Source organism: Nomascus leucogenys, chromosome 1a (genome assembly GCF_006542625.1).
Source record: "Nomascus leucogenys isolate Asia chromosome 1a, Asia_NLE_v1, whole genome shotgun sequence".
NCBI classification, from domain to species: domain Eukaryota; kingdom Metazoa; phylum Chordata; class Mammalia; order Primates; family Hylobatidae; genus Nomascus; species Nomascus leucogenys.
Window position 1 is genome coordinate 72,443,047 of NC_044381.1, and position 144,179 is coordinate 72,587,225.

Sequence of the window (144,179 nt, forward strand, 5' to 3'; positions counted from 1 at the left end):
TTTCCCTAATGACTTAATAACATTGAGCATCTTGTATTCTTCTTATTTGCCACTCAATATGGTTTTAATTTGCAATTTTCTGATGATTAGTGATACTGGACACATACTTATTGGCCATTTGTAAGGTGCCTGCTCAAGTCTTTTACCCATTTAAAAAATAAGAGGTCAGTCTTTTTCTTTTAGAGTTGTAGCTGTTCTTTACATGTTCTGGATACAAGTACTTTGTTGTATATCTGTATTGCAAATGTCTTCTTCCAGGATTTAGCTTGCATGTCACTCTCTTAATGGTGTCTTTTGATAAAAAGAATTTTAATGAAGTATTATTTTCAATGTATAGTGTTATGCTTATTTTTTAATCTCTTTATGATAAATTTTTGTCGATGTCAAGATTTTAAAGGTATTCTATGTTTTCTTCTAAAACTATTATTTTATTCTTCATACTTAGGTCTATGTCCATTTCAAATTCATTTTTTGTGCATGTATATATGAGATAGGCATCATAGTCCCTTGTCCAATTGATTCACCACTATTTACTAAAAAAAAATGCACAAAATTTAACTATGGATAATATTTACAGAATGGAAGGCAGTGGTATTCCAACATGAGAAAATGGAAGGCATTACCAATGAAATAATATACTTAGGAATGGGTAAGTAGGTCTGTTTGAGGTGGATGTCAATTTATCTTCTTTTTTTTTTTTGACAGTGTCTTGCTCCCTTGCCCAGACAGGAGTGCAGTGATGCAATCATAGCTCACTGTAGCCTCGAACTCCTGCGCTCAAGCGATCTTTCTGCCTCAGCCTCTTGAGTCGCTGGGACTACAAGGGTGTGCAACCATGCCCAGCTAGGATGTCAAATCTTAACATCCATATGTATTATCTGTTATAAATGTTGATTCCTGGATATGCCTCCATTCTTTTCTCTCCCTCCCTACCCCTGCAACATTCAGACCAAGAGGTCTGGTGTGGATCACAATTTGTGAGTTACACTTTGAAAAATGCTGGTAAAATCAGGGTAGGTGCTGTACTGTCTCTCTTTCTCAGATCAAGCTTATATAATTACCTTAAAAACTTTGTGGACTTCCTGAGTGTCAGTTTATAATCCACCCATGATATAAAAGCCAAGCCCACAAACCTCTTGATATAAGTATTTATCTTCCTTAGACTCTCTGAAGCTGTTGTGGGACAACGACCTTACATTCCTGGAGGCTCTGCTGTTTAAACAGAGAAAGTCTGCAAGATAAACTCTTAAAATCCCCAGAAGGCCTTCTTCTGTCTGTCTGCAAGGACCTAGGAGATGCCTCCTTAAATTTTCCTGACTTCTTAATAAAAGATCTCACAGCTCTATGCTAGATTTGGTTTTGCTCTGAAGCTATTTGATAATAGTTTCTTGCCTAACATAGACTCCTACCACTGATGGGACAAGAGTAACTAAAAGATTTGTGAAAAGGCACTGGGAAAAAAAAAAGGTTTAGAAATCATTCAACCTGAAGTTTTGTGTAATGCTCTGTTAATTTGAACTCCTCCTTCTAATAAAAACTTTCTTTGCAAAATACCTGTTATTTTCTTTTCTCAATAATAAATGACTTTTGACAAAACTATTTATAGAACTTAGTGGAGCATTGATGCTTGGGTCTGGTCTTTTTTGCACTCTTAACATTATATCCTCTATTGTCAGGCTAGAAGCTGAAAGGTGTTTGTTGCTGCTAATCTTGGTGCTTCTGTAATCTTGGTTTCTTTTCAAACCCCTGAATGAGTGGGAATTGAGATCTCCCATAACAGTCCAAACACACTCAATAGAAGAAAATTATTATAAAATGATAAATTTTAAACCCAAAGAAGGAAAAAAGTGGTAAAAAATATTTTTCTTTAGAAATCCCCTTTCTTTTCTGGCAATTTTACAGGAGGTAGACTCTGACAAACCGGAGTGAGTTTCTAAGCATAATGAATATCTCTTGGTTACAATTTAAATGGTGTCACAAATTCTGTTCTTCTTTATTGTTAACCTCAAAAAATTAGACGACTGATTCATAAGAGCAAAATGCAAGACCAGTAGTCTATTTACCCCATTATTTGACTGAGATTAGCACTAGTGGAGGATTTGTGGGATGGTATTGTTTTATCTCAGTTGTTTCTTATATGAAATGAAATAAATCTTAATCTTGGTTTTTGAGTTCTACTCTGTGGTTGGTGCTGTAAGCCAGGTCCATATGGAAGCAGATCTTTTGACAATCACGGATGTTATTACCAAGACACAATAGAAAATGGGACTTAGCAGACCAAGGTCCCTCATCAACAAGCTCTCATTGAGTAGTGATTTTTGATGAGATGCTGGAGAACACTGAGGTTTTGAAACTCAGAGTTCACGATCATTATACAAGCAAAAATAAATTACTCACTACATCAGATGTGCAAGTGTAATTTTTGGTCAATTGAGGAAATGAATGCCTGGTGAACATGACAAATCATAAACTAAAACAAAAATAATGAAGTTCTAATATAGGGCAGTTGCAGATGAACATGAAATATTTGGGTTTGGGTTAGATGATTTCTATGATCCCTTCTTGAATATAAATTTTCCATGGTGCTGGAAAAATTAGACTGATGAGAGAATTCATTTAAAAAACTAAAGATCAAGTAGTATATCATTCTGGGAAAATATGAGTAAAGAACACAAATGAGCTCAAGTATATGACATGTAGGGTTTTCCCTTCAGCTTGCCAGGGAAGCATTACTCCATCCTCAAAGGCATAGGAGCCACTGAGGATGATGTCTGTGGATAGAAGTAAGCCAGTGAAGGAGCAAGCCAATGCTATCTGCAAACATTTCTCCCTGAGATGCAAAATAAGTTTGCGTGTCATCAAGGATCTACTTTGGGAGGACTGGGATGGATTCTGCTTGGCACAAACAAGATCCACTCTAAAGCAAATGTATTGAGTGTCTTTAATGTCCTAGGGAAGTTAGTTGGGTAACCAATTGTCCCAAGTTGCCTAGGACTAAGGGATTTTCCAGCATGTGAGATTTTGAGTGATAAAACTGAAAAAGTCTCAGACAAACTGGTATGAGATAGTTAACGTAGTTATGAGAAAATCAAGCAGGGGTCAGATCTCTGTGGTAGTAAGGATCCATGATTCCAGTAAGAAGAGTATATCCCTTCTCTGTCTGTTCGGTGGCTGGAGAAACACATAAATAACCACCTGGAGGCCTCAACTTTCAGATCAAATAGGATATATTTATCTCCTGATAGAAGTCTTCCTCCCCTGGCAACCAAGACCTCTAAATATGCAGAGATCAATAGGTATAATAATAAGAGCTGGCGGGGCGTGGTGGCTCATGCCTGTAATCCCAGCACTTTGGGAGGCCGAGGTGGGCAGATCACCTGAGGTCAGGAGTTCAAAACCAGCCTGGCCAACATGGCAAAACCCTGTCTCTACTAAAAATACAAAAATTATCCCAGTGTGCCGGCACGCGCCTATAATTCCAGCTACTCGGGAGGCTGAGTCAGGAGAATCACTTGAACCCGGGAGGCTGAGGTTGCAGTGAGTTGAGATGGCGCCACTGCACACCAGCCTAGGAGACAGAGCAAGACTCCGCCTCAAAAAAAGAAAAAAAAAGAAAAAAAAATTAAGAGCCATTCTCACTTCTTCCTTTTGGTTTCTGTACCTATATATTTTGTCTACGGATTTTTTAAAAAGTCATACAGATTTGTAGCTGATCTGGGGCACATATTGCATCTGGTAGAACAGCACTCTAATGCCATGGTCTCTGTCTCTCATTTGTCACCAAAGCTGTTTTTTTTTTGATAGCCATTCCAACCATTCTGTAATGTTAGCTGCTGCTTGTGAATTCTTTGCCCATTGCCTCATTCTGCTGTGAAATCAGTTTGTCAGAAGCAATGTTGTGTGGTGTGTCAGAAGAGCCATGTGGATGAGGTGTCGACTGAAGTCAAGGAAAGAGAAGCATTTCAAGAAGTGATCAGTGGTGTCATATGTAACAGAGAGGTTCTACCAGATGAAGACTGAGATGCTTCACTAGAGTTAGCAGTAGGAATGTCATTGGTGACTTTTGTGAGAAGTGTTTCAGAATCTAGTTGTGGGTACAGAAGCAGACTACCATAATATGAGGAGTGAATGTGAGTGAAAATACTCAGACAAGTGACACCTTTTTTTTTTTTTTTTGAGACGAGGTCTCACTCTATCACCCAGGCTGGAGTGCAGTGGCCATGATCTCAGCTTACTGCAACCTCCACCTCCCGGGCTCAAGAGCTCCTCCCACCTCAGACTCTGGAGTACCTGGCACTACAGGCACACACCACCATGCCAAGCTAATTTTTGTATTTTTTGGTAGAGATGGGGTTTTACCATGTTGCCCAGGCTGGTCTCAAACTCCTGAGCTCAAGTGATCCACTCACCTCAGCTTCCCACAGTGCCGGGATCACAGGTGTGAGCCATCACACCCATCCTAAGTAAGTGACTCTTAACTAACCAATCAGCCAACCAACCAACCAACCAACCAACCAAAAACCTGGCTTTGCAAGAAATGAGATAGATGGGGTGATCTGGAGTTGGAAGTAACTTTTTTTTCCCATTTAAGTGGAGAGAGCTCTCAATGCACTAATGACTGACAGAGAGGGAGAGGTTGGAAGTACAGACAGAAAGGGTATTGCTGATGGAGTGAGGTCCCTGAGGGGGCTGAAAAGGCTGACATCCAGATCTCTGTGTCATGAGACTTGGCATCTAGAGAAATTATTCTACAGCCTTCATGGAATAATGATTTGTAACAGAGCTGGGAATCTATTTGCTTTTTCTCATAAATAGAAAATTTCCAAAACAATATGCAGAAGTACCAAAAGGTGGCTTTAAAAAAATTGTTGACTCAGATCAAAGAGATTGGTATACTGGAGCTGTGGTAAAAAATAAATAGAACAAAGCCTATGAAGGTTAATCACAGAGCTGTCATACTACAAGGGGGAAAAACACTGGGTAAGGGCTGGCTAGGGTCCAAGCATTATCACAAAGCAGCTGAATAGGAGTCAGTAAACAGGAGCGAGGTTTAAAATGTGAGCACCACTTTGGAGGACAAAAATTTTTGAATGCTTGTTTTACATTCAAATACCTAACAGGATGCTATGCACGTTATAAATATTTGCTGACTTGATTTGTTGCTACTGATCTGCCCTCGCCTGGTCATATTAAGAGTCATTTGGACAGCAGTGGTGATGGTTTATGCTGACATAGCCACACTCTCTAGCCTGATTCCTCAGGCCAGGTTTATCCCTGCAACATAGCTGCTCAGGATGAAGGTTCTGCAGGCAGTGGAAGAGAACTTTTTTTTCTCTTATATGACACGTATATGACAGCCTGCTGCCTGTATGTTGACCAAATTTTTTATTTAGGCCTTATTGAAGAGCTAATACTGATCAACTAAAACTGATCTAACCTTCCAAGCAAATAAAACTTGTCAAGTGAGGACTAAAGAACTACAAAGTAACCTTCCATTACTGGGAGCATTCTTTAGGGATCTTTCTAGCAAAAGTGTAGCATTATTAAAGAGAGCCACGGAAAATCTTCCAGAGACTTCCCCAACCGCACCCCAACCCCCCAAAGACGAAGAGAGCACTGGCAGCATAAGATGCATGGGTAATTGGATTAGAGGATAAAGGCTGCAAGGTTGATTTTTAATAAACACTTTAAAGTATTTACAAAAAAAGTGACCATCACAAAAGATACAAGGAGGGGTTGCAAACCACTGGGTTTTGCTCTTACATTTTTTTTTCTGCAAATTTTCTACAATAGCTATAGTTTTCTTTTCTTTTCTTTTTTTTTTTGAGACGGAGTCTGGCTCTGTCACCCAGGCTGGAGTGCAGTGGCGTGATCTCAGCTCACTGCAAGCTCCGCCTCCCGGGTTCACGCCATTCTCCTGCCTGAGCCTCCCGAGTAGCTGGGACTACAGGCGCCCGCCACCACGCCCGGCTAATTTTTTGTATTTTTAGTAGAGACGGGGTTTCACCATGTTGTTAGTCAGGATGGTCTCGATCTCCTGATCTCGTGAGCCGCCAGGATGGTCTCGATCTCCTGATCTCGTGAGCTGCCCTTCTCGGCCTCCCAAAGTGCTGGGATTACAGACGTGAGCCACCGCGCCCGGCCTCAATAGCCATAGTTTTGTTTTGGATTTTTCCCTCAGTATTTTATTGTGAAAATTGGGGAGCATGCAGAAATGTTGAAAAACAGTGCAATGTACACCTGCACACCTACCACTTAGACCCAACAACTGTTGACATTTTTCCATGTTATCTTTATCTATATATATATTTACTACATCATTTGAAATGAAAGTTAGACATCATTAATTTACTCCTAAGTACTTAAATGGGTGTTTCTGAAACACAAGGATATTGTACATAATTCTGTAGTATAAGCACACATATAATAATTCCCAAGAAAATTAACAAGTCCTCTAATATTCAATATTCAGTCCATATTCAAATACCTCCCATTTGTACCAAAAACATCTTTTATAACTTTGTTTTTTGTATGAGGATCCAATCAAGGGTAACTTACCATGTTTCTTCGTTCCATCTCTTTAGTCTTTTAAAATATATAATAGTCTTCCCATATTTATTTGTTAATTTTAAAGTCAGAAAGAAATAGATGTTAAAAATAAAACCAACCCAGGATATTATTTAAAGGTTTTGCATGTGTCACTTCATTCAGTATTTACTAAAACAATTACAATAAAAGTATGCTGGTATTTAAAAAGAAAGAAATAAAAATGTTAGGGTTATCTCTAGATATAAAACTATAGGTGATTTTTCAAAACTTCTTTTTAATTTTTATTTTTTTCACAATGAACATGCAATTTAAAACTTTTATAAGATTGAAGCTGGGTGCGGTGACTCACGCCTGTAATCCTAGCAGTTTGAGAAACCAAGGAGGGTGGACCACTTGAGGTCAGGAGTTGAAGAGCAGCCTGGCTATCATGGTGAAACCCCGTCTCTACTAAAAATACAGAAAATTAGCCGCGCGCAGTGGCAGGCGCCTGTAATCCCAGCTACTCGGGAGGCTGAGGCAGGAGAATCCTTTGAGCCCGGTAGGCAGAGGTTGCGGTGAGCCAAGATTGCGCCACTGCATTCTAGCCTGGGCAACGAGAGCAAAACTCCGTCTCAAAAAAAAAAAAAAATAGTTTCTAAGATTGAGTTCAGAGTGATAGAAGAATTACATAACTGTGAAGAACATTAAACCTTTAAACACTGGGTAAGTAGCTGTTGAGAAAGGGTGTTGAATTATATGTAAAGTTTTTAAAAATAAGGGTTGGGCACTGTGGCTCGCGCCTGTAATCCCAGCCCTTTGGGAGGTTGAGGCAAACAGATCGCTTGCGCCCAGGAGTTCGAGACCACCCTGGGCAAAATGGCGAAACCCTGCCTCTACAAAAAATAAAAAAATTAGCCTAGTGTGGTGGCGTGTGCCTGTAGTCCCAGCTATTGGGGGGGCTGAGGTAGGGAGATTGCTTGAGCCCCAGAGGTCAAGGCTGCAGTGAGCTGACATTGCGCCACTGCACTCCAGCCTGGGCATCTGGAGTGAGATCCTGTCCTTCCGCCCCCCTTCCCCCGCCCCCCCAAAAAAGGATTCCCACCTATGTGGTGAGGCTAAGAGTGGTTTGGGCTAAAAGTGAGAAGAGATCAAATCTCCCTTTTCTCCTGCTGTTCAAGCAGGTTGTAAACTAGCCTGTTGGCATGTAGGGAATAGTTTGGTAGAGAGGAAGGAGCTTGAACGTTGGAGTTTCAGTCCCAGTTCTGCCACTTCGTAGCCATTTGACCTTAGGCAAGTTATTTTATTCATTCTTTCTATTTTTTCCTCCTTTTGCACACTTCTTTGCTGTGAATTATTTCCTTTCCTAAGCCTGCTTTCTCATCTGTAAAGTGAGCATAATTACATCCCGTGAGGTTGTTACAATTGACAATTATATATAGTATATGAAAAGTAGCTACTAGGGTGGTTATTATTATTCAGATATATTATAGGTTAAATAACGCCTGTTTATATTTAGACCCTATAAGGTGGTTACTCTGTTATATAGTTATATGCTATTTTGTAGTTTAAAAATATTTTAAAATACATTATCTCATGTATTAATAATTCTCACACTCTTAGAGCTAACTCTTGGCCTCCACTAATTAGTGAGGAAACTAAAGCTCTGCGAAGTGAAGTGACTTGTCCAATGTCTCATTACTAGAAAGGGGCAGAACTGGGAGGAAAATCAGGTTTCGTAGTTGCAAATTCAATACCTAAAAAAAATTCTTATAAGGAAGTGTATAAAAAAAATCACAGAATCAAGCATCCAAGTGGCTTGAATTTTTTCTTTCAATTGCCAGGTGTACTTGGACAAAAATGTACACATTTTAATGCTACATTCTTTCCGATAGAAAAATTTACACCAAACTGGTTGATAGCCAGTATATTGCTGATTTAAAGTTACATATCTATTATTTATGCAAGTGACAAAAAGACATCATAAGCAAAAATTATGTATAAATGAAAATTCCCATTTTAATTGTTTGTATACCTAAAGATTTACACCTTGGGAGTCAACATAGTACTGGGGCACGTACATAGGAATTGGAGTCAAAGAGCTCTAGGTTCAAGTACCAGTTTGTGAGCCTTGTGTCTTTGCACTAGTTAGTTACCCATGTGAGCCTGATACTACAATATGGGGTTGTTTCGAAGACCACATGAGCTAAGATATGTTAAATACCTGGCACAGCGCATATGCACAACAAATACTAGTTTCTCTGTCCTCATTTAATCCATTAATTTCCAATTCACTGGCAACCTTTGAGGATGGGAGACATTAAGGTGGTTTTAATCATGTTAAGTAATGTTACATAATAGTTTTACCTCTCTACCTACTTCTGCCCAAATTTCCCTTGAAAGGCTCCAGGGATGTCTTGAGACTGTATGAACAAAGTAGAAACTTCCTTCTGCTTGAATAAGATTTCTTGCAGCTACTTAAAAGAGTGGAAGAAGGCTGTTCCATTTATCTATTACATGACAAATTATAAAAAATTACAAAAATTATTTTATTTGTATGGGGTCAGAATTCTGTGGGGTCAGAAACTCAGGCAGTGCTTGGTTAGGTGATATTTTTGCTCCACGTGGTATTAACTGGGGTCGCTTGGTGGCATTTAGCTTGTAGCACGGCTGCTCTGGAGTTCAAGAAGCCTTCATTTATATTTCTGTCATCTTGATGGGGACAGTTGGAAGATGGTCCAGCTGAGCCCCTCTCCCACCCAATGTAGTCTCAGGGCCTCTCTACATGGTTTTTCCAGCAAGGTAGATGAACTTTTTACATGGATCTAAGAGAGTGAGTGGAACTGCCTGTCTTGTATAGCCTGGACCCAGAAGTTGGCAAAGCATCACTTCTGCCATGTTCATTGGTCACAGCAGTCACAGAAACCTCCCAAATTCAAGAGGTAGGTCTACAGATCCCACCTTTCATGCAATGAGTGGCAGATAATTTTCAGTCATCTTTAATCTGTTATGAGAGCACATGCTTGAAGACACAGGTCAAAGGAGCACAGTGCAGACCTTTATGAAGCACCTTTCTGTGACAGATACTTTGCTAGAATAGCTAACGACTTCTAGATCTGCAGCTGAAGAAGTTTCGACGAAACTTCCCTCTCCATTACTTGGGTGAAAGTGGACCTGGAATCCTCCAGTTGCTTCCATTATACTTTCATCTCTGCTACCCCTGATCTTGTGGAGTCAAGAGATATATATAATCTGTTACTCACGCATTACTCAAATCCCTACACAAGTCACCACTTACGGGAAAACTACCCTAGTCAAAACAGGAATAGCCAGCTTGTTCTCCATCTGCAGGACAGGCATGTATTATTTGTCTTTAAAACTTTCCCCAAACTCAGAAGAAAGAGGTGTTACACGCAAAAAATTCAGTAGACATTCTTCAGTAAATTGCAATTTTGTTAAATTAAAAAAACAAAGGATGTGTGCTCTTTAGGTAACAGTGTTCAGACTTTATAGTTTTCAATAAAATTTAATTTCTTAGTTGTTGCAACTAGAGGTACCTCAGATGCTGGGTGTGTTGCTAATCCTTTTTAACAAGTTAGTTGTTGGTTTCAGTGACATTGGAGGGTAGTAAATAGCAGCCAAAGTTAATTATATCGTAGGTTAATTATATGTGTTAACTATAGCTAATTATATTATATGAGACTACACTTCAAAATCTAGAGTGGTGTTAATTCATAATAGGGCTTGCCTATTATGTATAACACTAGAGATGCATAGCATTTCTAGTGAATCTTTTTTTTTTTTTTTTTTTTTAAGACAGAGTCTTGCTCTGTTGCCCAGACTGGAGTGCAGTGGCACCATCTTGGCTCACTGCAACCTCCCCCTCCTGGGTTCAAGCGATTCTCCTACTCAGTGTCCCCAGTAGCTGGGATTACAGGTGTGCACCACCATGCCCAGCTAAGTTTTGTATTTTTAGTAGAGCTGGGGTTTCACCATGTTGGCCAGGGTGGTCTCGAACTCCCGACCTCAGGTGATACACCCAGCTCGGCCTCCCAAAGTGCTGGGATTACAGGTGTGAGCCACCACACCCGGCCTCTAGTAAATCTTTTTGTTTTGATGTGCATAAATAGAAAGCTTATAAAAAATAAAGCATTCAACCACTTCCCTTTCAACAGTCAAAGTTCAAACGCCAGAAAAGCTGAAATAGGTGATACAAAGTCATCCTTTAGTATAAGCAGTAGTATATTTTGAGAAAATCCTAAACTCCACTCATTGTCTTACTTACAAGTGCACCGAAATATTATTGCCTGTAAATGACATTGCGGTCTTACTAGTCAGGAAAATGATATAAATTTTTAATTCTAACCTAAAACCTGCTTTAGTACTAACCTGAGGAAATTACATGGTTGTTTGTAAGCTAATCAAGAGCCCTTAAACTCCATTACATAAATGATACACTTACCCTTTGTATTAAGGGACTAACGGCTTCGCTTTTCAACAAAGCTGGATCTTCTGGCACTCGCTCAGAAGATAGCCAGTACTTCAGAGATAGATTGCTTTGAGGGCACTGGAACTGCTGAGGGGCAGAGTAATCCTAATGAGAATGGAAAAAGAGGACGCCTCTGGAGTTAAAATAAGACAGAATGCATCTGTGGAGAACACGGTGACTGAAAACTGGCAGATTTCTCAATATCTCAGGCCACTACACACTGCGCAGTTTTCATCTGTATTTTGGAGGTGCTCTAGAAAACTTAGAAATGATCAGAATAAAAAGTATAGATACTTTTAACCAGCCCATGTACAGGAAATTCTGTTGGTGTAGAAACGGTTCTGCTGTTCATTCCTTAACTGCTTCTGTTCCCACTTTGTCAGATGTAGGGCGAGGTGGTGGTGGTGAGTCCTATTTTTGTATCTCTATCCACAGTCTGGAATCGTTCGGATTATTTTAAGCCTTCATAACATTTGCAGAGAGCTTGGAGTATTTTGTACATGTAGTGGGGCAGTGCCTAGCCTCCTGTGAGAGATTGATCATCGGTACAATCCACACGAAACTCACTTGCCAGTGGACCGGGAGGATCGCTGCCATCCTTTCAGCAAAGAGCAAACGAATAAGCAGAGATCCGGGCCCATCCCTCCTCGCGCAGCAGTTTCTAGATTTTTACCCCGGCGTCATGAATGGCTACCAGCTGGTAGTCACAACACTTTCATAATATTTGCACACAACTTATTTGGGTCGCTTTCTTTTCTTTCCCTTTTTTTTTTTTTTTTTTTTTGAGAGAAACGGAGAGTCTTACTCTCTCGCCCAGGCTGGAGTGCAGTGGCGAGATCTCGGCTCACTGCAACCTCCGCCTCCTAGATTCGTGCGATTCTCCTGTCTCAGCTTCCCAAGTAGCTGAGGCTACAGGCGTGCGCCACTATGCCCAGCTAATTTTTTGTATTTTTTTTTTTTTTTTGGTAGAGACGGGGTTTCACTATATGTTGGCCAGGCTGGTCTCGAACTCCTGACCTCAGATGATCCGCCTGCCTCGGCCTCCCAAAGTACTGGGATTACAGGCGTGAACCACCGCGCCCGACCATTATTTGGGTCGCTTTCTAATTTTTTTCTCCGTTTGTAGCTAGCGTTGCCCGAAGGAGAATTCAGAGAGATCCCCTGGAGAAAGGGACGTCGGATGTCGTTTTCCAGTAATTTCTGGGGGAAATCTGGGACAGTCAGGGGGTAAATCTAGTGCCGTTTACTGAAGTTAAAAAGGCGTGGGGAGCCAGGTGGTGCCCTGGAGGGAGGGCCGCGCGAGACGAGACCAACCTTCGGGACAGGGGGCTACTGAACGCAGGGGATTCCGCGGAGCCTCCAGCCCCTGAGCGTCCACCTTCGGCCCAGCTGGGGGACGCGGTCTCGGGAGGAAAGCCCGGAATCCCGAGCCGGCCAGCCTCTAGCAGCGGGTACCGGAGCGCGTGGGCAGGCGCGCGGAGACAGAGGCTGGTCGGCGTCTGTCCCTTTAAGGGGCCGGTCTCCCGGCGCCGCCGGCCCAGACGCCAGGACGTGCCGGGGCCGCCCCGCCCCGAAGCCGCCCGTTTCCTGCCGAGTGGCGCGACGGCACCTGAGCGACTGCGGCGGCGGTGGCGGCGGCGCCTCGGAGCGGGCGGCCCGGGCTGTAGTGCCGGCGCCGCCGCGTCTTCCTGGTCTCCTTTCCCGGCCGCACAGGGTGAGGAAGAGCAGGCCGCACCGGGCCGGGCGCCGGCGGCGGGGAGCGCGGGGGGAGGCGGCGCCGGCCGCGGGGTCCTGGGGCAGGCGGGAGGGCCGCGCCGGGCGGGGGGGCGCGGCCACGGGGCCCGGACGCCGCCCGCTGGGTAGGCCTCGGGCATCCGGTCGCCGCCGCGGGGCTCCTGCTGGGGCCGGGACGCCGCAGGGGGCGGGCTCGGAGGGACCTCCTCGGCCCCGCGGGGCCGCCCCGGGCCCGACCCCGGCTCTGTCGCGGCACCCGGGGCGCGGCTGAGGGACACCCCCCTCCTCCCCAAGGACGACTCTGCCGAAGGCGAGGTCGACGCGAGCGGGCCCTGGGGTGACCGAGGCACCTATTTTTAGCCAAGCCTGAGGGCCCCCGGGAGGGAAGGCGGATTACCGCCTCCTCGGCCGGTGGACGGAGGCAACGCGTCTCCCGGGGCGTCCCCGGGCCGGAGCTGGGCCACACTTAGGCCATGCTGGAATTCCAGTCCTCGCCGCTGCCTCCGGCGGTCTGGGCGCTCGCCCCCTTCCCCGGCGCCCCTCCCGCCGCCCTTTGCGAGTCCCCAGGTCAGGGCGGGAGGCGGTTGGGCACGGAAAGCAGCATGAGGGGGGACTTTGGTAAAATCCGCGGACCACCCTCGACACCGGCGAAGTTATCCCTTTCTGTCCCCGAGGGGTGTGTCTTAGCGATTCGGCCTGACCCCTTCAGTTTCCAAAAGTGAGATTTTTGGCCTTGGGGACCTCGCCGGAAAACTACACGGGAAGTCTAGAGAAGTCGTCTGGCTCTCAGCCATACGTCTGTGAGGGATGTGCAGCCCCGCACGCTGGCGGTGAAGGCGCTGGGTGCACTAGAGTGGGCAGCCCCGGACGCAGGCAGCGGCGTCCCAGCTTGGCCCAGCTGCACCTTGACTAGGTTAGGTTGAAAGTAAGCTGTTCAGTGTTGGCCCTTCTTTCTTTTGGGAGGAAGGAGGAATCTAAATTCAGAACTGTGTTGTCAAACGGATTCCTTAGCAGCTATTTAAGTTAGTAGTGCTTAAAGAGCTACGGTTGGAGTTAACTGTTAAGGGGTGTGTGTGTGTAGTGCTTAAAGAGCTACGGTTGAAGTTAACTGTTAAGGTGTGTGTGTGTGTTTGTGTGTGTGTGTGTGTGATGACTTTGTAGACACCCATAGCCAGCCCAGCTAAAGATAAGCATCTTCAGGTGAACTAAACGTTCTGAATTGTATAGGAGTTGACTTAAAGTTAGAATTTTTGCTAAATTAGGTTGCATTTGTTTTCCTTAGCTTACCTAACAGGCTAATGGCAACAGTGTCTCCAGTTTGGTCCGAAGCAATTGCTGGTGAGACTTGGGATAATGTTCCCAAGAATAACACTAAATTACTCGAGTATTTTGGGTAGACATGCCTTGCAGTAGACTTTTATATTTGATGTGCTGCCTGATAAAAAAGGCTCTTTTTTTTTTTTTTTTTCCTTTTTCGTTTTGTCTTTAGTTTAAGGATCTAACCTGAAATAGCTGGGTCTGTTGATGAGTTTCCCTCCCACCCCAACATTGAGTTTCAAATGTCTCATCTGATTTTGTAGCCTTCGGCAGACATAACAATACCTTATCAAGTGATCTTAGAGAATAAGGTGTTCTACTTGATTTACTTGAGGCTGATAATGAATTGGAAAATATAACAAGATCTATTGAAAAATTTTCTTAATACTGGAAAATTATAAAGAATATCAAGTATTTAACTTTTAATGATTCAGCATCAGCATTATGAAGAGACATTTACGATTTTGTTTCCATTTAGATCTTTATATATTCTTTTAATACCAGTAGTGTCTTCTGTTTGATGTTGTGTTTTTCCCTAAAAATGCCTCACTTCAGGCTCCCCTCTAGTTTATAGGCTTTAATCTGCTTTTGGTAGGGAGATCGTTTTAATAATTATATTTTTGATATCACTCAATATGGCTTTTTAAAAGAGCCTAAAACGTGAAAACCTTTTTGAGACTTCTAAAGAACCCATATTAAGGTTGTCACTGTTGTTAAGTTCTTAACTTGAATTTTAAGTTATGGTTAAAAGTTCTTAATCAGCCTGTCATGTTTAAGATGACACGTAGAATACGGAATCATAATTTTTTTTTAAAAGTTGAATGTGTCTTATACATTTCCTATGTGTAAGTTAAGTTCTTAACTTGAATGGAACATGTATTTTTAATTGTATGCTTATAATTTTTGTAGCAAATGAAGTTTTATCCTGAAAGATCTCCAATACTTTATTAAAATATAAAATTGTTAATGAACTTAAGTGGTTCTAGGAAGGTTTTGATTCTCTTGGGGATCTGACCTAATATGTAATAAGGAAATGAGAAAAATCGTGCTTTGCAAGATCATTCATATATTTGAGAATACACCTTATGACCTGATTGTTCTCTGTACTGTTTTTAGTGACTTTGAAGGTAAATCCAGAGTATACTTAGAGGATAGAAGCAAGTAACTATTTCTCTAGAAGTGACATTGATGATCACTCATGCTCAAAGAGAATTGCATTTCATTGCTTCTCTTTCAGTTCCTGTGAACATGACTTTGAGTGTCCCAATCAAAAAATGTAATTTCTTTTCAAATCACCGGGAAAACATTGGTCTAGATGAGAATATAAGCCTTTTTCCCCCCTCTATAAACAGAAAATTAAACATTAAGGGGAAGAACCTTATGTGCCGTAAACTAAGGAGTTTAATTTAACCTTCTGTATCTGAGGTCTAGAGAAAGAGAAATAATGACAGTTTACAACTGTGTGCCAAGCTGTTGTGCTTAAATGTGTTTTTGGTTTTTGACAGAGGTAGCAGTGAAAACTAGGCTATTTTTCTTTTTTAAAAAATGGTACAAGCTTTTAATTGGTTTTATGTAAAAAGAAAATAGGCAAGATATACTTTTAATTCTAACAATAGTTTTAGTAGATACTCTGATAGGAAATATAATATTCCTCGGAAATGTAGAAGACATACTTACCCTAAAAAAAGTTATGATTTAGTATTTTACGAGTCGTCCTAACTACTACAGGGAGATTAAGAACTTTTCCATAACTTAAATCTGGTTTCAGCAAAGTGATTTGTACACTAAATGTAATTTGTTTGCACTCTTCTTCCAGGACATTCTGCTTTTTGGGCTTTCTCCTTCCTAATTGCTTTGTTCATTCTACCTTACATCTTCTACTCTTAAAGTTGACATGCTCAGTCCTTGTTTCACTTTTCTTTTTATATTCCTCTGACAATCTTGTCCAGTGTCATGGTTTTAAATACTTACATGCTGATGGCTCCCATATTTCTATCTCCAACCCAGACTTTCCACATATCCTGTTAGGCCTATCCACTTGGATGTGCAGTGGTCAACTCCAACTAAATTTCCCTGTTTTTCCTCAAACGTGTTTGATGTTTGATGTTTCCATCATTCAGGTAAAAAAACGTTGGAGTCATCCCTGACTTATCTCTTTCACACTTGGCATTCTGTGCTCTGTCTTATCTTGAAAATATAACCACAATCCAATCAGTACTTACTGCTTCCACTGCTCACCAGCCTGGTCCAAGCCATTCTTTCTGCAGTTAGCCTCCTAACTGATCTCCCTGCCTTTGCCCTAACTCCCTACAGTCTTTCCAACACAACAACTGGATCATATCACTTACCTTCTCAGAATGCTACAGTGACTTTCTCTATGCACAGTGAAAGCGGAAGTTTTTATGTCCTTAAGGCCATACAGAATCTGGACACTTCCACTCTCCCCATTCCCCCTTACCTCTAAGGTTAGCTACTATCTTCCCTTTGCTTACTTCCCTCTGGCTCCAGTGGCTTTCGTAGGGGCAGCTACATGCCAGACACTGCCCTGAACACTTAGGCTCCATCAATAAACAAAACAGACGAAAAGCTCTGCTCTGATAGAAGTTATGTAATAGTGTATGTTTGAGGGCAAGGGGAAGAGATAATAAACACAATCAATGAGGACATTATATACTATTTACTTCTCCTGGCAAGAAGGTGACAAGTGCCATGGAGGAAACAGCTGTTTTTTACACTGGCTGTTACCCCTCCTTAGATCAGTTTTTTTTTTTTCTGAAGATACATGCATGGCTTGTTGTCTCTGTCCAGTCTTTGCTTTTTAAATGTCACTTTCTTAAAAAGATCTGCCTATTTTATTTAAAACTGCACTCCCCTACGTCTGATTCTTCCACCTTGCTCCGTTTTCTTTATAGCATTTGTCGCCTTCTGTCATACTATATGATTTCCTGGTTGTGTTTATTGTCTCTTCCCCATCACCCCAAAACACACAGTATTACATAGCTTCTGTGAGGGTAAGCTTTTTGTCTGTTTTATTGATGACTCTTTAAGAGTTCAGAGCAGTGTCTAGCACATAGCAGGTCCTCAATAAGGATTTGTTGAACACAGTAATTAAATCCTGGCTGGGTGTGATTACTCACATCTGTAATGCCAGCACTTTGGGAGGCCAGGGTGTGTGGATTGCTTGAGCCTAGCAGTTTGGGACCAGCCTGGGCAACGTGGCAAAACCTCATCTCTAAAAAGAATATAAAAACAGCCAGGCATGGTGGCGTGTGCCTGTGGTCCCAGCTTCTTGGGAGGCTGAGGTGGGAGGATTGCTTGAGCCAGGGAGGTGGAGGTTGCAGTGAGCTGAGATGGTGTGACTGCACTCCAGCCTGGGTGACAGAGTGAGACTCTGTCTCAAAAAAAAAAAAAAAAAAAAAAATCTCGCATTCTATCCTTTGATGAATAACTCATTATTGGATACATGTAGTTTTCAGTTTGCTCCTTTCCTCTTTCAGGGATGGTCAGAGAGTGGAAGAAAGTGGCATGGAGCCTTTGGGAGCTGCTTGGTGGAAGGAATGATGTTAGAGTGTGGTGGAGACCCTCTTACATACACCACATGATTAGGACCATTTGTTAGTTAATTCAAAAAGTTGGTTAAAGCAAGGAATCAAAATATATGTGCACCTTAAATGTTTTCACTTAAAATATTTGATTTTACTTTTATTTGCCTTTTTATTTTTACTGATTTCTTTTCTTAAAATAAAGGTTATCCTGATTTTCCTTTCACAGATTGTACTCTAAAAGCATTATCTATGATTTGTAGTATTGGTTTCTTTAAAGTGGAATGAAAAGGTAGGCACTGGGAAACTCTCCAAGTACAAAATCTTTATAGATTTTTCCAGTTATTCATCAAGACCTTCCAAAGGATTTAATGTCATTTTTATAGAAATAACACCTTTTGACTCTATTTTCATATTTGATAGATATATAGAAATAAGTGAGTAGGAGAGTAACTGCTAGCCAGAAACAGCTTTCTGAAGACACCAGCCCATGTATTTTTACAAAGGAGGAGAATGTCAGTTAATCCAGTGAGAGATCCTGTAAGACACCTTCCACTTTGAATAGGTTCCATAGGGGCCGTAGGATCATAGCAGCCTGTAATTACTAGAAGAGAATGTTATTTACCCGTATTTCTTTATTTTGACTCTGAGTAACATCTACAATTAGTTTTCAGAACTTACGTGAATTCAAGTAAGTGTACATTGTCTATCAGGAGACATGTTACATTGCATTTTCACTGGAAAATGTGGGACAATTATTATTCCTACACATGAGTCATTGAGTTGTCAAGGAAACAGTCTGGTCTGGTGTAATCAGCTGGAAGTCAGTAGTTAGGAGACCTACAGGTCTTAGACCTTATTACCTCTAAGGTTTTATGCAAGTTCTTTATTGTCCAGTTCTTTAATTACATAATGTTCTGTGGGGTAGTGGAAACAGCATGGGCACTAGGGAGCCTGAAGACCTTGGGCTTGAATTTAGTTTTGCTAGTCAGTACCACTTACTGCATGTGTGATCTTAACCTATATTAACCTGCCTAAGGCTCATTAAGGAATTATCTTACCTCAGTAGTTGCCTCATAAGTGATAGCTAACATTGGAGTACATATTTGCTGTCAGACTCTAAATGCTTTATGTGCATTATCATATTTAATCTTCTCAACAACCTTATGAGGTAGGTACTATTTGGTGAAAACTAGGCAGACAAATAATTTGTTCAAAGACACAACAAATGTCTTTAGGAGGAGCCTGAATTTTAACTGAGGCATTCTGACTTAGAGCCCATTCTTACCCATTGAGCTGTTTTATAAGAATGCTTTCTGAAAAAAACAAAATGCTGTTCATGTGCAGCTAATGTTAGGCATTACAAAGCTAAATTAAGGTTATAAGGATCCCCCCTCCCCCCCACAGGAATTAGAAGATTAATTCTTAAAACTAGTGATTTAAATTTAAAGAATTGAAGTTTTTCAAGTGGAGAAAACAGTAAAAGCTACTTAAACCACATGCTATAAAATGTTTTAGTTATATGGAAAGCAGTAGATAGAATGTCATCCTTTTAGTTTCCAAGAAATTTTTCTGTTTCATTTCCTGCATATGTTGATTGTAAGTTACTCTTGTGTGATCTTACAGACATTTCTTAATGGTTACCTCAAAAAAGCCAACTCTGACCCTACCTAAAAATGCATACCCTCCCTATTTTTTGTCACAGCCTTATTTTTCTTCATTGCACCATCAGTCACAACCTGATGTTATAATACGCTTATTTCTTTCTTGGTATCTGCCTCACCTACAAGAATATAAGCAATGAGAGGCAGGGACTGTGTCTTGTTCATCGCTGTGAACTATGTGTCTGACACCTAGTTAGTGCTCAATTTGAATGAATGGATGGTCTGATGCTTGAAAATGATTGGGACTCATTGAGTCTTTTGCTTTACTTGCCATCCTTTATTAGCATGGCTGAGTGGTATTTGGTATGCCATATAAAGTGAAACTGTAAGAATAAGGGTTTTAGGTTTACTCTTGGGAGAGTGGAATGGAAAACAATTTGAAACACGAATTTCAGCAAAATGCTTGTGCTTAGTCCCAGTTAATCTTGTTCATCAGTAATGTAAGTGTTCTGAGTAGAATCTGTACATAAATAATTTAGTGAATGCTCGTGTTTAGATCTAATTACCTTTTGAAATAAATTGGGACAAGCTAAGCTGTGCACTGAGAACTCCCTAGTGTTCTGAATGCTATGTTGCAGAACATTGAAGATGTTGCCTTAAATCTGTAATATCCACACAGGTTGAATTTACCAACCTGTACTTGCCTACTTTATTGGGAAGTCATGTCATTTGAAATGTTTCCATAATTATGTAGTTTTCATAATCTGGATCTCTTGAGGTTGGCTGAATGTCATGATTTCTGTGAAGGGAATTCCTCAAGCTTGTATTTAGTGCTCTTATTTCTGGGTACAGTTTCAGGTGCTGTGCTAGATAATCTTTGTGCTTGGTACTCTATTGCTGGGGAATCATTTCTTAAATAGCTTCCAGTTTGACTAGATGTTTGCTGTAATTTTAAGTTTAAATTGAATCCTTTTGTAAAAGTGGCTTAATTCTTCTGCTCTTTTTTTTTTCTTTTAGTCTAAATAATTGGATTTAGTTTTAACTTGAAGGATTTCTGAGCTTGAAAATTTTGGGGCACTTTTCAAGTAAAAAATACAGCTAACCTTTGGACAATGTGGGAATTAGGGGCACTAGCACTCTGTACAGTCAAAAATTTTTGTGTAACTTTTGACTCTCCAGAAACTGAACTACTAGTACCCTACTGTTGACTGGAAACCTTACCAATTACATAAATAGTCAATTAACATGTATATTATATGTTATATGTATTATATACTGTATTCTTATAGTAAAGCTAAAGAAAAGAAAATGCTACTAAGAAAATCATAAGAGACTGTATATTTACAATACTGTACTGTTTATTGATACCATAAGTTTATATCATCTGTAAGATGAATCATCTGTCTCAGTGTGCAACTGAGAGACCTCAGTCTACTGCAGACCTCAGTCTACATGTCAAGTAATTCAACTTTTCCTTGTCATGACTTTTCTCTGCTTCTCCGGAGCACTTCCAGCGTTACTAGTGGCACTTGGCATGGGTCCCATGGTGTTATTCAGGGTTTACAGTGTTGTGCTAAAAATGATGAAAAATATGGGAGAACTACGATCACTTTTTACTGTGATACTGTTACTGGGAGGACAGAATGCTCATGTGGAGATAATTAGAGTCATGGATAGGAGTCATGGATACTTCAGACACTTGAGTTCACAGTAATACCAACAGGAGATGGCTACAAAATTATTACAGTGGTACAGTATGTACTGCAGTTAGTTTTATGCAGTTGTGATTTGGTACTGTATCTTGACCTTTGTTTACATTTCTATCTATTGCAAATGGCACCATATACAGTAACCACATAGGGTCTGGTTTGTGTAAGTTTTGATAAATTTTGACTTTATAATTTGTGTATATTTTATGGTAGTAAATTATAAAGTAGCCGGGCGCGGTGGCTCACGCCTGTAATCCCAGCACTTTGGGAGGCGAGGCGGGCGGATTACGAGGTCAGGAGATCGAGAGCATGGTGAAACCCCATCTACTAAAAATACAAAAAATTAGCCGGGTGCGGTGGTGGGCGCCTGTAGTCCTAGCTACTCAGGAGGCTGAGGCAGGAGAATGGCGTGAACCTGGGAAGCGGAGCTTGCAGTGAGCTGAGATTGTGCCACTGCACTCCAGCCTGGACAACAGAGTGAGACTCCGTCTCAAAAAAAAAAAAAAAATTTTATATATATATATATATATATGTATATATATATAAACTAGACTGGGATCTACATATATTTTGTGCATTCATGACATACATTTTTCTTAATTTTTTTCAATATTTCTAGGCTGTAGTTTCCCTGTGAGTTTTTTTCATATTGTTGCAGTCTCCAAAAAATTTTCCAATATTGTTACTGAAAAAAAAAATCTGCATGAAGTGGACCCACATAGTTTAAACCCATAATGTTCAAAGGTCATTTATACATTCAAGATTAGCCTTGGAATTATATGTAAAATACAGCCGAGGCATTTACCTTGTCTGAGGTTTTAGGGAGAAAAGAAATAATTCATAAATATAAGTTAGTTGTAAAGTGATGAAAGCCAAATTTTTGTCTGCTCTTCTAGGATTAATTACTTGGCATAAATTGGTAGTTATATTTCATATCCTTTCAGTGTTATGTAACCTTCATTTAAGCAGAAAGTCCTGGCAGCATTCAAAATAACATACTACTTTTGGTATAAAGAGATTCTTTTTTTTGAAACAGCGTCTCGCTCTGTCACCCAGGCTGGAGTGCAGTGGCGCAATCTTGGCTCACTGCAACCTCTGACTCGCTGCAACCTCTGCCTCCTAGGTTCACGCGATTCTACTGCCTCCCGAGTAGCTGGGATTACAGGCACCTGCCACTAAACCTGGCTAATATTCATATTTTTAGTAGAGACCGGGTTTCATCTTGTTGGCCAAGCTGGACTCGAACTCCTGACCTTAAGTGATCCACCCGCCTTAGCCTCCCAAAGTGCTGAGGTTACAGGCATGAGCCACCATGCTGGGCCAGAAATTCTTTAATTATTATTCTTGGTTGCTACATTCATCTGATTTCTTTCTTTCTTTCTTTCTTTTGAGACGGAGTCTCTCTCTGTCGCCCAGGCTGGAGTGCAGTGGCACGATCTCGGCTCACTGCAACCTCCGCCTCCCGGGTTCAAGTGATTATCCTACCTCAGCCTCTTGAGTAGCTGGGACTACAGACATGCATCACCACGCCCAGCTAATTTTTGTATTTTTAGTAGAAACGGGGTTTCACCATGTTGGCCAGGATGGTCTCGGTCTCTTGACCTCGTGGTCTGCCCACCTCAGCCTCCTGAGTGCTGGGATTACAGGTGTGAGCCACCGCACCCAGCCTTATTTATCTGATTTCTTAAGGTAGCTTTGTAATAAGTAAAAACAAAACAAAACAAAACAAAAAAACACACATACAAACCTAGATATTTTCTGTAAACATTTTTAATAGATTTCTTATTTTAAGGGACTTTTCTTTTTGGGGAAGATTTCTTTGAAAGTAAGAATAACTTTCTACAATTATTCAGTGCTTTTATTGTAATTGTGTAAGTTAAGAAACAAGGAAGCTTATGCCTGTTTGCTTGTTTGTTTTGATTTACATTTATCTCTTCCTACTTGCCTTTTTATTGTTTTATTGAAAGTTGAAACCACTATTAAATGATTCAGACATATAAGAGAATATATAATGTATATGTACAGTTTAAAGATTAAATATAAAATGAACATCTGTGTACAGAACACCTGTGTACCTTTCTCTCAGCTTTATTTAAATTTTTTCTTATAAAATATGTATGAAATAATATTTTAAGAATACGTGTAAGATATAAAGACATAATGAACAGCCTTGTATCTAATACTCAGTTTGAGAACATAATCCTTTTTATTTCTTTATGTCCCTTCCCACACTCTAACCACTATCTTTCTTACTTTTGCTTTTCTTTTAGTTTTGCCAGATCTAGTTGTATCCCTAAACTATTTTGTTGTTTTGTTGGTTTTTGAGCTCTAAATGGAATCCTTCTGTATGAGTTTATTTGTAACTTCCTATTTCCCCTCAACCTTGTTATCTGGATATTCTTTTTTTTTTTTTTGAGACGGAGTCTCACTGTGTTGCCCAGGCTGGAGTGCAGTGGCACGATCTTGGCTCACTGCAACCGCTGCCTCCTAGGTTCAAGTGATTCTCCTGCATCAGCCTCTGAGTAGCTGGGATTACAGGCATGCACCGCCACGTCCAGCTAATTTTTATATTTTTAGTAGAGACGGGGTTTCACCATGTTGGCAAGGCTGGTCTCCATCTCCTGACCTTGTGAACCACCTGCCTTGGCCTCCCAAAGTGCTGGGATTACAGGCATGAGCCACCATGCCCGGCCCAGGATATTCTTTCACCATGTTGTATGTGGCTCTAACTGATTTGGCTACTTCATGTATCAGTATTTTACAACCTGTTTCCTGTTGTTGGACATTTGGGTTTCTAGGTATTTTTGTTGTTAGTATACACAGTGCTGCTATGAACACCTCGAATAACATAGGTCTATTTGTTGCACTTGTGTCTCTAGGATAGTGTTTTTTTCAAACTTTTTGTTACCACTCACAATAAGAAACACATTTTAAATTATGACTCAGTATATTATCAGGTATACTATTCCATGCTATTCTGTTTCATTAAAACTAAAAATGCTAGTCAAGACCTAAGTTTTATGCTAATTGCTAGTGAGTTGAGACTAGAGTGTAGATAGTTTTGGGGCTTATGACTAGCTAGAAATAGAATTGGTGGATTGTAGGAGACAGACATTTTCAACTTTACTAGTTAGTGCTAAATTGTTTTCTTTCCAATATAAATGTGCCAGTTTATTCCTGTTACCAGTGTATATGTGTGATGGTTCCACATTCTTCCCTATATATGATAATGGCAAAAACCAGTTAGCCTATTGTGTGTGAATTGATAGATTGCATGTCTTGCATTTCTTTCTTTTCTTTTTTTTTTTTTTTTTTTTTGAGATGGAATTTTGCTCTTGTCGCCCAGGCTGGAGTGCAATGGTGTGATCTTGGCTCACCGCAACCTCCGCCTCCCGGGTTCAAGTGATTCTCCTGCCTCAGCTAGGATTACAGGCATGCGCCACCACACCTAGCTAATTTTGTATTTGTAGTAGACATGGAGTGTCTCCATGTGGCTCAGGCTGGTCTTGAACTCCCGACCTCAGGTGATCCGCCTGCCTCGGCCACCCAAAATGCTGTGATTACAGGCGTGAGCCACTGCACCTGGCCTTGCATTTCTGATTGATGAGAGAAAACATATTTTCAGAGTTTGCTGGGCACTAGTTTCCTTTTCTCTGATATGACTGTTCATTTTTCTGTTGGGTTTATCTTTTTGGGTGGCAAGATTTCTTCAAATGTTCTGAATACTAATTCTTTGCCAATTATGTGTTATAAATGCCTTCCTACTTTGTGGCTTGTCTTCTGACTTTCATATGGTGTCTCTATTAAAAGTTAAAAATTTTAATGTTGAATTTATCAGTGTTTTCCTTTTATAATTTGTACTTTGTGTCTAGTTTAAGAAATTCTTCTCTACCTCACGGTTATGAAGATGTTCTCGCATCTTGTCTTATAAAGTTTTATGTTGTCTCACAGTTCTTTCCCTGGAATTGACTTTTGTTTCTTCCCCTTTATGCTGTTTTCTTTTCTCCAAGATTTCCAGTGCCTACCATTTCAGTTTTTAAGGGCTAAAATGTGTTTATTTATAGATGCTTTGAAATAATACTTTGACGGTATGGAGTTGTTTTGAGGATTGCACCTACAACTTACTTTTAGAGTCATAAGAAAATAATTGCAGGTGACCCTTGAGCAACATGGATTTGAACTGCATGGGTCCACTTATACGTGGAGCAGGATGGTGAAACCTGAGTAGATGGGCTGTGGAACTTGACTATGGGCAGATTTTGGTGTACCTATGTGTGTCCTTGAACCAATTTTTGGCGCATACTGAGGGATGACTGTATGTAGGAATGTTTTGAAAAAGAAACTTTGGATAGTTATTCAATAAACTTTGAAGTCCCTCCTCCAATCCCTGTTTGACATCCTAAGTGTTTTGTAAATATTTCACAGTGATGCCAGTGTTTGCATGTGGTTTTCTTAAATTGTTTTGCACATATATTGTGAAGTAGATCTTTGTGCTTGGTATTTTGAATATGTATGGACAAACTTCTATGTATACAGCTTGTACTTAGAGTATACTTACAGTATGAGGAATCAAATCTTTAATTTTGAAAAATTCTCACCTCTTTAAATATTGCTTCTTTTATTTTCACTTTTCTCTTTTGCTAGACCTGTCTTGGAGTCTAAGTTTATCCCATGTCTTTAATTGTTCTATCATTTTTTTCTCTTTTCTGTGCTTCATACTAGGAGAATTCATTACTGTCTAGCAATTTACCATTTTATTTTTCTATTTTGTCTAGAGTGTATTGTATCTGTTGAGTCTATATGCCAGTATCTATAATTTTCATATTTTAAATTTGGAATTGCTTTTTCATAATCACCTCTTTCAATTCTCTTTTTGTTTGGCAATCCTTTTGCTACTTAGAAAACCTCTATCTCCTTCTTTAACATGTTCAAATTTAAAAATCTTTGTCAGAGCATTTCATAAAGCATCTGGTGTGAATTCATGTTTTTATATGATTGTTTTTTCTTATTAAATTTCTTGCTAGGTTTTGGATTAAAAAAACTGGTTTTAATGTTGGACAGACTCATTATTTTGACAACTCTTGCATTCAAATCAAAACTCTGAAATTTAATCTTGTTTTTGAATTTACAAATTGATCAGAAATAGACAACACCCCCCCCCAAAAAAAAAAAAAAAAAGAAAACTTGTTAAACACTGTGAGGGTACTATCAACAAAATTCACACTGGGAAACGCGCTAGGACTAGCTGCTTGGTTTTTTTTCCCTTCCCAACTAAAAGTTCTAAGAATTGTAAGAAACTGAAAAATAAAGAGATAGGTATAGTAGGTGAAAGGAGACAAGAAATATATCAGTCAAGGAATAACAAAATACTTACAAAGCAATTGGGGAATGTGAACGAACGCTAGCTTTGCATTAAGGAATTAATAATTTTTAATTTGCTATGACATCGGATGTTTTGTTGTCTTTTTTTCTCCAGGCTTGGAGCTTCTGTAAAGTTATAGCTCTGGATTTGCAGTGTCATTGTTTTTCTCCTCTCTCCTCCCCTCTCCTTTTTCACCTTTTTATTTTTTTAAAACCTCTCTTTTTACAAGCTGTGCAAATCTTGACCCCTTGGTGTCAGGTGGTGAACCTGGTTCTGTTTTGTAGCTGTTACCTTTAGGAACTGAACTATCCAGCCATCTTCCTGGTTCCTTCTTTCCTCTACTCCACTTAAGATAGGGGTTACTGTTTTGAATTTTTATTGCATTTCTCACCCAGTATGATGTTTATCTTAGTTTTGAGTTTAGCCATATCTTTTAAATAATTTCCTTTTATATTCGTGCAAAAGGTTGGTGCAAAAGTAGTATTTCACACTATTACTAAGTATTTGGAGGAGGATCCTTATTGGAAGTCGTCGTTATCTTCATTTCTACCTATCTTAGTCTTACTTGTTTTTTGAATCCCAGCTTATGTATCCTGAGTAGTATTCATAGTGTATCCTGAGTGCTCTAGTTCAGTGATCTGTTCCCTTCCTTTGCACAAATATTTTAATCTTGTTGAATATTTTTCAGCTCTACAGAACACATCTGATATTAGCATCACACTAATTTATGATTACATAATAATTAGTTAGAATCTTTAAGCGTTGAAATGCGATTCTTGCTTTTGCTGCTTGATCTCACTCATCCTGTGTTTCTTCATTCTGTTTTGGAGTTGCTATTCCCACTCAGAGTAGAGGTTTTTTTTTTGTTTTTTGTTTTTTTTTTTCCATTTTTGAGTTTGGACTGGTATCCATTGTTGTCTGAAATATTTTTGCTTGTTGTCTACAACTTGAAAATCAAATATTCAACGTTTTGAATTCATTCTTGACAACCCTGCTGCTAATTTAAAAGCTATTAAATGAAAGCATATTTCCATTAATTTTAGTAGGGAATTATGAGGCGGTATTTCATCCCAGTTTTCACACGTAGGTAAATATTAATCTAACAATGAAGACAAATTTGTGTAGGTATAAACAAGTTGAAAGTGAATACACTTTATACATAAAATATAATATAGTATAATGAAGGCTAATTGTATTTGCCAAAGGAGAAAGAAGATTTGATAGTGGATGGTAGTGTAGTTGGTAGGGTGTCACTTTTTGGAAAGTCTGTTTCTTCTGTACTGTGTTTTTTCACCAATTCAGGCTTTCTGGAGTTCAGAGTTATCTTGCATTCAGTCCGCACTTAAGTTGTCTGCACAGAAAAGCACCACTAGGGCAATAACAGATAAACACAAGTTGTTCACAACACGGGAAATAGAACACATGCAGAAAAGACGGAGTTGTAGGAGCTGGCAGCTCACTGACTTTCTTGCTCTGCATATGTACACAAAGCATATCTAGGTTCATCCAGTGTACTGTATGTACAGTATAGATCTGTTCCATATGATATAAGCTGACGGGAAATAATTATGTTGAATAAAACATTGAGTGTGTCTTTGCCTGAAATCATAAATGTTGAAATTTCACTCTATAGAATATTTATTTTGTGTGTGCTTAGGTAAACAGTCACTAATACCAAAAAAGGTCATTGCTTGAAAAGTGGTAATTTTCAAGAGCCATTTTGATGAAAACCAGTTAAATGAACAGCTCATTATGTGTGGTAAGTCTGTAGTAGACTTAGTAACGTGGTGTTCCAGCTTATCTGAACTAGGTGTCAGAATTCCTGCTATTCTAACCAGGTAACTGAAAGAGTAACACAGGATTATACAAATCTTACTGAGACCTTTGGTTGATTTGCCCTTTGTTCTCATCCTCGTATTCAACAGGTTTGTAAACTGGCAAGATTATCTTTAAGTAATTGATTAAAATGTTAGTAAGGTCAGGCGAAGAACTGAGTTTTTTGGTACATTGTTAAGATACTTTCTAAACCATTAATTGGCAACTTTGGGATATTATTGTTTAACCTTTTAAATATTCTCCAATTTATGCCACTATTCAGCCATGTTCAGGATGTATCAATCTTGTCTCCAAGGATAGCTTGTTTACTTTATTGACTGTTCTGACAAAATCAGACACTCCATAATGTGTATTGGGTTTTCCTGATTTAGTAACCCTTTTATTTAAAAAGGTATCTGAGTGATTTTTTTTGATAGTGACTGGTTTGGCAGCTGGGCGCAGTGGCTCACGCCTGTAATCCCAATACTTTGGGAGGCCCAGGTGGGCGGATCATGAGGTCAGGAGATCAAGACCATCCTGGCTAACATGGTGAAACCCCGTCTCTACTAAAAATACAAAAAATTAGCCGGGCGTCGTGGCAGGCGCCTGTAGTCTCAGCTACTCCGGAGGCAGAGGCAGGAGAATGGCAGGAGCCCAGGAGGCGGAGCTTGCAGTGAGCCGAGATCGCGCCACTGCCCTCCAGCCTCGGCGACAGAGCGAGACTCCATCTCAAAAAAAAAAATAAAAATAAAAAAAAACGATTAAAAAAAGAATATTGGTTTTTCAGTCAGTCATACTCTGGTTGGAAAGAGGTACTGTTCATTAAAAAAAAAATACGTTCTGGATTAGTAAATTTCATATAAAGTCTGAATTTATTTTTACTAATTATTTACTAATGTTTATCAGTTTTGTTTGTTGCATAGCTGACAGACTTATTGCTTCTGAAAACTAATATTCCAGTGTTCAGCAGGTTCTAGAATTGCGTGGTAATTAATGGTCATTGTTTCTATGGAGATTTTATTACATTATCTTTTGGCTTCTATTGCTAAGTACTGTGTAAGTCTAAATTTTTCGGTACTCTTCTGTGTTGCTTTCAAGACTTGCTTGAGTTACACAGCGTTACAACAAATATGTTTAAATATCTTTTATTCTGTTCAAATTTTGTTGCCTTTCCTGAATTGGAAGATCCATAGCTTTCAACAGTTTTTGAAAATTCTCAGCCACTGTGTTTCTTTGTTCTTTCCTCTCCTTGAATTCCCATTTGATTTATTGGACATTCTCATTGTATCCTTTATGTCTGTTAATTTTTCTTTCATATTTTCCCTTATGTATAATTTTTTGTGGTACATTGTCAGTTTTTTAATCAAGTCTGTCTTGTTTGATAATTTAACTTTATATAGTTATCAGGCCATTTAGCTTTTAATTGCTGAGTGTATGTCTGTGTACATATGTATGCACACATAATTTATAAAGTTCAAGTTCTAATTTTTCTTTTATGAGTTTTCTGTGTTTCTGATTTCTTTTATAACTCTAATGGCTGAAATTTTTGTTTTAATAGTCTTTCACATTCTGTTATCAGTTTTTTGGGATCTACTCCCTGTTTGTGCTACTCTTTATTTTGACTGGAAGTTCACTTCTGGCAGGAGTATATCTGCAAATACTATACTGTACAGACTAGATTGGATAGAGGTAGTTTTTTTCCAGATTTTTCCTTCCCAAGAGTTTTTCCTGAGTCCCAGGGCTTTTGTGGCCACTGAGCCATGTTTTTGTCTTTTTTTTTTTGAGACAGAGTATCGTTCTGTCGCCCAGGGCGGAGTGCAGTGGTGCAATCTTGGCTCACTGCCAACTTCTGCTGCACAGAAGCACAGATTCAAAGCGATTCTCCTGCCTCAGCCTCCGGAGTAGCTGGGATTAACAGGCTCCCGCCATCACGCTCGGCTAATTTTTTGTATTTTTAGTAGAGACGGGTTTTCGCCATGTTGGCCAGGCGGTTCTCGGAACTCCTGACCTCAGGTGATCCGTGAGCCATTTTTATGTCAATATTTGTGGTAGGAAGGGGGCAGTAGGGGGTGTTCTGGATTGGCAGAAACTGTAGATCAGAATTTATGGTTGTAAAATCTTAATGGAGACTTCTGGCCTTTGGAAAAGCAAACAAGCCTTCTCTCGTGTCTTTTTCTCATTTGTGTCAACACTACTTATTAAATCTATTTTTTTTTAACTTAGTGATTTGAAATGGCACTATGATAATATACCAAACTTTTTGTATGTATTTGGGCTATTTTGCCTTTAATTGGGTGTTCTTGGACAAGGTTTAAAAATTCTTGTTTTCATAAGCAAAACTTTTTCAGTAGTCATTTTTGATAGTATTTGATATTCTAATTTACATTTTATGTTTAGTTTGTGAGATGTTTTAGGTATTATGTCTCTTCTGGGGATAAGCAAGAATATCCCCAGAAGAGACATAATACCTAAAACATCTGATCATTTTAGTACTTCCGTTATTGAGTGACCTAAGGTGATACACCTAAGAGTTATTTTATTAATATTTTATTAATTAACCTATTATGTTCAACTTTAATACCCTAGCTAAACTTTTCCAAAGGATGATAAATTTTTGTGAATGACAAATTTTGAAGTAAGTTTTTCTATTTGTTGCTAAATTTAATTTCATTAAGTTTAAGCATCAGTTATTAAGACTACCCTGTGGTGGTGGGATTGGACAGATTTGTTATGGTTAGGGTAGAGCTAGGACCACTGGGAGAAGTTATAGTATGATGCTATTTTGGATCAAAACTAAAAAGAACTTGTCTTTCTAAAGAAATAAAAAGGGTTTATGGGAGGTATTCATCCCTGCTTTTCAAACTTAGGCTGGCTGCCTGTTCAGCTGGTTCTAATCTCTGAGTGGCTAGTTGGATTAGATGGCCCTTTCTTACTCAGAAATCTTATGAAAGGAAAAGTAGGTCAACATGGTAGATTTTAAGGGGAGGAAAGCTTCTGTACATGGTGTAGCTGTTTTACGGTTACATTATTGGTATGAATTTCATGTTGTAGTGTTAATTTTTGAACAGTTTTGATGACTTAGGTTCTTTTGTCTTCGAAAACTGATTTTATGTGTTGATTTGAAAGACTATTTTAAAAAGTTATTAATTTTTTGGTATTAAAGCTTTCAGATTGTCTAATTATAAATAAGATTTTTTTACCGAATAAACTTTTAACCAGATTATTTCCCATGGAAGTGTTTTTAAATGAGCAGTGCCTTTTCCTGAGAAAATGGGCTGGTTTGGACATGATGAGTAACAAAAGTCTAAAAGATACTTTCAGCAGCTATCATCTCTGCGATTCCTTTTCAGTTTCTTGGGAAAGCTGTTCAAATGGATTGATCTATTCTCATATTAAAGGGAAAAAAGTTTGATTAAAAAATAGAAGTCTCATTTGTTGTGACATGACACCTAATGGAGAAATTAAATTTCATTACTCATTTCTGGCATTAGTTGTATTCATTTCAGATTGGGTTAGCAGTACTTTAGAATGGATATTGCTGAAGTAAGGGGTGTGTTAATAAGATGTGAGTCATAGAAATAACTGTCTTGCAGTTTAAAAGAAGAAATTGTACCATAGCTTTGAAATTTTAGTGTGGTCTATAAAGTTAATCTTAGAAAAGATACTGTAAATGGGATTCCCATGTTGGGGAATTCAATGTTTGGATTTCCTGGATTGTTTTGTCTTTTGCTTGCTTTGAATGTTTTTCCTCTTATTTTAAAGGATAATTGTATAATTGTGTTGTGTACTCCAGGGCCATTATATTTTTGGTGTAGTGACTGACTAGGACAATAGGAATTTAGATGAGTTTTTGCATTTTGATGGCCGTTTCAGGAAATGGTTAATACTTTGTCTATTTTTCTCATTGAATTTTTTGTTTTTTTAAATTGATTTGTAGAATCATTTATTTTTAAAAATTCTTACTGCAAATGGAATAGACTTACAAATATTTAAACATACAGAACTATGTAAAATGAGCCTATCTATTTTCTTGTGTTTTCAAGTACTTTATATTTTTTCTTTTTTTCAGATAGATTTTTGCTCTGTCACCCAGGCTGGAGTGCAGTGGCGTGACCTTGGCTTGCTGCAACCCTTTGCCTCCTGTGTTCAAGTGATTCTCATTGCCTCAGCCTCCTGGGTAGCTGGGATTACAGGTGCGTGCCACTGCACCCAGCTAAGTTTTGTATTTTTGGTAGAGACAGGGTTTTATTATGTTGGCCAGGCTGGTCTTAAACTCCTGCCTCAAGTGATCCACCCGCTGTGGGCTCTGAAGGTGCTGGGAGTACAGGTGTGAGCCACCACACCCAGCCCTCAAGTGCTTTATATTTTTTCTTATGTTTGAAACTTTATTTGGATGTTTTTAGTCGATTTGAATGATACAGCCTTCTACTGATTAGAAATAACTTAGAGTAAACTAAATTTTTGTATGTATTTGGATTTGTTTTAGATTTTGAGTTCAATTTTATTTTCTTTATCACACTGCAGTATGTTGCTGCCTTGCTATATTAGTTGAAACCATTTACTGTCTCATAGAATTATATGCATGTCTATGTAAATAGAGAATAAGTGCTCTGGAATTTTAGGAGAACTGGCTGTAGACATGGTACTTGAGCTGGAAGAGTAGAACCATATGGAGGCTCAAGTTAGGATTTTTGCTCTAGTTAGGTTTGTAGATACAATATACTTCCTTTCTCAGCGAGATTATAAATTCGTTTAAAGTCAGCAAATTTATTTGTGAACACTGTCAGATACCCTGCATTCAAAAACTTAAGTGAGAAATTAAAGTGAGTGCAACTTACAAAGAATGAAAACTACAACAATAATTATAATGTGTTTTGTAAGACCTTCAACGCTGTCTTTTTTTTTTTTTTTTTTTTGAGAGAGGGTCTCCCTCTGTCGCCCAGGTTGGTGTGCAGAGGTGAAATCATGGCTTACTATAGCCTTGAGCTCCTGTGCTCAAGCGATCTTTCTGCCTTATTCTTCCAAGCAGCTGGGACTACAGGTGCATGCCACCACGTCTAGCTAATTTTTTATTGTTTGTAGAGACAGGGTTCTGCTATGTTGCCCAGGATGGTCTTGAACTCTGGGCTCAAGCAATCCTTTCTTCTTGGCTTCCCAGAGTGCTAGGATTAAAGAGGTTAGTCACCGTGCCTGGCCACCATCTTTTTTCCCCTTATTCTCTGCTTATGACTTTGCTTCTCATTTCATAAAGAGAATAGTAGCATTAGGAACAGAATTTTCACAAATGTCTATACCATCTACCTCCTTTCCTGTCCTGGGTCTGTGCTTTTATATTCTTCCTTCTTTATGTTTCTACAGATGAACTGGCTGTGCTACCATCTAAGGCCAGTCACTCTATCTACTTGTCCAAATTCTGTCCTTTCTTGCTGTTTGAAAACATTGCCTCTCACTCCTGCATCATTATTCTTTCCCTTTTTACTGGATCATTTTTTTGTCAGCATATTATCATGTTGTAATTTCTCCCATCTTTAAAAACCAAACTGTTAACCTCATATTCTCTTCCAAGTTCCATCTTATTTCTCTGCATCCTTTCACAGGAAAGCTGCTTCAAAGAATTGTCCACACTTGCTAGAGTTCTTCTAACTTTTAAATTCATTTCAATCAGGTTTTGATCACCACTACTCTACTGCTTTGGTCAAAGTCACCAGTAATGTCTGTGTTGCTAAATTCAGAAGTCAATTACTAGTTTTCATTGTATTTTACTTACCAACCCTATTTGTCAAAATTGATCCATCTCTCCTCCTTAATAGACTGTTCATCTGGCGTCGAGGACAGCAAACTCCTAGTTTTCTTTCTAGCTCTCCTCAGTCTCCCTTGAGAGTTTTTCATTTTCCTGTTGTTGAATTTCAGTGCTTCAGTCTTGAGACCTGGTCTCTATTTATACCCATTTGTTTGGGATTTTATCCAAGTTTATGGCTTTAAATATAGTCCGTTTGCTGAATACTTCCAAATTTATATCACCAGCCTTTACTTGTCACGTGACAACTTATTTAGCTGTCTACTGGACATCTCCACTTACCTAAAACCTAGCTCCTTCAGCCTTAACCATGTCCCTGCCACATTTCCCCTATCTCAGTAAAGGGCAGCTCCTTTGTCTTTGGCCTAGTCTAAAAGCTTTGGAATTGTCTTTGGCTTTGTTTATTCTCTTATAGCCCACATCCTGTCCATCAACAAATCATCTTGGCTCTACCTTTATAAAGTATCAAAAATTTGACCACCTCACCTGCTGCCATCATCTCTAAATTATTTCAGTTGTCACCTGACAGTTCTCCCTGATTTCACTTTCTCCCTACACCCTTCCCTGGTCAGACCCCTCCAGTAGTTTTCCCATATTACTGAGAGTGTTAGCCACAATCCTTTTCCTGTAAGAAACTACATGAATTGTTAACCATATCCCCTCTCCCTTTCAAATTCTCTTTGACCTCATCAGTTTATCCTTTTGTTCATTCTACCTGAACCACGTTGTCCTTACTGCTCTTGCTCATATATAGCAGGTGTGTTACTGTCTCATGATCTTTGTGCTTGCTCTTCCCTCATTCACTGTATTTTGCTCTTCACTTAGATATGGATAGCAACATGGCTGTATCTTTCACTTACTTCAGGTCTTTATTGAGATGTCATTTTTTAAAAATGAAATAATCTCTGACCATTCTACTTTAAATTTTAGCCATTAGGAGTTTGAGACCAGCCTGGGCAACATGGCAAAACCCTGTCTCTATATTAAATAATTAAAAAAAAATTAAATAAAATTTAACCACCGTCCACATCTTCCTGTGCTCCCTATTTCTCTTCGCTCCTTATCACTATTCTTGCTACTTATTACCCTTTCATATACTGCATACTAATTGTTGGTCTGTCTTACCACCTAGTAGAATGTTAGCTCTGTGAGTGCAGGGTTTGTGGCCCTTTTACTGCTGTCTACTCAGAATGTCCTAGAGCAGTCCTGACATATGGTCAGTGCTAAATAACAAATGAATAATAAAGACTATTGTGGAAGAGAGTTGAAATTACATATTCATAGGTTTGATTTAAGCTGGGTTTTGAAGGATAGGTGGAGATTTCATACAAAGGACATGGCAAAGATTTTTAGATTTGATTGCAGGGATAAGGTGAAGTGCTTTAAATGGAACTTTAGAAAGTGGTTCCTTTGGTTGCCTGATTTAGAATCCATAGTAGCCTCCTACTGCTGATTTTTCCCACATGGTTGACTGCTGATCTTTTCTAGTTGGTCTTCCCATATTTTGTTCAAAATCTGATCTAGAACTCTCAGATAGGAACCTATTCCTATATTCTTAATCTTGTCAAGGGGTTTCCTCATTTATGGAACCTTCCAGGCATGACATGTTGGAATCGTCTTATTAGCGTCCTCACTCACTTTCAAATAGTTGCGTTTTCTTGTTGTTCCACCCAAGTATTTCTGTGTTGAAATTGATTTGTTGTCATCAGATCTACTTAAACTACTGAAAGTCATTTTAATTAGTCTCCTTGCAACTATTTTTAACCTATCCATTTGGTTTTATTTATTTATTTAGTTATTTGAGACGGAGTATTGCTCTGTCGCCCAGGCTGGAGTGCAGTTGGAGATCTAATTCTTTAGCTCGTTTCTGCTGCCTCTTGTTCATGATGGCTTATCACATGTTCTGTTATTTTTGTGTTGTGGGCTTACATCTGGATAATAATTTTTAAAAACCTTAAGGAGCCTGGCTTGGGGAAGGATTCCACCAAAGAGGTTATGCATTTGCTTCTGCCATGGGTACTCTAGGCACCACCAACTGGGAGCCACTTAAATTTTTTGGCTGGCATATCCAAGATCATGCAAGTAGTTTGGACCCTAAAGCCATGTGAGAAGAAACTCATGGATAAAAATTTTTAAGTAAGACTCTGAGTGAAGGCCGAATTGGGACTAAAAGCCAAGACTCTTGCCTTCCATTTTACTGCCTCATTATATTGCTATTCACTAATCTTAAAATAATTTACTTTTGCTCAGGATATATCTGCAATATAACACGCATACTGTATTTGAAGGTTATCAACTACATGATGGCTAATATTTAATTTTAGCAGGAGGAGTTCATTGTAGCTAAACCTTTTGCGGAATGGAAATCTAATTAAATGATACTTGGCTACCAATAGTAAACTTTTTATCACTGTAGAGTACTTACCATAAATCATTTTTCTTAAAAAAAGATTAACTTATCTGTTTAAAAAAAAATAAGATAGTAGTGTGGGTTTAAAGAAAGGTAAACATGGTATGAAGAGTGGCACATTTGGAATGCCAAGTATTTAGATTCAGTGTGATCAGATTACAGATAGTTTTTTTTGTTGTTTTTTGTTTTTTTTAACCTATGAACATTATTTTTACAAATAATGGCTTTCAGCTTAGGCCTCACAGCTACTTCTGTAATATTTTAACTGTATTCAAATAATGAAATAAAGCTCTTATAGGCTACTCTGGGAGCCTGTATATCTTAAAGGTGTATTCATTTAGTTGTCCAGACATTGATTTATACTGGAACTTTTATGAAATTATGCATTCCTGTGTTGAAAATTAACCTTTCCCTCAATACTGTTTTTGTTTTTTCAAATGTGTCTGCTTGCTTTATATGTTTTTTGGTGGAAAAAGACTTTCACTGTGTTCAGATTTCAGTCTTGAATTTTGATTTGTTAAGTTTTTGCTAATTTTTTTTGAGTCACTTCAGCTGATAAAATTGTGTCAATTGAAGGACAGAAATATTGATAAAATTAGTTTTTTGTGTCATTTGTTTTCAATGTTTTTAATGTGAAGAAAAGGGTAGCAGAAGCAAGAGCAACTGAAACGCTATAGTAAGAAAATATAATTCAAAATTGTTGTATTACTCGAAATTTAATAATATACTTATCAAACTGCCTCAGTTTTTTCACGTAATATTAACAATTCTTATGTTTGTGTAAGCTTTTAAAAGTTTAATACTGTGCATTCAGGTTGGTTACTTAAATTATTGTTTCAATGTGAAATTTTAAAAGTTGAACAATTAACCAAACAGTAAAATGTTTGTAATAATCTCCCTTCAAAAAATGTAATGATTCTCATTTTTTAGGTATCATCTATGAGTGTATATAATACTTAACACAAAACTGTTAGTCTTTCTGCTGTGTAATGTATTTTGCTGCATTACAGTCTTAATTATTTTAAATGGTTGTGTGACGTGTCTTCACATGTCCCACACTGAAACAGTTTCATTGTTTTATTATATAAACAGTGTGGTCTGTCTTGTATATACATAAATATATTACCCTTTTTGGTTAAGCAGTTCTATTGAAATTCTAATAATTGCCGCCAGATTTTTATATCACTTAAAATTTTAGGTTCACCTCTTTGTTATATTAATATAAATGGGTCATTGTGCCTTCTGAGAAGTTTGTAAAATTTAACTCAGTGATGTGTCTCAGTTTTTGTATGAACAAATGTAAGTTATAGGAGGGCGAGTAAATAGAATTTTAAAACTATTTGATTAGTATTTGTAATACGTACTCTGACGAAACACGACTTACATATTACGCGTGTTAACATTGTAATTTTTTTTTAGTTCTTTTAAGATAGAGCAGGAATGAAAACTCTCATCGTAGAGCAGGATTTTAAACCTGGGGCCCGTGCATATTCTTCAGGGAATCCAGAAACCTTCTGGAGATTATATGTAAAACTTAGTGAGTGTGGATACTTTTTTCTTTGAGAAAGAGGGTCAGTATCTTTATCAATTTCTTGAAAGATTTATGTCCAAGTGAAAGATAAAAGACAATGGTGTGGAATGTGGTTTTAAAATAGTTTGGACTTGCTTTCCTATTGTTCCATGGATATTGCTCTCCTGGTTCTCTTGACAGAGAAATCCTATTTGCCACCACTGGCTGTTTATCGCATTCAGATTGGAATCTATTATGACTTATGTGTGATGAGGTTAAAGAGGTAACTAATATTAGAAAGGGTAAGCCAGGCTAGGTGGTACATGCCTGTAGTGTAGTTCCAGCCACTTGGGAGGCTGAAGTGAGAAGACCTCTAGAGTTTGATGCTGCAATGCGCTATCATAGGGATTGTGAATAGCCAATGTGGTCCAGCCTGAGCAGTGTATATATAGAGACCCCATTTCTTAAAAGTGTAAAAATATTATACATGTTTTTGTGATAACTCAGGTTGTGAGTTAGCAAAAATCACCAGTGTGAATTATTTCTTCCGTGTGTGAAAGAACAACATGAGCGTCCACATGTCTCCATGTTTTTCAACTCAACAAACGTGTATTGAATTGCATACTGTGGACTTCGAAAATTTTAATGACCTGGTTCTTATTACCCAGAGCTAAATTAACTTTGTCTCAACCTCTTTCCTTTTATTTTTCAGTTTTGCCTCCCTGCTTTTAAAACTTTGTGTTTGTTCTTCCCTGAATTTTCCTCAATTTCATTCTCAGTTCCTTTTTGTCTCCTCTTTTTTCCTCCTTATGTAATTCTAATGCTCATGGGTAAAATGTGAATCTGAGGTATATTAATTGGTATTGTAGTATTTATTCAATAAACACTCATGTTTTGCCTTTTTAAAATAATATTTTATGAATTTTTCATAAACAAAGTTTAAAACTAGAGTATTAAGGCAAATGAGACTGTCCCCATGATTCTGGCACAACTCCTTAGTTACTGAACTTGCATACATAAAATGTTTTGATCATATAAATACATATGATTTTGACTTTTTAGCAGCATTGAATTGAATTTAACAAAATTTTAGTGTTAATGGTTTTAATACCTATACTTTGAGTTGATATTTGCTGATTGAAATCATTCTGATTTTGAATGTTTTATTTCTTAGTTTTTATGTAATGTTGCTGTGAACTTTTTTTTTTTTTTTTTGTGACAGTCTTGCCCTGTTGCCCAGGCTGGAGTGCAGTGGCACGATCTCGGCTTACTGTCACTGCAACCTCTGCCTCCTGGGTTCAAGCGATTCTTTTGCATCATCCTCCTAAGTAGCTGGGATTACAGGCACGTTCCACCATGCCCGGCTGATTTTTGAAGTTTTAGTAGAGACGGGGTTTCACCATGTTGATCAGGTTGGTCTCGAATTCCTGACCTCAAGTGATCCGCCCGCCTCGGCCTCCCAGAGTGCTGGGATTACAGGCATGAGCCACTGTGCCCAGCCTGTGAACATCTTTCTATATGTTTTTTTCTTGCAAATAAATTCCTAGGGATAAAGAATTGGGATTATTGGGTTAAAGGAATGCAAACATTTTCTTCTTTTTTATTCTTCTAAAAAAAAAAAAAACAGGATACATGTGGAGAACGTGCAGGTTTATTACATAGGTATACATGTGTCATGGTGGTTTGCTGCACCTACTGACCCATCCTGTAAGTTCCCTCCTCTCAACCCCCACCCGCAACAGGCCCTGGTGTGTATTGTTCCCCTCTATGTGTCCATATGTTCTCAGTGTTCCACTCCCACTTATGAGTGAGAACATGCGGTGTTTGGTGTTCTGTTCCTGTGTTAGTTTGCTGAGGATGATGGCTTCCAGCTTCATCCATGTCCCTGCAGAGGACATGATCTCATTCCTTTTTATGGCTGCAGCAAACATTTTCTTGATTCTTAATCTCTTGGTGTCTAGTTAGGTTCAGAGCGCGAAATGCATAGTGAGACTCAGGTGAGCTCAAGTGAAGGTGAATTGAATTGTGTGAAGAGGGACTCCCATGAAAATCCAGAGACAGAAAGCTTGATTCCTTCAGGCCTATATATGGGACCTGGAAAAGGAAACTAGAAAATCATTAAAACGCTTGAAGAATCAGTGTTTCAGAATTCTTGTGGTCTCATACCCTCTCTTTTCCTTGAACATTTGCTACTTTTTCTTTCTATACAGGTGAATTTGCTGTGCTTGATCATAATTTCTGCTTTCCTAAAACCTAGGTTTGTACAGGGCTGCAGCTTATTCATTAGGCCTTTTTGACTTTTGCCCCTTTTTTCAGCTTCTGTTATTGCTGCTAAGTGCCTTAGCGCCTCTTCTTCACCAAAGCAAAAACTTGAAGCATTCCAACTCATTGTTTTGTGCTTTTTCTCCCTCGGCTGCCCAGCTTATGTTGAATAGGCTGTGTATTCTGTGGATGGTATGTTTAAAAAAAATTCTGGGCTCTTTTAAAGCATTCCTGGTTGACGAATCACACTTACGCAGGCACAGTAAAATGTGTCTAATTTTAAAACCTGGGTAGTTCATGTTAATTTGAATTATCAGGGAAACAATTCTGTATGGAGTTTCTTTTAGTATTTTGTTAGCATGTGATTCCTTTTCCCCCTTAACTTGTTAAAACCTTGTCTTAGTAAATCTAGGGTTTAACTAATACTGTTAAAAAATTGCTTATGGAAGTATGAAATGTTACTTCAGTCATATAGATTAATAGAATGTCTACTGAACAAACAACAGTCATTCCTTGGTATATGCAGGAGATTGGCTTCAGGACCCCTGTGTATACCTAAATCTAAGCATGCTGGAAGTCCTGGAGTAGTCCCTGTGGAACCCGAGTATACAAAGTTGACCCTCTATGTACTTGAGTTTCACGTCCAGCAAATACTGTATTTTCAGTAACAATTGGTTAAAAAAAAAATCCATGTGTAAGTGGACCTGTGCAATTGAAACCCATGTTGTTATAGTTCTGGCAAAGTCTTATATTCAATAAACTCACATTTACCCAATTTAAAATCGGATACTTTCTTAGGTGTAAAATAATTCTTAGACTAAGTCCCCTGTTTGGGTAGAATTTAGTTTCTTTATCTAATCATTACATATCAAGACTCTCCAAATAGATAATTTAAAAACTTAAAAAATTCTCAGATTTATTTTTACATTAAAAGTGCAGCAATTAACTTTAATTTGCTTTATCCTAAACGTGTCCTGATGTTTAATTATAGCTGTATTATATACCTTGTCTTTTTCTACAACACGTTTGAGATGACATAAGAATACAAGTCACTTTTATGTGGCTTATGCATGTTTGTAAGGAGCATCAATATCTAGAATCTCAACATCAGAATCATTTTTACTTTGAGATTTAATTTTAGCAGAAACTACCCTTCACGTAAGTGATATCTATATTCAAGGCAGATGTTGGTAGTCAAGTTACATCTCCCCCCCGCCCCCCACCGCCGTACTTACTGAGTCAATCTAAAAGTAGGGCCGATGTTCTGTTGATGAGGCAAAGCCTTTTATTTAGCAATTTCGGTAGGATGTTGATGGCAGCCTTGCTTTTGCTGTATAACTTGTTTTGTGCAGTATGGGGTGCCTTTAAAAAACTGAGGTAAGTTCCTAACTTGTAATTTATTTCACTGTTTTATTTTTTTGAGACAGAGACTTGCTCTGTTGCCCAGGCTTGGAGTGCAGTGGCAGAGTCACAGCTCACTGAAGCCTCGACTTCAAAGGCTCGGGTTATCCTCCCACCTCAGCCTGCAAGTAGCTGGGACTACAGGCTCACTTAACTACGCCCAGCTAATTTTCTTGTCTTTTTTTTTTTTTTTTTTTTTTTTGTGAAGACAGGGTTTCGCCATGTTTCCCAGGGTAGACTGGAACTCCTGGGCTCAAGTGATCCGTCCGCCTCAGCCTCCTAAAGTGGTGGGATTCAGGCATGAGCCACTGCGCTTGGTCTGTAATTTATTTTAATGCTAAATGCCACATCCTAACATTTCAATTTTAATTTTATTAGATTTTTATATTCTTGATAGATCCCACTGCATCATGAGGCTGATAGTCACTGGTGTAGAGATGCAAGCAGTTTGTGACTGGTCTTAATCTGTAAATAAACCACCTCTTTTTGCGTGTGTGTGCATTTCAGAATATGACACTTTTAATGAATGTCCATTGAGTTGGTAATAGTACCTCCTTATTTTCACATGTAGTAGTTATCAACACTGTACAATAAACAAAAAAGTTAACTACTAATAAAGTACCAAAAGTGGATATTTGGGGAAAAGAAAGTAATGAATATTTAAATGTTTTCTCTTCAATTAGGATATTTTCACATGATTTAGAAATGGAAAGATGTGTTCTACTCCTTCTAGTTACCACGTCTTATTTTTCATAGTATATATGAATTGTAGTTGGCAAATAAATCAAGAATGTGATTTAAAGAACTAACCTGTTTAGGTTGGTAGGTCAAGTTAGATTTGAAATGACACTTGAAAGAGCAGCAGTTTTGACTTTAATTTTTATGAGACTGACAGGTTCTTTTTTTTTTGTCCCCACCTTCTTCCCTATTTAGGTTTTATAGGATCACATTGACAAAAGTACCATGGAGTTTTATGAGTCAGCATATTTTATTGTTCTTATTCCTTCAATAGTTATTACAGTAATTTTCCTCTTCTTCTGGCTTTTCATGAAAGAAACATTATATGATGAAGTTCTTGCAAAACAGAAAAGAGAACAAAAGCTTATTCCTGCCAAAACAGATAAAAAGAAAACAGAAAAGAAAAAGAATAAAAAGAAAGAAATCCAGAATGGAAACCTCCATGAATCCGACTCTGAGAGTGTACCTCGAGACTTTAAATTATCAGATGCTTTGGCAGTAGAAGATGATCAAGTTGTACCTGTTCCATTGAATGTGATTGAAACTTCAAGTAGTGTTAGGGAAAGAAAAAAGAAGGAAAAGAAACAAAAGCCTGTGACAGAAGAGCAGGTCATCAAAGAAAGTGACGCATCAAAGATTCCTGGCAAAAAAGTAGAACCTGTCCCAGTTACTAAACAGCCCACCCCTCCCTCTGAAGCAGCTGCCTCAAAGAAGAAACCAGGGCAGAAGAAGTCTAAAAATGGAAGCGGTATTGTAATCTATTTATTTAATTTTGTTGTATGATTTGGAGCTTAGAATTGAGATATTCTGTTAGGTACATACACAGAATGTTTAATACTGAATTTGAAACCAAGATTATTCTTTTCATTATGTGTTTGCTTCATTAACATTAATTGCTGGTAGAAATTAGTATTGATCATAAAATAGCACTTTAAACTTCAGGGCCCGATGCAGTGGCTCATGCCTGTAATCCTAGCACATTGGGAGGCTGAAGTGGGAGGACCCCTTGAGCCCAGGTGTTTGAGACCAGCCTGGGCAACAAAGTGAGACCTCATCTCTACAAGAAATTAAAAGAAAAAAAAAAAAAAACTCATACATCTTACAAATATCCAACTTTGGCTATTTTACTAAAACCACTTAGGACTTGTAAATATCAGCAGTTAACGAACTTCACTTTCTAAATGATGCGATAAGAATTAAAGGTGAAAAGCTAAAATCAGATATCATTTCTCACCCTTGATTGCTTCATTTTGCTAACATTTATCATATATCTGTTTTATGCTAGGCATTATGCTAGGTAATAGGGCTACAGAGATGAATAGCGCATTTTCGAGGTAGTTGTGTGCTAGCTGTAGACACAAGTAGGTCATTATGAAAGATTTAGTGTAATGGTCTAGATATGTCTAAACCAGTGTAGGAATTCTAAGGTAGACCACTTAAAGCATGTAATGCCAGAAATTTTTAAAGTTTGGGTAAGTACTAGTTAGGTTTTTTGGGTGGATGGGGAGGGGAGGGAGATTCCAGGGAAAGGGGGTTGATAGGTACAATGGAAAAGCCTTGAGAATTGGCGTGGTGGTGTGTGAAACTGTAAACAGTTTGTTTTATTTGAAAGGACTTGTATGTACCATTAAGTCATTTGTGTGTCTTAACTTGTAGGAGGTTATATTGGATTTTTTTTTTTTTTTTGAGACGGGAGTCTCACACTCTCGCCCAGGCTGGAGTGCAGTGGTGCGATCTTGGCTCAGTGTGTCCTCTGCTGCCCAAGTTCAAGTGATTCTCCTGCCTCAGCCTCCTGAGTAGCTGGAATTATAGGCGTGTGCTACCACACCCAGTTAATTTTTGTATTTTTAGTAGAGATGGGGTTTCACAATATTGGCCAGAGTGGTCTTGAACTCCTGACTTCAAATGATCCACCTGCCTAGGCCTCACAAAGTGCTGAAATTACAGGCGTGAGCCACCACGCTCGGCTCGGTTGTATTGGATTTTAAATATTTGCATGTCGGCTAGGATCAAAGCATAGTAAGAACTACATGTTTTAGTTGGGGAAAAGGACATGTAAGCCAGTAAAAAAAATGTGGTTTATGTAGGAGATAGACAAAGTATAGAGGAAATATAGAAGCTAAAGCAACTACTGCTTATGCTGGGCTGAAAGGCTTTACAGAGGAGGCAGTGCCTGAGCATTGAATCGCTTCATCAAGCAGATAGTGGGGTCTCATTCCTCATGGGCAGAATATCATGTAAAGGCGCAGAGCTGCAAGAGCACAGTGTATTGTTGAGCCATACAATGTGAGGTATAGAGAGTGGTAGGGAACAGAGCTGAAAAGATAGCAGTGGCTAGATCGTGGTGGTTTTTGGATACTGTGTCAGGGAGCTAGGACTTCTTAGGTTAGCCATTGTTGAAGATTTTTAAGCAGTTTAGTTACATGGTCATATTTCTATTTTAGAAATTTTTTTGGCAGAGCTAGCAAGAACAGATTTCATGGGGCAGTATTTGACTAGTTAAGAGGTTATTGTAGTTTTCAAAAATTAAGATGTAGGCCTGAACTATGGTAGTGACAGAAGAAACAAAGTTGAGAAGTATGCAAAGTAAGAATGACACGAATAACCTCACTATATAGAAGTGTGGCACATAAAGGAGAAGACAGGATTAAAGCTGATCTCCCAAGTTCTGAGTTAGGTTGGGGGTGGCAAACTGCAACCTGTGAGCCACATGTAGCCCACTTCCTTTTTTTATGCCGATGAACCAAGAACGCTTTTTGCATTTTAAATGGTTGGGAAATAGAATAATACTTTGAGAAATGTAAAAATGTAAAAAAAAAGTCAAATCTCAGTATTCATAAAGTGTTTTTATATGCAGCTACATTCATTCACTCATTCATAATATGTTTATGACTGGCTTTCATGCTGCAGCGGCAGGCTTGAATAGTTGTACCAGAGTCTATATGGCCTATAAGGCCTAAAGTTTTTACTACCTGGCCCCTTGCAGAAAAAGTTTGCCTACTTGTGCTTGGCAGATGGTTGGTAGCACTAAAATAGGTAATACTGGAGAGAGACTAGATGTGAATGGAGAAGAGAACACTTTCAGTTTGTGTTTCCAATGCCTGTGGGGCCATCTACTGAGTAGAGCAACTCAGGATGCAGTAGGGTATGTAAATGTAGAAAAGTAGATTCAGAAGCCTTAAGCATGAAGGGTAGTAGAAGGCATGGGAGTAGATAACTCATCCAAGGGAAGTATTTTAATTGAAGCCCCAACCCTGAGAACAAGCAATATTCAGTAGAAGCAGTTCCCAAAGGATACTGCAAAGGAATATTTCAAGTGTAAGAAGAGAATTATCATGGGAGCTGATAGGAGATAATTTATTTTATTTATTGTGGCAAATTACATATAGCATGAAATTTACCATTTTAACAATTTTTAAGTGTGTAGTTGTGTGGTGGTAAGTACATTCACATTCTTATATAATCATCACCACTAGCCAAGTCCAGAACTCTTTCATCTTCTCCAAATGAAACTCTGTACGCATTATACACTAATTCCCCATTCCGCCTGCCTCCCCCTTTTCCCTCGTCCCTCTCCCATCCCCCATATCTTGACAATTACCCTTCTACTTTCTGTCTTTATGAATTTGACTACTCTGGGAATGTCATATAAGTGAAATTATACAATATTTATCTTTTTGTCACTGCCATATTTTACTTAGCATAATGGAGAGGAGAGAATTTTAAGAAAGGGGTAGAGATCAAAAGGATAAAATGCCAAAGAGTAGTCAAATAAGGATTAATGAATATTTGTAGAATATGGCATTTGGGACACTGGGGGATCTGAGTTAATCCTTTTGTGGAAGGAAAGAGATAAAAATCAGGTTGCAATTAATTGAGGAATGATTGGTAGAAAAGGAACTAAGAGTATTTTGTCAATATGTAAGGAAATGGATGTGGGATGCTGGGAATTATGGTGATGGGGAAGGGTTTTCTCTTCCTTACCTTCCCTTCTGTTCCTTCTTTTCCTTCCTTTCCTTCCCTTTCTTTCTTCCTTTTCTTTTTTTTCTTTTCTTCTTTCTTTCTCTGTTTCTCTCTCTTTCTCTCTTCCTTTCGTTCGTTTGTTTCTTTCCTTTTTCTTTCGACAGGGTCTTGCTCTGTTGCTGAGGCTCGAGTGAATGTGTGATCTTGGCTCACTGCAGCTTCGACCTCTGGGGCTCAAGCTATCCTCCCACCTCAGTCCCAGAGTAGCTGGAACTATAGGTGTGCGCCACCACACCTGGCTAATTTTTTTATTTTTTTCGTAGAGATGGAGTTTTGTAGAGATGAGGTTTCACCACGTTGCCCAGGCTGGTCTGGAATTCCTGGGTTCAAGTGATAATCCTGGGTTCAAGTGATCTGCCTGCCTCAGCCTCCCAAAGTGCTGGGATTACAGGTGTGAGCAGCTGCACCTGGCCGTTTATTTTTTAAGATGATAGAGACTTGATCATGCCTGTAGGCTCAGTAGGGTTGAAAATAGCTGAGGAATGGGAAAGGAGGAGTAAGTACATTGAAGAGCTGGTGTAGTGGAGTAAGAAAGCTAGAATAAGTTATTGGTGAGAGCGTTATATGTCAGACTTTAAATTTTTAGTGGTAAAGCATTCTGGGAATTACTCAATGATTGCATCTTTTCTGTTATGTTCATTGTTTGCCACAATTATTTTTTTCGTTTGTGTTTAATAAAGATGACCAGGATAAAAAGGTGGAAATTCTCATGGTACCATCAAAAAGGCAAGAAGCATTGCCCCTCCAAGAGACTAAACAAGAAAGTGGATCAGGGAAGAAGAAAGCTTCATCAAAGAAACAAAAGACAGAAAATGGTGAGATGTTTAGATATGTATTTTTATAATGCTAATTCTAGAGAAGTACACCAGCACAAGGACCCTGGAAATCTCACACGCTCTTTAGCTCCTAGTTTAATGTGTGCTAATAACAACTGTAATACTAATGCAGGTCTAAAATTATCTTTAGCCGTATGACTTTATAGCGCTTTGACAGATGGGCAGAGTGTACATTTGAGATGAAAAAGTTTATATACCATTTACAAAAGGCAAAGCATTTATAAATATTCTTAACTCAGTTTTGAAAAAAATAAATAGCATACAGACCATAGAAGAAAAACATTCTTGAAGTATTTGTACTTTTTAATTTCACTTAAAGATTATGCTTCAGGACATTAGCTAGATCTGGCATTAGCTTACATTTCCAATTAATTCCTAAACAGAACTCACGTGTATATGGCAAGCATCAAATTATAAGAGATGGAGCAATCTTATTTGTTCACAGTTTTCCAGGGAAAGCTTGGCTGTGAAATTTGTGAAGACTAATAAACAACTTAAAATTATGACATATCAATTAGGTATGAGAGAAATATTACCTGAATATATTTGTTAAAATTAAATGTTAAACAATTTTAAATAAAAGAACAGACATATATAAGTACAAAAGCTCTTTTTAAAAGGTAGGAATGAAAAGAGATTTTCATCTGGGTGTGGAAGTTTGTATCTCTAACCAGCAGACATTAGGCTTAATGTTCAAACGCTTCAAATTCTTCCCATTAAAATTAAGAACAAAATAAAGAGGCTTCCTTCTTCTACTTTTAATGTTATTTTGGAAGTTTTAGCAAGTGTAGATGTGCCGTGGAAATTAGAGGCATAACTATTCAGAAATGAGAAGCTATCTGCAAGGAGCACTGTGATTTTTGCACTTAGCAAGTACAAAGAACTTGATTAAAAATTATCAACTACAATAAGTTGGTAAAGTACCAACATAAATAAAAACTAATAGTTTTCCTTGAGCACTAATTAAGTGGAAATAATTCTTATATTAAAACAAAAATTAAATGAGACCTAAGGATGCGTAAAAAGTTTTTAGATACCATTAAAGGAGATATGCTATACACTTTTAGATGACTTAAATGATTTACTATAAAATAAGACTGTTGGCCGGGCGCGGTGGCTCACGCTTGTAATCCCAGCACTTTGGGAGGCTGAGGCAGGCGGATCACGAGGTCAGGAGATCGAGACCACGCTGAAACCCCGTCTCTACTAAAAATACAAAAAAATTAGCCGGGCGTGGTGGCGGGCGCCTGTAGTCCCAGCTACTCGGGAGGCTGAGGCAGGAGAATGGTGTGAACCCGGGAGGCGGAGCTTGCAGTGAGCCGAGATTGCGCCATTGCACTCCAGCCTGGGTGACAGAGAGAGACTCCGTCTCAAAAAAAAAAAAAAAAAAAAAAAAAATAAGACTGTTGAGCTGGCACAGCTTCATTAGAATGAGTGTTTTGACTTGTTAAATGATGAAATAGGAATTTAAAACCAATTTGAGCTACTATTAAAGGTTTCAAAATAACTGCATTTATCATTAAAGTATGCTTGCATGTCATTTACTCTGTTTTTTAAAAATTCTAATTACGATTTTGTTGAACTTAAATTGCAGTCTTCGTAGATGAACCCCTTATTCATGCAACTACTTATATTCCTTTGATGGATAATGCTGACTCAATTCCTGTGGTAGATAAGAGAGAGGTTATTGATTTGCTTAAACCTGACCAAGTAGAAGGGATCCAGAAATCTGGGACTAAAAAATTGAAGACTGAAACTGACAAAGGTAATATATGGGATTTATAGTCTTTTGTACTATAAAAACACATTTCTGAGTTCTGATGGAGTCATAGATTTCATTTTCTCATAGAAACAATGCATTTCAAAAGAATCAAATCCTTGTGGTAGAAGACTTATTGGTAGTCTTTTAGTCCAACCTCCTCAGTTTTATAGATCTGGAACTTGAATTTGACTTATTAAAGGTCCTACAGCTATTTTGCTATCTGATGATTATTTCCCAGCTACTACTGTCTCCTGTGATGTTTCTTGGCTAATTCATAACTGTTTTTTTTTTTTAATAGACTTTTTTATTTAAGAGTAGTTTTAGGTTCACAGCAAAATTCATTGGAAAGTTCAGAGTTTCCACATATCCCGTTTCCACATATGTATACAACTACCTTTTAAAACTTATAATTTAGCTGAAGTATTAAAAGCCCTAGGCTCCTTTGAGTCTGATGGGTGGCAGCTCTTTTTAAGAAGAGGTTGTTAATGCCTAATACGAGAACCTTGGGAAAATAAGGGTGGGTGGGTCAGGAGGTGCTTGATGCATGGATTTTTAAAATGTCAGGATGGTTTGCATATATTTGATCTTCATAGAATCAGATTTCCTTTTTATAATTACCTTAGAACTTATTTTCTCATGTGTGGAATTTGGCTTAATATCTCTCAGGATTATTTTGTTTTTCACAGTTTGTTGTCAGTGTGCAAGGATTATTAAAGTTCATTGAGATTATTGTGAATATAATAGTGCAGATTTTAGCACATACTAGACACCTAAGTGATTTTTTTTTAAAGTGAGGGTATAGTGGCATTTTAGTATTTTGCAGTTTGAGCAAACTTTTAGCTAATGTAATTATTCCATATTATAGATGATAAACCCTTTTTTTTCCTCTTGACTGGAGTATTTGTTTTATTTAACCTGAAGTATATATCTGTTTTCTTTTGGTTATTGACTTTCTGGGCCATGAATTCTTCATGCTTACCTTTGCTGAAGTTATTACTTGTGTTATTTAAATGCCAACTCTTTGTTTTTTTCAAATTAAGAAAATGCTGAAGTGAAGTTTAAAGATTTTCTTCTGTCCTTGAAGACTATGATGTTTTCTGAAGATGAGGCTCTTTGTGTTGTAGACCTGCTAAAGGAGAAGTCTGGTGTAATACAAGATGCTTTAAAGAAGGTAAGCGTGTTTTTTGATTATGGACATATTCATGACCAGTCATTAGAAGTTCACCAAACAAGACTTTAGCCAGAGCAATTAATATCTACTCCCATCCTTAACATCTCAGAACATACATCTGGAATGCCTTCAGAAATTACTTTATATATTGTATTAGTCCATTTTCATGTCGCTGATAAAGAGATACCCGAGACTGGGTAATTTATAAAGAAAAAGAGTTTAAATGGCTCACAGTTCTACGTGGCTGGGGAGGCCTCACAATCATAGTGGAAGGTGAAAGGCACATCTTACATGGTGGCAGGGAAGAGGGAATGAGAACCAAGCGAAAGGGGTTTCCTCTTATAAAACCATCCGTCCTTGTAAGGCTTATTTACTACCACAAGAACAATATGGGGGAAATCGCCCCCATGATTCAGTTATCTCCCACCAGGTCCGTCCCACAACACGTGGGAATTATGGGAGCTACAATTCAGGATGAGATTTGGGTGGGGACACAGCCAAACCATAACATTCCGCTCTGGACCCTCCCAAATCTCATGTCCTCACATTTCAAAACCAATCATGCCCTCCTGCTGGTCTCCCAAAGTCTTAACTAATTTCAGCATTAATTCGAAAGTCTACAGTCCAAAGTCTCATCCGAGACAAGGCAAGTCCCTTCCGCCTATGAGCCTGTAAAATCAGAAGCAACTTAGTTACCTCCTAGATACAATGGGGTATAGGCATTGGGTAAATACAGCCACTCCAAATGGGAGAAATTGGCCAAAATAAAAGGGCTACAGGCCCCATGTGAATCTGAAATCCAGTGGGGCAGTCAAATCTTGAAGCTCCAATATGATCTCCTTTGACTCCCATGTCTCACATCCAGGTCATGCTGATTCAAGAGGTGGGTTCCCATGGTCTTGGGCAGCTCCGCCCCTGTGGCTTTGCAGGGTACAGCCTCCTTTCTGGCTGCTTTCATGGGCTGGCATTGAGGGTCTGTGGCTTTTCCAGGCACACAGTACAAGCTGTCAGTGGCTCTACCATTCTGGGATCTGGAGGATGGTGGCCGCCTTCTCACAGCTCCACTGGGCAGTGCTTCAGTGGGGACTTTGTGTGTAGGTTTCAATCTCACATTTCCCTTCCGCACTACCCTAGGAGAGGTTCTCCATGAGGGCCCCACCCCTGTGGCAAACTTCTGCCTGGACATCCAGGTGTTTCCATACATCCTCTGAAATCTAGGCAGAGGTTTCCCAAAACTCAAGTCTTGACTTCTGTGCACCCACAGGTTCAACACTACGTTGAAGCTGCTAAGCCTTGGGGCTTGTACCCTCTGAAGACACGGCCCATGCTGTACCTTGGTTTCTTTTATCCATGCCTAGAGTGGCTAGGTTGCAGGACACCAAGTCCCTAGGCTACATACAGCAGGGGGGCCCTGGGCCCTGCCCAGGAAACCATTTTTGACATGCTCTGGAGACATTTTCTCCATTGTTTTGGTGATTTACATTTGGTTCCTCATTACTTATGCGAATTTCTGCAGCTGGCTTGAATTTCTCCTCAGAAAGTGGGTTTTTCTTTTCTATTGCATCATCAGGCTGCAAATTTTCCAAACTTTATTCTTGGTTTCCCTCTTAAAACTGAATGCTGTTAATAGCACCCAAGTCACCTCTTGAATGCTTTGCTTCTTAGAAATTTCTTCCGCCAGAGACCCTAAATCATCTCCCTCAAGTCTCCCTCAAATCTCTAGGACAGGTGCATAATGCCACCAGTCTCTTTGCTAAGACATAGCAAGAGTCGCCTTTACTCCAGTTCCCAACATGTTCCTCATCTCCATCTGAGATGATCTCATCCTGGATTTCATTGCCTGTATCATTATCAGCATTTTGGTCAAAGCTATTCAGCAAGTCTCTAGGAAGTTCCAAACTTTCCCACATCTTCCTTTCTTCTTCTGAGCCCTCCAAACTGTTCCAACTCCTCTGCCTGTTACCCAGTTCCAAAGTCGTGTCCACATTTTCGGGTATCTTTACAGCAGTTCCTCACTCCTGGTACCAATTTACTGTATTAGTCTATTTTCACGTTGCTGATAAAGACATACCTGAGACTGGTAATTTATAAAGAAAAAGAGGTTTAATGGACTCACAGTTTCATGTGGCTGGCCTCACAATCATGGTAGAAGGTGAAAGGCATGTCTTACATGGCAGCAGGGAAGAGGGAATGAAAACCAAATGAAAGGGATTTCCCCTTTTCAAACCCTCAGATCTTGTGAGACTTATTCACGACCAGGAGAACAGTATGAGGGAAACTGCCCTCATGATTCAATTATCTCCCACCAAGCCTCTCCCACAGCATGTGGGGATTATGGGAGCTACAATTCAAGATGAGATTTGGGTGGGTACACAGCCGAACCATATCATGTATTCACACTAATCAATTCACTTATTTAAAATGTCATCTGTTGTCATCTGATCCTTTGACAGAGTGAATTGCTTAAAATAAGTAAGATGATTTATATTACTTTTATTTATTTATTTATTTATTTTTGAGATGGAGTCTTGCTCTGTCGCCCAGGCTGGAGTGCAGTGGCGTGATCTTGGCTCACGGCAACCTCCACCTCCTGGGTTGAAGTGATTCTCCTGCCTCAGCCTCCAGAGTAGCTGGGATTACAGGCATGCACCACCATGCCCGGCCAATTTTTGTATTTTTAGTAGAGATGGGGTTTCACCATGTTAGCCGGGATGGTCTCGATCTCCTGACGTCGTGATCCGAGGCCCACCTTGGCCTCCCAAAGTGCTGGGATTACAGGCGTGAGCCACTGTGCCCGGCCAGATTTATATTACTTTTAAAGTCATTTGGCCCTTGGCTAAACTGTACCGTGCTTTGCTTTGACTAGAAGTGCTGAAGTCAAAGTCAGGTGATTTCTGGATTGCATGTATGAATGGTTTTTGTGACTGAAGATCACACCGTTCAAAGAACCTCAGTACTATTGTTGTGGGGGTGTGTGTGTGTTGTGTTTGTAATAGTACTCTTCTAAAAGAAATTATTTGAATGGCATAATCACTGCTATGGCTGATGTTTTAAAAAAATTGTAAAATAAAATCCCCAGGCAGCTAACATCTGTATTCTTATGGGTCATATTCACTATAATATCATATGTACTATGTGATACTGGGAAAGGTGACAAGTTTTCAAGGGTTACCTATGTAAAATAAAGTGACATGGTGTCTGCTATTCAATATTAGATGGTGCATTTAGCTGTCTTTATTCTAAAAACACACACATGCACACCTCTTTCCCCATAACCTGTCACCTACTTTCAAACCTTCAGTGGTTTAATTTTTTCTTATACTAGTCTAGACCATTACCCCTCACCTGATTACCTGCATTAGTCTCCAGATTGATGTTTCTGCTTTTCCTCTTAGTCCTCTAATTTTGTTTTTTTTCCCACATAACTGTAAAGTGACCTTTAAGAGATAAAATTAGGTTATATTACTGCTTTAAAAACCCTTTGGTGTTTTTCTCTTTTAAAACATAAATCCAGATTCCTTAACAGGTCTATGTCCTGCCTCTCTCTGCAGCCTCATCTAATGACATTTTTTCTTATTCCCTCACTAAATTTCACCCATACGGAGTCTTCTCTGGTTCTTCTATCATACCAGACTTTTTTTTCTGTCTGTCCTGTCTCGCCTTTCCTCCCAAACCCTCCCTTCCAATTTCTTTCTATGCCTAATTCCTCCTTCAAGTCTCCACTTAAATGTCATTTTCTCATATAAGGCTAACCTGAATTCACAGTCTAAATTGTTTGCCCTGCTGTTCTTTCTTACAACCGTCTGGATGTTTTTGCCATAGCATTTATCATAGCATTATAAGTCTGTCATACTTATGTTGACAGTGCATTTTACAAATCTATGGCAATTTTTTACAATGTAGTATACTTGTTAGACAGTTTCCATGTGATGCCAGCAATGGCCCAGAGTAAAAAGGTAATCAGTAAATACGATAAATGTGACTTTAAATACAAAGATAGATGCTTTGTTGCAAGGAACTTTCTTGATTATTTTTATTTTTATTTTTTTGAGACGGGGTCTGGCCCTGTCACCCAGGCTGGAGTGCAGTGGCGCAATCTCTGCTCACCGCAGCCTTCACCTCTCAGGCTTAAGCGATCCTCCCATCTCACCCTCCTGAGGAGCTGGGACCACAGGCAATGCCTGGCTAGTTTTTGTATTTTTTGTAGAGATGGGGTTTCAAGCTCCTGAGCTGAATCAGTCGTCCTGCCTTGGCCTCCCAAAGTGCTAGGATTACAGGTGTGAGCCACGGTGCCTAGCCTTGATATTGATTAAAGAATTTGTCTTTTGATTTATTTTATTGTAATTGAGTGAGCAAATACTTTAAAAAGTTGTTAGTTATATGTGGGGATTGGGAAAAGCTCCTAGCAGGGAAGAACCTTGCTGAAGTTACTGTGTTACTATATTGCTGTTTAGAGTTAATGCTTTTTAAGATTAAAAGTGATTGCTTTAAGTGTCTCTTCTAATAAAAGATGTTGCTGGTAGCTTATGGGGGCAAGAGTAATCATTTTATTGTCTGAGACAGCTTTCAACTCTAGAGTCTGGGTGATAAATCAGACTACCCTTCATCTATTTTAGGCAGGCCTTGGAAGAAGTTGGAAACTATTAAAGATAGCATGGAGCAAGTGTTTTGAAACTGTTCACATTTTTCCCCTTTTCCTTGGAGCCATTTGGTTTTAGATTAAAATCTTACTGTTATTGGTTTCTCATGGGGCGGTTCTGTTCTCTACTGAAGGAACTCTGCCTTTGTAGATCTCCTGTATCTGAGTAAGACTAGGTAAGTTGAATTTCTTTTTCCTGCCTTAGAACTGAGTTGGTCAGAGCTTTTCACAGATTGTTCAAAGTCCCAAAGGTAATTGAATCCTTGTGCCGAATAAAGACCACTTTAGAGCAAGGGGGAAGATAAATACAGGGCACTGGCATAGGATAGGATTTTTTGAGCAGTTGTATGTAGTGGCTAAAGAAGAGTCCATGGTGACTGCTTGTTTTCTTTCTTAACTGGATAGATTGTGGTGACAGTGATTGTTATGAACACTTTGTAGAGAGTAGAAGATTGAGAAATTTCAGAAAGCTGTTTTAGGCATCCCTTGTGCCATTTAAGTGGATATAGTCATTTTACAATGAACATATTTCTCTGGAGTAGAAGAAAGGCTACAATGGGAGTGATTGAGGAAGATAATCCACTATCAACAGTACATATGGTAGATGTATATTAGATCAGGGAGGATGTGAGAGGTGATAGAAGGCTCAAGAATGAACCCCAGGAAACACCAACAATTAAAGGGCAAGGAAAATCACCATGAAAGATACTGAAGGGGAGCAAAGTGGTGGGAGGAACACCAGGAGGTAGTGGAATCACAGAAACTTTGAGTTTGGGAAGTAGGGAGGTTGGGGGAATGATCAACAGTAACATGCTTTAGAGATGTCAAGGAAGATTAAGATTGTAAAACTGGGTTTGATATCCTTAGTAAAAGCAGTTTCATTGCAGTACAAGACTATAAATAAGTACCAAATGAATGGGAAAAGTGACAGCGAGTGTCCGCTACGAGTAAGCTTAGGTGGGAAGGGGAAGACAGCAAAAGCTAGAAGGGTTGGAGCAGGGATGTTATGTTGTGTGAGTGCACACATGCCATTGTATTTGAGTTATGAGGCACTTGAGAGTGTGGTTAAGATCCTGAGCTCTCGAGTCAGACTTCCCAAATTCAAATCTGGACTCTGGCACTTGCAGCTTTGTGGCCTTAGATAAGTTACTTAGCTTCAGTGACTCGATTTTCCCATGTCTAAAATGGGAATGATCAAGTTTTGAGAATTAAATGATAGTGCATGTTAGGTGCTTAGAGTCCCTAGCATATAATAACTGCTGAAAAATGTAAACTATTAATGTAATTATTAGTAAGAAAATGTTTAATTATTAATTTTTTATCATTGGCCTTTAAATATACTTGCTTCAGTTATATTTTAAACTTTAAATTATTAACAATTTGGGCCCCATGCTGTGTAGCAGGAGGAACTACTGTTATACCACTTAAATTTTTTTCCTAGCTTCTTTCTTCCACCACTCACAACTTTCATTAATAATAGTTTTTCTGTTTGTCAGATACTTGTAATATGTAACATCTCTTCTGTGATTATAATTTTCATGTTTTAGTTTTAATTTTATAGTTTAATGGTGGGTCCAGATCTCAATGTTAGTACTTTTGTCATAGCTTCTTTATTCATCTCTTGGTTAGCTGAAGTTGTTTTTCCTGGGATTTCTTCAAAAAATTTTCCAAATTTTGGCAAGTTAACATGCTTTTGTTGTTATTTATAGTCAAATAATAGTTTGGTGGGGTATAACATTCCAGAGTTTCGTTTTCTTTCCTTGAAACATTTTATGCATTTGTTGTTTCACTGTTCTCTTTATTCATATTGCTGGGTAGAGGTCTGACGCTAGCCTGCATTTTGCACCCTTTTCATATATTTTTGTTAAACTGCAGTCACACAATAAAACATTCTTTGAGTAATCAATCACATGTTTTATTATTTACTGGATTTTTTTCAGTGTCTGACCTACTCTACACACATCAAGGGATTCAGTTTCTTTGGCATTCAGTAATTGTACTATAATATGGCTTGACATTGACTGCTCTGTTAAACTTCCCTTGGATACAGTATGCCTTTTCAATCATTAGATTCAAGTTAGCTATTATTACTGGGAAGTTATATATAATGTTCTTGAAATAAGTAAAATAGTGGAGATCAGTTAAATACATGTGGGCTCTCCTCTGCCTACCTTCGTTGTCTTTCATATCTTTAACAACAACAACAAAAAAAACTCTAACACATAACCAAAGAAAACTTTATTTCTACTTTTTATTTATTTCTCTCCACCATGGACTCTGTGGCCCTTACTGTGTTTACAGCGGCATGTGCTTTTCTGTTTGCTGCTTCTAACTATAGTATATTTCTGGGATGGTGTTGCTTTTGCTTCCACTTTAGTTTTGCCAGCTCACGTTACATCTCATTTTGTGTTATCTTTTCTCTGAGCTCTTTTATTTTCCAGAGATGATTACTATATTAGATTTTTAACCACAATTTTTTCCTGCTGTGTGATAACCTTTTTCTGGTGATTTTTCTTCACTTGTTATTTGTGTTTTTCTTATTTTCATTTTTTTGGTATCTTGTATAGATCCTGTTTTGTTTTGTTTTATTTCATTTTATTTACTATTACTGTTCTTCCAATGAGGGGTGTTTTTCTTGGATCATCTTTGTGCTAGAGCTTGGTATTGTTGAAGAGTCAGGGATGGCTGGTGTTCTCCTTGGGGACTGTGTATGTAAAATGATTTTTTTAGCCTTTGCTGCTTTTCAGATAAGAGACTTAGGGCCTCCCTATAGAGAATCTTTTGACTGCCTCACTGGCTAGTTGCTCCCTTTGAGTGATGTTTTTCCTCTTGAGATGTGGGATTTTATCTGCGACTTTTTTTTTTTTTTCCTTCTTGAGACCTTCTTCACTTTCAATCTTTGCACTTGTTTGTTGTTTCCCGTGTCAAACTGGGGATGGCTGGTTTTACCTTTCAGGATGTGCCTGTTAATTTCAGAGAACTACACATATATGGCACCTCTGTAGCCATCGGTGTATTCTGACGGGGTCATAGAGCATCTGAATTTGATCTTTACTATATTTGGTGGTCTTTCCTCATATGCTTTGAGATTACAGGTTACTGTTTCATTCATAGCAGCTTACATTTTGGTTTCATATTCTCTCTTTTGATCTAGCAGGAGAAGGAGGAAATTACTGTCTTGACTCTGAGTTTAAAACTGGAATTCCCGTAATTCTTTGTAAAAGTCTGTTTCTTGGTTGACGTGTATCTAGTTGGAAATTTCAGGATATACAACATTAAAGAGATTTTTCTGAATATTTCGCTGATCGGTATTTGGCAGTTATTTTACTTTTTATGTAATACAGAACTCTGCATTGACCCAAGAACACTTGATGTTAGATACTTCATTTTCATAATTTTTTTTTAATCTTAGCACCTTTTATTTTTTATTTTATTTATTTATTTTTCTTATACTTTAAGTTCTGGGATACATGTGCAGAATGTGCAGGTTTGTTACATAGGTATACACATGACATGGTGGTTTGCTGCACCCATCAACCTGTCATCTACATTAGGTATTTCTCCTAATGCTATCCCTCCCCTATCCCCCCACCCCCCGACAGGCATGTTGCCCTTCCTGTGTCCATGTTCCCCTTCCTGTGTCCATGTTCCCCTTCCTGTGTCCATGTGTTCTCGTTCAACTCCCACTTAGAGTGAGACCATGCAGTGTTTGGTTTTCTGTTCTGGTGTTCGTTTGCTGAGAATGATGGTTTCTAGCTTCATCCATGTCCCTGCAAAGGACATGAACTCATCCTTTTTTATGGCTGCATAGTATTCCGTGGTGTATATGTGCCACATTTCATTTTCATAATTTTTATTAGCCCATGGTAACTATTACTAATTCTGCATTGCTTTCTCAATTGCAGTCAAGTAAGGGAGAATTGACTACGCTCGTACATCAGCTTCAAGAAAAGGACAAGTTACTTGCTGCTGTGAAGGAAGATGCTGCTGCTACAAAGGATCGGTGTAAGCAGTTAACCCAGGTGAAGACATTCTTATGTATGAGGGATATACTTCCCAAATCAGAAGCAACGGAAGATTTTAGAAATTGTCCATAATCAGTAGTTTAATTATTTGTAATTTATATCCAACAAAAGTAACTTTCCTTTAGAGTTTTGGGAGGGTAGATAGAGCTGTCTCTCTCTTTTGTGATATTATAGCCTATAGTTGAATAATTTAAAATAAGAGTACGTACAGATATCCTAACTTCAGAATAGCGAAAGCATTCTGTACAGAAGCATGGGAATTTGTTTTAATTGGATCTGACCTAGATCTGTTATCTATAGAAACACAGAATTTGATGTGATCTTGTTTAAGTCTGATTAATGGAATAAATGTGAAACTCTTAACATAGGTAATTTATTTATGGAGCTTCTTGTGATAAGTATAATTTTTTGTCAAGTTCTTCAAATCTCAGAAATTTTACTTTGAGAGGTTAATAATAAAAAATACCAGAAAAGCCAATCTTTAAAACATCATGAAACTGAGAGAACAGAATTGAAACTACAGAAAATGTGGTTTCATTATTCCTGAAGTGCTTGTTTCTCTTTCTAGGGATTAAATGCAGTAGAGTACATGATGTTTATTTATGAGTCATTCACCTAGCCACTTGATGACATTGTAAGAATGAATGGCCTTGTTTGAATATAAATCTTTTATGTGAATTTGAAGTAAATAAAAAAAGTCAATGGAAAAAGTTGGCAAGATTAAAGTTGTTAATAAAATTAGAAACTTTAACATAGTTTTATGTGACTATATGACTATATATAAAAAATTAAAAATTAGGATAACTAATTTGATAATTCATTGAGCTGCATACTTATGATGTGTATACTTCTAAGTATGTTATACAGGAGGATAACAATTTGTAAAGATGAATGAACAAACTCAGGCAACCATAAATTATGTAATATCTCAAATTTTGTCATACAATTGCTTTAGAGCAGGAACATGATTAGTCCTAATGATACCTGCAGCTAACTTTAAAATTACTTGACTTTCATGTACTTCGATAATTAATATTTGTTCTAGGAGTTCATAGTACCAGCAAAACAAAATGAAATCCCTCATTTAAGATTTGACTTAGTGGCCAGGCGCAGTGGCTTATGCCTGTAATCCCAGCACTTTGGGAGGCTGAGGCAGGTGAATCACGTGGTCAGGATATCGAGACCATCCTGGCTAACACTGTGAAACCCTGTCTCTACTAAAAATACAAAAAAAATTAGCCGGGCATGGTGGTGGGCGCCTGTAGTCTCAACTACTCGGGAGGCCGAGGCAGGAGAATGGTGTGAACCTGGGAGGTGGAGCTTGTAGTGAGCCGAGATCACGCCACTGCTCTTCCAGCCTGGGCAATGGAGCGAGACTCCGTCTCAAAAAAAAAAAAAAAAAAAAAAAGATTTAACTTAGGAAGATAATAAAACTTTGCTTTCTGAATTTACTTTCCCTTGTTTCAAACTTTGACTCTCCTATAGACATCTTATCCCTATTTTTTCCCTTAGGAGTGAGACTTTTATTTCCTTCTAGGCCTTTTTTCCCTGAAAGAGAACGTGTACCTGGGAATGATAGAGAATGAACTGTTGTGCTTTAAAATGTTCTTTCGTGTAATCAAGTTAGAATGTAGGATTTATTCTAGGTTCATAGTCTTTAACTCATAATAAACTAGAAAATGCATTTGAATTAAGAGTAAACAAGTGGCAAAGTGTTTATGAGCGAATTGGTGTGAAGAGCAGATGAGATGCAGAAGACTGTTTTTAAAGTCTTTTGACCTTGCTTTTTTTAAGCGAGTATTTAATGTTTTATCATTCATGATTATTTTACTGATGTTAAATAACATCATTGTTTATCATTGTTGTAGGCTTATGATACTTATTAAATAACAAGTGTTTAAATTTCTGGGATATTCTTTTAGGAAATGATGACAGAGAAAGAAAGAAGCAATGTGGTTATAGCAAGGATGAAAGATCGGATTGGAACTTTAGAAAAGGAACATAATGTATTTCAAAACAAAATACGTGTCAGTTATCAAGAGACTCAACAGATGCAGATGAAGGTATATTTTCATTCTTTGAAAACAAGATGAAATGGTTGCATTCATTTTATTAGCAAACTTTTAAGTGGCTAGTATGTACGAGGCCCTTTGTTGGGCCATCAACATACAGTGGCTAGTGAAGTTCACTCTGTGTCCTAAGTAAAACAACTTTTCTAGGTGGGGATGAAGTAGAGAGGCTGGATGCAGATAAATATGATGATAAAGATAAGTATTGGCGACTTTAGAACAATGGTGATGGGAGGTAGGGAAGAAAAGGATTTGATAGGGAAGACTTTTTAGAAATGATATCCAGACTGTGTTAAATCTTTTAAAACAATTAGGCATTATCAAGTAAGAGAGTAAAGAAATGGGCACTGAGGATAAGAGTTACTTGGTGTGATTTCTTAGTCCATCTCTGGAGGTGATAGTTCAGTGGGTATAGTTTGGGACCCAGGATTGAGCTTTTTAATGAGTGTACTTCAGGTGTTACCAGTACAGATTGTCTAGAGTAACTGCTCTATGAGAAATACAGTAAGAGTTGTGGTATTTGAGAATGAGGGCTGGAATGAAGAAGGGATATTGAGAAGTAGATAGAGGCCCCATCTTAAAGGGCCTTGTATTCGTGAAGACTGGGGAGCCAGTGAAGGAGTTTAAGCAATGCAGCAGTTGCTGGAATTATACTACTATTTTACATTTTTACCTTGGTGGCAGTGGGGAAAGTGGAGCAAGGGATAGTTGGAACACTTTGCTAGAATTCAAGTCGAAGAACAAGGGCCTGAAATTAGATGTTGACAATGAGAGAATGAGTTTGAGTATACAAAGAGTTAGTTAGATATGGCTTGGTGTTAGTGTGGAGGGGAGAGGTGATAGTGAAGAATGACTTCCAAGGTTTTGGCCTGAGTGATTTTGTCTGTTGTTGCCTCCTACCCTTTCACTTGTCTTCTGTCAGAAGGCTCAGTTTTTACAGTCTGTCTTTTGTATATATTTTCCATTTTCATGATCCTAGTTAGGACTAGACCAGTGAATTTTGTTTTATTTTTAAAAAGATTGAAATATCTTTATTACTGCTAAAGAGGCTATTGAAGAATATGGCATGGGTCTGCTTGCTTAGTGGTTATGTAATACCTTCCTTAATTTAACTTTCTTGGCCAGTGACTTTTTGAAATTGTTACTTCCATCTGCTGGCTGATCCTTCAATTCGGAAGGTCTGTCATTACCTCAGATTTAATATATGTCTAAAACTCACCTACTGATCAGGTTGATATATATATACATATATATATGTGTATTGATATATATATACATATATATGTGTATAGATATCTATATACATACATGTGTATAGATATATCTATACATGTGTATAGATATATATATACATATATATGTGTATAGATATCTATACATATATATGTGTATAGATATCTATACATATATATGTATAGATATCTATATACATATATATGTGTATAGATATATATATATCTATATATCTATACACATATACACATATATATATGTGTGTGTGTATATATGTGTGTGTGTATATATATGTGTGTGTGTGTGTGTATATATTTTTTAGGGCAATTGTGAGCAATGATGTTTTTAATATTTTGAGGCATTATTTATGCTTGAATCCTGTGACTTCTCTCTGCCTCGCTTAGGCTACAATTTGCTCTGAAATCTTAAAGACATTTTATTTCTGTGGCCAGGTGCTGTGGCTCATGTCTGTAATCCCAGTCGAGGTGGGAGGATCACTTGAACCCAGGAATTTGAGAACAGCCTGGGCAACATAGTGGGACCCCATTCTATAAAAAAATTAAAAAGTTCGCCAGGCATGGTGGCATGCCCCTGGTTCCAATTACTCAGGAGGCTGAGGTGGGAGGCTTGAGCCTGGAAGGTTGAGGTTGCAGTGAGCCATGATCACACTATTGCACTCCAGCCTGGGTGACAGGGTGAGATCCTATCTCAAAAAACAAAAAGCTCCAAACTTCTTTATTTCTAGTTACTCTTGCATTCAATTCTTAGTCTGTCTTTTGTTTATTATTACATACTAGGATAATTATGGCTGATATTAATAGGTTTGTCATTTTCGTTCCGTCTTGTATTTGGTACCAGTTTTTTTTTTTTTGTAAAATATTGCTTTGATAATATCGCTAGTCTGCTAAAAATTTTAAAATATTCTTTGCTGCTTTCAGAGTCCCAATATTTTCCTCTGAAATGCCACTGATAGCAAAAAAGAAGTGAATGATGCTGTTTTCATGTTCTTACCCTATCCACTGCTTTTAGCATTTGTTTAACTCATTCCTTCATCTTCTCATCCCCCAGCAATTTGAGTTATTGAAGAACTGATTTTCCTAGTCTCAAGTGATCTTTTCTTCTTAATTCCTAATTCCTGTTAGTTTGAAAATTAGTCAGATACTTGTAGCAGCATCTTTTGTTGAAGGTGAAAGGTATTTAAGTGATTCATCCTGTTTTACTTGATTACTTACAGAGGTCAGGATGTAGATTCCATATGATAACTTCTGTGAAAAATAGAAACGTATACCTTAATTTCTCTTAATAAGCAACAGTTTCTTTTGAAAGAATTATTAATAAGATTATTTCATATAAAAACATGTTCTTATGAAATATAAGAGTCATTGTGCTTTATCTTTAGATTCTTTAATCCAAAATTTAAAAATTAGAAGAAGAAAGAGTGGTGGTCGCCAGGGGCTGCAGGGAGAGGAATGGGAGTTATTTGTTAAAAGGTGTAGAAGGTGTTTTACACAATGAAGAGAGTTATGGAGATGAATGGTGGTCATGATTACACAGCATTATGGATATATTTAATACCAGTGAACTGTATACTTGAAAATGGTTAAAATGGTATGTTTTATGTTATATGTATTTTTATAATGTAAAAACTTGGAAAAAGAATTAGAGGTCAGAATATTTTAGCAAGTAGGTTTTTGTGTTATCTGTATGATTATGGCTCAATTTGTAACTGAATATAAAGTGTACCAAACATATTTTCAGCTTTTAAACTTTGGCTTACTAAAGACTTTAATAATATTGCTAACATGTAATTAACATAAGATCAGGACAAGCTTAATTCTGTATGAATCTATTCGGTAGGAAAGAAGTCCTAAATCATATTTAGTTCTGAAACATCATCTCTAAGCATGTTCATCTTGTATTTCAAATATGGTAGCAGCTAGCATCTACTTATATTGTTGAATGTGGTGACAGTTTGTATTTGATTTGCATTCATCACTAACAAAATATAATTCTTTTAAATTTGTTTATATTTATTTGAGAAGAATGATTCAAACTTCATTCTATTGATGCTTTTTACATTCTCATTTTAATAAAGTTTATTTTGAAAGTTAGCTTCGACAGTCTTTGTTTTCTAAGTTTTATATGCGTAAAATAATTTTAGTTTCAGCAAGTTCGTGAGCAGATGGAGGCAGAGATCGCTCACTTGAAGCAGGAAAATGGTATACTAAGAGATGCTGTCAGCAACACTACAAATCAACTGGAAAGCAAGTATGTTTCCAAATACCTTATTTTTAATTGAATGGCAGAGTATTTTCTTGAATCATCAAAATATTAATAGTGTTTGATAGTAATTGGCTAGACTTTTGTTTTTTTACGTTTATTTCTAAAATGAGTTACTTTTAAAAACAATTCTCTTTTGCTTTGTGAAGAACTTCTTCAGTTATACATATGTAAACTATATATGTTATATTAATGTCATACTATTATATACTTATACAAATACATTAATATATATCATATATTACATATTTATATAAACTATGTAATAAATACTAGTACCACCAATGGAATGGTCTACAAGCTTATGAGTTTAAAACTTTTAAACCATCTGTCCCATTTCACAGTAGCTCCAAAACTTCAGTATTCTGAAGAGCACCTGGCATTCTAATTAAAAAGTGTATTCTTGAGTCCTCCCCTTAAAAGGTTATGATTCACTGACTCTGAGGTAAAGCCCAGGAATCTACATATTAAGACACTTTCGGGCTGGGTGTGGTGGCTCACACCTGTAATCCTAGCACTTTGGGAGGCCGAGGCAGGCGGATCACCTGACATCAGGAGTTTGAGACCAGCCTGGCCAACGTGGTGAAACCCCCGTCTCTACTAAAAATACAAAAATTAGCTGGGCTTGGTGGCACGCACCTGTAATCTCAGCTACTCGGGAGACTTAGGAGAATCGCTTGAACCTGGGAGGTGGAGGTTGCAGTGAGCCCAGATTGCGCCACTGCACTCCAGCCTGGGCGACAGAGCCACACTCCGTCTCAAAAAAAAAAAAGATAATTTCCTTGTGATAGTGATTGGCTCTGAGGCCATACTTTGAGAAGTAGTACCTTAGAGAGACTAGTAATACGGGTACACAGTACCCTGACTGGTTGATTTTTAATACGTTTTCAGAAGACCAGTTTGAAGGTGACACTATTTATGGTCATCCATTTTTCTTGATATTTTACAGTGATTTTAGAATTTGAATAACTCATTAGAATTATATAGGAATTACACAACTAAACTTTATTGTTAGTAGTCACTTGTGTTCTGTTTCAGTTGGACTGTAAATGGAACTGCTAGCTCAGCTCAGCAAAACAAAGTATGTTTTGTTTATTTCTTATATATATTTGTAATAATGGAAGGCTCCTAATCCAGTTACTGTTTTCAGGCAGTCTGCAGAACTAAATAAACTACGCCAGGATTATGCTAGGTTGGTGAATGAGCTGACTGAGAAAACAGGAAAGCTACAGCAAGAGGAAGTCCAAAAGAAGAATGCTGAGCAAGCAGTTACTCAGTTGAAGGTGATATATTCTCACCTTTATTTGTCATTTCATGAATAATATAGGCGTATTAGTTCGTTTTCATACTGGTATGAAGAACTGCCCAAGACTAGGTAAATTTTTAAGGAAAGAGGTTTCATTGACTCACGGTTCAACATGGCTGGGGAGGCCTCAGGAAACTTACAATCATGGCAGAAGGTGAAGAAGAAGCAGAAAGGAGAAATGCCGAGTGAGGGGGAAGACTCCCTTATAAAACCATCAGATCTTGTGAGAACTCACTCACTATGACAAGAACAGGATGGGGGAAACCATGCCTATGATTCAGTTACCTCCATGTGGTCTCTCCCTTGACACATGGAGATTATGGGGATTACAATTCAAGATGAGATTTGGGTGGGGACACAGTGCCTAACCATATCAGTAGGTATTTAATTTGATGACTTAAATGTGTATATAGGTTTGAAAAATATAGTTTGAAGCTTAATGGGACCTGTAGTCTAAGTGCTATGCCCTGATGAAAGAAAAAGAAGCATGTGCCCTATTGAAAGAATTGAATGTAGGCTTGAATTTGAAGTTAAAGACCGTTTGAAGGTATGGTAAATGATGTTAGCTGGTTGACAGGTATAAATTGTAGAATTTTATCTTATATATGGGGGTTAGGGTCTACATGTATAGGGCAGAAATCATGTAGTTAAAAATTACCCTTAATACCACTTTATCACCCATAGCTTGGATTTTTCAGTAAGTCCAGTAGAACCTAGTTTTCTTTCAGCACTGGAATAGGTAGTTTTCTTTTGCTTCAGCACAAGACTAAGTAGTGTTCCAGTGGCTTGCACTCGACCCATGACGTACAAAAAGTCACATACTGTATCTTTAGACGCCAGAGTGTCACTTGGTCCAGTAAGATGCTTATACTATGAAGAGACGCATGGCTTTTCTCAGGCTGACTGAGGGAGGAGGAGATTCATTTATCTCATTTTATATGCATTCTGAAGCATATGTACATTGAATAGAATGATGAGTATAATTCTCTATTCCTGCTTTTATTGAAGAGGAGATTTGTTGAAAGTGTAGTTCAATTTGTGTAAGTTAAATGCTACCTCATTATAATAGATTCCTACCTAGGTCATTGATACAGTTGTACTTTGATACCAGTTCCAGAGTAGGAGTTAAAAAGGCTTCAAGAGTAATTGAATATGGAAAATAGTGTGAGTAACCTTTGTTTTTCTTAAGTCTTGTTGGGAGATTGATATAAGTATCCTTTCTTTTATTTAATATTGATCTTGCTGGTGGGTTTACTACTGGCCTAAATATGGAAGTCTGTTCTCTGTGGATATGGATAAATAAATGACATTAAAGATTGTAGTCATGATTGGAGTGTTGTGTTATAAAAATACCTCAAAATAAGAATTTTTAGCTACTTAGATTTAGCAATGAAGACACCATCCTGTCCTTCGGAAGCTTATCAGCTGAAGGAAGGTTAGTGGGAAACAGGTTATTGCTAAGTGGATCAGATGTATATAGTAGTAGCTATCTTGATAGAGACTCAGCACAAATATTGAGTCTGAAATAATCTCCAAACTGTAAACCCTGTAATGTTGGAGGATAGGATGGCTATGGCTGATAAATAAATGGCTTTTAGACTGTGTGTATCTGCCTATCTTATTGAAATGTAGGAGACTAGTTGCAATAAGCAGTTTTATGATACAACAGTAAAGGTAGAGGATGCTTTTTTTCCCTCTTTTTCAAAGTAGAAATTCTGTGTTTGTGCTAATTTATCCTTTCTCCCCTTTAAAATACCAAGGTTCAACTACAAGAAGCTGAAAGAAGGTGGGAAGAAGTTCAGAGCTACATCAGGAAGAGAACAGCGGAACATGAGGCAGCACAGCAAGGTAAGGGGAAGAGGTATTCATGTAAACTTTGTATATAATTTTGGGTAAAATTTCCTCTCTCTTCCATCTGTGAAGAAAGTATAATTTGGCATTTTGGTTATAGCTCAATAAAAATAGCTTTTATACTTTCAGAGTATCTTTCTTTCTTTGACATTTGTTAGGGTTTTAAAATAAGTTACCTACTAGCTTTGCCTGAAGCATTAAAGTTGCAGGCAAAATTACAGTACATGATAGGGTAATGAGATCCTGGCTGTGTGTGTTTCTTTTCTGTAGTTATTCTCTTTGTTTCTTTGGTGAATTCTTTTTTTTTTCCCAAGAAAATACACACTTCTTATTTTGAAGAGAAAAACAGAGCATTACCATCCCAAGTAATTTACTTAAAACTGCCCATTTAATACATGCTAACTTTTACTCATTTACTCTTAATTTGATGGATCCATCTGGGAGATAATGGAGTACGTGTTATGTGTATTGTTTATTTCTCTACTACTCCCTTTCTCCCATGAAACACAAGTATAGCCTGCTACAGAAGCATGCAAGAATGGAAGCAGGAGAGATTCAAAGAAGGTTTTCTAGAGGAGAGAATGCCTACACTAAAGCTGAGTATGAGTAACTAGGCAAAGAAAGAGACCTTTGTAAAATGTAATGTTTTATTACAGATTTACAGAGTAAATTTGTGGCCAAAGAAAATGAAGTACAGAGTCTGCATAGTAAGCTTACAGATACCTTGGTATCAAAACAACAGTTGGAGCAAAGACTAATGCAGTTAATGGAATCAGAGCAGAAAAGGGTGAACAAAGAAGAGTCTCTACAGATGCAGGTTCAGGTATTTTTTCTTCTTTTTTTAAAAAAAATACAGGTGGTCAGTTATTAGATCTGTGTGTCTAGAAGAGAGACTACGGTCTACCTTATCCTAATTCTGAAATGATGATGAATAATTATAACTTTGTCTTTGAGCACTTGTCACAATATGGTGTGTTTGAAGATGTGCTCACCCACAGTCTTAGGCTCTTTGTGTTAGATTAGGAATAGCACAAACATATCTTTAACTTCTGTCTTATAAGCTAACTCAGAATGTCTAATCATTGTTTAAAATAATGCCTTTTGGAATCTAAGAATACCTCAAAAAAAAAAAAAGAAAAAGATAAACAGATGTACCTATAATACATTGTGTTCATATACATGGGGTTATTTATTAGCATGCTTTTTCTCTTTTTGGTTGCTATTTATGAAAGGATATTTTGGAGCAGAATGAGGCTTTGAAAGCTCAAATTCAGCAGTTCCATTCCCAGATAGCAGCCCAGGTAATGATGCTTTTTTATTGCTTATGATTAATAACTTTCAGCCATTTAAACACTCATCTGAATGCCTGTTGAGTGCCAGTTACTGGATTAATAGCTGGGAGACTAGTCAATGAATCAACAAATGATGATCCTGAGTGCTAAACACTTGCTAATTATGTACGGTGCTGAGGGAAAACACTAAGAAAGAAATCCATACTAACTAATTGGATGAGGGGAAGGTTAGAGAGCTTTTATTATACAAAAATGTCCCCAATCCTGTCACAAAACAGGGAGAGAGAATTGGCCAAATCCTGTCTAGAATAGTGACTTATGTATTACAGATGTTCATTAAATATCAGCCAGCTTTGGAAAATCCTAATATATCAGCAGGGGGAACAATATGGTAACCATAGGTCACAGATTATATTTGCAAAATGATCAATTGAAAATTTGTACCTCAGTTTAGTGACTCAACCTTCCAAAGTTTTCAAGTGATAGTGTAAGACCTGTTATTCTTTGACGTGACATACAGGTCTTTATAAATAATATAAAGAAAATCAAATAAAAACAAGTTAAGTATTGTGAATTTTGAGCTTCAGTTTTTCAACTTGAAAATTCTGAGAGTTATTTGTAGCAAGAAGTATTGGCTTAGAAGTCTGACATTTCTGTATAAAGAGTGGTTTTAACATTAAAATTTTGTTTTTAAGGTTCTGAGAAGTTCAGACTCCCAGAGCTTTGACCATATAAATATATTTTTCCCAATTGCTTTATCTGTAGAAATTATAGTCTAAAGTAATTGAGGAAGAATTAATGCAGGAAAGGGTGCTGGTGTGGATGTGTATGTATATGTGAATTACCACCTCAAATTAAATTGTGATCTTTAGTTATCAGCTGAGAAGTAGCTCTAAAAAATTTATCAGGAGTTAAATACATAGAGAATGCTGTAAGAATCTTTTAAATAGTAAACATGAACATGGGTATTACTAAACTATATTAGTCATGGAATGGATAATTTTATTATTAAAAGTTGTTACTAAGGAGAAGAAACACAGGATGACATGGCCTTTCTGGCTGTTTTTCCTACTCATTTGTTGCTTGTCAGTTATTTAGTTTCCAGGCCTGTCAACTTGTTTTATTCTAAATGTCTTGTGATATGTAATTCCTGACTACTGGCTGTTGGTGATCAAACTTGCTTTCAGAATGATAGTTACTCTTTATTGAACACTCACCATGGGCCAGACCCCAGATACTTTCTTAACAATTTATATACATTAACTTCTCTTAAAATTTAAAGCTCTGTTATGATTATTGTATAGCTTTAAAGCTTTCTCTTAAATACTTTTATGTTGACGCTATTTTTCTTTCTTAGACCTCCGCTTCAGTTCTAGCAGAAGAATTACATAAAGTGTAAGCCTACCTTTTCACACTCTTATAATTGTGTAGTCACCACTAACTGATACTTGTTAGATGCGACACTTATGATTAACTTTATACCTCTGACCTGTTCAGAAAATACTCTGAACTAGATTTGGAGCAATTTTTGCTTTTTTTTTTTTTTCCGTTTTTCCCATTAGTGAGTTGGGTCCCTAAACATTATATATTCTGCTTTTATTTATGTTTTTATTATAACAAGAATTGGGGAGACTTTCATTTGGGTGTTAGCAATTATGTGGAAGAGGTAATTGTTTAGAAAGTAGTGGAAGTAAATTAGTTTTTGTGTCTTATAAGTAGTTGTCGTTATTCTGTGTCCAGCTCTGTGGTAGTATACCCAAAACAAAGTTATGTGCTTTTTTTGTGCTGTATAATTTTGCATAGACACTGATCACTTGAGTTCGGAAGATCTGAAATCTGGTTTTGACATTGCTAGCTTTAACAAATTAACCTCTTTTATCTCGAGTTTTAAAATAGGGTTATGTATTTTAAGGAGTTATAATAATGTGTATGACAGTTGTTAGTAAACTGAAAGGGGCTATAGAAATGGAAGGTATATGAGAACTACTGAAGTAAGGATGATGCTTTTTAAGGCTTTAAATCCTTTTGATTTGTGACTTCTGAATGTTTATTGAATGTACAAATGTCTTCCCTTCTAAAGGATTGCAGAAAAGGATAAGCAGATAAAACAGACTGAAGATTCTTTAGCAAATGAACGTGATCATTTAACAAGTAAAGAAGAGGAACTTAAGGTATAGTAATTTGTATAAATGGCTGCAATATTTTACAGAACTGAAATTTAAATTACTTTGATCCACATAGTAAGTGTATATGAAGAATGGAAAATAGTCCAGAATTCATTTGAAATAACTATTTTTCTAAACTACAAAATCCTCTAGCTCTCTACGAGGAAAATTCAAAGGGCTTCTCTTATGTGATATAATTTACAATAATTTGATAGGAATATGCTAAATAACAGGAATTGGTGGTTTCTCTTTATTATTTAGGAAATTTTGTAAGTTGAGACATTTGCTTAACTCTTTTGTAGAAAAGATGCTTTACAAACTTTAAAATCAATTGTATTAAGTATTTTAAATGCTATTTTTCCTTGTTCTAGGATATACAGAATATGAATTTCTTATTAAAAGCTGAAGTGCAGAAATTACAGGCCCTGGCAAATGAGCAGGTAGATCTTTATTGCTTTTGAGCATTGACCTCAGAATTTCAATTTGCATATTCTTTTTTCATTGATATTGTGAGCCCCAATTTGATTGTGTAAGTAAAAAATGTAATGGTTTCTTATCTTTGGGTGCATGATTTGATGTTACTATTTTTATGTTGAAATAAATGTTTGATCCAATGAATTAATCACTTCAAGATATCACAGGAGGCAGTTAAAATGATCTTACTATGCTGGTTTGAGTCTTCTATTTGAGCCATTTAATTCAAAAAGGATATACCTTTTTGTTAGTGTATGTGAAGAATGGAAAATAGTCTAGAATAAAAGAAGTAAAAAATATTGAACAGCAAAACATGTTACAGAAATATATGGTATTGCTGTAACTTCAAATATATGGAAATACAGCTTTTTAATATGTAAAAATTAGTGAAAAAAATAGTTTTGAGCACTTCCTGAGAAGTGATATAATTTTCTTCTCATTCCACACACAGGCTGCTGCTGCACATGAATTGGAGAAGATACAACAAAGGTGACTAAAGTATTGTACATCCAGTCATTCATACATTTATGTTTAAGTATAATTGTTGCAGAAAATATTGCTGCTTATAACTGATAGTTGTGCCCATAATTCCTGTAGATTTTCTGAATGTGTGAAGTATTTTAATTTTTTTTTTCACCCTCATAGTGTTTATGTTAAAGATGATAAAATAAGATTGCTGGAAGAGCAACTACAACATGAAATTTCAAACAAAATGGAAGAATTTAAGGTGTGTGATTAAGCTTGTACACTCAGGTTTCTTAGAACAACCTTGTATACTTTTCAGTTGAGTGATTCCAGAAATACTACATTTTATGTGAAGTCACTCTGAAACAGTGTTTCTGTAGTTTATTAGGGGACTTATGCAAATCATGAATTTTATCATAGACTTTCCCCCTAGATTATCTGTTCTTTTAGTAGAGCTTAGAGATTTATTTTTGGCCCCCAATGTTTTCTCAGCTGATAGTTTCTATTTGGGACCGTCTTATTTGTCTCCACTGTTGCTGTAGTTCTAGTTTCTGGTCATGGCCAACCAAGTGCTAGGGTGCATCTCTCTGTCCAGTGAAATTTGAATTATGTCAGTGTATAATTCACCTGTCACTTTGAGAAATGAAAGCTGAGGTAAAGGTTTGATTGTTCAAAAACCCATTCAAATGATTGCTTTATTACCTTTTTTCTTAAAACAGTAAATTGAGATTCTTTCTTCCAGATTCTAAATGACCAAAACAAAGCATTAAAATCAGAAGTTCAGAAGCTACAGACTCTTGTTTCTGAACAGGTAAGGCTTTTCCTAAATTACAGAGTAGAAATACTTGATATATAACAAGATCTGGTTCTTCTTATTTAGGTACCAAATTACTGATTGAGAAATTTTGCTTAAGCTTAGATATATCTGTTACTGCCTTTCTATTCATCCTGTATCTAAATTCAGGAAATTTATTCTCCCTAAGATGAAGCTAATGCCAATCTGCTCAAAAGCACATTCCAGGAAAACAAAAACGTGTAATAGGATGCATAAAAATAATTTAAGCCATTCTGATACATTTGACTTTCAGAATAAATGTCCTGCCTTAGACTTGGAGCCTCAGCTTTTTCTTTTAGGGAGCATGGTGTCTTTAAAGGTTGAAACTTATTACTAGCACTTAAAAGCAGTGTGATGCTGATCAAATAGCTTAACCTTTGTGACACCTCTCATTCTAAGCCTTTCACATGGAGATTATATTATATTTACACAATAAAGTTGTTAGATTTGAAAGGAGAAGCTTATGTATGGTGCCTAGCCTAGTGCTTTGTTTATGGCAGGTATCTAAACCTTAATTCTTTTCCCTTAGAGTGTTTATTTTATCTATCTCATCTCCATCCCCTGCCACCGTCACTATTCATTTTATATTTATAGCAAGGCATCAAAACTATAGCAGCTTTGAATAAGCATGGTTCCATAAATTAGAGCCCAATGGTATCTGTTCTCTGCCTATTCCTAAGTGCTGCCTTCATACTCTTCTTCTACGCAACTCTTACAATTTATTAATAAAACACAAACTCTTGATGACACATTAGAATAGAAGGTTTGCGTTTGTTCCTGATATTAAGTTTTTGGATTGTACTTTTATTGGAAGCTGAAATGTAAAGCTATTGCAAATGATAGCACTTCTTTAGCAAATGCATGCATTCTTTATTTTAAAATTTACATTTATGCAGATACTGAGCTGGTGTAAGTAGCTGTGCCTCTGGAAGTATTTTGTTAACTTGTCAAGAAATAATCCATTTATTCTACCTCCCCATATGATATTAAGTGCATTATTACCTAGTCTTACTACTTACTTTGTATTTACTTTACCCTTGTAAACTAAAGGTAATAGAGGAGAGAGACAATGCTGAAGGGATGATATTTAGTTTAAATGGCTTTTAAGGCTTATTCTTTTTTCTTTTTTTTTTTTTTTTTCTTCTTGAGACAGAGTCTTCCTCTGTTTCCCAGGCTGGAGTTCAGTAGCACTATCTTGGCTCACTGTATCCTCCACCTCCCAGGTTAAAGCCATTCTCATGCCTCAGTCTCCTGAGTAGCTGGGACTACAGGCATATGCCACCATGCTCCGCTAATTTTTGTATTTTTAGCAGAGATGGGGTTTTGCAATATTAGCCAGGCTGGTCTTGAACTCCTGGCCTTAAGTGATCTGCCTGCCTCGGCCTCCCAAAGTGCTGAGATTACAGATGTGAGCCACTGTGCCCAGCTAAGGCTTATTCTTGTCTTATTTCCTTTTCTGGTATAGCTTACAAAAAAGATATGATATCAATTATAAGATTTCTCTCCCCCCACCCTCCCTTACCATCTCTGAAATAAGAATGTATCTTGTAGTCTCTGGTTACAGTTTAGTTGTTTAGCTGGCAACATTTTTAATTTTTACTGTTAAATAGCAGTGGTGAGATATAACATTGGTGACTTGGATTAGATAAAATGTATAGATTTTTGTGTGTGTGTTCTTACTTGGAAAAGCAGAGTATAGTTTCTGTGTGTTACTCACCAGAGATTTTTGAAATGCTGATAGCAGTGTATGAAGTTTTAACCTTTCTAAAATTAACTTCATGGAGGTAAAACAAATGCTTAGAAACTTCTGAAACTGTCCTAGAATTCTTGTATTCTGGTAGTATCCAGGTGCTGGCGACTCTTATTTAAATAGAAAACTTTTGTTCTTTGCTAAAAATGGTATTTTCCATCATTAGATAAAAGTAAAACCACCAGCCTTAAATTTTTCTTTTCCTTTGAAATCATATAATACCTTGAGAAATGCCATTGTAATACCTTATGTAAAATTCCCAATCATATTTATGAAAGTTAATATTATTGCTATCTTATTAAATCAGCCTTTTATTATAATGTTTCTGCGTACTTTTAGATGTTCTGTTAAAGTGACAACTTTTAGTATGAGATGTGCTTTTGTTATGAAGAATAATTAATTCACAGGATAAAATTTTATAGCCACATTTTTTGAATTATTTAAAAGAATTATTTGATAAGGGGGAAACTCATTTTGTGATACTAATTTAAGATCTGTTGGGTAATTCTTAGAATTGTTCTTCTGACTCTGAAAGCTTTTTATTAATAGTCTAGAAAGCGTATGACTGAGGTTTTGGTTATAGTTGTGACTTCTTTCATCTTGGCAGACAAAGAATCATTTTTGTGGCTTTTCCTTTAGTCGTTTTTATTGTTGCTAGTGAAAGAAGAGAAAAGATTGGTATAATCTTAATTTCTGTCATTTCCACTTTTCTTTAACCCCTTTCTATCCCACAGTAAGAATTCCAAGTGACAGTTGAGAGATTGAACAGTTTAGTTATGTAAAAATTTCAGTCCATTTACCCCATGGATTTTTATTCTGGAGAAGATTGAGCGTATGAAAGCAGAAACCAATAATGGTGCCAAGTTTTGTTTCTTCAGGTGTAGGAAGCAGAAAGACAACAGGTACAGGTACAGGTACCAAGTAAGTTAACCTGTTGATACCCTAAAGGAGGGAAGGCCTTATTTGGATTTAGGCTTGCAGATGGTCAGATAATGCAAATAAGTCATTTACTAATATTTCATTTACTCAGAATAAGACTTTTTTTTTTTTTTTGCACATTCTGACTTTTAGTGAAGGAGCAGCATGACTTCTTTATTCTTATTCCAGTAGATTTTTAAGATTCAGTGATCAAGATTATTAAGTAAAAACTATAAGAGTTTCTTCTTTTTGCCCTGCTGCGTTGTTGAATTGTATTGCAGAAGAATTTATTGTATGTGGTATAGTTTTGGAAATCATCTAGGGGAGGAAACAGTAGGATTGGATTAAACCAATAAAATATGAAGTAAAGTAAAAATGTTGGAGGAGATGCAAACTAAGCTGGGTCAGTTTTATGCAATAGAGTATTTGATGAGCTGGAGACCAAGAATACTTTCTAAACTGGAACTTCATTAAAAAAAATTCATCAAATACTTACTTACTAGTTGAGTATATGCTAGGTACTTAGCTACATGCTGAGGTTACAGAGATGAATGAGACTTGATTCTTGCCCTCCTAATATGGAGATAGATGTGTTAAACAGAAAGTTATGGTGAATGAAGTTTCTGAACTCTGTGTACAGGTTTAGAGGAAGAGATAATGCATTCTATTAATATTTGAAGGAGATTGGGAGGTAACACAGGGAACAACTAAACCTGATTTTGAAAAATGAGCATGAATTTGCCAAAGAGCTAAGAGGCAGTCCAGGCTGAGGGAATACAGTGTTCAAAGACATGACAGTGTGGCAAGATTGGCATATTCAGAGTATTGGTATATTGCAGAAGTACAAAATACAGGAAGGATGTAAGGAGTAGAGAAAGATTTGCTAAGACCTAATTATGAAGGGCTTTGTATGCTGTGTGAGAACCATGAACCTGATGCAGCATGTGGGTAAGCCACTAAAGAGTGTTGCAAGGATAAATGAGCATTTAGCCTAACATTTTAGAAAGAATACTCTGGTAGGTAGGAGTAACTAAAGGTACAATACAGTAAATGGTTAAGGTGCAGGTAACTTAGACTTAATAGTGTTATATCTTTTTGTGTGATGGCATTCATTGAAAATAAAGATGGACGAAAACCATCTTCATGAATGATTTAAAGGCTTAATGCATGATTTGTTTTTCATAGTATAAACCTGATTTAATGTACTTTTGACAACTCCTGTTTCCCTTCTCATGTTTGAATTATTTTTTCCCATTGGGAAGTTTTTTCCTGTGCCTCCTACAAAACAATTCTTATGAACTAGAAGCAGAGAGAAGAATTAGGGTATTATGATATTTGAGATGAGTAAGCTGAGGGCCTAAACTTAGGCATTAAAGAGAAGGGTTTAATTTCATAAATATGTACAGAGTGGAATTTTAGGACTTGGATAGGGCAATGGAAGAATTAATATCATTTGTGAAAAATGATTGTAATAAGATTGGGAAAAACAAAAATGATTGGGAAAAAAAGTAAGAAACTAGCAAGATTGGGAAAGGGGTGCACAGAAGAGAATGTTCTAGGAGAAAGACCCTAAATCTGTTTGGTCAGGCTTCTTGGCTGTCTGAAGATAAGAGAAATAGTGAGGGAGAAATCCCACTTTGGACATAAGGTAAATTTTAACACTGGGGACTTATGTGTGTACCAGGGGAAGAAGTTTCAAAGGGGACTCACCTTACATGTCATGTTCTAATGCTTTATAAAGAGAATGTATTCCTGTTGCTTTTGCAATTTACAATCAGTTTTAAAACATTTTATATCTTGATCTGGTTGGTAGTTAAATAATATCTATCTACCAAAATTCACTGAGCTGTGAACAGGATTTGTGCGCTTGTCTATGTAAATGTAACACCTTAGTATAGAAAAAAAATCAATTAAAAGAGCCCGTTTGTCTGTCTTTCTTTCCTTTCCTTTCTTTTTCTCTCTTTCCTTCTCTTTTCTTCTTTTCTTTCCTTTGTTTTGGACTTGCGAGGTCTTAGAGTCTGGATTCTTTGTATTTGAAGAATTAATGTAAAGGAAGTGTGAGGCAGATTGTCTTAAGGTTATCTTTCCTAGTGATTAAGATTTTTTTCATAAGATACTAATTCATTTTGCCAGCCCATTTTACACTACTACTTTTTCTGTGTCTTGTGTAGATGTATCTCTTTGTTTTGTGTTTTCTGAATTCTTTCGTTATCCAGTCTTCAGATAAGTTATTGTCCTAAATTTTGTATCTATTTAATAACCCTAAACAATTTTCACAGAATTACATTTCTCATCTGGTTTTACTTCATGCAAATTTGATAAAGTTAAACTTTTTTTGGTGATTTTTATTTTAGCCTAATAAAGATGTTGTGGAACAACTGGAAAAATGGTAAGAGTTTAGTTTTCTTTTTATATTTTGATGAGTTGCTTCTACCAAATTAACTACATTAATTACAGTTTTAAAATTCTCTTTAAACTTTGTAATGGAAGAAAATGTAGTATGCTGTCGATTTGGACTTACATTACCATTTGTGGGTTTCATGTGTGGCAGTAATTTTACTTGTTGAGGCTAGCATGTAAGCATGAATTACTTGAGTACGTTTTACTTGTAAAGAGGAAGTATCCTCAGACCATGATCAAAGATCCCTAGAAACCTTTCTAGAATTAAAAGTTTGTAAGAAATGATGGACAAAGGAGTTGATCCATTTAAAATGATTAGAAATAATATCATTAACTGGCCGGGCGTGGTGGCTCACACCTGTAATCCCAGCACTTTGGGAGGCTGAGGCGGGTGGATCACCTGTGAGATCAGGGGTTCGAAACCAACCTGGCCAACATGGCAAACCCTGTCTATACCAAATATACAAAATTAGCCAGGCATGGTGGCGCATGCCTGTAATCCCAGCTACTTGGGAGGCTGAGGCAGAAGAATCGCTTGAACATGGGAGGCAGAGGTTGCAGTGAGCCGAAATTGCACCATTGCACTCCAGCCTGGGCGACAAGAGTGAAACTCTGTCTCAAAAAACAAACAAACAAACAAAAAAACAACTGGGCGCGGTGGCTGACGCCTGTAATCCCCAGCACTTTGGGAGGCCAAGGCGGGTGGATCACGAGGTCAGGATATCGAGACCATCCTGGCTAACACGGTGAAACCCCGTCTCTACTAAAAATACAAAAAATTAGCCGGGCATGGCGGCGGGCGCCTATAGTCCCAGCTACTCGGGAGGCTGAGGCAGGAGAATGACGTGAACCCAGGAGGCGGAGCTTGCAGTGAACCGAGATTGCACCACTGCACTCCAGCCTGGGCGACAGAGCGAGACTCCGTCTCAAAAAAAAAAGAAAAAAAATATCATTAACCTTGAAAAATAGTTAATACATGTGTTACAAATTTATAATTTCAGCATTCAAGAAAAAGATGAGAAGTTAAAGACTGTAGAAGAATTACTTGAAACTGGACTTATTCAGGTGGCAACTAAAGAGGAGGAGCTGAATGTAAAGCATTTTGTAGTTTTGTTTTCCTTGTGATTATTCAGTAACATAAAAGGATTTCACTGTAATTTGTGTAAGGTTTTTCCCATAGATCTTAAACTTAATAGTACCTCTCACATTTATAAATTTATATAATGCTTTTTTTATTAAAGGTTTTTTAGAAGTTAAAAATGCATAACATTGACTGCCTTAATGAGGTAGATACTATTGTTATAGTTTGTCAGTTTCCCCACTTGCACCCTAATTATAACCAAATGATAACTAGCAGACTTAATTCATGAAATGGTACTGGAGGCCAGAGAAGAGATTGCCATTCTATTTTATGGTTGTCATTAGCTTTAACTAACTTGATTGGGAAAAGGTTGCTGGAAGAAGTAAGTTAAAAGATGTATTTGAATTTAGGGAGAGGAGTAGCTTAACTAACAAGTGGTATACTGTGTATTTTTGAGGTTGTCCAGATATGAGTAGAAATATATGTGGGTGTAATTGAATTAAAAATTCGTTTGGGTAGCTATAGAAGTTACAGAATTATAGACATGGAAAAAAGTGAGAGTTTTGGGCCTTCCAGAGTGGAAAAGAAGCAGCTAAAGAAATGAGAAACTAATGTATTTTGAAGCTAGCTGTATATTTCAGAGAGTAAAAGCATGTTTTGCTTATGTGTCTTTGAAAAAGGCAATAAGAACAGAAAATTCATCTCTGACAAAAGAAGTTCAAGACTTAAAAGCTAAGCAAAATGATCAGGTAATGTAGTAAATTTTTACAACTGTTCTTTGTCTCTGTGTTTTTTGTTTGTTTGTTTTTTTGTTTGTTTTTAAATTAAAAGAAACGGGGTCTTGCTCTTTTGCCCAGGCAGGAGTGCAGTGGTACAATCATAACTCACTGTAACCTCGAACTCCTGGGCTCAACCAATAACTCCTCCCTCAGTCTTCTAAGTAGCTAGGACTATAGGCTCATGCCACAATGCTCGGCTTTTATTTTATTCTTTTTGTAGAGATAGGGTCTCGACATGTTGTCCAGACTGGTCACAAACTCCTGGCCTCAAGTGGTCCTCCCACCTTAGTTTCCTAAAGTGTTGGAATTATAGGCATGAGGCACTGTGCCCAGCCCATTCTCTTTTAAACAGTGGGCAAACTGTTGCATAAAAACAAGCCTGTTGTTTCTCTTCCTCCAGGTTGGAGTATGTCAATTATAGTTTTAATTTATAAATGATAATCAGTAATAGAGGCTGCAATTTAATACTGATTGTATGCCAGGTACTGTGACAAATACTCCAGATAGGGTGCCATTGCCTTTTACTAGAGTGATATAAAGGTTCTAAGTATACAAATATAAAGTAAGACTCTAGTGAAAGAGGCTGCCTGAAATTAGGCAGTTTCTTAGTTGTATTTTCTCTATGGTTGGAATTATTGATTAAATAATTTTAACATTTATCTAATGATTTTTTTCTTTTGGCATATTTATAAGTGACCTTAAAGCTCCCTATGTTCAAAATGCTATTTGTTGTCATTATTATGACGTTAGAAAAGTCTCGAAAGAATGCCTGGGCTTTTGCCATTTGGATTTTGATTGTAGTGGAAAATCTAAGGATAGTGTGCATTTCTGTTTCTGACCCATTTCTATTTTGAACAAATTACTAAGTAGGATACTTTTCCTATTTCCAGGTTTCTTTTGCCTCTCTAGTTGAAGAACTTAAGAAAGTGTAAGTGATAACATTATTATAAACTGATTTTTCTTCTTTGGTCCGTTTTTTTGTGTGTGTGCTCAGTAAATCTAGTTTTATTGTGCAATTGGGACAGCTGATGTATGTTTAACTTTCACTCTAGAATTTTTCTTGATGGAATAAGAGAACTTAGCTGTGCTTTCCCAAATACAGTATAATTAAAAAATATATATATATTTCCAGAGGGTGGGAGTCAGTATAGTTGAATGGAACTTGATTCTCCTTTGTGTTCCTCAGGGTACAAATCCTATATTTCTGATGTACTTCTGAAGCACTTAACTGACTTCTTGTGTGCATAGGCTTCAGCTGTCTGTTAGGAGGAGCTTTATGTTCACCCTGGCCATTCTACAAAGACATGTTGCTGTTTTATTTAAAATGGGAAAGGGTTGATTTGGAGAGCGATTTCATTATTTGGTGCTATTTTTATATCTTGGTGGGTCTTGGTGATTTCTAATCAAATTATACTGCATTTCTTTATTGAAGGATCCACGAGAAAGATGGAAAGATCAAGTCTGTAGAAGAACTTCTGGAGGCAGAACTTCTCAAAGTTGCTAACAAGGAGAAAACTGTTCAGGTATTGGGAGACAGAGAACTGTGTTTTACGTTTTTGTTTATCAACTTTAGTTAATATCATTTAATTTCATGTGTTTGTCTGTGCATTGCATTTTATGTCAATTTCTGTGTTTCCATTGTCCAATCTTGTCTGTTTTGTCATTGTCAAGGATTTGAAACAGGAAATAAAGGCTCTAAAAGAAGAAATAGGAAATGTCCAGCTTGAAAAGGCTCAACAGGTAAAAATCCCAGAGCCATAGCATGACAGATTTATTAGTTATGTGTTATTTATGAGCTATTTGATTTTTTTTCTTGTTACTCAGAAAAAACTTTTAGTAGTATGCTGTAAGTATATTGGGTTATGTGCTTTTAATTTTATTTTTTGCCTGATTTGAGAAAGTATTCTTGATATTTTAATCTGTATATCTTAAAAATTTTAATTGTTAATGGTTATTTTCTAGAACATTTTTTGTGTTAATATTTCATTTTAGTTTGCCAATTAAAAATGAAACACGAAACAGTTTGGCAGTTTTTTTAATCCCCCTGCCCCCTTTTAAAAGAAAACTGCATGGACCAAAATGTTATTTGAATATACATTGCTCGATCTCTGCCTTAGAACAAAGTACAAGTTTCATTGGGATTTCAGACGTAGAAGTGATTACTGGAAATTGATGAGTTTTGCTGATTTTAATCTGATAAGGCTTTCGTGAAAAAATGGTGAGATTTCATTGAAGAGATGATTCATTCATCTCATAGATTCATTCAGCAATATTTATTGTCAACGCAGTACCTGTCAAAGCACTGTACTCGTGATTGGTGGATCACTAGCTGGTGATTGGAGATAATGTGTTGAGTGAAACGGGTAGGATGAAAAGATCATACTTTTCTAATATAGATTGAGAGTTCAGGAAAGTCTCCTCCTGAGGAACTGACATCTAAGCCAAGATTCTGAAAGGCCTGTGAGAAGAGAGTGGAGGATAAAAGGTATTATCAGACTGTGTATGATTAAGAAAAAATTAAAAAAGGACATCATAGAGTACTGTTGAGTAGTTGGCCTTGAAAACTGGGATGGAGAAGAGCTCTGATACGGCAGGGAGGTGTGTGGAGAGTTAATATTCTAATTTTCACTACTGTAGAAGTATGGCTGGTCTGAGTGCAGTGGTGTTTACAACTGATTGATCACAACCAGTTGCAGATTTCTTTATTCCTTCTCCATCCCACTGCTTCACTTGACTAGCCTAAAGAAAAAAAGCATCACATTAGTTAGACTTATTATTCATAACTACTTTCCTTGTCCCTCTCCCTTATTGTTTTTAGTTTATTAATTTTCCTGTTATTGGAGTCAAGAGGAGGTAAACTCAAAACACATCTCATTTTGTCGTGAAAAATTCAGCTAGTTTCTTTGTAATTTGAAGTGTACACATTATAAAGACTTATAAAGCTTAATAAGTTAAATTGAAAGGATTATTAATTGATTTTTCTGTCCTTTGTATTTCAGTTATCTATCACTTCCCAAGTTCAGGAGCTTCAGAACTTGTAAGTACCATTTATCTCATTTCCTTTTACTATTTCTTTTTCATGAGTTAAATAGAAGTATAATGAAAATTACAGCTTCTTGATTTCAAGTGGTGTTTTAGAAAATATGAAAATACTGATTATCTCAAAACTCCTAAGGGCCCTAAGTTTCTTATTTGGCTTTAACCTGTAAGTTTTTTTGTGGGAGGGAGGTAGGAAGTCTTTTCACGATTTATAACCTGAATATAACCTCAAATTGAGATGTTGCTCTTTACCTATTTTAATAGCCATGTGAAATTGATATCTTTCACATCCAGATCAATTGTAGTAAGTTTTCCAAATTTGTTTGTATTGACTTAAACAAGGTGATACAGGGTAGAGGTAGAGCTAAACTAACTTACTCATATCTGGATATTCAGTGGTAGAATGGTTTTCCTTAATCATCCTATGCTTCCTGATTGGCTTGTCTCCAAAATCTTATATGCTTTTTTTTTTTTTTTTTTGAGATGGAGTCTTGCTCTGTCGCCCAGGCTGGAGTGCAGTGTCACGATCTTGGCTCACTGCAACCTCCACCTCCCGGGTTCAAGTGATTGTCTTGCCTCAGCCTCCCGAGTAGCTGGGACTACAGGCGTGTACCACCACGCCTGGCTAATTTTTTTTGTATTTTTAGTAGAGACGGGGTTTCACCGTGTTAGCCAGGATGGTCTTGATCTCCTGACCTTGTGATCCGCCCATCTCGGCCTCCCAAAGTGTTGGGATTACAGGTGTGAGCCACTGCGCCTAGCCTTGTATGCCTTTATACTTGATAAGTTTTAGTTGAGTTTAATCAGCTGGACTGTGAGTACTACCCAAAATATACTTTTTTCAGTGTCTAAGATTTTTGCTTTTTATGGTCATGTAAGATTTTCATTTAGAGTTCTGATTAATTTATTATCAGATTAAAAGGAAAAGAGGAACAGATGAATACCATGAAGGCTGTTTTAGAAGAGAAAGAGAAAGACCTAGCCAATACAGGGAAGTGGTTACAGGTGAGAAATTTAAAACAATAAGAAATAGCCTTTTTATACTTGACTATCAATTTAATTTAAACCTATTCTTTTTAAGGATCTTCAAGAAGAAAATGAATCTTTAAAAGCACATGTTCAGGAAGTAGCACAACGTAACTTGAAAGAGGTATAGTATAAACAAATTACCAACATGTTACATAAGGAATGAGAAATCTTTGTTTAAGGTATTAGAAAGTAAAGATGTTAATATGTTCTGAGTTTCTTTGCCAGAAAAATTATGTTGTACCATAGTTTTGTTGTTGTTTAAGTAAGTTAACTTTTATTTCTGGCAAGTCATACTTAACTGTTTAATCTGTCAACCTGAGCCTACAAGCATTTCCTTATGTCTACCTTTTCAAATAGACTCGTAGTTCATCCTTAACTATCTGTTGAAAGTATTAGTCTTTAATCTTTTAATAAGTATTAAAAATTATTTAATAAAACTCATTCTGTCCTTGCTTTATAAATGACCCAATCTTAAATTTACTGCATATAATTATGTTTTTGTTTTTATTGGTGGGTGATTCCATATATATGTTGTAGCACCTTTTTTTTTAATGTTAGCATTAAAAATATGATTCTGTTTCTCAGGCCTGTTCTGCATCACAGTTTGAAGAACTTGAGATTGTGTAAGTATGCTTTAAGACCACATTTTGAAGAGAAACAAACATCTCATTATTTTCCAGAATGTGCTTGAATATAATGATGGGTTTCCTGTACATCATTAACTTTATTGTTAAGTGGAAATTGTAATTCCAGAGGCAAATAGGCTAAGTCTCTGTTGGGTAAAATAAAGGTTATTTAAATGCTTTCAGATACCTGGAGACTTTATCCTTTCCAAATCCATCAAACCCATTTTTTCAATTATTCTTTCCTCAAATACAGACTGGTTTTAAGTTATTTTTTAAAACAAAGTATGCAATTATTATAGAGATTAAACTTATTTCAAATGAAAATTAGTATTTGAATTAGATGTTAGTAATATCTCTGAATTAACCAGAAGATAATCTTAGCCATAATCTTGATAATGAATTTTAAACCTTTCTGTAATTTTAATTATTATAGGGAAAATGGAACTTGTCATATTATCCTGTGCTGAATAGGAAAACTGAATCTAGTCAGCATAAGAGTTGTCAGTTTCTGTAGATATTAATCTTAGAAAATGTTTTATTCTAGAGAGTCTGTTGTCTTAAGCTATAGCAGGTTACAATGGTGAGAAAGGGTATCTGGACCTGATCTTTTTGGCCCCCTTTAAAATTGCTTTTAACAAATTTTTCTTGGTGATACCATTACTCTTTATTGATATTTGTTTTAAAGAAGTGCCCCCTTTTAAACTGTGAAGATATTGAGGATATTTATTAGGTTATTATCTTTCTAAAAACAAGGGAGATTACTCTGTTCTTGGAAGATTACTTGTTTGTACAATTATTGTTTGTCTTTTGGCTATGGTGTAACTGTCGAGGTGCTTATCTCTTATTTGCTTGGAAAGCTTAGGGGCGCATTTCTGGCCTGTTTATAGTAGGGATATGTAGACCATTAAAGTAGGTAATTTTAGGTATATTTCTGCCTTACATTTTTTTTTTTGCCATTTTCTTTTCTAAATTAATAGATTTTATTTTTTGTGTTGGAGCAGTTTTTATATTTATAGGAAAAAGAGAGAAATACAGTTTCCATATACTCTAACCAATTCTCTCTATTAACATCTTGCATTAGCATGGTACATTTGTTACAAGTGATGAGCCAATAGCAGTACATTGTTATGGTTGTTATTAACTGAAGTTCATAGTTTCCATTAGGATCACTCTCTGTGGGTTTTAACATGTATAATGACATGTATCCATCATTACAGTATCATACAAAACAGTTTTACTGCCTTAAAAATCTCCTGTGTTCTACCTGTGCATCCCTCCCTCCCTTCCTCCACACCCCCGCAGCACCCCCCCGCCAACCAATGATCTTACTGTCTTCAGAGTTTTACCTTTTCCAGAATATCATAGTTGAAATCATACAGTATATGGCTTTTCTGGATTGGCTCTTTTCTTTTTTTTTTGGGACAGAGTCTTTCTCTGTGGCCTAGGCTGGCGTACATGGAGTGCAGGGCTGTGATCATGGCTCACTGCAGCCAGGACATCCTGGGCTCAAGGAATCCTCCCACCTCAGCCTTTCGAGTAGCTGGGACTACAGGCACATGCCACCATGGCTGGCTAATTTTTTAGAAACAGAGTCTCCCTGTGTTGCCCAGTCTGGTCTTGATCTCCTGGGCTTGAATGATCCTCCCACCTTGGCCTCCCAAAATGCTGGGATTACAGGCATGAGCCACCATGCTCAGCCTTGGATTGCCTTCTTTAACTTAGCAATATGCATTTAGGTTTTTCCCTTTTTATGTATTTATCTCACTCTTCATGTATGCTGTTTTGTCATTTTTTTCATATAGATTTATAAGCATCTTGAAATTCTAGATCCAGGTGCGGTAAAAATAAGCGTTCAGCTCAACGAATACTTGAGACTCTATTATGTGCTTTCTGGCATTGGGAATACCGAAATGGATAAGATTTCCTATCCTGAGGAAACAGATAGTTAAACAGATCATTTTGATGGTGGTGTTATGCTAGAGGTCTATTGCTTAGGATGACCAGGGCAATTGAGATTCACTTGGGCTAGATAGAGTAAGATTTACATCAGCATTGGGTAAGGGAAAAACAGATTATCCATAGCATCTCTTAAATACAAAGGTTAGACATATTTTGTAATTTCCAGGGTCAACAAATGATGACTAGGATTCTTGGGGGCAAAACTCCTTGCTTTTGAAGTGGTAATTTTTGCAACAATTTGATAAAATATAGTTTTGTTCTTAGTTTTTGTTTTAGAGTTTCTTCCTAGGTAAAGCCACATTTGCTTAAGAAATGTTAAGTATGAGTGAGTAGAATGATCCTAGAAATATCTTTTAAAACAAACTTCTAAGTTGATATAATATGGGGGGAAAAAGCTGGTATGTATTGTTTCTGCCATCTTTTTTCTGAGGGGTGATATTGGAATCTGGTTTTCCTTTTTTATGTACTTCAGTAAATGCAGATCTTTGTAAAAAAATTCTAGGTTGAAAGAAAAGGAAAATGAATTGAAGAGGTTAGAAGCCATGCTAAAAGAGAGGGAGAGTGATCTTTCTAGCAAAACAAAGCTGTTACAGGTGAATATGGTGACTTAAAATTAATTATTTTGTAAATTATTGTCTTTGCATGCTTTAGAATAATTTTTAACTGCTGCCAAAAAATAGAGTACAGAATGAGTCTCCCTCCCACCCAGATACTAGGTCTCATTATTGACATATTTTTTGAGTAAGTACCCATGCATAAAATGTGTGTATGTATGTATACTTGTTTATTAAATACTCTGTTGAACTATACTAACTTGTATATTTTGCTTTCTTCACAATTAACAGTGTTTTCAAGATCTTTCCATATAAAGCACATTTCTGCCCTAACTTTTAATAGTTTTATGATATTGGATGGTTATATCATCTTTTTTAATTTTAATTTTTATTTTTATTTTTGAGACAGAGTCTTGCTGTGTTGCTCAGGCTGGAGTACAGTGGCATGATCTCGGCTCACTGCAACCTCCGCCTCCTGGGTTCAAGCGATTCTCCTTGCCTTAGCCTCTAGAGTAGCTGGGACTACAGGCATGCACCACTATGCCCAGCTAATTTTTGTATTTTTTAGTAGAGATGGGGTTTCAGCATGTTGGCCAGGCTGGTCTTGAACTCCTGACCTCAGGTGATCCGCCCACCTCGGCCTCCCAAAGTGCTGAGATTATAGGTGTGAGCCACCGCACCCAGCATATATCATTTATATAACCAATCCCAGTTGATGGATACCTAGATTATTTAGGGCTGTTTTTTCTGCACAAACAATGCAACAGTGAATATCCTTGCACATGTTTTGAATACTTTTACTAGTGTGTCTGTATCCTAGAAGTGAAATTCTGGATCAAGGCTTACGTAGGTTTTTTGTTTGTTGAAAGAGATAGTTAAATAGAAAATCAGTATCTTACCTTCATGCAGTTACTATTCGAAGTACTTACAGAACATTGATTTGAAGTGATAGCAAATGTGTAGATGCCTACATTGTCTTGGATTGATCTTGCTCACATTACATGCTTCAAGGTTTGAGTCTGTCACATTCCTTCTCCCTCTCATGTAGGTTCATTTTAAATTTTGTTAGACACTGCTAGATAGACCTCCAAAAGTGTTTTCACTAATTGACACTCTCACCAACTATAGGCCATTTCACCTTCTTCATTTCCAACATTGACAAGGATAAAAATTTTTGATATTATACTTGAAAGATGGTAAGATTATTTTTAATTTGCATTTGACTGTGAGAGAAGTTAAGCATTTTTCATACGTTCAAGCCATTTTTATATGAATTGTCCTTTAATTTTTCCCACATTTTTTCCACTGGTTTGACTTATTTTTACTAATTTGTAAGATCCTTTTTATGTAATAAGGGAAATTAACCTTTTGTTATTATACGAAGTGATTTATTTTCCCCATTTTTTCTTCTGACTTCATTTGTGTTTTTCCCATTTTTGGGAAATTTGAAACTTTTATGTACTCAAGTAATTTCCAGAGTTTTAAGTCTTGGGAAGAAAGGTATCTGTCTACGATCATAAAAATATATTCGGCTCGGTGTGGTAATTCACAGTAGTAATCCCAGCACCTTGGGAGGCTGAGGCAAGTGCATCTCTTGAGGTCAGGGGTTTGAGACCAAGCATGGCCAACATGGTGAAACCCCGACTCTACTAAAAAAATACAAAATTAGCCGGGCATGGTGGCAGGTGCCTGTAGTCCCAGATACTCAGGAAGCCGAGACAGGAGAATCACTTGAACCCGGGAGGCAGAGGCTGCAGTGAGCCAAGATCACACCACTGCACTCCAGCCTGGGTAACACAGCAAGACTCCCATCTTTAAAAAAAAAAAAAAAAACTACGTTTTCTTCTAATATGTTTATAATTCTTCTTATTTGTTTGTTTGTTTAGCTTATTTAGTGTAACTTAGTAAGCTGTAACAATAACATTGTAACCATTAAAAAGAGAAGGCTAGCCACATTATTAAATAATCCATTATAACAATAGTGATTCTGTTCCCCAGGGGACATTTGTGAATATCTGAAGACATTTTTGGTTGTCACAGCTGGGGCCGGGGGGGGTGCTGGGGCATCTAGTGGATGGGTGCCATGGATGCTTCTAAATGTCGAGCAGTGCATGGGATAAAACCCCCACAACAAATAAAAATATCAAGCCCAAAATATTACTAGAGTTGAGGTTGATTTGAAATGTCACTTCATACTAAATTCTTAGAGCTATTTATATTTCTGGAGTCTATTTTGTTCCATTGAGACATGCAAACTCCGCAGCTAGTACTAATATAAATGCTCTAATTTCATCGTATGTTTTAATAAAGAGCTTATTACACCCTTTAAAATTATTGCTATTTTGGAATTTTTCTAGCTTGTATGATCTGTTTCTAGCTTGTATGATCTAAGTTTATGTGGAAAAAATCTGTTTAGATACTGATGTTTAATTTTTATTTAATTAGGATGTACAAGATGAAAACAAATTGTTTAAGTCCCAAATTGAGCAGCTTAAACAACAAAACTACCAACAGGTAGGTATTATTAGATGTCTTGCCTTTCACTTATGTGGCAAAAAAATTATATAACCGTGACATATGAGTATTTTTGCCGTTTCTGCATTTTCATTGAGAATGAAGTATGTTTTATTTATGTTTATCAAATTTTATATAAAAGAAAGTAACTTGCTATGTCATATCCAAAGTAAAACAAATCTATAATTTATAAAGTATACACAAATAATATTATTGCCTGTATTCCAGCTCTGTTTTGTATTCATGTGTGTTTTCTGATCCTAGAATTCTTAGCAAGTCAGTTTAAATACTGTAGAAGTTGGCTTAAAGATATGTGTACACACTCTATCTTCCCTCTTCCCAAATGAAATATTAGTAACAGGAGAGAAACTAACAAATGTATCATAAGCGATAGTCTACTACTATTTAAGAGAGGTTTTCAAGTTATAATTCTGCTTGGTAAAAACAAAAACGTGTTTTTATAAAAGATGCTACCCAAAATAGCCTTTAAATTAATTTATGCATGTATATGGATAGACTTGATAGTATTTTGAGAAACAAATGAATTGCAGTCCTTGCAAACAAGAAGCTTGAGAGATTATTGTCACCAAGGAATAAATACCATATATGAAGGGCTGTGTACCTTTGTATGTTGATGTATAAATAACTTTGTTAAACTTGAGGAAACATAACTTGTCCTAGTTTTTCTTTTGATTTCTGGTATTTTTTTTTTTTAACTTGGAAGCTTAACATTTTTATGTAGTCAAATATGAATTGTGCAGTTTGAAAATGTAAGGTGTGCTTCCATGCACATAGTGGGAAATTGATAAATACTTATTAAATGAAGAGTTCAAGTATGTTGTGACAGTGAAGATTGGATTTAGCATTCAATACATTTTATAGATTTGTACATGTTTTTATTAAAATCACTTGATTAAAGTCAGGGTTACTGGCATATGAAATATATACTATTTTTACTTTTATTGTTTTATTAATTTATATTTGAGAAAAGCTTCAATGTTTTTAAGTCTCCTGAAAAGTTTTGTTCTGAAATAACATTTAACTCTTTTGATAGGCATCTTCTTTTCCCCCTCATGAAGAATTATTAAAAGTGTAAGTAATAAGTTTGATTCACAGTTTATAAAGTAGTAACTATTTTTATGTGATAAACCATTCTCAAATAAGCAATTTAGTGTAACTGCAAATGGCACCCGATTTTTACAATTCTATTTGGATATCTTGAATTGCAGTTTAGAGTTGAGCGGTACCTTTGGCTAAGATGCTTTTTTTTATGGTATTTGGATTTGAATATTTTGTTGAGGGAGATGTTTGTTTCTGTTTTTTTAGGCATTCAGAAAACATCAAATCAAGTTAAACTATACTTTGCAGGGTTTTCTAAATCACCTTCTATTATCTCAGTTATCTTACTGGGTCTTCTTTCTTCTAGATGTGATTGTGTAATTGAATGATGCAAATTTTGGCTTAGCTTCATTTTTTAAATAAATTTTAGGATAAATGTGGTAGCTCACGCCTGTAATCCCAGCAGTTGGGGAGACTGAGACGGGAGGATCGCTGAGCCCAGGGGTTTGAGATCAGCCTGGGCAATAGTCAGACCTCGTCTCTACGAAAAGTTTAGAAATTCTGGGTGTGATGGCATGCATCTGTGGGCCCAGCTACTCGGGAGGCTGAAGTGGGAGGATCTTTTTAGCCCAGGAAGTTCGCACCATTGCACTCCAGCCTGGCACCAAGAAAAAAAAACATATATAGTCTTTATGATTGTCTTTCTTAAGGAGTTTTTTTTTTTTTTAACTGATACATTTTTCTTGTTGGCCTGTAATTTTCTCTGTGAGGCTACATTTAAGGTCATTTCACATAAGTTAGTGTGTTTCAACATGTTAAAATGTCAACCACGTTAAGTATATTAATAGATGACGTAAGTGATCTATCATCGGGAATATTGCTAATTTTTTTTTTTTTTAATCTAAATGTTCTTCCATCTTGGTTGGTTTACAGAGTTGCTTGTTTACTAGGTTAGAATTATTGACTATTAAATCGAGTCTTGAGTTTGACTATATAGAGAAAAGGTTGGCAAACATTTTCTGTAAAGGCCCTGATAGCATTTTAGGCCTGTGGGACACATAGGTCTGTTTTATACATGTGTATATATATGTGTATATGTGTGTACATGTATAAATAAAACAACACTTTAAAAATGTAAAAACAGCTCTTAGTTTGGGGACCTACAAAAACAGACTGTGGAGTGTGCCCATAGCCCTAGTTTGCCAGCCTCTTATATGGACACTGATCCTCAGGGAGGAGCTATTGGTTATTTAACTTTCTACTCCAGCCACTCTCAACTATAACAGAATCAAATTATGAATCTTTGCCATTGCTTTCTGCGTTTCTGGGAAACAGTAGCAGAAGAAAACATGAATGTTGAGATTGGTATGAAAATGGCAAGAAAACACTGAGCTCATTTTAATATACTTTTGTTGTGGGTTAGCCATTTAAAGTTATAACTGATTCATTGCCCTCTGGGGAAAAAAATATATATTTAAGGGACTGCTTCTACATCAGTTTTAACTCCTCTGAAAATAGCTACTGTGTACTGACCCAGGTAAAAATATAAATAGCTACAACAGTTCATATCTTCATAATATGTTTCTTAGGGGATAAGATTTCTCTTTAGCACAAGCCTGAGCATACCATATTAGGTATAAAAACTTGTATTAGAAATCGTTTCTGAAATTCATAGGATGGGCTTTGTATGGTAAACAGTAGGTAGACTCTTTAGTTAATGTACTTTTCAAGGTGCTATCTCTTGATATTTTTATTTTGTAGTAGCAAATGTTGATAGGTAGGGATATAAGTTGTATTACTGTTTACCTAGAATCTTGCTACATGTGTTCATGTTCTGGTTTAGAGTTTCAGAAAGAGAGAAAGAAATAAGTGGTCTCTGGAATGAGTTAGATTCTTTGAAGGATGCTGTTGAACACCAGAGGAAGAAAAACAATGTAAGTAGATCTTTATCAGAATGAAGCTTTTCTTTTTATTACTTTAACACTGAAATATGGTTCAGGAATTTTTTTTTAATCTACTTTTACTTTAGATTTCTTAATCTTTGTAAGAAAGTACTATTTTCTGTATGTAGTTTTTTCGGGGGGCGGGGCATTATTGGAGAACAGTTTTTTTTAAGTAAGTGAAAAGATGAATTCTTATTCTTATAAATATTTAAATGTTGAAGCTATAATTATTATACCTTTAGTTATTTTAAAAAGCTAAAAGTGCAGTTGACTTTTTGTTGAACTTTTATTTGGAAAAACATGTTTTTCAGCTTGGTATTTTAAAATCAAAGATATTTCCTCTTAGATTGGGCTGGCCTTTTTGTAAACTACAAGTAATGCCAGTATTCAAACCCAGTATACTCAGTAATAAGGTCTTTTGAAAGCCTTCTGGAACCTCCCCCGGCTTTTTTTTTTTTTTTTTTTAAAGACAGGGTCTCGCTCTGTCGCCCAGGCTGGAGGTGGCATGAACTTGGCTCACTGCAACCTCAGCCACCTGGGTTCAGGTGATTCTCCTGCCTCACCCTCCCGAGTAGCTGGAACTACAGGTGTGCACCACCATACCCAGCTAATGTTTTTAGTATTTTTAGTAGAGGTGGGATTTTACCATGTAGGTCAGGCTGGTCTTGAACTCCTGACCTCAAGTGATCCACCTGCTTTGGCCTCCCAAAGTGCTGGGATTATAGGTGTGAGCCACGGTGCCTGGCCAGAACCTCCCATTTTTAACTGAGAGGTGGTTCAAATTTTGGTAATTAAGTGTGTTAGAGGCTTTAGAACCTGACAACATTTATACTAGAAAGGGAAGGGATAGTGCTTTCAGAAATATGAACCCTAATAACTTACTGAATAAACAAAGAATTTAGTAGAATTTCTTAACTTTTCTCATACCAGAGGGCAACACCTATAAGTAGAGTCCAAGCATTCTTGCTAGAGAAGAAATTTTTGTACACTGTAGTGTGTGATTGCTAAGACTTGAGCAAGGATAAAATGTTACTGAAATCTAAGGGAGTATTGCTAGTAAATGGATGTGTGTTTTTTATTTTTCAAAGTTTGTGTTAAATTGTTAATTTAACAAGTTGACATTTTCTCGTACCTCTGAGTTTGTCAAAATTAGGTACATGAATTGCCACTTGTGTGTTGGTATAACAGTACTAACAGCATTGCTTAGCCACAAAACTTGAGGCGAACTTGCCGATATACTGCTAACATCTTAACTGTGTTTTATTATTGGAATTCTGAGATGAGGGCATGGTAATGCAGCAGCAGCAGCAGCGCTGGAGATATTGAACCCGTGTGAAAAGAGCCAGGACACTGGAGGCCAGCAGATAGCAGTGTCAGTCTTTCCTTCTAGTTCTGCCACTTCATTTTCTGTGTATAGTTGGCTCAGTTTCCTAACTTACTTGAGCTGTGGTTTCCCTATCTATAGAATGGGAATAAATACCTCATGGGGTTGTTGTAATGGTGAAAATTTGTGAACTGCCAAGTACAGTGGTTGGCATATATTAAGTAATAAATGGTGATTATTGGCTTTTTATTTTTGTTGTTGGTTTTTATCTGTTTAGATTTCTCATTCTGAAAAAAAAGACTGAAATATAGCAGATTATATTTGTGAATGAAAGGCTGTTAAAATCCAGATCTCTCAATTTTTAATAACCTCTTTCTCCTCCAAGAGAATCTATTTTATAGCCTTCCAGCCTTCCCCTTTGATCAGCTAGCTCATACAATTCATGTAAGGTTGTTTTGTGGCATGACTGTTTGGCTATGCCAAGAAAGACATAGAACACAGTGGGTTACTATGGGATTCCTAGGTAGATTTGAAACATGTTAATTATATTAAAACATAGAGGAAAAATGTTACACTGCAGTGGAAAGTCCTATGAGTGTTATTGGGCCTCGTTTAAACATCACATGAAAAGCTTTTTGTAATACTTATATATTTGCTCTGTCTTTAATCTTCTAATGTTCAATGTACCTGAACTCATGTATGTATTCTTGGTTTGTGTCTTTACTTTTGAATGCTTTCTTCTTTGTCACATGTGCATAGTAATTATTTTAAAAGCTGGCCTATTTGATATATATACTAAAACATGGAAAGTGGGCATCTTTATTTTCTCATTCAAACTTCTAAACATTGCTTTTTATTTTTTTGCTAATATGCATATTTTCCCATTGAAATAATTTTTCAGTAACCAGCATTTAAATGCAGTGCAAAATACTGATGAAGTAAAAAAACAGAAATCTTTCAATAATGGATAAACTGAAATCATTCTTTCTAAAAATGATTAGGACCTTCGGGAGAAAAACTGGGAAGCAATGGAAGCATTGGCATCAACTGAAAAAATGCTGCAGGACAAAGTGAACAAGACTTCCAAGGTTGTAATGCTAACTCCTAGAAACAATCCACTGAACAGAGAAAATCTGCAGCTTGTCTTAAAATCAGACTAAAGCATTTACTTTTACTGCAATTTAAATATAAAATCTCCTTATCCACATTTATCATCTCTGTCATCTCTGCTTTTTTCATCTACTTGAAACTTTAATTTTGGGCATGCTGATTTGTTGTGATTACCTGATTGGGCTTTGTTGAGCACAACTTTAAGCTGAAGAGTCTCAGAAGACCGATGTTAACCTCTTGTCAGACAATATGCGCCTTTTGGGTTGGTTAAGATAACTTGCATGAAAACTTTGAACCAAAGAAACCTAGGTGAATTAACAAACACATCTGAATATATAGGATGTGCCATAAACTAGGTGTTTTGGAGGGCACACCAAGATGTCTCAGAGAAGGTAGAAAAATGATCAAAGTCTTAAATACAGGAAAGGCATCAACTTTGGGTGTGTTGCTTGGAATGGTTCCTTAGAGGTGGTGGACTGAAACTTCATATATTACTGGCCAACAATGACACATATGGCATGTTTAGATGAAATATTACTATCAAGGGATAATTCTCTTGACCAGAGTATGTAAAGTACTCCTGAAATATATAGCCCCCTCTGTCTTCAGAACAATGGAGGACATTCTCCTTGAGCTCAGGTTGTATCATTGGGTGTGAAGATTTCTAATGAATTGTAATAGAGAAGTTGTTTTTAAAGATTGAGAAAATTGAATCTGCCAGTCCAGTTAAGTATTTTGAAAATTCCTGCCAAGAATAAATGTGAAACAGGGGTATTGAATTTTGCAGATAGGTTAATGAAGGAACCTACATGATTAATTTTAGCACTGTGAAAATATTTTGTGTGCCATGGTACTCTTGAAACTTTAATATAGGTCTTAGTGACACCTGAAGGAATGTTTAAGCATAAAATAGTTCTGTAAATTTTTTTTTTTAGCAAGTATACGTTTGTAGTTACATTTCCTATAGCTTAGTGGATTTGTATTTAACTATATCCCTATTCATCTAACCATAATTTTCAGTAAAGGTTAAATTCGAGATAGCTGAGAGGTATGTTGGGACCAGAGAGTAGGAAAATCTAGGTCAGATAGGACATTTCATTATTATTTCACTGGGAGTGGTTGCAATTGTACAGTCATTTCTGTCAGTGATGAGGGTTTTAGTGTGGTTTCTGGTTGTTTCTATTACTTTGTTTTTGATGGTTAAGAGCCACCTTTTTGGTTTTATTTTGTTAGTGGGACTGGGTATCTGGGTGCTAATCACACCATTCCTACAAGAAGTTACATGCTACTTGCCATAGGCATTTTTGCATTTTATGATTCTAAAAGAAAGAATTTTTGTGCATGAGGCCTTCTTGCATAGCTAAAGATCTACAGAGAATAGAATTGAAAGTCTTCTATATTTCAATGGAATTTAAACAGTCCTTGGATAGCATAGGTGTAAAGGGATGTGATTGACCCAGTGCCATAAATTATGTTGTGATGAAAAGGAACTATGTGAAACACTTTTAGTATTTTAACTAGAAATAAGTTACGGTCAGCTTACCTAAAATGTAAAGAGGATGATATATGCTGTCTTTACAGGATTATTTTTAAAGGCTAAATACTCTTGAGGAGCTACTGAAAGAAACTCTTACACATTTCACTTAAAGATGGTATGCAAATTATAGTTCAGTTTTCAATATTAGATCTTTCCCAGATGTTAAAGTGGAATGGAAATTGCTATCTATAACCAAACTACTATGTCAGATGAAAACTTCTTAGCTAAAATCGTTAATACCAAATAAAAGTAACTTCCCATGTTTGTGGCTCTTGGTTATGTTAGATACTTTGTTCTTTTAGTTAGTGTTTTTTTTTTCCTTGGAAAGTTTTCAAAAAGCTGTTCCTCAGTGTCTCTTTTCCTAACCAGTTGTCTTTAAAGATTAGTACTTTGGTCAAATGATAAGAATTACCTCTTAATGTCCTTGAAATAGCATTCATTATTTTCCTTATTTTATGCAGTTAGGTGTATTCCTGAAAATTAGTGGACTTCATTGAATTATTGAAAATATCCTATTAAAACACCTATTGTAAAAATACTGCTGCTGATCTTTAACAGCTTTTTGTGTGTATGGAAAATGGCAAAATCTGTAGCTGTTGTGTAAATTTTCATGTGATTAGATTTTCTAAAATTGAAGTGTGTAGACCTTGAATCGGTGATAGATTTCAAATTTCACATATAAATGTTGGGGGAAAGATATGGTTGAGATGTTTCTAGCTTGCTTGCCTTCTTGTCACCTGTTGAACTTTGTGACTGTTGTTTTTAGATGATTTTCTTGGCTTGGTTTAGATGTGCATTTTTATAGGGGTCTTTTTTTTTTTTTTAATCTTGTGGAGGTAGTTTGAATGTTAGATTTTTTTTTTTGGTGTGTGATAAGGCATTACCCTAATTTTGACAAACCATGGTTTTGAGTTTATAATTGATATACATTAGACTTGAATTTAATATCAGCAAATTTAGACTTACACATTTGTAATATTTGTAGATTTATAGCAGAGTCCATATACAAGTGTCAGAACTACTTTTTATGATGTGTGGCATTAGTGAAGTAATATGCTATCAGTTGCTCCTTGTTCTTTCATTTTCCCATTTATATCATCCATCAGATTTTGATGGTCCTCCTTGTTTAGCATAAATACTTCACATGACCTTGAAGTTGGAAATAAGAAAGTTACCATTTTAATGCTATGATGTTATAGTCCATCAGTGATGCATTTTTTTTAATAGAGATATACCAGCCAATAAACCTCAGTTATGTTCCTTCAATGTGTATTTTCTACTATAGGTAGTTTATAAAGTTTTAGCTATAAGAAATGTTTTTTGTGTGTCTGTTTTTGAATTGTTCCTGGACAGGCAAATCACTTGATTTCTAAACGCCAAGGAAAATGTCCATATTGTCAGATATTGCTAAGGCATTATTTGATATTTAGGATGCTTTAGAGATTTTGCAGATTTTTTCTTATGGGAGCATTTTACTATCTTAAAGTGGGAAATTTTAACATTTGTCAGTATTAAAATTTTTTTTTAACTTTTTCTTCCCGTAGAATTTAAAACACTATAGTTTTTTTCTTTTCTTTATTTAAAAAAATTCTGTGATCTTGTAAGTTTGATTTGGTTCATCTTCTGCTTTAGGAAAGACAGCAACAGGTGGAAGCTGTTGAGTTGGAGGCTAAAGAAGTTCTCAAAAAATTATTTCCAAAGGTGTCTGTCCCTTCTAATTTGGTAAGACTAATTTATTATTTTTTTTAAATGATGACATTATTCAAGAAAGGTATGAATAAGCAACATCATTTGCACTCCACTTGGTTTCAGTAGAGTGCTGATTTCTTGATCTTTCCCATTGTTAAGCTGGTGCTTTTCAGTAAAGATTAATAACTTGGTTCAAAACTCATTTCTATTTACCTGATACTATTGTTTCTATAAAATTTTATATATGAGACGTTATTTGGAGGATTAAAAACATCATATTTGGGAAAGGTTTTTTAATGCTAATAAAATCAATATGCTAACATTCTTAATGGCTTTATTTAAAACTTAATTTTAAGTGATTGCTTCTTAGTTTTAGCAACACTTCCTTAATGTACTTGATACCATGAACCAGGCTCTTTACATTTTAAAACTCAAGATTTTTGGTCATCTGTTACCTTCTTCAAGTAGAAATCTTACAGATAATAAAGAACAACTTGGTTTACTTGAGGGTAGTACATGTTCTACTTTGCTCAGAGAATTAACAATAATTACTTGAGGGCAGAGAAAGTCAGTGAATGTGCATGTGAGTTTCTTAAAATAGAGTGTAGGGTCTTTTTTTTTCTTATTTAATGGAAAACTATTCAACAGTAGAGAGACAAGCATAATGAGGCCCGATGTACCCAACATCTCTCCATAGCACTTATCGATACATGGCATGCATATAAGCAGTCTTGTTTTACCTCCCACCTTGCACTCCCCTAGATTATTTTGAAGGAACTCAAACATCAGAGCATTTCATCTGTAAATATTTCAGTACACATTTCTAAAACGTAAGCATTTCTTTTTAAAAAGTGTGATACTACACTTAAAAATACATTCTTAATTTTGTATAGTATGCATTTCTCCAGTTGTCATATAAATTGTCTATTTTATTAAATAATAACTTATTGTAGTTTGTTTTAATCAGGATCCAAATAAGGTCAGTATGTAACTGGTTTGAGACATCTTTTAGATATTTTTTAATCCACGGGTTCCCCGACTCTTTCTCAGCAACACCCCACCTCCTTAAAAAAAAAAAAACAAAAAAAAACAAAACTTAGTGGTTTCCTATGAAATTTCCCACAGTTTGGATTTAGTTGACTGCATCCCTGTGGTGTTAGCATGTTCCTCTTTTCTTTGTGTATCCTTTATATGTCAAGTCGGTAATCAGGAATCTGATTCCTGGTCAGATTAAGGCTCAGTATTTTGGGGGTAGGGTAGAGTAGGGGCAAGACCACTTCACAGGCGGTGGTGTGCACTTTTATCAGGAGATTCGTAATGTCTGCTTGTCTTCCTTTGGCCCATTGGAACTTATTTAGGTTGGTTACCAAGTCGTTTTGACACAATGCTGCTAAACTTTGATAGCTTCTATGCTTTGTGGTATGATAAGGTGCTCCTGATTTATCATATACATTTCCTGCCCCAAACATAGAATCAACTATTTCTCCAAGGAGCTCTGTGGGTGCTAGGGGTGGGGTAAGTAAACTTAATGGCTTGTTCTATTTGTAGTCTGAGTTAACTATAGCCTACATTTATTTCAAGTAAGGAGAGAAAACTCCTTTGTTTCCATTGTAACTATCGAGGATATGTTCTGATTTGATCAGTTTAGGAGCTCTCTACCACTTTTGAGTTGAACTGATGAAATATCTAGCACTGAGTAAACGTATAGATACGCTATCAGTTCTAGTGCTGTCATTAAATTGAACCTAAGAGAAAGGGTTGCCATTAATATATTTAATTTTTTTTTCTTTGTGGCATAACCTGTTTTTGTTTCTACTTTATATTTTATTTATGGAAATAATATTGGGGGATGTATTTTTTGGCAGTACTTTATGAGCCAAGAGAATTAATGATTGATAATTTCTGTTCTTCAAAGATTGTATAAGGTCACCAGCAGTAAAAATTTTCTTTTCTAACAGCAATACTACCCACTCTCAGTAACCAGATCTTTTTGACACTATAAATATTTATAAGTCATCATAATATATGGATGATACTCTTTGGCTTTTGTTCATATACTTGTTAAAAGTTGAATATTTCTGCATATAGTCTACAAGAAATGTACTAAACTTTCTATGTGCTAACATTAGAGTCTGGCATTTTAGGTTTGTAAAGATATGAAGGACAATAAACTACGTTATAAAATAATAAAGCAATAAGCTTCATTAATATTAAGATAAGTCAAGATAATCAGTAGATATAAAAATATATAAATTTTTTTTACTGTTTCCTTTTGCTGTCTTGCTGAGCAGTCAACATAGGAGAGATCTAAATTATATGACCTAGAGGGAAATTTACAAACTTTAAGCAACGAAACTAGTTTTTTATCTTATCTTAATTTACGTTGGGTACCAATAGTTGAAACTGTTAAGTAGGATTCTGATAGTGTACATTTAGTCTTGGTTTAGATTTATAATGTGAGAATGTTAAATAGTGTTTTAAAACTAGTTTGATATTAAAGGTATTGTACTATGGAGTGACTCAGCATCTACTTTTGTTTTTTGTTATTTGATAGTTTACAGAGAATCCTGATTCAGCTGCATATGTAACAGTTTATATTATAGCAGTTAATAAAAATTTCATGAGTTTTTTTTTCTTAAATTTAATCCAAAGACTTAAAAGAAGGAATAAGAGGAAATTTGATTTAAAGTATCTAACACACAGATACACTTTATCAAAGTGTAAAATTCAGATAAGCATCAATAATTTAGAGTAATTTATTCTAAAATTTAGAGTAAATGCCAAAACTGTAATATATGCATATTTACATCAGCTAACCTGTCAGCACAAATTGAGTTGTGGTTGGATTTAAACAAGTAAATGTGTATGAATATCACTTCTCATTAGGATTTTTAAAATAATAATATTTCCTAATTTGAATGAAATAATTTTAGAGTCCTTGGAGCATTTTCATAGAATTTGAAATCCTCCAAATGGAACATCTTCAGTTGAACTTTCACTTTATGAACTCAAAATACTTCATTTTTGAGAACTGTTTTACCTGGAAACAGTTTTGAAAAATTATTCGGGGTTTTTTGTGTTTTAAAGATTATTTGTCCTGGTGCTAGTAAGTGGTAGAGGCCAGATTTGAACCCAGGTTTTTCTACCTGCGACTGCAGAATTCATTTGAAAATACTCTTGGTTAGGTATATAAGATTTTATTTTGATGGTAGGTACGTAGGTCTGTTTTTAGTGCTTGTTTTTAAAAGTGGGTTTTGTCCAACTTATGCAGTAGTTACATTCCTCTTTGAAATTTGTAGCAATGTCCTGTTTGTCTGTGTAGGTTTCTTTTATAATTATCTAATCTGGTTATTTTAAATGTTTGACCTATTTTATTTGGATTTTTTTTTCCTTTGGAAATTAATGATTTTAACTTTTCTCGTCCACAGAGTTATAGTGAATGGTTGCATGGATTTGAAAAAAAGGCAAAAGAATGTATGGCTGGAACTTCAGGGTCAGAGGAGGTTAAGGTTAGTTCAGCATATGAACTGTTTGTAATTTAAACATAGAAAAAAGAAGCAAATAAGATTTTGTCTTCATGAGCTTGGAAAAGATAAAAGATAATTGAATAAGGCTCTTTTGAGAAAGTGTAAGAAGGTGATTTCATTTTGTTTAAATTTTAGTTGAAATACAGTAAGTCGTCTTTGCATTTGATTTGTTTACAAAGCTAATGTTTGCCATTCCTTTAACTCTGTATTTTAATTGTTTCTAAAATTGAATATTTATCCCTTACTATTTTTTTAGCCTAGGTTTAAAAAGTAAAGATCAGTCGAGATAGGTAGAATCTCACTGGTTTGCTGAAGCATCCCCAAATACATCATTAGAGGTATTTAGAAACTGGATTGGTTTTTATCCTTGGCTACTGAAATTGGGGGGATTTATTATTATTGTTTTCTTGTATCTCAAGTGGCATGAATAAAATCCTCTTTCCCATGTGTGTAGCATAGGCATTGTGACCGTTCTTCACATGTGGATCTGCTTTGATCTTACCACCTGACTAAAGACTTTAGTACCAAGACTATTTATTATAACATTGTTTAATAAAAATGACCAAAAGGGTCATTGAATGAACTTCATTGCTACTTAGAAAGGTTGAAATGTAGTGTTTCCTTATAAAACACTTTGAAACCATTTAGCATATTACAGTATTAAGTACTAAAACTTGAAGCATAAAGTTTTCTGGTAGAATTACGGAATTTTTCTTTATTTCGTTCTTTGCAGGTTCTAGAGCACAAGTTGAAAGAAGCTGATGAAATGCACACATTGTTACAGCTAGAATGTGAAAAATACAAATCCGTCCTTGCAGAAACAGTAGGAAATGATTTTTAATCTACATTTTGATTTTACTTTAAATCATTACCTTCTTCCTTCATGGCCTAAATAGTTTTATCTTGGCATTAGAACATGAATTTTTCAAAACAACTATACTTTTGTCTGTAGGAAGGAATTTTACAGAAGCTACAGAGAAGTGTTGAGCAAGAAGAAAATAAATGGAAAGTTAAGGTTGATGAATCACACAAGACTATTAAACAGGTATTTACAAAAGAAAAGCTTAGAGCAGTGGTTCTCAATGTGTGGGGCTTGAACCAGCAGCATCAGCATCATGTGACATGCACATTCTTGGGCCCCAACCCAGCTACCAAATCCAAAACGTATGTGGGGTGGCAGCAGTCTGTTTTCATGAGCCCTCCAGAATAGTCTAATGCCCACCCAAGTTTGAAAATCACTGGTTTCAAAGTATGACTAAAGGGTAATCATATAGAATGTAGAGTGCTAGTTACAGAACTACTGTGTGATAAGGTAAAGAATGCTGGAAAAGAATACTGGTAAAGAATATGGAAGTCAGTGTGGTGATTCCTCAGGGATCTAGAACTAGAAATACCATTTGACCCAGCCATCCCATTACTGGGTATATACCCAAAGGACTATAAATCATGCTGCTATAAAGACACATGCACACGTATGTTTATTGCGGCACTATTCACAATAGCAAAGACTTGGAACCAACCCAAATGTCCAACAATGGTAGGCTGGATTAAGAAAATGTGGCACATATACACCGTGGAATACTATGCAGCCATAAAAAATGATGAGTTCATGTCCTTTGTAGGGACATGGATGAAACTGGAAACCATCATTCTCAGTAAACTATCGCAAGGACAAAAAACCAAACACCACATGTTCTCACTCATAGGTGGGAATTGAACAATGAGAACACATGGACACAGGAAGGGGAACATCACACTCTGGGGACTGTTGTGGGGTTGGGGGAGAGGGGAGGGACAGCATTAGGAGATATACCTAATGCTAAATGACGAGTTAATGGGTGCAGCAAAACAACATGGCGCATGGATACTTATGTAACAAACCTGCACATTGTGCACATGTACCCTAAAACGTAAAGTATAATAATAATAAAAAAAAAGAATACTGGGTTCAAAATCAGTTTTAAAGTATTTAACCCATAATATAGAATTCAAGAAAAAATCATTCTTCTATTTGTGGGACCTGAATGTTATTGTGCAACCTTAATTTTTCTCCCTTTTACTTCAGCGTGATAAAGAGTACCGTTACTCACTTATTTTTTGGGGCCAACGTGCAGAATTTACAGTTGCTGATGGTACTCTACTTTAATGCACTTGCAGAATAAATACAGCTGAATATCAGTTAATACTAATCAAAAATTAATCACTTTTAGCCGAGCCTAATATACAAATGGAGTAGGTTTGGACCACAATTTAAATCAAGTTCAATGTGACTCATTTTTAAGGTCTTTTAAAATTCAGTAAGACTTTAAATGAGATGCATTTCAAAACCTTGGAAGTGTCTTTTAATTGATCAGAATTCTACAGGATAGAAACTGCTATATCCTTGGTGGTTTACTTGGCCATATAATTGTTTCACATTTCAGATGCAGTCATCATTTACATCTTCAGAACAAGAGCTAGAGCGATTAAGAAGAGAAAATAAGGATATTGAAAATGTATGTTATTTGATTGTTTTACTTGTAACCTATGGATTTGTTTTTAGCATCAACGATTGTCTGAAGATCTATAGTTTAAGATTACTTTATAGTTATGCTCTTAATATCTTGGGTAGTGTTTGGGTTGATACAGTTTTATATTCATAAGTGTCATAACTTTGCCTTGTGGGGAAATATTATGAAAGGAAATTTTAAGTGTGCTAACTTTTCCTTTGTTGCATTGCTAGCTGAGAAGAGAACGAGAACATTTGGAAATGGAACTAGAGAAGGCAGAGATGGAACGATCTACCTATGTTACAGAAGTCAGAGAGGTACTTAAAACAAAATCTTTTCAAACTTGCTTCTCAATTCAGATTAAGTTTATAACAGTGATATTTCAGTGTAAGTTGTATGTGGCAGAGCTTCCAAGTAGCATACAAAACATGGGCTATCATAAGGAGATCAATCTTAAACTCTAAACTTCATTGCAGCTGAAAGATCTGTTGACTGAATTGCAGAAAAAACTTGATGATTCATATTCTGAAGCAGTAAGACAGAATGAAGAGCTAAATTTGGTAAGAAGCTTGTCCTCCACTGGGTATCAAGTAGGCACTGAAAACACTTTGTTGACATGTGGAGAAACCATCCAAGCTTTTTTTTCTTTGCTAACATCTTTAGCTTGGCCTTTTTGTAAGTCTAAGATAATCTTCATATTCCGATGATTCCTAAGATTATCTTTCTTTTCTTGACTCCTAAAATGATCCTTCTTTTCTTAGCTCCTAACAATGGCATGTTTGGCTTCCAACTCTTTTTCAAAATTTTCCATGTTTTATAAATCCTATTTTCTCGAACAGCAGTCTTTTCTGTGAATAAAGAAATGAAATAAAGATGGGCTGAGTTACGAAGACTTTCTTCTCAGACTATCATAGTTAATGGGGCCTTTTATTTTCTAACCTGGGAGAAGATTATATTGAAAGTCAAAGACACGTATTCTTCATTCAAGGGCAGTAATCTAATCCAGTTTTTAATTTTAACCTAGTCTCTCTATATATTACAAATATTAAAAAGCATATGAGTCTTTATTATCAACATATTATTTAGATCATAGTAATCCTAAAAGCATAGACTTTGAGATAATTTTATGTTAGCTAAATGTCTTAAAACATATAGTACCCTGTATTCCTATTCTCAAGTTTTCTAAAAACTGTACTGATTGTGACAGACTTAGCTATTAGACAGATATGGCTGTTTTGCTCTCTGTTTGAAACAACAATTGTTATGTCTTCCCTGTGAGTTAAAAATTGTTACAGCACAGGGATTAGATTTTTTTTTTTTAAGTACCTTAATAAACTCTCAGAAGATTACAGTAAGTAAGTTTTTTCCTTACCCAAAGTTCACCCTGCCCAGTTTGGAATTTTCTTGTTAACATTACTCAATGTGTACCAAGAAAACTTTAACTCATTCATTTGTGGTTGGTATCCTATGTTACGGCAAGAATTTATGGGAATCAATTTTTAGAGTAGAGCTGTATGAAATACAGGTTGTGTATTCTTTATCTGGAATGCTTGGAACCAGCAATTTTGGGGGGGATTTTGGATTATTTGTATTATATGCTTGCTCTGTATGTGTCCCTTATCTGAAAATCCGAAATCTGAAATGCTCCAATGAACATTTCCTTTGATTATCATGTCAGTGCTTAAAAAGTTTAGGATTTTGGAGCATTTCAGAGTTCAGATTTTCAGATTAGGGATGTTCATACACACACAGCCCTACATACACAGAGCCCTACACCTCTAATTTTTAAATCTTTGTTTTATTTATCAATGTTTTACTTTAATTGAACTCATTCACACTGCATTGTGAGACTAGTTCTATGCTATAGATTGCACAGATTAGGACTGTGATAGGTCATGGCTATAAGTCCTCACTCTATGTTTTTAAAAAATCATTTCTAGTTGTTAGAGTTTTACTTACAACTTTGGTGCTTAGTGGCTGACTCAACAGTTACATGGTTACATTTCCACTCAGCTTAATGCTTTATTTTGATTTTTTGTCCCCCTCCTTCTGTCAGGAGATCATTTTGAGTGGTTGATACTTACATTTTTCCCTAGTCTTGAGTTTGGAATCTTTATTTTAATGTTTGTTTGCTCAGAATAACTGCTGCTACTTTTTATGATAAAATAGCTTTGTTTGCCTATACGTGCTTTGTGTATTCTTGGGCCAAAAGATGCATTTCTCTGATGGAGAATATTAAAACTCAAAGTTGTGTAAAGGAGCAAAATTTATTTGGGTACTTAACATAGAATTCCTCAGATAAAATTTCCAAGTGGAATTTCCCTCTGCCCCACTGCTGCCCCTTTTTAATTCTCCCTCCAATTTTAAATGTCACTGCCTTGTATTTCCGCCTTTGGGCCTCTAGAACTGTTTCAAAAGTGCCCATGGGTGGGAAGCAAAAACAATTACCTTATGAGAATAAGAAGAAAGTTTTTTGGGAGCAATATAGTTCATTTTCCTTGCTCATATTTAATTGGAAAATCAGAGAAGCGGCATTATATATTCGCACGGGAGTTACAGAACTTTCTGTTTTGACAGATTGGTTATTCATAGGTGTATCGTAAGGCATTTCTTGATGGTATAATTTAGGCCAGTGTGGTCTTGTACTACCTCTTAGTGAAGCCTTAAATGATGGTCAGTATTTTAGGAGTTTTAATTTGACTGAATTTGTAGTCTTCTGTTCAATATTTTTAAAAATATTGTATAATTGACTCTTTAATTGAACTGTATAGATTAAGAAAGCCTTTAAAAACTAATGGGTAAAGTATCTATTTGGCTTTTAATTTGGAATAATTTCAGTGACTGTTATAAATAGTGATACCTTCAAAAGGCACTTTACTGGAATTTGATGGTTTTGTTTTTGCATTTGCAGTTTTCTGCTCTAAACTGTAGTTCATTTCTGTGGCTTTTCTTATGTTTAGCTTTACAGATGGGAACCTCTACTGCTTAGCCTTTCTATACATCTGGTGCAGCATATTGGCTAATCCACTGTGCATAATAACTGTTAGCAGTCCCATTCATTCTTCAGTCCTAGAGGTATCAGCATAATCAAAGAATGATGCAAATTAAGTTAATTATGGTGTTCCTTTATTTTTACAGTTGAAGGCACAGTTAAATGAAACACTCACAAAACTTAGAACTGAACAAAATGAAAGACAGAAGGTAGCTGGTGATTTGCATAAGGTAGGCACTGTTTGTCCTAGAGATGTCGTATCATGAGCCTATGTTGTGTGTTCAATCTTAAGCAAACTTATGCTGCTAATTCTGGATTTGTTGTTTTGCATCATTATATTAACCTTTTATAAATTTAAGCTGCTTGTTATTAGTTACTATTTTGGAACGAAACTTTTTGGCTTGTTTTTCCAGGATTCTTAATTCACCTCATTATTTCCTCATATTTCTATAATTAATTGCTTTATAAAGTACAGAGTAAAATTTGGTTGGAGTTATTAAAATTTGGCTGCATCCATATATTTTTTAAAATTGGGATTTGGCTGTGTATTCATTTACAAAGTATTTTTCTCTTGGTCTTTTGGATAAAACAAAGATATAAATTGCTATTTTTTTTCAGAAGTTTTTCCTTCATTTATTTCTTCATACAAATATATTTTTCCTAATCTCAATGCAAATGAATGATTTTTAGGACTGCATTTCTTTGCATTGATTTGACGGGTTATTTATAATTCTGTTTTGAGGTCTACTTTTAATAGTAGAATTCACATATTCTTATATCAAAGCTGTTTTAGAGCTATGATAGTGTTTATGGATATATCATCATTAGCAAAACAAATGTCACTTTTTGGAATTGCAAGAACAAGAGGTACACACATCTTAAATTTTGATAGTATAAAACGGAATCCCAGAAACCTAAGAGTAGTAATTTATACTCCTGTCAACATGTATTTCCCTATACCCTCACCAATATTAGATATTGTCTGACATTTAAATATTTGGTATTCTAATAGATTTTAAAAGTTATCTCATTTAAAAAAATAATACTCCTTTTGAAGAGTTGAAAGAAATTTTTTTTGATTCTGTATGCATATAGTTTATAATTGTTATGTAAAAGTCTAGGAATCCACAAGTGTTGTCAGATTATTTGAGTGTAGACAGAATGTGAATTTGGGTCTGTTTTAGAGGACAAACTGATGCTTAATACACTGTTATGGTTGAGCAGTCAGTTTACTTTGATACATGATTTTAATTTTTGACCCCTGGATCAAAATATGAAACATGGAATTTAGCCTAGCAATGTAGTTTCTTAGAAAGTACTTTAAAAATACTAAATGGGTGCTCAAAGTTATATAATAGATATACCATCTTATTTACAATAGCTAAGATGGCAATGATAGGTGACAATTAACTGCCCCATACCTATACAGTAGAAATATTGTGCAACATTTGATTGGAAAAGCACATAAATATTTGACTAAAAAAAGTTAATAACAGCTGGGCGTGGTGGCTCACGCCTATAATCCCAGCACTTTGGGAGGCCAAGGTAGGCGGATCACCTGAGGTCAGGAGTTCAAGACCAGCCTGGCCAACATGGTGAAACCCCCGTCTCTACTAAAAATATAAAAATTAGCTGGGTGTGGTGGTGCGCACCTGCAATCTCAGCTACTCAGGAGGCTGAGGCAGGAGAATCGCTTGAACCCGGGAGGCAGAGGTTGCAGTGAGCTGAGATTGCGCTACTGCACTCTAGCCTGGGCGACAGAGCAAGACTCTGTCTTAAAAAAAAAAAAAAAAGTTAATAACATACTTTGTAAAATAGGTAAGTATAAAGCAGTAGTATGTTAAAGCTCATTTATGTAATATTTTCTATAAGCACATAATATGTAGAGAGGGATCTAAACTAGGGGTGGACAAACCCCAAAGCTTTTTTAGGGTTTGTAGGTCACATATGATCTCTTTAGAATATTTTTGTCTCCTTTTTAACATAACCCTTAATTTTATTTTATTTTTTTCGAGATGGAGTTTCGCTCTTGTTGCCCAGGCTGGAGTGCAATGGCACGATCTTGGCTCACTGCAACCTCCGCCTCCCAGGTTCAGTCGACTCTCCTTCCTCAGCCTCCCTAGTAGCTGGGATTACAGGCATGTGCCACCACACCCGGCTAATTTTGTATTTTTAGTAGAGACAGGGTTTCTCCATGTTGGTCAGGCTGGTCTCGAACTCCTGACCTCAGGTGATCCACCCACCTCGGCCTCCCAAAGTGTTAGGATTACAGGCGTGAGCCACTGTGCCCAGCAACATGGCGCTTTAAAAAGTAAAAAATATTCTTAGCTTGTGTTCTGTACAAAAACAGGCTTTGGACCAGATTTGACTAACCTTTAATCTAGACTAATACTAACCTAAATATCAACTATGGTTATTTCTATTTTTAAATTGCTTTATATAGTTTCTGTATTACTTAAGCTTTTAAAAACAGTGAACATATGTTCTTATAATCTGGTGGGGGGGTGAAGCTATTTTCATTTTGGAGGGAAAAACCTGTGTCGTCTTTTGACAGGAACTTTTCTACGAAATGAATAAAATTATTAATTTTTTATGTATTTATCAACTGTATTATTTAGTAGCTACCATATTGCTTTCCTTATAGGCTCAACAGTCACTGGAGCTTATCCAGTCAAAAATAGTAAAAGCTGCTGGAGACACTACTGTTATTGAAAATAGTGATGTTTCCCCAGAAACGGTATGTATTTTCTTCATCCCCAGATCTCTGAGCTAGTTACCTTGTGACCTGTGTGAAGAACAAAAATGTATAAGGTCCATCTCCAAAAGTCATCTTCCTTGAAAATATCCTGTCCCTAAAATGTAGTGTTTTCACTGATGTTTGATCTCATTTTTGCTTAGTGAGGTATGTTAATTTTAAGGGTTGTGTTGAGAGATGTGGAGCAGGGGTCCCCAGTCCCTGGACTGTGGTCAGTGGCATTTTAGGAACCAGGCCACACAGCAGGAGATGAGTGGTGGGTGAATGACCATTACCGCCTGAGCTCTGCCTGCTGTCAGATCAGTGGCAGCATTAGATTTTCATAGGAGTGCAAACCCTATTGTGAACTGCATGCTCCTTATGAGAATCTAATGTTTGATGATCTGAGGTGGAACAGTTTCATCCTGAAACCATCCCCGCACTCACGCATCTGTGGAAAAATTGTCTTCCACAAAACTGGTCCCTGGTGCCAAAACGATTGGGTACCGCTGGCTTAGAGTATAGACTCTGGAGCTAGACTGCCTATGTTTGAATCCTGGCTCTGCCACTTAGTAGCTATGTGAATTTGGGCAGATCTTTATCTACTTTGTGCTTTAGTTGCCCCATCTGTAAAAGGCAATGATAATAATATCTATCCTGTAGGGTTTTTGAAAGAAGTAAATGAGTTAATACATAAAACACTTAAAATAGTAGGTGGTACTTAGAACAGTGCCTGGCACTTAACTTAGTAAGAGCTCAGTATATATTAACTACTTTTTTTACTGGTTGGAATGTGCTTTCTTTTGCGGGGCAAATTTTTTTTTCTGAAAGAAAAAATGGATTCTGATATTCATAGATTCTAGATTTTTTTCCTTTTGTGGCCAGGTGACAACATTTATAACATAATTTTCTTTGGTACCAACTAGTTTGCACCACTAGTTAGCAAACAGTATTTCTCTATGTGGTTTTTGTTATTGTTGATTTTCATGTCATTGTTCAGATTTTTTAATGTTTGTGTTTAAATCAGCAATATAGCATTTTCTGTTGTTTGGTTGTACATTTCTTTTCCTTGTGTATGGAGTTTATCATCACTTCCATCTCTTTTTAGGAGTCTTCTGAGAAGGAGACAATGTCTGTAAGTCTAAATCAGACTGTAACACAGTTACAGCAGTTGCTTCAGGCAGTAAACCAACAGCTCACAAAGGAGAAAGAGCACTACCAGGTGTTAGGTAAGGACAACTGAAATATTGCTGTCTATGGGTAATTGACGTTAGGTGTATGTGTAATGTGTATTTACATAAATAAAGGAAACTCACTTCACTAGAGGAAATATTCCTTCTTTATCTCTCTCAGAACTTTCAGGTGACAGCCTTAAGCTTTCTTGGAGCTTTAGTTCTATTTTGTGCATATTTTGAAGGTCTTGTAGCTTGGAGGGGTTATCTTTGCCTCCTTTGACCTTTGTATCAAACAGATTCTCTTGTAACTTGGCTGCCCGGGTTTTTGTGTGTTGCCTTAATACCTGCAACTGCTTCGTTAGTTTATTCTGTTCTTAGTTTAGAGTAAGTATCTATGACCTTTTCTCCCCCCTCCCTTCCTTCCTCCTTTCCTCCCTCCCAAAATAAAATGACCATAACATTTTAACTGAGGTAAGATTGCTGAACTGAAAGTAAAGTCATCGCAGTGTCTTAAAATTGAAAGCTGGTTTTTATTCAAGTTTGCTTTTGTTAGGTAGTCTAAGAAATTTATTCATTAGCTCCTGAAGTGAGATTTTTACTTGAGGATAGCTAAACCCATAATTAACCAAGTCATGTTATGAGCTTTTATTGTCTATATTACCTTGGAAGGCTCAGATTTGGTAGCATTTTAAAATGACTTGTATTCCAGCTGGTGAATGCAGTTTTTGTTTTTCTGGTTGTAAGTTTTTTTTTCTTTTTTCTGTTGCTACCTGGATTTTACGTGTTTTATGAATAACTTAAGTCACACTGCCTAGAGTGTTATTAGAGTATTCAGATATGCACTGAATACTTCAGATACTCTTCTTTTGAAGATATTTTCTCTAAAACAATCATGATATCCTGGAGACCCTGAGGGGCAACTCATCACTGAATTATCCCTTTCAGAACCCTTGATAATACTGTGTTGGGCTATACAAGGCCTCAGGGAGAGCTTAGGTATCCTGGAAAAGTTGGGATGGACTTCCATTTTGATGTTACAGGAGCATTTTGTCTCACTTGAGAGTGATCCATCCTCTGGCCTACCTTGACACATGCTCTCCTTCAAAATGCTAATTCAGGTCAGTTATCTCTAACATGACTTTCCATATAATAAGCCCAGCTCATTCTTCAACATATCAACAAAAGTAATTAAGCCTCATCCCAAATCTTTTATCTTTGGTAAGCTGACTTCTCCAGTTTCCCAGTGTAAAAATTCTGCCACGTTTCCTCGCTTTTCTAAATTAGGAAATAACATTGCTTCCTAGGGAAACTCTTCCATAGCTCCTTCCCAGGACTTCTGCCTTATTTTTTCCACTGGCTCCCTCTGTTCAGTCTTGAAAACATGCTCAGATGGCTTATTTTAACCTTGTACTTCCTTCAGGTTACCACCCTTATTTTTTACTTTTTTACTATTTAGTATTCTTAAGAAAATATTCTCTATCTACTTATTTATTGTTATTGATTACTTTATACACTCTAGAATGGCTTTTCTTCCTATTTCAGTGAAATCATTTTTGCAAAAATCATTAATGATCCCTAATTGCTAGGTCCAGTATAGGCCCTTCTTTTGCATATGATGAGATACTGAAAGTACTTATGAAATATGTCAAAAATGCTGACATTAGATCTTTGTGTTATGAGGGAAGGGTTTCATTTCTAGAGAGCTTAAACAATTAAAAGATTGCCTATTACCCCTTGCCTTTAGACCTAAGCAATATTCTCTCTTTAGCATCTCACAGATGTTCTTTAATATTTTCCTTTTCTTCCCAAATACATAGTCTGCTCATTTTAAGTCTTGTGAACTATTTTTGGCTTGTCCGTTGCCACATTTGTTTTAATTGTATTACATTTGAGACATATGAATCATTGATAATAACAGTTTTTCTTTTTGATTTACAGAATTATAGTAATTTATTAAAATATGTCTGTATACCCTCACAACGCAGTTGGCAGGCAGCTCCCCTAAGTGATAGCACGACATTCTTTTGTCAGCTGATAAATATAAGTCCAAGTTTGGCAAGTGGGTGGTTGACAGTATTATATCATGAATGATGGGCCCACCAGGCACTCTCGAACTTCTTCATTTGTTAGGCTCTACCTGGCAGTGACGTTGATAATTCTTCCTTATGTACTTATGTTTTGGTTCCCTTAACTCTTCTTTATACCCATTAAATGTTTGTGTTACCCTCAGGTTTTTATCCTTAGCTATCATTTTTGCTACATATATTCTCCCTCCTGTATACTCTTTAAACTGACACGAGATGATTAAATTGAAAACACATGTCTTAATCATTAGAATGTAGGTAATAGGTTAATATATCTAATGTCAAGAAACCTTTAAAAATATACACAAGTACTTACAAATTGTTTATGATAATGCTGCACATATTCAATAAAGGGAGAGTTGTTTTTAAAAACAAATACTCAAGAGATAATATGCAGTGATGTAGTTTTTCTAAATCCTGATACATAGTGCTTAGCGTTTCTTAGAGCTGTAGGGGTAGGTGTATTTAACTGATATCTTTAATTTGTGAAAACTTTTCTTTTGGAAATTTTTTTTCCCATTACCTATTTTTCCTCCCCCTCCATCAAAAAAAGAAAAGGGTACCATCCTCCTCTTTCCATTTTGGGGGAGTGGGAGATTGATTAAGATGCCTTTTATGTGAATTGACAGTATTGGCATTTTATAATATACTTTTTTGTTCCCAGATATCTACTCTTTGTTTCACATTTGCCTGGTTTCTAAGTTTTCTAGGTGTATTTCTAACCAAATCAGAAGCTTTATTATCCCGGGTTACCTTATCTTGGAACCAGTTTGTAGAATCCTGTTGAGGGAGGATGATAATTTAAATAGCTGATACTTCATGAGTATGCCTGTAAGCATAAGCATGCTTCCAACATGTGGCAACTCCTTTAATCTTCACAACCACCCTGTGCGTTAGGTAGGTAGGTATTATTATTCCCATGTTACAACAGACCCAAAGAGATTCTATAACTTGTCCAAGGTCGTACGGCTAATGGGTTAGCTGAGGTTTAAATCAAGGTAGTTTGGGTACAGGGCTTGTGTTCTTAATCAGTGCTTTTCTTCTCCCTAATTCAGGCACTGTGTTCACTGATCCCTTTTGTCACTGTTTTCTTTTCTCCTCATTTTGTCTTCTTATTTATTTTTTTTGCCAGCCTCTTAGAAGTTTTGTCAATCAATTCTGACTTTTTCCTGAAGTTGATATTTGGTTTGTCAGTAATGTATTGGAGAGGCTTACAGTATTATCCAGAAGAAATGGAGGTGAAGCTCTGTGTGTGCTCTCTGTACTCCCTTTAACAAATAGATTCTTAAGTGTTTCTGAAAGAAAAAATCCTTTTGTAGTGCTCCTGAGGTACAAGAGTTAATGCTCTGGAGAAGAACTTATCTTATTTTACACTGAACCTTGGCTATCATATGGATCAGGTTTTCATTTTCTGTAATATGTTTGCATAGCACTTTAGAGTTTAATGTGCTAGTGATCTTTTTAGACGTTCCGATCAACTGTTAATAGCCAGTGATAACTTTGCTTTTTAATTTTCCAATTGCTTCTTTCCTCTGAGCTTTTTATTTTGAAAAATTTCACACATACAGTTGAAAGAATAGTACAACACCCATAAACCCTCCATCTGCTTCATCTTTTTCTATATGTCTTCATATTTTGTTGTTGTTAAACTAATTGAAAGTAACTTTTAGTCGTTATGACATTTTATCTCTAAGTACTTTAGCACACATCTCCGAAAGCAAGACATTGTTTTATCAATCAGTGGTACCATTATTACATCCAAAAAGACAAAATAGTAGTTATGTACTATCCAGTATTAACCCTTTATTCACATTTTGTCAGTTGTACCCAAAATAGCTTTTTAACTATTTTCCCCAAACCAGAATCCAAGGCAAAATTTAGCATGTTGTGTTTGGTTAAGTCCTCTTAGTCTCTCTAATGGCTTTTGAAGTTTAATTTCTTTAGTCATCTTATCTGACCTAGAAAACGTCATATGACCTAAAAAAAAAAAAAATCTGTTTCTGCTCTTTTAAATTATTTATTCACTGGGGTAAGGTTGTATTCAACCTCTTTTCAGTGCTACCCACTCACTTTAGCTTTACATTCTCTTGAGTAGGACTAATAAAAATGGATTACCAGTGTTGTTGTCTTAAATGTTTTCTAACCGAATTTGGCTCACATTTAAAAATATCTACCTAAAAGCTTGTTTCCTTTGAATCCTGAGATTTTTCTCATTTTGATTACCATTAGTGTGAATTGCTTTGAGTCTATTTGAAAGGGCCATGCTAGATCAAATGGAATATGTACTTTTGGTGTTTGACAAATGTCTTCTGATTGCCTTCTGTTGCTTTGTTTTAAAGTGAAATTCATTCTTTCTGATCTTTTACAGAGTGAAGTAATTGAGAAACTGTTCATTTGAGGATAAAAAAGGCATTGTATTATATTTTGCCAAATTAAAGCCTTATTTATGTTTTCACCCTTTCTACTTTGTCAGAAACACTGAACAGAGTTTTGTCTTTTCTAATCCTTGTTAGACTACTGATTTAAAGAAAGAAAAAAAAAGCCAACTCTGTAGACACCTTCAGAGTTTAGTTTTATAATAAAAACTGTTTGAATAATTAGACCTTTACATTCCTGAAGATAAACATGTAATCTTTTATCTTATTTTGCTCAATAAAATTGTTCAGAAGATCAAAGTGGTAAAGACAATGTAAAATTTAACATTTTAATACTGATGTTGTACACTGTTTTACTTAACATTTTGGGAAGTAACTGCCTCTGACTTCAACTCAAGAAAACACTTTTTTGTTGCTAATGTAATCGGTTTTTGTAATGGCGTCAGCAAATAAAAGGATGCTTATTATTCAAACTTGACTTGTTCTAATTTTTATTGAGCTTTAACAGATTTCATTAGTAGTACAGATCATTGTAATTTAGAATACAGCTATTAATTGGCAACCATTCAACAAGATGGGTTTATGTAGCTTCTATAACCTTTCTAACTGGTGCTCTGGGTCCTCTTCGGTTTGGTCCAGTGTAAAGTGCCCCAGGAGTGCTGGGGTTTCAGAAAGGACAGAGCAAGCATTTAGGATTTCAGACTTACCACCCACACTTCAGGTAGAGGAGCTCTGTTTTTACCATTACTATTATTTTTTTGAAGTAATAATAATTAACTTTTAGTTTTCTTTTTCAGGCACTGTTACACAGTTTACATGTGTTATCTTTTTTGTTGTTGTTGTTGTTATTGATACAGAGTCTCACTCTGTTGTCCAGGCAGGAGTGCAGTGGCACAGTCTGGACTTACTGCAACCTCCACCCCCTGGGTTCAAGCAATTCTCATGTAGCTGGGATTACAGGCGCCTGCCACCATGCCTGGCTAATTTTTGTATTTTTAGTAGAGAGGGGGGTTTCACCTTGTTGGCCAGGCTGGTCTCGAACTGCTGACCTCAGGTGATCCACCACCCATCTTGGCCTCCCAAAGTTCTGGGATTACCGGTGTGAGCCACTGTGTCCGGCCGATGAAAGTTTTTTTAATAATTGGTTAAAAACACTTCAGATGCTAAATAACCACTGAGAAATATCTTGTGCCATTGAGTACTAAAGTACCCATTAGGCTGCACTGTGGTCCTCTTGTGCACGTAACAGTCATGCTTCTGTCATGGGGCCTCTGCATTTTCTGTTCTCTGGGCTTGGAACTCTGGTGTGTCAGCTTTGGCTTGCTCCTTCACTGTGTTGAAATCTGCTTAAATGTCACCCTTCTCATTAAATCTTTCCTGACTATCCGCTATCCTTCTGCCCTCCCTATTCTGCCTTATTGTCTGTCATACTTGATTTCTACTCCCCTTGTTCCCACCAGTAAGTAAGCTCCACGAGGACAGGAAACATCTCTGGTTCTTTGCTGTATCTGTAGCCTGAGACAGGCCTGATACTTCATTGTGCTCAACTATTTAAATGAATGAATGGATAAAATTCATTTTTGGAGGTTGAAGATTATCTAAAGTGGTGCTTCCTAACCTTTTCACTTCACTGCACATATAGTATTTCTAAGGCATATAGAAATCAACTGAAGTGACTTCTTATGGCCAGTGAGGACTGGTGTGGGGATTCAGGCTACCTTTTGCTACCTTTGCTGCTTTTAGCAAATCATTGGGAAATTGATCTGAAGGCCAGATATATCATCAGCCTCTTTCCTTTGTCCTTTGCCATTGCCTAAAGGTGCTCATGTTGCTGCCACCTGTAACAAATTCTGCCTTCCAAGTTACAGTGTCTTCTTGCTACTCTTTCTCTCTTCAGAGCTAAGTTCCTCAGAAGAATTGTGTAATTTTATTATTTTTTCAACCTTTCTGTATGTTTGAATTTAAAAAAATAAATTTCAAAGGACTCTGGGGACACAGTCCAGTCTCCTGTCAGTTTGTATCCCTTCTCTCAACATCCCAACCTTACAGTCATTCATCTTTTGCCTCTGAAGTAGCAAGAAGTTCACAACATTGCCTTTTCTAACTTGACAGCTGTAATTGTTAATGGTTCTTGTATGACATTATTAAAAGTTGTGTTCTTGATACCTGCATCAATCTGTCCTTTCCCACTACAGAATCACATAGGAAAAACTTATCACACTCTCAGTGATTGTTCAGATATGCAAAGATAATTCTGTGCTCTACGTTCTTTCCCCTTACAGTTAAATATTCTCAGCTCCTTGGTTGCACTGAGTGATTAAAGGCCAAACTAGCCTCCTTGCCTCAATCCCCGACTGTCCGCCTTCTCTCTTCTATATTACAAACCTATCTCCAGGAGAGGAAGGGAGCATCAAAAGAGAAGGAATCCTGTGTCATCAAACTCAAATGGCTCTCCTTGCCACTATCACAGTCAACTGAGGCAGAAAGCCCTAAGAAAATTACACGTTGAAGAAAGCTTACAGGAAGAGAATAAAGAATAGTCAGAGGCAGACTTCTTGATCCCCAAAAAGAGAAGAGAGAGACGTGGAAGGGAGGAGTGGGGATGCCTCTGAAGCCGGCCATATCCTTGGGTTTGGTGTAGGAAAACTAATTTCATTTCCTGGAGGTAGTGATGTTGTGTAAAGCATCCAGGCTTGAGCTGCCTTGGATGTGTTTCACTCCAGCTGCAAGAGGCTATGTGGTGTATAGCTGTGGGCAATAGCTGTATTACTCACAGAATTAGAGCTAGATTTTTCATGTGTCTTGCATCCCGGGACAGAGACTGCATATGGGCACCTGCCACTTGTGGAATCTGCCCAGGATGAGATGTAGGGAGAAGCAGTTACCACCGGAAGGAGGCTGCAGCTACACCCTCGGTTAAGACATGTTTGTCCCTTGACCTCATTCATTTGGGTCCCCAGAAAAGGGAGGGCAAAGGAAGAATTAAAGAAAAGACGATTCCTTGTTGACATTATTAAAGCCAGGGGCAGATGGGAGATGGGTTATTACACTGAGTTGGACTGGACTTGTATTAACCGAAGTTACAGAACAGGTTTTGGGTCTACTTAGGATGCGCAGAAGAGGGAGACTTGGCGAAGCATTGTTGAAGACTGGTTGGGAAAGGACACTAACTTCTTAGGCTGTTCTGCAACCTGGGTGGTAGATTTTTTTTTCTTGACTACATTTTTGTCATTTTTATTTTCCTAGAAAATCTGGCCATTTCATATTTGTTGGCAGAGTTCTACAAGGCAGCCAACATACCACTTGTACAACCTATCACGTGCCAGACATTTTTTAAGCAGTTATGTTAGTTCATTTAATCTTCCCTAGAATTTAACTGGCCAGGGGGTTGTGCTTTCATCATCTTCATTTTATAGATAAGGAAACTGAGGCACAGGGAGGATAATTAAATTATCCAAGGTCTCACAGCTACTAAGTACAGGAGCCAGGTTTCCAACCTCCAACCTAAGCTGTCTGGCTTGATTGCCTTATTTATACTCACTAAAAAAAATTTTTTATATATGTATTCATTTATAAGTGTGAGTGTAATTATATAAATTACTAGAGTAATTTTTAAAATTAGACTATACATAGTCTGATAATTTTTAAATTTACTCATTTTTTTCCCTCCATTTGTTCCTGTTGTTAAGGTGCCTTCTCTCATTTTGTCTTGATTCTACTTTGCAAGGATTGCCTACCTTTGTGGTTCTCAAAAGTACGGTTTGCAGACCACTGGAAATCTCCAAGACCCTTTCTAGGAGTTTGCAAGGTCAAACTTAGTTTTCATAATAAGATGTTAGTTGCCTTTTTCACCATATTGACATCTGCGCTGAATGGTACCTCAGCAAGTGTTAAAGCAGTGGCTCCCAACTGTTTGTTACTGTATTTACACCACTACTCACCCCAGTAAAAGTCCTACTACAATATCAAAGTCACCTAAGAATGTCTTCTGGTGAGATCAGTAGTGATGGTAATGAATGTGATTTTTGTGGTATGTATAATGAAGTATGTCAACATTTAGAAGATCTGTATAACTCAGTGAACCAGTATTTTCCAAATTATGAATGCACAGTGTTACAAAGTCATGCATGGGTGAAAGATCCCTTCAAAAAGCAAGACGGGGCTGGGCGTGGTGGCGGGCACCTGTAATCCCAGCTACTCGGGAGGCTGAGGTGAGAGAATCACTTGAACCGGGGAGGCGGAGGTTGCAGTGAGCCGAGATTGTGCCACTGCACTCCAGCCTAGGCAACAAGAGAGAAACTCCATCTCAAAAAAAAAAAAAGGGCAAGACAAACCAATGGATTTTAACATAACAGTGCAAAAAGTTCATTGATATCATTTCAGACTCCATATTGTGGTTAATCTTTAATAAATTACCACTTGAGTTTGGCTGTAGCATTAAAGAACATCCACAGTTGTCTGAAATGGCTGCCTTTTTTCCAAGGATATGTCTGTGTAAGGCCAGATTTTTTTCATACACTTCAACCAAAACAACATATCACAACAGATTTGAATTCAGAAGCAGTTGCCTTCTATTAGGCCAGGAATTAAAGAGATTTGTAAGGCCGGATGCAGTGGCTCATGACTCATTACAGCACTATGGAAGGCTGGAGTGGGAGGATCCCTTGAGGAGGCCAGGAGTTAAAGAGCAGCCTAGGCAACATAGGGAGACCCCTTCTCTATAAAAAAGATTTGCAAATATGTAAAGTCAAGCCACTCTTCTCATTATATCTTTTGAGTTTTGGAAAATGAAGTTATAGTTCATGAAAATATGTTCATTATATTGTTATTTTAAATTAGTAAACTTCCAATTTTCTTGGTTTTAATTTCTAGTACAGTGAATATTGGTAGAAATAAGTTTAAGTCTAAAGCAGTTCTGAGATCAAAAACTTAAGTCACTGGTCTGGCATGCTGGTTTATTTTTCCAACAGTTTTAAATTATATTGGATAACTTAGCACTGTTTTTTATGTATTTTGTTTTATATTCATTTATGTTTTTATACTTTTTATTCTTTTTATTTTCTTTGCCAACTTACCTGTAAATTTTAATTCATTTATTTTCAGTTCCTGTTTTCTAATAATTTAGGCTATACATTTTCCTCTGGACTTCTTTACCTGCATCTCAGATTTTGATACATAGGTATTGTCTTCCTTTTTAGTTTTTTAAAATTGTGAATATTTCAAACATATAGAAAAGCACAGAAAATAAGAGAAAAAGTCTGTGTTCCTCCACCTTCTGTTTGCTTGAATTTTTTAAATAAAAGAAAACATTAGCTACAGCTGAAACATCTTGTATAACCCCCATCCAATTTCCCTCCATTTTCAGAGGTAGCTACTGCGCTGAAGCTGAGATTTATCATTTAATTTCATGTTGTTATCAATACCATAGGTAGGTATCCATAACTAATGTAGTACTATTTTGCATGTTTTCAAAATGTATACAAATCGTTCTGCCATTTGCTTTATTCATTCAATATTAACTTTAAAATTTATTCATTTTGAACTATGAATATGCCACAATTTATACATTCCCACTTTCAGCTGGGCTTTCTTTAAGCTTTTTTATTTTTTTGGAGTGTGTTACATATTTTTCACATGCATAGATTTTTAAAGGATCTTTTTCTAATATTGCATTTGTGTCAGTGAATATGACCTATATGACACCAATTTCCTGAATTTGTGGAGACTTCAGAAAGAAATTATAAACCAAAAAAGAAATTTTATTTATTTATTTATTTTGTATTATTATACTTTAGGTTTTAGGGTACATGTGCACAATGTGCAGGTTTGTTACATATGTATCCATGTGCCATGTTGTTTTGCTGCACCCATTAACTCGTCATTAAGCATTAGGTGTATCTCCTAATGCTGTCTCTCCCCCCTCCCCCCACCCCACAACAGTCCCCAGAGTGTGATGTTCCCCTTCCTGTGTCCATGAGTTCTCATTGTTCAATTCCCACCTAAGAGTGAGAACATGCGGTGTTTGGTTTTTTGTCCTTGCGATAGTTTACTGAGAATGATGATTTCCAGTTTCATCCATGTCCCTACAAAGGACATGAACTCATCATTTTTTATGGCTGCATAGTATTCCATGGTGTATATGTGCCACATTTTCTTAATCCAGTCTATCGTTGTTGGACATTTGGGTTGGTTCCAAGTCTTTGCTATTGTGAATAGTGCAGCAATAAACATACGTGTGCATGTGTCTTTATAGCAGCGTGATTTTTACTCCTTTGGGTATATACCCAGTAATGGGATGGCTGGGTCAAATGGTATTTCTAGTTCTAGATCCCTGAGGAATTGCCACACTAACTTCCACAATGGTTGAACTAGTTTACAGTCCCACCAACAGTGTAAAATTGTTCCTATTTCTCCACATCCTCTCCAGCATCTGTTGTTTCCTGACTTTTTAAAGATGGCCATTCTAACTGGTGTGAGATGGTATCTCATTGTGGTTTTGATTTGCATTTCTCTGATGGCCAGTGATGATGAGCATTTTTTCATGTGTTTTTTGGCTGCATAAATGTCTTCCTTTGAGAAGTGTCTGTTCATGTCCTTCACCCACTTTTTGATGGGGTTGTTTGTTTTTTTCTGGTAAATTTGTTTGAGTTCATTGTAGATTCTGGATATTAGCCCTTTGTCAGATGAGTAGGTTGTGAAAATTTTTTCCCATTTTGTAGGTTGCCTGTTCATTCTGATGATAGTTTCTTTTGCTGTGCAGAAGCTCTTTAGTTTAATTAGATCCCATTTGTCAATTTTGGCTTTTGTTGCCATTGCTTTTGGTGTTTTAGACATGAAGTCCTTGCCCATGCCTATGTCCTGAATGGTAATGCCTAGGTTTTCTTCTAGGGTTTTTATGGTTTTAGGTCTAACATGTAAGTCTTTAATCCATCTTGAATTAATTTTTGTATAAGGTGTAAGGAAGGGATCCAGTTTCAGCTTTCTACATATGGCTAGCCAGTTTTCCCAGCACTGTTTATTAAATAGGGAATCCTTTCCCCATTGCTTGTTTTTGTCAGGTTTGTCAAAGATCAGATAGTTGTAGATATGCGGCATTATTTCTGAGGGCTCTGTTCTGTTCCATTGATCTATGTCTCTGTTTTGGTACCAGTACCATGCTGTTTTGGTTACTGTAGCCTTGTAGTATAGTTTGAAGTCAGGTAGCATGATGCCTCCGGCTTTGTTCTTTTGGCTTAGGATTGACTTGGCGATGCGGGCTCCAAAAAAGAAATTTATTTAGTCTTGGTTTAGAGTAAGAATGTGTCAACAAGAATGTGAAGCTTTGGCAGGAAATGATTTCATTATCTGAAAGTTTGAGTTTTCAAGTTACTGTACCAGACTGGTTGTTACCCTCTTCAGTTAAAAAATAAGAGGGAGTTGGGGAATATTTATTTTCCAGTGATCTCAGAACACAGGAAACAGAGTCAAACAGGTGGGGAAAGGTCTTATTTACATTTGCATTTCTGCATTGTCTCTTGCTTTTGCTATGAAGAATCTAGCAGTTACAAGTTTATGAGTCAATAGCGGGTTCTTCCTGAGCTATTCAATACAGAGTTCTTGGGATTTCATCCAGTGTCAAATACAAAGTTCCTATTTAGTGAATGCAGTATTCATTTCAAAATATATAAAATATGTTATTGTTAATCCACAGACTATAGTTACAGGAAATGGAAATTTGCTTACTTATGTTGATGAATTGTGTTGGTAAGTTCCATTGCCACCTAAATTGTGCAGGCTTATCAAACCTCTGCATCTAGTTTTTCTCCTTGCCAGCTATGTAAATAAAATAAAAATGTGACCGTGTTAGTCATTTCTTGCATTGCTATAAAGAAATGCCCATGGCAGGGTAATGTATAAGGAAAAGCTTAATTGACTCACAGTTCTGCAGGCTGTACAGAAAGCAGGGTGCTGGCATCTGCTTCTGATGAGACTTCAGGAAGCCTATAACCATGGCAGAAAGCAAAGGGGGAGCCGGAGTATTGCATGGCAAGCAGGAGCAAGAGAGAAGTGGAAAGGACTGCGCACTTTTAAACAACCAGATCTCGCATCAACTAACTGAGCAAGAACTCACTCATCATGCTAACTAAGCAAATCATGAGGGATCTACCCCAGTGATCTGAATACCTCCTGCTGGGCCCTACCTCCACTGGGGATTACATTTCAACATGGATTTGGAGGGCACAAACATCCAAACTATATCAATGACTAGCAAATTCTAACCCAAATGCAATAATACGAGTTTTCTTTAACAATTCCTTTGTTGCCAATTATATAGTCAATATCTGTAAATGTTCCAAACTATTGAAAGTATGTTTTATACTTGTTAAATTCAAATTTGTTAATTGATACATTCTCAGTTCCCAGACTGTGTTTCTGGTTCCGTGGGTGTGGGTTAGGGTTCAAGAATTTGCATTTCAAATTCCCAGCAGCTAATGCTGCTGGTTTGGGGAACACACTGAAAGTCATGCATATGGTTTTCAATTTGCCTTTCTTCTTTTGCAATTTCTTCACAGTTTTTTATTAAATGAGTGTTCTTGTTTTCAAGGTTTTAAAATATTTACTAAGTATTTTTATACCATTTCTATAAATTCTACAAATTTGGAGAGGAACAGAGATTGCAACATGTGTTTGGCTCCAGTTGGTGGTTCTCTTGGTGTTTCTTGATATTTTCTCATCATGTCACACAGGGAATATTTTTTTCAGAAATAAGTCAAATTTAAGCTTTTTTCCTCTTCAGTGAATTTCCTTATTATCCACCCCAACAAAGTCTGAATATGCATGAATGCTGTTCTACAATTGACCAATATTACGATTTTTATCTCCTTGAAGAAGGAATTGCTTGGAATAATGTAAGATGAGACAAATGTAAGTTTTTCCCACTTTTGGTAACAAGGACAGGGTGGTTTATTCACCTAATAAGATGAGGACAATATAGGAACCCAGGTATAAAAGTTTTTATGGAATCTTAGCCCTAATGTTCTGTTAGGTAACAGTCTCTGTAGACTTAGTCTTCTGTTAGAACAGATAAACATGTCCAGTCAGATGAAACAGGTTTTTTTCCTGACAACTAATCCTTGTAACTTTCTGCCTGTATCTTGACACCTGTTCTGAATAAACTAGCTTGCATTTCCTACCCACATTTGCATGGAGAATACAGAACTTTTGCATATGTGCTGAGCACCTGGTTTTAGTATCATGAGTAGCCTTAACACATAATTGCCCCAGTTTCTATTCACTCTCACAATGGCCTAGGAGTTAACTTTACAATTTTTAACTGGATTGTGGCTGATGCTTCTATAAAGCGATTAGCATGTATTATTAGTAATAATTACAACAACAAAATAATGGCAGTTATAATAATTGCAAACATTTATTGAGTGCTGTTTTCCAGGTACCATGCTTAGTGTTTTAAATGCATGTTTCATTTTGCTACTGGTACGTTGGAAGGTAATCTAGAAAGTTGTATTGTAGGATTTTATTCTTTGGAGTCTTTATAGAGCTTTACAGTGCCTAAGTTGAATATTTGGTAATAACTGTTTCTTAAAATTACTTTAATATTGATTTGATTGAGAATGACAGTTGTAAAATACATGTGAGGTATAAATAATAAGAATGCAATGAGCACTTGGTTACCTGCTATCCTATTTAAAAGAGATAATGTTACCTTTACTTTGAGTTTCCTTGGATATCCTCTCCCAATCACATCCAACTCCAACCACTCACAGATATAATCACAATTCCAAATTTGTGTATGTTATTCCTTTTTTTTTGTAAGTAGTGTTTTTGTATAGGTTTACACATCCAATAATACATTATTTGGTTTTATATGCTTTTGACCTTTACTAAGATGGATGATTAATGTCTTCTGTGATGTGCCTTTTTTGCTCAACATTATTTTATGAGAGTCATAAATATGGTTGCATATAGCTTGAGTTCCTCCTTCTTTTCCCTTTCTCTTTCCCCTCTCTTTTTTCCTCTTCCCCCTTCGTCTTCCTATATAATGTTTAAGTGAGGGAGTATACCAAAATGTCCTTATCCATCTGTTCTAAATGGACAGTAACAGGTCCATTTTTTAGAATATGAGCTATTGTGAATAATGGTGCTATGTATATTCTGGTGTGTATGTTCTTGGGTCTGAAGATATGAGCTTTTCTAGGGTATATACCTAGGGATGGAACTTTGGCTTATAGAATACATACATGTTCCATTTTACTAGGAACCACAAGCCTGTTTTCTATAGTGATTGTTTTAATTTACATTTCCATAAAAAGTATGTGGGAGTTTCTATTGCTCTATAACTTCACAACACTTGGTATTATTCTACAAATCATTTTTTTTTTGCCAATATAGTGGTAGTTAACTGTGATCTCATGGTTTGTTTTTAAACCGTTTTATTAAAATATAATGGATGTAGAATAAATCGCACATATGCAGTTGGATAAATTTTGCAATATGAACCACAATCAAGATAATGAATATAAACATTACCCACAAAAGATTTCTTGTGTACCTTTGTAACTTGTCTTCTCCCCCACTTTCCTGTCCCCAAGCAACTCCTGATATGCTTTCTGTCTATGGTAATATGCATTTTCTAGAATCATACAGTAGGTACTTATTTTTTGTCTGACATCTTTCACTCAGCATAATAAGAATCAATAGTCCCTTTTATTTCTGAGTACATGGCATTGTACGTATATACTACAATTGATTTATTTGTTCATTTATAGATGAATGTTTGTATTTTTCTAGTTTTTGCCTATTATAAATAAAGCTGCTATCAACATGTATATACAAGACTTTTACATAAGTGTTCTTAAAAACATAAACCAAAATACCAAGCTATAATTGAACATTAAGAGACGTCCACCAGGATAATCTGTATCAGTCTTTTGCACAGATCATCCTGTTAGTAAGCAGGGCTACTCCAGCCATCAAATCATGGAAAAGGAAGATTATGAGGGAGTGATAATTTGGGATATGGTGGGCAGGAGGGAGTCAAGGGACAGCATCCCTGCATTGCCCATCAGTCTCTCCCCTTCAGAAGTCACTCTTGGACTTCATTTCCCTAGCTCCCTCCTGCCAAGCCACTGTGTCTGGAGCTGATCCGCCTTCCTATTGATATTCTTTGTGATGTTTGTGTTTTTTTGCTACAGCGATAACAATAGTTAACATATGTCGAGCTTTCCATGTGCTACCACGCTTCTCCCTAATGGTTTATACTCACCCCATTTTACCCTCACAGGAACTCCAGGAAGTCAATAATGTTTCTCATTCCCCCTGCCTCATAGGGCTGCTATAAGGATGAGGTAAGAGAATGCTCATAAAGCACTCAGGCTAGTGTCTGGAACATAAACTTAATGTATGTTAGCTGTTACTATTGTTTTTAAAATGGTCGCCTGGATACTAAACCTCTCTCTTTAACCGTTATACACCCTTTATCTGGCCCCTGGCCTCTGAGGGCTTTGGGCACCAGTTCGCGTTTTCCAAAAAATGTTTTCCAGAATTGCAAAGGGCTGGGAGAGACCAGGAGTGAAATAGAGAATCCCTTACAGTCAGGCTTCCAACTTTGCATTAAAGAAAGTGTATTGAATAAATTTTTATCTTCTCCCTCCTAAGATCTCACTAAAATGATAATAGAAGAATTATAAAAAGATATAAACTTGAGACATTTTCAGATAAATGAAAGCTGAGAGAATTTATCACCCACACACCAGCACTATAAGAAACGCTAAACGCAGTTCCCTATAGCTGGAGGTAAAGGTAATGACACCAGATGAAAACTTGAATACACAGGAAGAAATGAAGAGTTCCAAAAAGGTGAAATATGTGAAAATATAAAGACTATCCTTTTATTTTTAAAAAACTTACTTAAAAGGTAACTAAATTTTAAAGTAAAACTATATAGATGTAAAATACATGACAGAAGGAGCACAAAAGACTTGGGACAAATGGAATTATGTTATTGTAATGTTCTTGCATACATGGGGCAGTACCACATTAATTTCAAATAGACTGATAAGGAGGCATAATGTAATCTCTAGAGCAACAAATAAAGTAATTATACAAAGGGGCACAGCTGAAAAGAAAGGGAATAAAACATAATACTAAAAAGAAGACTGGAAAAAAAAGCAACAGTAGAAAATAATGATGACAAAAACAACCAGTAACTAAAAAGCTGAACAAAATACAGAATCCACCATTTTTAGACATTGGACAACAGACAACAGGACCATGGTGACTGAGAAAAAGGGGACAAATGAGATGAGCTTTCACTCCCCACAGTCTCTGCCTGGGAGCCATGTCCAAAATATGGTGTGAGGAAGGGGATGTTAAAGAGTCATGCAGCCTCACGGAGTTGAAGAGATAGAAGTCAGAGTTTGAGATAGCCAAACCAACTATAATTCGTGGAGCAGAATACCCCAGAGGAGGGAGCTATAGAGTTTCAGAAATCGAACAGGGATTCCCTTGAGTCTTTGGCTGAATGCTAATCTGCTCGTGCTTAGGGCAAAGCCCCACAAACCTAAGCCAGGATAACTTCCAGGGAGAGAATAATTAATGCTTATTAACAATTCAATTGTTTATGAAATAAATTGGCTTATTAAACAGATAATTTGATAAGTTTGGATTGGTTCTTTGGTGCCTGTTCAACCTCACAGCAAAAGATTTAAAAATCTTCATTCTGTTCCAGAAAAAGAAAAAGCACAAGATTCTGAACCAGTAAAGACCCTATCAGAGTACATGCCACTGTCCTGAATGTCTTGCTGTCTCTACTCCCTACCCTGCATGTCTTTATTTCTATTATAATAGCAGAATTCCAAACACCAAGTTTCTTCCATGCCAGATAACAGACTTTACTGGACTATCATCGGCCTTTTATAGGTGAGGTAACCAAGACAAAGCAAGGTTGTATCTTGTTATAGATGACATATAGAAAGTCAGCTGGAAGTAGAACTTACTGTGCCAAGGTTTCAGTCTAGCTTACTCATAGGCTTAGGAGGGAAAAATGTCTGCTCATGCAACTTATCCCAAGGGAAAGTTTAGAAGCAGGGGTAATTGCAGAGAAAAATTCCACAAACTGTGGCATTTTTGCCATTGGCAAAATAAGCCACCCAACTCAACGATTTAAATGATTAGAATAAGCACAATTGAGGCTTCAATGTGGGACCATTTGTCTTCCTGCCAGAAAATGAACAAATGGCAGATTCAGTTACTACCATTTTAATGACAGCCATATTGTTTCCTTTTATTTGAAGCGTTTGAATGTTTGGAGTCCCAAGCTTAAATTACCCTAATCATGATAGAGCAAATAAGCACATTTTAGTGATATTGGCACTTCCCACAACCATAGCCCTCAGCAATTTCAGTAGCCAGATCTGAAGAGTGAGAGCCAAACTTTAAAAACTTCATTAACTACAGAGCAGAATCAAGTTGAAATTCCTAAGTGTTAAGGCTTGATATCTTTACTTCCTTGAGAGATCATTTGATTATTTCACCTGGCTTCTTGGTGTGTCCGATGAGATCATATTTTACTTGCTTTATGGAAGTGGCTGAAGGATTAAAGGTTATAGCATTCCAAATGAAACCTGGAAGGGAATTCACCAGCTGCTGAATTATAAGGTGAGTGATAGGATTTGGGATTGAGGCTACTTTCCATGTCATAACTTAAAAAAAAAAAAAATCTCCTTTCCCAAAATGGTTGTAAATTGAGGGTGGCCTAAGTAGGCCCAGGAGGGAGGGAGCTGAATGAGATGACGTGTAATTTGATGTCTTAGACATTATAAATGTTGAAATATTTTGCAGTTTGCAATAAATTTTTAGGGGTTATTCATAGTCCTGGCCTTTGGCTCCCCCCAGGGCCCAGTCTACACAGGTCTTAGGGTCTACAGGCTCAGCTGCTCTGTACTGGCCTTCACATCTGCAGGTGTGGCTGGCCACCACCTGGCGACCGTCTAATCCTCAGTTCTCTAGTAACTGTACACCAGAGTTTTTCTGGAAACTAAGACCAGTAAGCTCACCAGCCTCATATTACTGCCATCCTTGGTTACCACTCCAAATTTAAGGGCCCCCTGAGCCAGTTATAAATTTATTGCTTCTCAGCTGCAAACCTACTTTTCATTGTCTGCCCTAAAATGGAGCTGGGTCCTTTAAACATTTCTCCTTTGGAGCAGGTACACTGTTAAGCTTTGTCAGTGGAAGTTGTTGGAAGGACATGGAAGGAAAAGGACTTTCTCTTCCTGTTTCTGGTGTTTTCTATCTGTTTATTGCTCCTATGGTATGGCTGCCAAGAGCATGTGTGTGTGTGTGTGTGTGTGTGTGTGTGTGTGTGTATGGGGGGATTTACAGGGGTATTCACCCGTAATGAGTTTCACCAACCCCCACAGGAAGAATCTTGTAGCTACCCTAGTGGTTGGCTTCCCCTGCTAGGCCTGCCAGCCTAGGGGGTGTTTTCTGTTTTCTAGTGTGATAGACAGAGTAATGGCCCCAAATATGTTCATGTCTTGATCTCTAGAAGATATGATTAGGTTTGTTACATGGGAAGGAGGAAGTAAGGTTGTAGATGGAATTAAAGTTGCCTATCAACTGACCTAAAGATAAGGGATTATTTTGGATATCTGGGTGGGCCCAATGTAATCACAAGGGTCCTTTAAATGTGGAAGATGGAGGCAGAACATTCAGTCAGGTAATGAGAAGTGACCATGCAAGCAACTTTGGAGTGTTACAGTGTGAGGACTCATCCTGCCACTGCTGATTTTGAAGGTGGACGGGGGCCATGAGGCAAGGACTGGGCTTTCTGGAAGCTGAAAAGGACAAGGAGGAGGGTTCTTCCCCAGAGCCTCCAAAAGGAAGCCAACCCTGTCAGCTGGGTTAAGACTTGTGTTCAACTTCTGACTTCCAGGATTGTAGGAGAGTAAATCTGTGTTGTTTTAGGTTTGTGGTCATTTGTTATAGCACCCACAAGAAACTGATAGCACCACTTTTGGCTGTGGCTCCCTGCCCGTCTGCACCCTGGGTGGGAGTTTTGTACTTGTCCAACAGTGGAACAGCTCTCACCCAGGGCAGCCCAGCTAGCTTCTCTGCCACTCCTGGGCTGCAGCCATGCCTTCTCCATGAGGTTTGAGCCTCCCCTTCCAAGTTTGTCTTTTCCTGCAAACTCTTCCTCAGCCCCAGGGTTTGGTTTTGTTTTGTTTTGTTTTTGAGACTGAGTCTTGCTCTGTTGCCCAGGCTGGAGTCCAATGGCGTGATCTCAGCTCACTGCAATCTCCGCCTCCCTGGTTCAAGCGATTCTCATGCCTCAGCCTCCCAAGTAGCTGAGATTACAGGCACCTACCTTCACGCCTAGGTAATTTTTGTATTTTTAGCAGAGACAGAGTTTCACCATGTTGGCCAGGCTGGTCTTGAACTCTTGACCTCAAATGATCTGCCTGCCTTGGCCTTCCAAAGTGCTGGGATTACAGGCATGAGCCACCGTGCCTGGCCCAGGGTATTCTTTAGTGCTATTTTTACCCCATGTGTAGGTCATCTCCTGTTGTAATGAGTAACTCTTTATGTTAAACTTTTTCTGTTCAAGTTTTGTGGGGTTTGTCTCCAGATTGGACCTTGACTGATCCACTTTTAAATCAAATATCCTCCCCTAGATTCTCATCCCCACACTGCCTCGTGCTTCCTCACCACTGACCCAACATCTTGTTTTCTTTTCACCTGGGTCATCCACTCCTCCTTTTGATAACCCTTTCCCTTGGAAAACTGATACACCTCCCCTATTCTTTAAAATAAAATTCTGCTCCCCTGAGCCTCACACTATCTAGAAACATTGCTCTCCCCTTTGCTGTCACCCATTCACCCCGTGGTCACTTCTCCCCCATGTGTTAGAAACTGGCATCCGCCTGGCCGGGCGTGGTGGCTCAAGCTTGTAATCCCAGCACTTTGGGAGGCTGAGGCGGGCGGATCACGAGGTCAGGATATCGAGACCATCCTGGCTAACACGGTGAAACCCCGTCTCTACTAAAAATACAAAAAATTAGCCGGGCGTGGTGGCGGGCGCCTGTAGTCCCAGCTACTCGGAGAGGCTAAGGCAGGAGAATGGCGTGAACCTGGGAGGCGGAGCTTGCAGTGAGCCACTGCACTCCAGCCTGGGCGACAGAGCGAGACTCCGTCTCAAAAAAAAAAAAAAAGAAACTGGCATCCACCTTCCAGCTTCCTCTCCAGTGCAAATTCCACAGCTGTCGCAGGTGATTTGAACTTACTGTGGATCTTACCCAGCGCTCTAGGCTCACAATTCTTAGACCTTGATTCATGTATAGTTTCTCACAACTGATGAAGCAAATTACCACTAGTGGCTTAAACTAGTGGCTTAAAGCAAGAAAAATTTATTCTTTTACAGTTCTGGAAGCCAAAGTCCAAAGTAAGTCTCATGGGCTAAAGTCGAGATGTCGTCAGGATTGGTTCCTCTGGCAGCTCCAGCAGGGAGCTTCCCTGACATTCTCTAGCTTCTGGAGGCCCCCTGCATTCCTGGGTTTGTCAGCCCTTCCTCACAACACTCCAACCTCTCGCTTTGACATCACATTCCCCTTGACCTTTGTATTGGTCTGGATTCTCCAGAGAAACAGAGGCAATAGGAAAGACATCTATGTATAAAGGGATTTAATATAGGCTCACATGCTTATGAAGGCTGAGAAGCTGCACGGTCTGTGCTTGGCAAGTTGGAGACCCAGGACAGCCTACAGTATAGTTTCAGTCTGAGTACAAAGGCCTGAGAACCAGGAGAGCTGATGGTATAATTTTCAGCCAGAGTATGAGCCTGAAGGCAGGAGAAAGTCGATGTCCCAGCTTGAAGACAGGCAGAGAGTGAATTCTCCGTTACTGAGACTTTTGTTCTATTCAGGCCTTCAATGGATTGGGTGAGGCCAGCTCGCATTGGGGAGGGCAATCTGCTTTACTCAGTCTACAGATTCTTACGTTAATCTCATCTAGAAACAGCCTCACAGACACACCCAGAATAATGTTTAACCAAATGGGTTAACTGGGTACTCCATAGCCCAGTCAGGTTGACTCATAAACGATCTTGACCTATTGCATTAAACATAAAAGGCTTCTTGCCTCCCTCTTATGAGGACCCTTGTGATTATATTTAGGGCCTATTGGGTAATCCAGGCTAATTGTCCCTTCTCAAAGTCCTTAATCACATTTCCCCTTGCCTTGTAACATAACACATTCACAGGTTCTGGGGATTAGGATGTGGGTATCTCTTGGGGAGCCATTATTCAGACTATTGCAACTTGAAAGACCTTCTTCTCTTTCATGCTTAAGACCACAGCTTGAACCTTGCTATTGTTCTCCAGTATTCTACCCTCTGATACAATCTCTCACCATTCCAGATTTCTTGGCTGCTAAATTCCATTGCTCCTGTCATTTGCCCTCATGGAGGTGTTAGCCCCTTGACAGCTTTAAAAAATTTTTTAAAATAATATATATTTCTTTCTCTGTGATTCATTATATACATGTCTTTTGTCAATATAGTAAATTCTTTTACGCTCTTGTCCCTCACACATGCTTTGCAAAGAGCTCCAAATCTGTATATTAATATATCAAAGTGGAAGCTCACATGTATAGAGACGAAATTGCAAAGTGGGATGTGATTCTGAAACATGCAGGACTCTGAAAATGAAAGATGGGGAAATGGTGTTGCTACTCCTAATTCCTGCATCCATGATCATATAAATGGGAGTTAGAAATTAGGGGAGAAGGGAATTTTTCAGAGATTGTTGTTGCTGTTGTTGTACTGATGGAGTCCCACCTCCGTCAAGGGTCAGGAATGGGGGAAGCCTTCATCTAAAGAGGGAGGGCCTTCCACGAGACCAACTTGGCAGTTTGTTATGCATCCTCTGCATCTGGAAAACAGAGTAGACTGGGGTCTGACTCCATTCCAGAAAATACAAAGGTCAAGAAATGGCTACTTTGTTTGATGGAAAAATAAAGGAGTGGTGGTTATGCTGGATGGCCTGCATTTCCCAAATTTTTCAGAACAAAGGGTGTGTAGATGTCTGCCATGGACCAGACATGAGTCATGTTAGAGAGAAAGCCAGTGGCATTGTCTTGGCATCTCTCCAGTAGGGCCATCTGGAGGAGGAAGAGACCTCATCAGACAAAAGGCAAAGAAACCACTAGACACCTACGAATTAAGGAAGAAGTAAGCAACTAGTTGGAATAGCATGTTCTTGCTCTCAAGGGAGTTGCAGGTGAGAGATCATTAAGGATGGAAATGGAAGACTCAACGTTGGCGGAGTCACACCAGGGAGCTCAGGTCCCAGAGTCACTGCCTGGAGGAAAGCTGTGCAGGGCAGTGCCCACAGCACACTTTGCATGCGTGAGAAATGATCTTCTATTGTGTTTAGCCACTGGGGCTTGTTAGTTAACACAGCATATTATAGCCTTGTTGCATGTTCCCACAAACAGCATACCCATTCTACCTTAGAGAGTTGTGAGAAAAATGGGATGGCGTGTGGAGGGCCTGGTGCGTGTTGGGCCCTCAGCAAGTGTTCGTCTCCCTCCCTCCCTGTGAGCACATGCCAAGGGCCAGCCTGTGTTCTGAGGCTTGTCTGTAGCAAGGAGCTGGCTCTTGTTGCCAGAAAGCCAGTTTAGGTCCTCTGAGCACCATATCCTGATTGTTGGTTTGTCTTTCTTATTCTTTCTAATTTGGGCTCAGATTTTGGGATTATGTACAGATGTCAACAGAAAGGAGCACGTTGGTTGATATTGAGCCCTATCTGGATTAAGCCAGTTCCTTCTCGGCTTCACTTCTAGGGTGGTTTTTGTTTGTTTGCTTTCTTGCTTGCTTTTTGGCTAGGAAGAAAGGCACCTGCCTAAAAATATGGGGATGCTACAGTATATCTATGGAAGATTTGTGATTTTTGTTCATTCAACAAGCTTTTATTGTACATCTTCTAGGAACCAAGCAGAAGTTCTGGGGCTAGAACCACAGCAAAGAACAATAGAGACATGGTGGTGCTTCCATAAAGCTCGGGGCAGCCGTGGGGATGACAAAGACAGAAAACCAAGCAGGAGGGGCACTGAGCCTAGGCTAGGGAGGGCTCCTAGAAGGACACAATGTCTAAGCTAAGGCCTGAAGCAATACAGGCAAAGAAGGGAATGCAGGGTGCTAGAGAGCAGAGAGGGAGCAGGAGGTACAGGAGAGGACAATGGAATAACATTACGTGTGTTTCCATCTTTGTCCAAATAGTTCTGCCTTCCTATTATTGAACAGGTACGTGGTAATGATAATATGAAAATTCTATACATAGAATTCACTGTCAAAGCATTTCTGAATGAGAACTAGCACATCGATCATGGCACTCATTTATGGGTTATGATATGGTTTAGTTGTGTCCCCACCCAATCTCAACTTGAATTGTATCTCCCAGAATTCCCACGTGTTGTGGGAGGGATCCAGGGGGAGGTAATTAAATCATGGGGGCTGGTCTTTCCTGTGCTATTCTCATGATAGTGAATAAGTCTCATGAGATCTGATGGGTTTATCAGGGGTTTCCACTTTTGCTTCTTGCTCATTTTCTCTTTCTGCCACCATGTAAGGAGTGCCTTTCACCTCCTGCCATGATTCTGAGGCCTCCCCAGCTTTGTGGAACTGTAAGTCCAATTAAACCTTTTTTTGTTCCCAGTTTCAGGTATGTCTTTATCAGCAGCGTGAACACAAACTAATACAGGTTATGAATTAGAAATCAAGATTTGGCTTAAGCATCACCTCTGCTTTGAAACTTTCCTGCCCATGTGTGGTCTGGCTATCTAAATGTCACATCAAACCTCCTTCTCCCTTACTGCCTCTCTACTAGAGGGGCTGAAAACCAAATATTCACTTTTCCAACTTCCCTTGCAGCTAAAAGTGGCCATGTAAACTAGATCTGGCCTGTGACCCCTAAATAAAAGTCTGCAGGGGAGGCTTCTGAAAAAGCAAAAGTTGTCTTGATTTATTATTTTTTTTTAAAAGAGAACACATGAGCTGATCCAGCCCTTTTGCCTTTTCTCCTTTTCTTGCCTTGAGCATAGACACGACAGTTGGTGATGCAGCAGCCATCTTGTGACCAAGAAGAAAGGCCAAAAGAATTGCAGGAGAATTGGCCCTAAAATCAATGAAACTCTCACCCACCCCTTTAACCTCTTGTCTCCAGCCTTCTGGGTATGTAAAAACAGAACAAAACAAAACAAACAAAACAACAACAACAACAAAAACCAAAATAAAAACCTAAGACCAAATACCATTGATTTTGTTTAAATCGCTCTAGTGAACTATAGGCAAAATAAGTCCTATTACATCAAACTGGGCAGAATCTGGTAGTCCTTCCTCTGAGTTCCCATCTCACATGTTGCATAGGTCTATGTTCAATTACCATTGAGTATTTGTTATTTTTGCCTGTCTGACTTTCCCAATACGGTGAGTTCCTTGGAGTCAGGGATAACTATGTTATCCACTTTGGTGACCCCAAATCTACTGCTATGCCTGGCAATGTTAGCTGCTTACTAATGCTTTGTGATACTTATTAGTAATGCTTAGTGAACAAGTGAATGGCTGACTGAATGTGGTTATGTGGAGGGTGATGTGGGGGAGGAGTCATTAGTGGCAGTGAGAACAATGAAGAGATTTTAGCAGTGAGAATCCAGGGAAGAGGTGATGAGAGCCCAAGCTACAAAAAGCAGGACCATCCCAGGAGAGATAAAGGGATGGGTTCAGGAGTTATTTAGGAGGCAGAAGAGATAGGACCTGGTAGGGGTGAGGGTAAGGGTGAAAGAGAAGAGGGGCTCAAGGATGGCTGGAAGATCCTCAATGTGTGGTGGATTTGGGCATGCACTAGTCCTGTGATCTTGGGCAAGCTCTTCAAACATGTTGGTGCCTTTGTCACCTCATCTGAAAAACAAGGATAACAGTAATGTGCAGTTCTTAAGTTTGTTGTGGGAAGTAAATGACTTAGTGTGTGTAAATTGCTCCTATCGGTGCCTGGCACAGAGTAAGTGTTCAGGCTATGTTTTCAGTTACCATCATCATCATCACCGATATTGGGGCAGGATGGCAGGAAAGTGGGGAGACTGTTGAGAAACGAGGGTGACAGTGAGCAGGAAGGGGCACTCAGGAGGAATGAAGAGGAAGAGGTAGGTTGGTAGCAGTGACTTTAGGATGCTAAACACTTCCTCTCCCTTCCTTGGAAACAAAGATTTCATTTAAAGTGGGACTGCAAGTCATTTAATGAGCTCAAAAGGAATGGGGTTAGGGACAGCCTGCTTTTATTCAAGGCTTGTGTCAACGGGTTATGCTGCTTTGATTATTGTTTTAAACATGTCCCAGGAGGCTTGGGGTGAGAAAAGAAGTGTTAAGCATGCTCATTTTTAATGTGAAGAATTGTAAGCTATTCTGGGGTGCAGTAGGAGTCTCAAGAGGTTGTACCTAACAGATTTCTGCAACAATTAATGAAGCCCAACAGCAAGAATATCATAAGAGGCACAGTATGAGGGCCATTAGCATCAAGGCAGTGGAGGATCCTGCATGATTAGGCAGGAGGAAATGGTACGGCAGAAACCACACTCAAACTACTGCAACCGGGGGCCATGTACGAGCTTCCACGGGAACAGTGAGCTCCCACTTATGACTTGCCTAAGAGGGTCCAGTATTTTACACGTTACTTTCATCCTCTCGATTTCCCTACAAGAGTGGGCTATTATTATGCCCATTTTAAGAATGAGGAAACCGAGGATTGAATAGATTAAGCAACATTTCCAAGATCCACAAACCCAGAAGAGGTAGGACTAGGATTCAAGTCAGGCCTGGCTACCAAAATGTGGCTATTTCCTTCTCACTGTGTTGAGCTGCAGGACACTGACATGCAGGAAATTTTATTTGGTGAATTTTTTTCTCTGTTTTACAGGAGGCGTTTTTCAGCTCATACTCAGTCTGGAAGTTTACTTGCCGCTGGCAAGAGCAGAGTATAAACCACTAAATCACAGGCCGAGGATGGATAAACACTCCATCATCGCTAAATCACAGGCTGAGGATAGAGAGCCCAGCGGGAGACATGGCTGCAATGCAGGGAGGAAAACCTCATACTGCATGTGATGGTTGCTTTTTTTTTTTTTTTTTTTTTTGAGACGGAGTCTTGCTCGGTCACCCAGGCTGGAGTGCGATGGTGCTATCTCCGTGCACTGCAAACTCCGCCTTCCGGGTTCACGCCGTTCTCCTGCCTCAGCCTCCCGAGTAGCTGGAACTACAGGCACACGCCACCACACCTGCTAATTTTTTGTACTTTTAGTAGAGACAGAGTTTCACCATGTTGGCCAGAATGGTCTCAATCTCCTGACCTCGTGATCCACTCGCCTCGGCCTCCCAAAGTGCTGGGATTACAGGCGTGAGCCACTGCGCCTGGCCGTCATGGTTAATTTCATGTGTCAACCTGGTGCCCAGATATTTGGTCAGACATTATTCTGGGTGTTTCTGTGAGGGTACTTTGGGATGAGATTAACATCAAAATCTGTAGACTGAGTAAAGCAGATTGCCTTCCCTAGTGTAGATGGGCCTCATTCAATCAGCTGAAGGCCTGAATAGAACAAATACTCTGACCCTCCCCTGAGTCTTTCTGAAGGAAGTCAGACCCTCCTGCCTGATTTCCTTCAAACTAGGATAGTTGCTTTTTCCTGCCTGCAAGACTTGAACAGAAACATTGGCTCTTCCTGGGTCTCCAGCTTGCCGACCCTTCCTGCAGACCTTGGGACTTACCAGCTTCCGTAATTGCATGAGCCAATTCCTTATGATAAATCTCTTATAATAGAATCTGTCTACCCTATTGGTTCTATTTCTCTGGGGAACCCTGATGATACACTGCTGTACCTTATGTGTATATGCCAACAAGTGGTGGTAAAGCAAGAAAGTGCCTTTCCCTTCAAAATGGAAACTTTTTATAGAAATGTGTGGACTCGGAGCAGATATTAGTTATTCCTTGCATTTAGGGTTATGGACCCTGGTTCAAGGAAAGGAACAAGTCAGGGGGCAAGGCATTGATGAACAGGGCAGTTGACAGCTCTTTTGCTCAGGCCCCAGAACTACTACCTCCAGACTTCTATCACAGCCCCTGTGAATGCTCTGTTGACCACGTTGGTGTCTGATGACCAGTCTTGAAGCTCTGCCTCCCTCCTGGCCCCAGGATGAAGACAGATGGGGAAAGGGCACACGTTGCATGGAACAGAATCTGCAGATACAAAACCAAAGAAAAGAAAGACATTTCCTTTAGCCATATCTGGCTAAAGTTGTTCAATTCCAGCAAGGAGAATTTGGAAATTAATATGAGTCCACCCCAGTACAGATTATTTATCTTTTATTGTATATAATTATGATTGATAACTGTAATGATAGTAATATAGTAATAACAGTGGTGAGCATGAATTGAATGATAGCAATGTTTCAGCTGCTGTGCTAAGTACTTTCAGGATATCATCTTATTAAACCTTCCACTACATGAAGTAGATTCCATTATTATCATCCCATCATTCAGATGAGAAAATTGAGACCCAAAGAGGTTCATTGACTTGCCCAAGATCATACAGCTACTAAGTGGCTTAATCAAGGCGTCATCCAGGTAATGTGACACTAGAATCTCTATGCTCTTAACCTCATTCTCTAGAGTGAATGTGGTCATTCTTATCTGGTTCTTTGTGGTGGCTTCGTAAAGTTAAATAACCCTCTTCAGTTCTTAAATAAGGTAGCCCTCAACTGACAACTGCAGTCAAGATTTGGGTGTCCAGACTGGACTGAGGAGGTGCACAGCTTGCCTATTAAATGCTGCCTTAGCCAAGCTTGTCCCAGCCAGGTGAGCCATCTTTTCAGGTGACAGTTCCCAGTCGCAGTAACATTTGCTGCTTCTTAGGATGTCAGTATTGTAATCAAACCACCTTTAAGTATAAACAGCCTTTGGTTCCAAATTCTTGTTCTGTTCCTCAAGCTGTGTAGCCATCAGTGAGTGACCTAAACTTTTACAGCCCCAATCTTTGTATCTGTCCAGCAAGGATTCTAACGCCTTCTCATAGATCATTGTGAGGACTATAGGATAAATGTGGGTCAAACATCTTACACTGCCTGGCACGTAGACGGTACTCAATGAATGTTCATCTCCCAGAGCAAGAGCTGTATCTTCTTGGTCCTGTACACTTTACCCACCATCACCTAAGACTTGGAAACATTGTTTTTTTCAATGTGCATGAATAGAATCCTTCAATCAGACACTGTTGATCGCAAATATGGTGGTGCAAATACGATGCTAAGCGCAGTGAATTAGGCCTCTGGTTCCCAAGTGTCCCTGGCTCCTGAGGTGGGGTCAGCATGGCAGGTCCCCAGTTTGTTACAGTTTTGCCCACCCTTGGTGTGGGCTCACAGGGAAGGCTGGAAGCTTTGAAGAAACTGAGACTTGGATGGAGTCAGCTGTGTGCACTTTAGGGACTGGAGTATGAGTTCTCCAAGCTCATTGCAGGGAGGCATGCACGGGCTTGATTGTGTGGGCTGGTATCTCACATCCCAGGGCGTGACTTTTGAGAAAGACCTTCCTAGTATGCAGGAAAAAGAATTATAGACTTCTGCCACTTGGAGGTGGCAAGGATGGTGTTTTATTCAGCAGTAGGAAGGAAGCATCAGGATAAAGAAGTTTCTGTAGTTCCTGAATGCCATTTTACTTTCTCTCCTGCTTATTATTTCACAAGGCCTAATGGGACGTTGCAGACTCTTGACTCCTCCATGAAGTGGAGACAGGCCAGCACCTGCGATGAGGGCTGCCTGGGTGACTTGTGGTTGTGTCAAAGGTGTTTGCTCAAGAATAAGCTGTTTGCTCTTCATCCTGACATCTGCTAAGCCCAGGTGCTGGAGCTACTTTTGGTAGCTGACTTCAGGAATTACTTTTCGCTATCCCCAAGCAGATCTCATAAGCCCGTAATTGCTGTGAACTTCTGTGTGTGTGTGTGCGCGTGCGCGTGCACTAGGGTGCATGTGTTCTTCATAAGCTTGCTCACTGATAATAAGCCAGATTTAGAGTCTTAAAAAGCTCCCTGATTTTCCACACTTTCTTATGACCACTAGTTCCTCTTTAACCACCAGGGATAAAGTCTTTGAGGAAGAGAATTGTTCTGAGCAATGCCTGGTCTAATGTGCTCTTCTGGTTGCACTTGGCTCTCAGGGTTCCTAGGCTGGACAGGCAGACTTTATAGCATCTTAAGGAGCATCCAGAAAGGACATCCTGCAGTTTTGCACTTCTTGTCATGCGAAGGTTCTTCTGCTTTAGAAATGAACCCTAAGACAGGTCATAAGCCAGGCCAAGGAGGGAAAAATAACTGGAAAATAAAGAAAACTGAGAAAGAGAAAGTAGATTTTTTTTTTTTTCTGAGACAGGGTCTTGCTCTGTCACCCAGGCTGGAGTGCAGTGGTGTGATCATGGTTCACTGCAGACTTGAACTCCTGGCCTTAAGCGATCCTCCTGCCTCAGCCTCTCAAAGCACTGGGATTACAGGCACAAGCTCCTGCATCTGGCTGAAAGTAGATTTAAGTAAAGTACATGTTTTTCAGTTAGATACAAGGAAGAATTGTCTCCCAGCAGGCTCAGAACTCATAAATGTGATCCTAAGGAAGTGAAAGGCCACTCCTTAAAGATGCCATTAACAGCAGCAGCAACAACAACAACCACCACCATGACATTTTAAAAGGTCTTACCTCACACCAGGCACAGTGCTCAAGCCAGTATTGAATGATTCATCTAGTGGTTATTGTGTCTCTATGATATATGCAGTCTCAATCCCATTTTACACATATGGAAATGGAGGCTCATGGTTTAAGCCACTGGCTCAAAATCACAAAGGGGTGCATGGTGGCACCAGGCTTCAAATGTAGGTCTGACTCCAAATCCCTAGGTAGTTTTCTTTCTCGGATTTTGATTAATAGGCTCCAAAGCAATGTCAGTGTGAGATGATTTGGAAGTGGAATCCATATTGTTTATTTTACAAAGTAGTTATCCAGATACATGAAATTACCTGTGTGAAAGCACTTTGAGGAGCATGCAATACTGTTCAAGTATAAAGAGGCATCATCATCATCGTCATTGTCATCACCATCATCGGGGTCACTTAATTTCTCCAGCTCTGCCAATAGATTCTTATGGCATTTCACATATCCAATCACTAGGGGGAGGCAATAGACAATGCATATAAGCAAACTTAGTTTTGGAAGGAAAGTGTATTTTTCTTGTAAGTGATGCTCAGAGATTTAAAATAAATAAGCAAAGGTTTGTATTAGGGACTGGCAGCCATTCCCGTCAAGGTTTGATCTTGTGCTTTTGTTGAAATGTTTCCCTGAGGGCATCTTTGTCTATCACAAATACTTATGAATAGTGGGTATTGCCCAACAAAGGCCTGACATCGACCTTTGTTTCATTGTTCCTGCTTCTTGCCTTCTGTCCCCCTTGTGATTCTGCCTGTGATCATTTCTGCTTTTGCTGAGGTGCAGTTTTTCCTTTATTCTCCCCATTCCATTTGACTATGGACCATGTTTGTTGGTCATCTGAGGCAGAGCCAGTAGGGCATGTTCCCGATCTCTCCTGTCCCTTAATGGTGCTGCCCTTGGGTACCTTTGGCTTCCATGGAATCTCTTCCTCAGTCTGGGGGTTCCTGAGGTGACTTTCTTGGCTCTTGTGTGCAGACCATTCTGACTCTTTCTACATCATTCTCATCCACACTTTCCTTACTATGGCGATGTTGACTTCTCTTTCCATCCTTCTGGAATTCCACATCTGCCTTCATTTCCTTTCTGCTAGGTGGAGAGGATGTTGGACTAGGAGTTCAGGTCCTGTGAGTACTACTTACTAGCTAGTTGGCCTTGAGACATAGGAGGACCCCACTGAGCCTTTGTTTCAGGGATAATTATAACTTCCATGTCTACTTCCCAGGCAAAGGACTATTTATTTTGTAGCCTAAATTAATCGGCCTAGGCTGTTCATATAGATTTATCTAAATAGTCCATCTTCTTTTCCATTTCGAATATTTCTGTGGGTCAGTCCCAAGGTTCTCATAAAGAGCCCTCTCTGGTAGTGTCTGCACTGTTCCACCAGCTGCAAGTGATCCGCCAGCCGAAGTAGATTCTGCTGTGGCTTCCCTGGAAACCAAAGCTATATGGGGTTGTGTCTTAGCTCATTAGGGCTGCTATAACTAATTACCATAGACTAGATGGTTTATAAACAACCGAAGTGTATTTCTCACAGCTCGGAGGTCTAGAAGTCTGAGGTCAGGGTGCAGCATGGCCAGGTTCTGGCAAGGCCAGGCCCTCTCCTGGGTTGCAGGCTGCTCACTTCTCTTTGGATCTTCGCATGGGAGGAAGAGAGCAAGAGCGAGAGTGAGGACGAGACGGACAACTCTCTGGATCCCTTTTATAAGGGCATTAATCCCATTCATGAGGGCTCCACCCACATGACCTATTTACCACCCAAAGACCCCATCTCCTAATACCATCACATTGGGGATTAGGATTTCAGTGTATGAATTTTAGGGACACAAACATTCATTCCATAACAAGCTGTGTTGCCAAGGGGAAGTGCAGCTGTCTCCCCTGTGTGTTGCCTTCTGTTAGAAGGGTCCCACAGCAGTGTTGCTTGAACCTCCATGAGCTAGAGTTCCCATTCCTCTCAGTTACCTCTCTCTCACCTACAGGGCTGGCTGGAGGTGGATTCCTGTAGTACCCCCCATACTTTCATTTTTAATAACTTCTATTCTCCTTTAACAAGCAAGGACCAATCCATTGTGCTCAACTGTCTCTTTCCTTAGGTTGAGTCCTACCTTCCTTCACCCTTCTGAAAATAGACTATTTGCCAGGCATGCCTTAATACTTTAAAGTCCATCAGGTGAAAAATCTTGAGTTCTTCCCAGGAGACTTTCCACGAATGTTTCCTGTTGTCAGGCCTGTCCCTATGGCTCCTGAATATATCTAAGTCCCAGTGGTGGACAACAGAGAGCTCTGGCTGAAGACAAGAGCTCTGTCGGTGGCTTACACTTATAATCCCAGCACTTTGGGAGGCCGAGGCAGGCGGATCACGAGGTCAGGAGATCGAGACCACGGTGAAACCCCGTCTCTACTAAAAATACAAAAAATTAGCCGGGCGTGCTGGTGGGCGCCTGTAGTCCCAGTTACTCGGAGAGGCTGAGGCAGGAGAATGGCGTGAACCCGGGAGGCGGAGCTTGCAGTGAGCCGAGATCACGCCACTGCACTCCAGCCTGGGCGACAGAGCGAGACTCCATCTCAAAAAAAAAAAAAAAAAAAAGAGTTTCATTGTCATCAGAACTATCCTTCTCTTGTCTTGTCCTTTGTGGCTCTTCTTCCTTCTTCAGCATTTCAACCTTGATTGCTTTCTTTCATTTTAAATACCACCATAAGGTGTTTAAAACTGAAGGTGTGTCAAAATGACACAGGATTTGCTTCAAGGGGCTCCCCTGGACAAATTTTGGACAAACTGAGAATCAAAATTAGTAATAACAGTTATGAGTAATAACTCATTGCATTAAAAAAGAACTTACCCATCTGTATTTATACTAAATAAAAGGGGAGGGGAGAAGGGAAAGCCTTTCTTTGTAGAAGAATGCCAATTAATAAATACTAATGATAGAATTACAAAAGCACCATTTTCAACCACCATGGTGGTTGAAATAATTATTATTGTAATATTATTATAATTTTTATTAATTTTTATATTATTTTAAGTATTACATAGTAATAATTCAGACAAGAATTATGAATAGTTT

General features: G+C 37.5%; 1 protein-coding gene and 1 long non-coding RNA gene across 8 annotated transcripts; one reads left to right on the plus strand and one right to left on the minus strand.

The window, feature by feature from the left end:
* Window positions 1-8,526: 8,526 nt before the first annotated feature.
* On the minus strand, window positions 8,527-12,477 carry LOC101176519. The gene is made up of 3 exons (XR_177790.3): window positions 12,329-12,477; window positions 10,988-11,119; window positions 8,527-9,750 (listed from the first exon to the last, which is right to left on the minus strand). It is a non-coding gene; the product is annotated as an uncharacterized LOC101176519 (long non-coding RNA).
* A 114-nt stretch (window positions 12,478-12,591) lies between these two features.
* Window positions 12,592-115,801, plus strand: KTN1 (kinectin 1). 7 transcript variants are annotated; one of them, XM_030810989.1, is made up of 45 exons: window positions 12,592-12,728; window positions 32,167-32,290; window positions 42,411-42,963; window positions 46,919-47,053; window positions 48,669-48,839; window positions 49,877-50,007; window positions 58,552-58,668; window positions 60,594-60,734; window positions 64,135-64,241; window positions 65,404-65,536; window positions 67,320-67,407; window positions 68,067-68,233; window positions 68,643-68,711; window positions 70,060-70,097; window positions 70,783-70,873; window positions 71,239-71,307; window positions 71,793-71,830; window positions 71,987-72,068; window positions 72,549-72,617; window positions 77,664-77,698; window positions 78,711-78,801; window positions 79,471-79,539; window positions 80,460-80,497; window positions 81,002-81,092; window positions 81,241-81,309; window positions 82,569-82,606; window positions 83,523-83,613; window positions 83,690-83,758; window positions 84,223-84,260; window positions 86,725-86,815; window positions 89,222-89,290; window positions 90,345-90,382; window positions 92,193-92,283; window positions 94,618-94,704; window positions 97,896-97,985; window positions 101,381-101,461; window positions 102,213-102,302; window positions 102,432-102,524; window positions 103,903-103,974; window positions 104,202-104,285; window positions 104,445-104,528; window positions 107,107-107,190; window positions 109,605-109,697; window positions 110,803-110,923; window positions 115,322-115,801. In XM_030810989.1, exons 3-45 carry the CDS (start codon window positions 42,441-42,443, stop codon window positions 115,324-115,326), a joined length of 4,071 nt encoding a protein of 1,356 aa, XP_030666849.1. In that variant the 5' UTR covers window positions 12,592-12,728; window positions 32,167-32,290; window positions 42,411-42,440; the 3' UTR covers window positions 115,327-115,801. The 7 variants fall into 7 exon arrangements, with proteins under 7 accessions (XP_030666849.1, XP_030666857.1, XP_030666842.1 ...); XM_030810997.1 differs by lacking the exon at window positions 104,445-104,528; XM_030810982.1 differs by lacking the exon at window positions 32,167-32,290.
* The last annotated feature ends 28,378 nt before the right edge of the window (window positions 115,802-144,179 follow it).

What these genes read in the sequence shown, in the direction of transcription:
- KTN1 (XM_030810989.1), top strand. Translation starts at nt 42,441, where the DNA reads ATGGAGTTTTATGAGTCAGCATATTTTATTGTTCTTATTCCTTCAATA. An exon ending in GAAGACTGAAACTGACAAAG is followed by an intron (nt 48,840 to 49,876) that starts GTAATATATGGG and finishes TTTCAAATTAAG; the next exon opens with AAAATGCTGAAGTGAAGTTT. An exon ending in ATGTTACAGAAGTCAGAGAG is followed by an intron (nt 104,286 to 104,444) that starts GTACTTAAAACA and finishes ACTTCATTGCAG; the next exon opens with CTGAAAGATCTGTTGACTGA.